This window comes from Choloepus didactylus, chromosome 5 (assembly GCF_015220235.1).
Source record: "Choloepus didactylus isolate mChoDid1 chromosome 5, mChoDid1.pri, whole genome shotgun sequence".
Taxonomy (NCBI): Eukaryota; Metazoa; Chordata; class Mammalia; order Pilosa; family Megalonychidae; genus Choloepus; species Choloepus didactylus.
Window position 1 is genome coordinate 145,893,686 of NC_051311.1, and position 144,179 is coordinate 146,037,864.

General features: G+C 36.5%; 1 protein-coding gene across 4 annotated transcripts; it reads left to right on the forward strand.

Moving 5' to 3' along the window:
* The first annotated feature begins 2,425 nt into the window (after nt 1-2,425).
* On the forward strand, nt 2,426-112,619 carry SEPTIN7 (septin 7). Of its 4 annotated transcripts, none has more exons than XM_037837068.1 (14): nt 2,426-2,647; nt 6,265-6,266; nt 31,612-31,714; nt 55,572-55,678; nt 67,049-67,149; nt 68,026-68,160; nt 80,641-80,758; nt 84,477-84,569; nt 85,661-85,757; nt 86,696-86,747; nt 91,043-91,168; nt 106,373-106,508; nt 110,497-110,636; nt 111,549-112,619. In XM_037837068.1, exons 1-14 carry the CDS (start codon nt 2,587-2,589, stop codon nt 111,586-111,588), a joined length of 1,311 nt encoding a protein of 436 aa, XP_037692996.1. In that variant the 5' UTR covers nt 2,426-2,586; the 3' UTR covers nt 111,589-112,619. The 4 variants fall into 4 exon arrangements, with proteins under 4 accessions (XP_037692996.1, XP_037692995.1, XP_037692998.1 ...); XM_037837067.1 differs by lacking the exon at nt 6,265-6,266 and adding an exon at nt 10,967-10,971; XM_037837070.1 differs by lacking the exon at nt 6,265-6,266 and having other exon boundaries at nt 2,629-2,647.
* The last annotated feature ends 31,560 nt before the right edge of the window (nt 112,620-144,179 follow it).

Here is a 144,179-nt window from a genome sequence, read left to right on the forward strand (position 1 = left end):
CCAAAACATTTCTCTCTCGCTCGTTTGCTCTCTCTCACTCACACATTATGTAGCACTGATTATTGTACTTCCTTATGGAGAAAGTTCCATAGGATATCATCATCTCATTGCGTATAACCCTCCACGTAATTTTCAATGGAAAGTAGTGAAGTTTTTCTCGTGTGGGGTGGAATTTGTGGGAAAACAAGAACAAACCACAGACAAGGAACTTACTAATATTATTTATGTTAAGATTATCCATTTTCAGAGCATAAAATAAGTAGTCACCTCCTTCATATCCATTGAGAGACTCCTCAAAGAAATAAGATATGGGAGGCAAAGATTTTCTTCTTTAGGAACTATCAGATTACATTTAACAATAAAATTTGGGATAATTTGATATTTTTAAATGATCTCTATATATTTAACATTTATTTAGCATTTACTATGCAAAATGGCATACAATATTAGCTCATTATCTCTCACAAAAAACCCATTAGAAAAGAATTATCCCCATTTATCAATTAGAAAACTAGGGCACATATTTTAGCTCATTTAACTCTAATAAAACTCCATTAGATAGGTATTATCCCTATTTACAAATGAGGAAACTGGAGCATGGCTATAAATGGTGGCACTGGGATTTGAACCCAAGCAGTCTTACTCCAGATGGCTCTTTTATTCTCTGCTACACTGTCTTTGGAAAATAGTAATTTAATGGAATTCCCCAAAGTAAAATACTCATGTGAAATTTTAGAAATTTAACACAAGGACCGGTTTAACACAACGACTGGCTAAATTATAACAAATTTTATGGGTAATTCAGTAAAAATGTAGACTTACGAAACAGCAGATATCAAGACACAAAATAAGTTGTTTCCCTAGGCAAAATTTCCATATCTGGAAATATTTCAAGTATAGAAAGTAACTACAATTGAACATCCAAATACTCTTCACATAGCTTTAGCAAATCTTAATGTTTTGCCACATTTTCTGCAGATTACTTTGGTAGGAAAAAAAACTGTTATAGCTACAAATTAACCCTTCCTATTACATTTCCCTCCCTTCCTCTCACGGGGTAATCACTATTCTGAATTTGGTATCTATCATTTCATTATAGTATTATTACACTTTGATCTCTTATTTATCTTGCTTTGAAATTTTATATTGATAGTATGCCATATACACCTCTCTCAAGGTTTTTTTTGGCTCAATATTATGTTAATGAACTCTATACAAATTAATACATGCAGCTTTAGTTCATTAATTTTCACTATATAGTCTTCCATATATGACAATTTGTCCAATAATGTATCAATTCTCCTGTTAGTGGACATTTGGATTGTTTCGCTGTTATACGCACTGCTGTTATGTAATTCTTGTGCACTCTCATGATAATTTTGTTCATATGCATTTATTTTAATAATCACGATACAAAAACATATAATTTCTTAACATGCAGTTTAGCAAAATGATAATACACGTACACAAACCATACAACAAAGAGAACCATCAGTTTCAAAAATGGTACAAAAGACCATGGGTTGTTCCAAGTAAAGCGAGACTACTTTCTCTAGGAAGCCTCTGGGGAAGCCTTCAATGACAGAAAGACAGTCATCGCTATAAAATGAGATTACACAATTTCAGCCCTTAATTTCCTTTAAACGGTTACCCCATACTTTCATGTGTGTCCATTCCATTTCCTCAACTAGAGTGTGAACTCCCGGAGAACCAGGCACCAACAAAGTAAGTCAACACGAGCGCGACCGTGGCGAGTCCGCAGTGGATGCTGCAGCACCCGACCTGTTGACTGTGCCAGGCCACCAAAAAGTGAGAGCGCGAGGGAAGTGGCGGGACAACCAGGGCCTAATTTCGCTTTCCATCCGGAAAGTCAAGGCAGGTGAGAAAACTGGGATATATGGGGGTATAAACACCTGCCTCGAAGAGTTTCTTCACTTTCATTCACAAAGCCTCCAGATCAGAAGCTGGAAGCTGCAGCACGGACACGGCCTGGGCCCTGAGCATTTCCGGGTCTGGCGCTTCCTGCGGCTCCTATTTACTTTACGCCGAAGTTTGACGTGATATTGCGCAGGGCGGCCCTTAACGGTGGCCATCTTTAATTCGGGCAAAACCCCACCCTCGCATCCCACCGACCACTTCCTTTCAGCGTCTCCAGGATTTTCACCAACCAACGTAACGCAGGGAACCTTAGAGGCAGTGTCGAAGAAACACGCAAAGAGGTCCGGCAATCCGTGACCCTCATGGTGCCAAATCCGGCTAATTTAAACATGGCGGTTACACCCGAGCAACAAACTGGCGCCGATACCGATGAAGTCATGCTCGAAATGGAGCGAGGCAGCGAGTCAGGGGAGGGGATGATCTCGCGAGATCGAAGCTAGCCTCCGCTCGGCCCGGAAGCCTAGTCTGAGGAGGCGGGGGACTCAGGAGGGAGCGGGAGGTGGGCGGGAGCCAGTGGAGGAGTCCGCCTGTTCTCGCGTGCGTGAGCGGGTCAGCGACGCCGGGCGGCTACGCCGCGGAATCGGCGTAGGCGGCTTTGGAGAATCGGCGGGCTACGCTGCGCCTGGGCTGGTCTCGGAGGGGGAGGGGATGTCGGTCAGTACGAGATCCGCTCCTGCTGAGGAGAGGAGCGTCAACAGCAGCACCATGGGTGAGTCTCAGCTTTGGGCCACCGTGGCTCGGGGTCGGCGGCTCCGGACGCGGAGCGGCCTCTGCTGCCGTCAGACCGGGCTGGGGGAACGCCCTGAGGCGAGACCGGGGGCGTCGGCGAGGGGAGGTCGGGGAGGGGGCGACAGTGGGCCCCGGGCGCGGCGGCGGCGGGCCCGGGGGGAGGGGAGGCGGCGGCGGTGACAGTTTGAATTGAATGCGAGGAGAGCTGAGGCGGCGGCATTTCCTGTGTCGCGGCGGGCGGGTCCCCGGAGCAGGGAGACTTAAGCCGCGGCCTCCGCGGTCGCGGCCGGGTCAGCCCTAGTCGGGTCGTCTGTGCCCAGTTCTTGCCTCGCTGTTCCCTCCTCGCTTTCCCTCAGCCTCCTCCCGGGCCCGCCGGCTCTGCTTTCTCCCGCTGGCGGCCGCAGCACCCTCTGCGGAGGTCCCCTCGTGGGGAGTGGGCCTGGCGAGGAGGGTGTGGATGTGTGCGCGCTCGGGCCGGCCCCCGGAGGGCGGCGGCGGGGAGGGAGCAAGAAGGATGCACCAGGCGTAGGCTGCGAATGGAGGCGGCGGCGGCTGCAGCGGCGGCTGCAGCAGCTCCAGCGACCGCGTCGCCGTCTCCATTCTCGTGGCATTTCGGAGGCTCGGTCCCGAAGGCCGGTGGATGGCGGGCGAGCCTTGAGTACGGAGGAGTCTGGGTTGGGGTTTGGGCTTAATTCTTAGGGAAAGGGAATGTCTGGGAAGAGCGCCCTCCGGAGGAGGGGAGAGGGTGGGAAGGATCCCTGGAAAAGGGAGGGAGTGGAGATACGGACTGGTGGAGTTTTAAGGAAATTATTTTTTGAAAATATTTCAGTATTTTCAGTTATTCTTTTAAGAAGCCCTTTCATTTCCTTTCCTCCCCCACATATTGGAAAAAGAACAAGGCCATTTCATTCACATTTTCCACTCCTGAGTTCCATTTCATACTGTGTATAATATGAAATGAGCAACTGTGATTTTTCTCACACATTTCCATTTGCTGTTACTTTTTGAGAGTACGGTGTTTCAAATCAGAATTTTATAATATGTAGGGAAAGAATTTGTGACGTCCAGGTGTTGGCTTGGTTACTGTAATTAATTTTGCGAATTTTTTGTTAAACTTTCATTTTTTTGTGTTTTTTTTTTTGACTTTGATGAAATGGATGGAAAAATATCTTCCTGAATGCCCTTGAAAATCTAAATGAACAGATAATGTAAATGAAAAGCATTTCACTTGTTTTATATTTATGTCATGCAAGTGATGAGTACAGTCAGTTTTTTATCCTGAAGTTTACATGCAAGTTGGGGAGGCATCTCTTTTTAGGCAATAAGTATACAGGTATGGGTGGAATTTATGGAATCCTGATAGACTGAAGGATGGTGTTTTAGCATGGTATAAGCAGCTACTAAGCTGGACCCCTTATTCCTCCAAATAAGCGAGGGACGGAGCAAGGCGGGGAGAGCAGGAAACCCTTTCTTTCGCTCCACGCAGCTATTCAGTAAGTGAGGCTAGAGGAAGTAGGGTTGAGTGGAGCTATGAAATAAATATGGAAGCTGCATAGATGGTTTGCATGGTGGCATTGTGTCACTCTGAGACAGCATGAAGTAACCAGGTCCTTTCAATACATTTATTAGAAATCTGTGTTCTTAGGCTTACAGGATCAAAGTGCATAATGGAAAATAAATTCATTTTGTGTTTATGTTAAAGTAGATTTTACTTTATAGAAAGGATATTGTATCTTTCAAATTTAGATTAAGAAATTTTGGTTGCTAGTTTTAGTTTGGGTTTAAGGTATATACCTCACTACATGAAAGGTGGTATTATCAATAGATAGTTTCAAAAGTTGGTTATAAAAGTGGTTGTTTGAATTGCACATTTTCCTATAGAAATTATCTTAAATCCATGCCACAACTTCTGAGCTTGTCTGAGGCAAGAAGTTAGACTGTTAGCAACAAAAATAAAACTGATGGGGAGGGGAGTTAGATCTGTGGTTTTCAAGGTCTTAGTGATGGTGTGTGATCAGATGAGGGGCAGTCAGAATGAGGATAGTGGTAGAGCAAGTTGATTTCAGAATTCTTACAAATTTATGGTTACTACATAAGACTGTATGTTTTAGTTTCTTGTAAAATGAATACCATACAATGATTTAGCTTAACAACAGCAATTTATTGGCTTATGGTTTCAGAGGCAAGAAATCTTGCTTCTTCTTAGGGTCACTATCTTCTCGCTGGCCAGCAATCTTTGGGGTTCCTTGGCTTCTCTGACACACAGCAGTGCATGTGATGGCATCATCTTTCAACTTCTTGCTTTTCCTGTGGCTTCTTTGTCCAGTTTTCTTTACTTATAAGGACTTCAGCCATATTGGATTAAGATCCACCCTCATTCAGTTTGGGCACACCTCAACTAATAACATCTTCAAAGGTCCTGTATACAAATGGGTTTACACCCACAGGACCAGGGATTGGGACCTGAATGTACCTTTGGTGGGGATATGTTTCAATCCCTAACAACCGTATTCTGGGAATGGCCGATGAAGGATTGCTACCTGACTAAACTGCTGCCTGAGAACCATGTTTCACATTTTGAGCTAATAAGCTATCTTCAATTTTTTATTGGAAATTGAAAAATTTCAGCCTTTGCAATTTATGCATTTACTAAGTTTTGAGGCAAACCTAACTTTTTATGTATTTCTTTTTCTGTACTGAGTTTGGCCTGTAAATGACATAAGATTTACTGTACAATGAGAAGTGATGTAGAAAAAGTACATTTTTGAGGAGTGGAATTTTAAGGTAACATGATTGTGGGTTTGACTTGCTAGATGAGAGCATAATGTTAAAGTAGATTGTTGGATCTCAGAGCAGTTTTGCAGACTGCAGTTTGCAACTCATTAGTGGGTCTTGAAATCAGTTTTGTGGATTTCTCACAAATAGCAGTACATTGCACTTAGGTTTTTTTTTTTTTTTTTAAATTTTCACAAGTATTGTATATTCGGTTGTGGTGTAAATTTTACTTTTTGCTAAGGGTCGTGGTCAAAGAAGTTTGAAACACCTGGGGAATGTGCAGATATAGATATGGGGTGTCTAAGGCTTTAAAAGTTAGTGGTAGGGGTTGGAGATCTTGGTGTGAGGAGGAAAAGACCTTTAAGGCTGTTAACTGCATATAGCTTTTCTTTATTTTGGATTATCTGAGGATTCTGCTCCTTGCAACCAGTGTGGTAAAAGAGTTCTGGGGTCTTCCGCTTGAGAGGAGACCATCCCCCAAACCAAGTAAAAACCAAGGTGGGTCCCAGAAAGAGTTGCATTCAGTGACTGCTCTAGGCCTTGAGAAGAAATGCTCTTTTGTTTGTTTTTGTCTTTTGTCTTTTTGCATCATCAGAGATGTATTAAGCTAACTTTATGGCATGGGCCTGAGTGAAGGGGTCAAGGAGGAAGCTTGGCTTGCATTTTGTTTTGAAGGCCTTACATCAGACACACAAAGTCCTTGTGACTAGTACCTGGTACAGCCCAGCTCTTAATGGTAAGACAAATGTATTGTGTAACGGTTTAAAACATGGGTTTTGGTGTCAGACAGGCATGAATTCAAATCCTGACTCCGCTTACTAGCTGTATCAGGATAGGAAAGGGCAGTGCATTTCAAACTGATGAAGGACCTTTTTTTAAAATTTCCCATCCATCGTGCATGGGATAGTATTGTAAAATACAATTAAAAAAAAAAAAAAAAAAAACGACTTGACAGAATGCAAAACTCTGAAAAACACACATGAGCTGAGAGAGCAACTGAGAGTGAATTTTGAAGAGGAGCTGCAGCTAAGAGAGGGCAAAACACCCCAAGAGCAACGTTTTAGAGAAAACCATTTTGAAATGCAGCCCGGGAACGAGCGGACACCAGCCACATGCCTTCCGAGCTAACAGAGGTTTTCCAGATGCCAATGGCCATCCTTCAGTGAAGGTACCTGATGGTTGATGCCTTACCTTGGACATTCTATGGCCTTCAGACTGTAACTTTGCAACCAAATAAACCCCCTTGTAAAAGCCAAAAAAAAAAAAAAAAAAAAAAAATTTCCCATCCATCGTGCATGGGATAGTATTGTAAAATACAATTAAAAAAAAAACAAAAAAAACGACTTGACAGAATGCAAGCATCAATTTTTTTTATTACTAGATCCAATAGACATAAAATTGCTATAAAAATTTCCATTTTTATGCTTTCAGTTTCTATTCTTCTCTGACATAAACAGTTTAGAGACCAGTTCACTGGTCCACACACCACACTTTAACAAACAGTGGGGGTGGCTAAAGATGAAGTCTTGTCTGTCATGCTAAGATTTGTATTTTATTCTTTAGGCCAGCACTCCTCAATCTTTGCCTTCAAAGTACTTATAAAACAGGGGAGAGTTAATAAATACTCCTTGGGGTTGGAGGTATAGCCTGAAGGTGCTCCTGCTTACATATTTTTTTGAAGTTTTTTTTTTTTTTTAATCTTAGGCATTCATGTGATGTTTGCATTTATTCTATATTTGTTTGCTTTATGAAAAACTTTAAGATGATTCTACCTTCTTTCCCACCAATCTGGAAGTAAAAATTGACTCTCTTTAAGGCATAATTTGTTAGTTCTGTTATTTCGTTTATCTCTGCGCCCACAATTGAGTGCTTTTGATAGCTTTATTTGAGAAGAGTGGCTCTAGGTCAGGGTTTCTCAATCTTGCAACTGTTGGCATTTGGGATTTTATAGTTCTTTGTTGTGGGGGGCTGTCCTGTGTGTTTTAGAATGTTCAATATTCCCAGTCTCGGTACCCATTAGATGTCCCCCTCCCCAGATGTGACAATCATAATGGTCTGGCAGACATTGCCAAATGTCCCCTGGCTGACAGAATCACCTCTGTTTGAGAACCAGGGAATTGGTGATAGTCATTGAAGGATTAAAGGAGATGGAGAAAAAGGAAAAAGTCTTCCTTAATCTTCTTAGCCCATGGTTCACTCTCCTGGAACTCTAATACTTTTGGTATTTCCCAAACTTGAGAATTAGAATCACCTGGGTAGCTTTTGTGTGCGTGTGTGCAGATTATCATTAATTCATACATTTTTATAAAACCTGATCAATAATTACTGGACATACAACATTGTTAGGTCTTTATTTTCTAAAGTATAATTGTTGAATGACATGCATCTGGATCAACCAGGGCCTCTTGTTAAAAGTGCAGATTAACTGGTACCCACCACAGACCCATGGATTCTTAATCTCTTGGAGAGGGATCCAGGAGTCTGCATTTCCAAATGCTTCCCAAATTATTGTTGAGTTATTTTATTGAGGTACAGCTTTCATGTAATAAAATGCACAGATTTTAAGCAGTTAGTCTAATGAAGTATGACAAATATGTACCCTCATTAGCTTTTATTCCAGTCAAGATACAGAAAATTTTCATCAACCCAGAAAGTTTCTTGTGCCCCTTTACAGTCAAACCTCACAGCTCCAAGTAACACTGATCTGATTCTAACATTTGTTTTGTTTAACAACTTTATTGAGATACAATTCATATACTATACAGCTAACACATTTAAAGTGTCCTTTTCTGGGTAGCTTTATGAAGTTTAATTCTTCTAACAACTTTTTTAAGTTTTCAAAGTCTTAGTAATTTTTCAGGTCCCAATCCCTGGTTCTGTGGTGTGCGAACCCATTTATTTATAGGACCTTTGAAGATGTTATTAGTTGAGGTGTACCCAAACTGAATGAGGGTAGACCTTAATCCAATATGGCTGAAGTCCTTATAAGTAAAGGAACCTGGACACAGAAGAAGCCACAGGAAAAGCAAGAAGTTGGAAGTCAACAAAACCCAGAAGAGCAAGAAGATGCCATCACATGCACTGCCATGCGATGGAAAAGCCAAGGAACCCCAAAGATTGCTGGCCAGCCAGAAGATAGTGACCCTAAAAGGAAGCAAGTTTTTTTTTGCCTCTGAAACCATAAGCCAGTCGATTCCTGTTGTTAAGCTCTAGTTGTTCTAACAACTATTTTAGGAAAGATTCAAATGCAGAAAACTTTAAAGACTATAGTGGTACTTTTCAAAGAATATAGATTCTGGTAATCTACCTCCAGAGTTTGATAAATAATAGGCCTGGTCTGGGGCTCTGAAAATCTTTGGCTCTGATTGACTATTTTGGGGAAAAATAGAAACCATTTTTTTTCCTCCAGTTTCACTGTTCTTTGTAAATCATATTTGAAATATTTTTGTAGTGATAATTTGAGATTTTTGTCAACTTTGTTCATTGATTTAGCAGATATTTTATGCCAACAAATGTCAGACACTGGGAGACAGTAGTAGTCAAGAAAGCTGTGAGCCATGCTTTTATGGACCTTGCATAGTGTGTGTTTTCATTTCTAAAAGTACTTTTTATTTAGTTTAAGTTTATGTGTTTTTGAATAGCTCATACAATCACTTGTTTTAAAATTCGGAAGATTCAAAAGATATGTAGTGAAATCTTCTTACTACTCAGTCTCCTAGGTCACCCAGTTTCCTTCAACAAGGACAGCTTCTGTTATCAGTTTCTTGTGTATTCTTCCAGAATTGTTTTTTGTGTAAACAAGCAAAAGCACTTATTGCTCCCTATCCCTGCTGCCATGCCCTGTAGCATGGGATACAAATTCTTCCTCACCTTGTTATTTGCCCAAGGTTTGGTTAAGCTTTAGAACTGGGATCTGAATTCAGATCCCATCTTGTTTTTTTCTGACTTAACAGTTTATCTTAGACGTTCCATATCAGTATATAAAGAACATCCTTATTGTATACAGCTGTATAAATTCATTATATGAATAGTCCATGATCTGATTAAACTGTCTCCTGTTAGACATTTATGTCCGTTATTTTGCTATTGTAGACTATGACATAATGAGTAACTTGGAATATTAACCAATTCACATGTTACTATCTCAGTGCTTTTGAACTCTGAAGGAAAGCAGTTATTGTGATAGTATTGCTGTTTAGTTATTACTTGTTTAGGACTTCAACACTCAAGGTCATTCATTTAACAAATATATATTTGTGTGCTGGGCACTAGGAAAACTAGGTTAAATGTTGTGACAGTAGAAATAGAGGGATGGTGATGAAGAGCTTAGGTTCTGGAGTCTGATCTGAATTCAGATTCCAATTCTAAAGCTTAACCGAACCTTGGGGCAAATAACAGAACTTTTATCTTTCTTTCCCTGCAAAATGAGGATCATAAGGTTATTATAGAAGTAAATGAAGTAATTCATGGCAATTGCTTGCTTGATTCCTGATGCATGAGTCCTCAGTTGTTACCTTTAAAACAGGTTTCAGACTATATTGCAACCGACTTACTTTTTGGCTGTCAATGTGAGTTGCTTAAGATCAAGGACTGTGTTATCTTCACTTTTGTAGCCCTGGACCTTGCATGTGATTAGTAAATATTTTGTGGTATAATTAAAGGTATGTAGAGTATACAGTGGGAGCACAGAGCAGGTTATCTTTTCCAAACTGGAGGAGGTAAATCTTCAGAGGTGGGTAGAATTATTAGGCAGAAGAAGCGTAAAGAGATTTATTCCAAGCTGAGATACCATGTTAATGTAAGGTTATGATGAAGTGAAAGACCAGCACACAGACCTTGTGTGCTATGCTGAAGAGTTCTGATTTTTTATCTTACTGTTTCTGAGGAGCTGTTGAAGGATTTCAAAGAGGAGAAGAGTGGTAACCATGAGACTCATACCGATTATTCGAGCAGCACTTGGGAGGGATGGATAGGGTACCAAGGTGGGGCCAGCGAATTGAGGAAGGTTAATGCATGAGTCCTAGGACTGAAAATGAAGGACAGAACTAGGGCATTGGCAAAGGAAACAGTTGTGAGATATTAGGGCAAATATCTACGCTTTCTGGCTTGAGTAAATGGATGAATTTCAAAATGAATTTCTTGAAACAGAAGTTTAAACATGAATTTAAGAGGCCTGGAGAACATACTAAGAATACTAGGAAAGATACTGAGAATGGAAAATAGACAAATTTAAGATTATTGTAAATTTTTATTAATTTGTGCTTTGAAATTTTACGTTTAGCAAGTGAATCTGCCATATTGAACAAAAACTGTAGTTTAATCAGTAAATTTGTTGGTATTGTTTTTTTAAAGACCTGGTATTTGGGGTTTAGTGAGCAGAGTTGAAGGAAATTGGAATGTTTGTTCAGCACCTTCACCTTGTGAAACTTCCATGTCTTTCAGAGTTAGACTGAGGTCACCAATTTCTTAAGTAATACTAAAATATTTACTTATTTAAAATTTCTGTTGGTATATTTCAAAGCAGTAGCTGTTTCAAACTAAGGGTTTTGCTACTGTTCTTAGCACATACGAAATTTTGTGTCTTTATTCAAATTGTCCATTCAAATCATAGAGTTCTTTTTGAGGAAGATTTTGACATACATTGTCAGTTGTAAAGAATACCTTAAATATTTTTGAGTAAGACCATTGTTTGTGTAAGAGGAGGCAAAATCCTCAGAGTAATTTTATCTTAATTCTTTCTGTTTACACTACTGTAAAAAACAAACAAACAAAAAAGATACCACTTCATTTGTTACACTTAACATTCTGGTGATCTGTACAAGGAAAACATATCCAGTAGCTAATATACTTTCAGGCCTCATTATTTTAAACCGTTTTTTAATTAAAAAGAAAACTTTCAATAGATATACGTAGTTCCTTTTATGATTAATTTAAATCAATTGGCCAGAAGTAAAATAAACAAAACATTATACTATTTCAACCACTCCAGGCTAATTTGAGCTCTTTCTGAATCACATGTATTTTTTCTTGGTGGTAGTTAGTAGAATATTAGTGGTTAGTGATTCTTAACCTTGTTCAGGCATTGGAACCACTTGCCACCTTTAACACACATGACATGTGGGCTCTTTAATTCACTGGTTGGGAATAGGGACCCAGAAATTTGATTTTAAATATTCTGGATAATTCTGAAGAAAAGCCAGAGTTGCGAACCTCTAATGTGTGTTATATTTTGTGAGATAATATATGTAAAATGCTTTCTCATCTAATTTTATACCTAATCATTTAATATTTAATATAATTTTTGATGTACTAACCTCTATACAGGTTATTTTAAAATTTGCATATGGCATTCCAATGTTGACAATATAAATTGCCTAGCCATTTTATTACTTAGGGGGCATTTCATAGTTCAAATATTTTAGAATTATAAAGAGAAGAGCATCTTTTAACAATCGCCGTCTCCTTCCCTTAGTTATTTTCCTGGGGTGTTTATTTGTTTTAATTTGCATTTCTTACATTGCTCATGAACTTAATGACTTATTGATAATTACCATCAGGAATATTTGGTTCTGTGCTGTGGCTTGTAATATGGGACTACTGACTAATACAATATGTAGTGTTTTTTTTAACTAAACATAGTTTTTCACATTTTTCTGCTGTCATGGATGTACCTTCCTCCTTTCTTTGAAGTTTATAATTATCTAATTTGCTGTTAAAAGTTGTTGTGGGTTTTTTTGCTCAGGTTTTTATTTCCTATTTTATTTCTTTATTTTGGGTCTGATGTCTGTTAAGCATTGAGCCAGATTTCCATTTCTGTCTGATTCCAAGCTATATGCTATATAATTGGTGTCTTGGATAAAAAGATATTTAAGTAGGAATGCCTCCTGTACCATGGATGTGTAAAATAGTGTTAATGTGCAAATAGAAAAGTACTACCAAGACCAAAATATGTAGGTCATTGCATGATTTACAAACACTGTAAGATGCTCAGAGGGCACGTATGCAAGTCTAGTATTATCCTTGTTGCTGGAAAGGATGAATTGAGTACTTAACACTTTTTTATTTTAAATTTGGAGAAATGACAACTTGGCATGAAAGGATGACATTAGTGATACCAGATAGAACTAAAATCAGTTCTGTTTGGGTTCTGTGTTAGAATGGAAAAGCTGATTTTATACAGAACAATTAGGAGTTACTTTAGGAGAATATTAATTCAGTGGTGAGTCAAAAAAGAGAACTGGAATGACTTAGCTGGCAAGTGGACCACCGAAAATACTTTGTGTTTTGTTTGTAAATGGGTGATTTATTGTTACAAAGATAATTATATAAATGTAACCCCCTTATTTATTTTTTTAAAAATTTCTTTAAGTTTCTTATTTTGAAATAGTTTCAGACTACAGGACAGTTAAGTACAAACCCCATGCAGAGAACTCCAGCATCCACCTATGACACCCCCCATACTCAGATCTACCAATTTTAGTATTTTGCCACATTTACTGTATCATTCTATCCATCTGTCTGTCTTTCTATTATCAGTCTATTTTCAGAACACTTGAGTGTAGGTGGTATATATCATGCTTCTTAAACATTTAATACCACCATGTACGTTTCCCAAAAACAAGGATATTTCCTATGTAACCACCTTGCATGCTGTTATCAAGTTCAAGAAATTTGACATTGATATAAAGCTTACCAGCTATACTCCAGTTTTCTCATATGTCCCAATAATGTCCCTTTGAACCTTCTCCCTTGTTAAATCTCATCCAGGATCATGTATTGCATTTGATTGTCATTGTTCTGTTTAGTTGTTTTCTTTCTCTCCCTCTCCCCCTCTCCCCATCTCCTCTTCTCCTTTTTTCCCTTTCTCCCTTTCAGTTCAATTGTGGAAACATATATTCAACATAAACTTTCTCACCTCAGCCACTCCCAAGCATACCATTCAGTGGGAATAATCATATTTACAGTATTGCTGTTACCCTCATCACCTACCATTACTGAAACTTTTCCATCTCTCCAAACAGAAACCCTACACCCATTAAGCTTTAACTCCCCATCTCCCTTGTCCCCACCCCTGACAATCTGTACTCTACTTTCTGTCTCTCTGAGCTTGTGTATTCTCTGATATTTTCTTTGTAGTTACCATGGGGCTTAAATGTAACATCCTAAATCTATAGTGCTCTTGTTTGCTTTCATAATGAACTTAACTTCAACAGTATACACTATGTTCCTATACCCCTCTATCCCCCCTACGTTATGTAGTTCTTGTCACAGGTTACATTTGTACATTATGAGTCCCAAACCACTGATTTACCATTACATTTTAGGCATTAGCCTTTTAGATCCTGTAGGAAGCAAAACATGGAGTTACAAACAAAAAATACAGCTTCCTCACATACAGAGCACTGCACTGTATGTCTTACCTTCAGCATTCCCTTGCTCCAGGCAGCCATGATTTGACTGCTCTCCCACAGCTTTCTTGGTAGGAGAGCTTTCTGAATCTGCCTTGTACGTGCAGGGCAAGTTCTGGGACAGCGAACTGGTGACATGTATCTAGGTTCAGTCCTTCAGGCTGTCACCAGTCAGATTGTGCCTGTACACATGCCCCCAGTATGTGTAGGAGGATTACTCTGCTCCCTCTCACCAGGACTGGGAACCTATACTGGGAGAACGGGCCGGCTGGAGGTGATGAGGGGTGGAGGAAAGGTCAGCCACACGATCTTACCTCTAAAGCAGGCTTTTTCTGGATTTGGTTCTTGCCCTGTTTCTGTAAGCCTCTAGTTTTCTGGAGCTTTGAAAAAGATGTTTCTGCTAGTTTTTGCTGATTGTTCAAAGCTTCTGTAGGGGTATGGAACCCTGAAGCATCTCATTTTGCCATCTTGATGGGGAGGGGACTTACTATTTTGCTTTATTTAAATTTTGGTGTAATTTTAGATTTGCCAATAAGTTACAGCTCCTATCTTTTTTGAAAATCAAATTTTTGGTCAATAAGGAGGAATGCAGAAATACCACAAGCATTCAGATACAGCATGGTATGGGATAAATTTAATAGTTCTTTGTGAGATTCTTGTATCTGAAACCATTTTTGTAAAGTAATTAACCTGTGGCAGAACTTAAAATATCTTTCCATTATTTATATCATAGGCTCCTAGGGTTCTTGTTAAAAATACTATTTCCTAGGCCCCACCATTAATTCGAGTTCCCTACCTCTAGACTGGGGCATAGGTATCTGTTTTATGAAAGCTTCACAGGTGCTTCTGATTCAGCCAGGTTTGGGAAGCACTTATCTGCAAGGTAAATGGCCAGAGGCTTTAATAATAGCCATCATCTATTGCACAGCTGCTGTAATATCATTTATTGTACTTGGTGTATGGAGAGTGCCAAACCCTTTCATGCAAACCTTACAGTAATCTTATGAAGAAAGATACTATTCCAGTCTAAGGCTAAGGAAGGTTGAGTAATTTATCCACCAGAGCACAACACTAAGTGGCAGCAGATATTAGAATTCAGCTCTTTAGCTGAACATTCTTTCATTAAAAACTTAGGTGCTCATTTAAGGGCATCTTTGATTTTGCCTTTGCCTCTTAGATCAAATTGTGTTAACTTTCCTTGCCTCTGTGCCTTTGCCGTTCTTACTTATATTGAAGTCCTATCCATCCATTAAGGAAGGCCCAGCTCAAAACAATCCATTTAGGCAAACTTTTCCCAACCATCTGAGTTCCTGATGATCCTTTTCTTACTTCAGACTCCTAGAAGACTATTCCTTTAGCAGGTAACAGCATAGGTGTGCTCTTAGTTTTTTATGTGTTATCTTCTGGGCAGACTTTAGAATGTCTTGGTTTTCATTGTTTCAGTTATTCTGTGTTTAATATTACAAGTTTTGTTGGTGGCATAGTATTGATATGGGTGACATGCTTTACTGAATGCTCACTGATCTCTAGCTTCACTATATATAATACTGTCTTGGGTAGAATATTGCTATTGTAATAAAATGTAAGTTTCAAGACCTTGGTTATAGATAAAGCTAAAATTTTAAGTTTTGAAGTATTAAATTGTTTTGATTCCTTTAGTAGCAACAAGGATGGCTTTTCAAGGCTTTGGTTGGTAGAAAAATTTATAAACATACAGGAAAATTTATCATAATTTATTAAGAATTTGAATAGAAGCACAGTTTGGTTTGGTTACACAGCTTTTTAAAAGTACTTTCTTAGGAATCTAATTTCTGTTTCCCTATTTGGTATTGTAATGTAGGGAAGCTGTAGAAAATTTTGAAAGAAGAGGTAACAATTAGTACTTTATTCTATTATCGGTCAAACCTTTTATGAACAATGGAATTTGATATTCTGACAAGAAATAGTTTCAGTGGCTTTAAGAAGCTACTTTGAGAGATATACTACATACCTGAAATAACTTGATGATAATTCTTTGGCAAAATTGTTATGTTGTGTTTAGAATGCCACAGTAAAAGACAGATTGAATGTATAAGTTGAGCGAGCACAGGGTACAGTAGTGGGTATTAAAGTGGAATAAAGTTAATCCTTTAAAAATTTTGAGTGTGTTCTTGATACTTCTTATTCTTCTGACAGTTTCACAAGATCTCAGGATTGGGGATTTATTAAGCCATTTAGTCTAACCATGCAAACAGTGCTCTGATCCCCCCTGCAGCAAGTCTGCCAAGTGGCTGTCTAATCCTTGAGCATATATGGCTATTGAGCACTTGGAATATAGCTAGTCTAAATTGAAATGTAGTATAAGGGTAAAATATACAGGGGGTTTTGAAGACTTAGTATGAAAAAAAATTTAATAATTTTCATATTGATTACATGTTGAAGTGTTTTGGATATATTGGTCTAAATAAAATTATTACAATTGATTTTACCTGTTTCTTTTTTTTTAAATGCAGCCATTAGAAAATTTTAAATTACATATGTGGCTCACATTGAATTTCTAACAGGTATATCTGGTTTAACCCGTGTTGTAAACTCACTGTCTTGTGAGGAAGCACATTTCATCTTTGAATAGTTCCCACTGTTAATTTTTTTCTTTCCTTTTTTGTATTGAGCTGAAGTCTGTCTTGGATGTCTGTATTCAGAGGTTCTCACTTTACCACGTGAGACTAAAAAGGATAAATCTAATCCATCTTTTACAAATAATTATTAATTAATAGTTTGAAGACAATATTTATAACTTCCTGAGTCTTCTGTCATTAACCATCTCCATTTCCTTTAAATGATGTTTATATGGCAGGGGCTTTTACTCTGCTAACCACTGTTGTTACTCCTCTCTGCATCTTCTTCCATTTTGTACTTATCTCTGCTGACATCAGGAACTGCATATCTTGTGATCTTAAAAATACAGACCAGAATAGGTCTTTCGCCTGTTTTGTTCTATATAAGTCTGTAAGTGTGGCCAAAAGTTAGGTTACCTTTTTGGGCAACTTTATGTCCTTATTGACTTAGGGAATATACTTAAATAAAATGTTTAAGCCTTCTTCTCAGGTGCAACTGTTGCTTTCTCCTACTTATTCAATACTTGTTTTGAAATTAGATGAACTTGTTGATTAAATAGGTAAAATGTGTCCCACCTACCCCCTTTGTGATTTTTGCAGTCCCATTTTTTATACTTATGGTCTTAACTGCAACTTTGTCTTTCAAATTCAGTTTAGGGGAAAAGGGACATGATTTGTATCCATATGCATATGTATCCTACATATTTACCTATTAAATTTCATTTGGATTCTGAATGTGCCATATAGAGTATTTGTTGCCTTTCTCAGTTTTTACCATTGCAAGTTTGATAAGGGTACCTTTTATGTCTTCATCAAAGAGTTGATGATGTCATTTGGGCTCAGTTGAGGATGGATCCCTGTGGTGTATAATTCTGTGACATTGATGTACAACTAGTCAGTTATTAACCCAATCTTATTTTGTTAGTATTCCAGCCTGTGTTTCTTTCCTTGTTCATATATACATTGTGATTCAGTTCTTGCCAGAATTATCTCCTATAATTTCTTCCTTGCAATATAATAAACTTGTTGGAAATGGAAAATAAAGAGATCTGACATGACTATAAAAAGTAAATCCATATTGACTGTATTTTCTGTCAATGTGTGTGTTTTGTTTTTTGTTCTGGTGATGGTTTTTTTTTTTTTTTTTTTTTTTTAATGGAAATGCTTCAGGTTTCTTACTGTTAACTTAGAAAATAGAAAACAGAAAACTCAGTTACTGTCAAGCCCAATCAGTCAAATACAACCAGTTTTAACATTTGGGGGGTATTTTCTTTTAGGCTTTTTCAAGTTGCATTGAGGCTGACACATTATTTTACTTGTCTTGGGTAAATGCTTCTACTGAGTCATATGGTATGTGTATGCCAACCTGTTTCCTAAAGTAGTTGTGTACCATTTTACATTCTCACCTATGATATATGAGAACTCCAATTGTTTCACATCCTCATCAACACTTGGAATGCTCACTCTTTTTAATTTAGTCATTCTAGTATATTCATAGATTTATAGATCTCACTGTGATTTTGAATTGCATTTTCCTAATGACTAATTATGTTGAGAACCTTTTCATGTGCTTATTTTCCATCCATATAGCTTCTTTGATGAAAATTTCTGTTGAAATCTTTTGTCCATTTTTAAGTTGGTTTATTATTGAATTGTATGAGTTCTTTATATGTTAGATTTTAGTCCTTTTGCTGGACTTTTTTTTTCTTCCCCCTGGCTTTTATAAAAGGGGGTTTATTTGGTTACACAGTTACAGTCTTAAGGCCATAAAGCATCCAAGGTAGTGCATCAACAATCAGGTACCTTCTCTGGAGGAAGGCCAATGGTGTCTGGAAAACCTCTGTTAGCTGGGGAGGCATGTGGCTGGCATCTGCTCTAGAGTTCTAGTTTCAAAATGGCTTTCTCCCTGGACGTTTCTCTCTAGGCTACAGTTCCTCAAAAATGTCACTCTTAGTTGCTCTTGGGGCATTTTTCCTCTCTTGGCTTCTCCAGAGCAAAAGTCTGCTGTCAACAGGCATCTCCAAATTGTCTATCAGCTGCAGCTACTCTTTCAGCTCCTTTGCATTCTTCAAAGTGTCCCTCTTGGCTGTAGCTCCTCTTCAAAATGTCACTCTCAGCCGCACTGAGCCCTTTGATGCTCATAGTTTATTGTTTGCTTTTACAAATCTTTAATATTTTCTCTGTTTTCTTTGAATCCTGCAGCATGGTTTGCTGACAGAGGAACGTTTTAGTTTTCAGCTTCTAAAATTTTGTTTTTACATACCAGGAGGAACAAATGTTTCCCTGTTGGTGTGTGCCTTTTTGCTATTAAATGGGTAGTCTCAAAAGAGGCTTCTAAAGGTTCATCCTTAAGTTTAGTGACTTTTGAAAAGTATTGCACAAGTATTAAAAACTGCTGAAAAAAATGCAGAGATTTGTTGTAAAGTTCTTGAAGCTTAGTTTCTTTTTAACTTATTTTTAAGGAATTTTAGACTTAGAAGAGTTTCAGAAGTATTAGAGTTCCTTTATACCATTTACCGAACATTCCTTAATGTTTACATCTAATATTATTACCATATATGCCAATTTGAATGTATTATGTCTCCCAAAATGCCATGTTCTTTGATGCAGTCTTGTGTGGGCAGACGTATTAGTGTTGATTAGATTGTAATTCTGTGAGTGTTTCCATGGAGATGCGACCCACCCAACTGTAGGTGATAACTCTGATTGGATAATTTCCATAGAGGTGTGGCCCTGCCCAGTCAGCGTGGGCCTTGATTAGTTTACTAGAGCACTATGTAAGCTCAGACAGAAGGAGCGAGCTTGCTACAGCCAAGAGGGACACTTTGAAGAATGCACAGGAACTGAGAGGAGCTGCAGCTTACAGAGACATTTTGGAGATGGCCTTTCAAAGCAGTCTTTTGCTCCTGAGAAGCTAAGAGAGGACAAATCCCCCAAGAGCAACTGAAGAGTGACATTTTGAAGAGGAGATTCTGCCTAGAGAGGAACGTCCTGGGAGAAATCCATTTTGAAACCAGAACTCTGGAGCAGACACCAGCCACATGCCTTCCCAGCTAATAGAGGTTTTCCGGACACCATTGGCCATCCTCCAGTGAAGGTACCTGATTGTTGATGCATTACCTTGGACACTTCATGGCCTTAAGACTGTAACTGTGTAACCAAATAAACTCCCTTTATAAAAGCCAATCCATTTCTGGTGTTTTGCATCCCAGCAGCATTAGCAAACTGGAAAACGGTAGTACAATTATGAAACCTTGGAGTTAATATTGATACAATACTATTAACTGACCTACAGGCCTTATTTGAATTTCAGCTGGGATCCAATCCAGGCTCTTAACATTGTGTTTAGTTTCATATCTCCTTAATTTTCTCCCATCTGTGATGGTTCCTCAGCTTTTTTTTTTTTTTTCTTCTTTTAGTTTCATATCTCCTTAATTTTCTCCCATCTGTGACGGTTCCTCAGCTTTTTTTTTTTTTTTCTTCTTTTTTTTTTGTCTTTGAAGTCGACACTTTAGAAGAATAGCTAGTTATCTTGCAATCTTGCAGAATGTGCCCAGACTTTGTTTTCAAATGATTAGATTAAGATAATGTGTTTTGGCTAGAATGCCTCAGAAGTGATGTTGTGCCCTTTTCTTTGCATTATTTGAGGAGATACATAATGTCAATATCTGGTTAATTATTGGTGATGTTAACTTTAATCACTTGGTTAAGGTGGTATCCGCTGGATGTCACCATTATGAAATTACTCTTTTCCTTTTTTAATCAGGTAAGTATTGTAATCAATAAGAATCTTGAAGAGATACTTTGCAACAATGCAAAAATCTTTCTTTCCATATCACCCACTAATTTTAGCGTCTGTCAGTGATTCTTGTTTGCAACAGTTTCTCTGCTGTTTACATTTGCCTTAATAGTGATTTTCTGTCATTCCTTCTATATTTTTTAATTGTAATCTTATTCCAATTAAAGAAGAGCTGCCCTTTCTCTCCTGTTTATTCACTTATACTCATTTATTAATATTAGTATAGAACATGAGTATTAATTTTACTATTGTTTTGTGACACAGATTGTCCTGGATTTTATCATTGAGAGCTCTTTCAAGTTGGTTGATCCTTTCAACAGTGCCCTTATTACTTTTTCGAGCACTTCCTTACACTTTGTGTTCTCATCTCGTATTTTTCCTGCCCAAGCTCTGGAATTAAGCCATAGCTCCAAGAAGTTCAGTGTCCTTTTATGTGAAAGCAGTATTTACAAACTTAATATCTGGGCAATAGAAGTGCTTATGGCTGTTGGAATATTTGTATCTACATTTATCTCTGTGTATGTATATGTATATTAAAAACCATGAATTCACGCTGATACAGTGACTTCAGTCCATTTACATAGGAGTCTTTTCTTTTTATTTGTAACTCCTTTCTCCAACAGGGAGAAACCTGACTCTCATTGTCCACAGTATATTTACATATTTGCTCAATTCTAGAATATAGATAAATGTAGTTTCTGAATTGCTTTTATAAACATATTTACTTACTAAGGTAGTGTTTGTGTATAATTCTTTTTGTCTTTAGCCTTATGGTACATAGTACACAAAAATTTTGAATTTTGGTGAAGTCCAATTTATTCTTTTAGTTGCATGTTCTTTTGTTGTCATATTTTTGTACATAATGTGAAGCAGGGGCCCAGCTTCATTCTTTTGCATATGAATATCCAATTGTCCCAGCACCATTTGTTGAAAAGACGTCTTTCCCACTGAGTAGTCTTGGCACCCTTTCGGATGATCAGTTGACCACAAATGTAATCTGGATTCTTAGCTCTGTGCTATTGATCTATATTTCTGTCTTTAAGTCAGTACCATGCTGTCTTGATTACTGTAGTTTTGTAGTACATTTCAAAATCAGAAAATAACTCTTTTCCAAGATAATTTTGGCTATTCAGGGTCCCTGGAATTCCCATAAAATTTACAATATCAGCTTGTCAGTTTCTGTAAAGAAGCTGGCTGATATTTTAATAGGGCTTATGTTGAATCTGAAGATAAGTTTTGGGAGTAATGCTATCTTTATCTTCATGTCCATGAACACTGGATATCTTTTCCATTATTTAGGTCTTTAATTTCTTTCAAGAATGTTTTGTACAGTTCATACATTTTGCACTTCTTTTGTTAAATTTATTCCTAAGTATTTTATTCTTGTTGATGCTTTTGTGAATGGAATTGTTTTCTTAATTTTATTTTTGGATTGTTCATTGCTAGTGTTTAGAAATTTAATTAATTTCTGTACATTGATCTTGTATCCTGCAACCTTACTTAATTTGTTTATTAGTTCTGGTAGATTTTTCGTAGATTCCTTAGGATTTTCTATATGTGAAATCATGATATCTGCAAATAGATAATTTTATTTCTTCCTTTCCAATTTAGATGCCTTTTATTTCTTTATCTTGCCCAGCTGTCCTGCCTAGAACCTCCAAAATAAAATGTTGAGTAGAATTGGCAAGAGTGAATATAGTTAACCTTGTTGCTTTAGGGAAAGCGTTCAATTTTCTACCATTAAGTATGATGGATGTTAGCTGTGGGTTTCCCGTCGATGTCCTTAATGAAGTTGAGGAAGTTCCCTTCTCTTCCTAGTTTATTCAGTGTGTTTGTCATAAAAGGCAGTTGGATTTTGTCAAATGCCTTTTGTGTGTCAATGGAGATGATTTTGTGTTTTTTTTTCCTCCTGTATTCTCTTAGTATGGTATATTACACTGGTTAATTTTCACGTTGAAACAACCTTGACCTGTCTTCAGGTTCGCTGATTCTTTTGCCAGGTCAAATCTGCTGATGAGTCCCACTAGTGAATTTTCAGTTCAGTTGTACTTTTTGCACTCCAGAATTTCCATTTGATTCTTTTTTTATAATTTTTATCTTTTCATTGATACTGTCTGTTCTGGTTTGCTAATGCTGCTGTTAGGCAAAATACCAGAAATGGATTGGCTTTTATAAAGGGGTTTTATTTGGTTACAGATTTAGAATTTTAAGGCCATAAAAGTGTCCAAACTAAGGCATCAACAAGAGGAAATACCTTTACTAAAAACGGTAGGTGGCATTCAGAACACCTCTGTCAGCTGGGAAAACACGTGACTGGCATCTGCTGTTCCTTTGCTCCTGGGTTGTGTTTCAAAATGGTGTTCTCCAAAATGTCTCTAGGTCTCTCTTAGCTTCTCTGTGGCAAACTCTGGCCTTCATCACTTAACTTTGCATCTCCAAACATTCTTCTCTCTGCATCTCCAACCATCTTTAAGTATCAGCAAGCATCTGGGTCTCTCCAAAAGTCTCTTTGCTGCTGTGAGCTCCTTCTGTCTGGGAGCTCTCTTATAGGACTCCAGTGATTTAATTAAGACCCACCCTGAATGGGTGGGACCCAAACCTCCATGGAAATAATTCAATCAGTTGTTCCACCCTAATCAACAGACTAATTAATTTGCCCCCACAAGATTTCATTAAAGAACATGGCTTTTTGGGAGACATAATATATCCAAACCAGCACACTGTCTATCAAGAAGTGTTTGCTTTACATCGTTCTCATATTTGCCTTTGGTTCTTAGACATGGTTTCTTTTAGTTCTTTGAACATATTTAAAATAGCACATTTAAAAGTCTTCACCTAATGTCTGGGCTCTCTTGGGGATAGTTTGATATTGATTGCTTTTCCCTCTATATCAGCCATATGTTCTTGTTTATTGCATATTTTGTTGAAAACTAGACCTTTTAAATAATGTAGCATTTCCGGACATCAGATTATCCCATTACCCCAGGGTTTCTTGTCATTGTTTTGTGTTATAGTTGTTTGTTTGGTTAGTGACTTTTTACAAGTAATCCTCTAAAGAGGTTTGTGTTTCAATTGCTAATGCTGCCGTTTGCAAAACACCAGAGACGGACTGGCTTTTATAAAGGGGGTTTATTTAGTTACAGAGTTACATTTTTAAAGCCATAAAGTGTCTAAGGTAAGGCACTGACAGTAGGGTTCCTTTGTTGAAGGATGGCCAATGGAGTCCAGAAAACCTCTCTTAGCTCTGAAGGCACCTGGCTGGCATCTGCTTGCTCCCAGGTTGCGTTTCAAATGGTGTTCTACAAAATGTCAGCTTTCAACGGCTGTCTTCAAAATGTGTCTTTCAGCTGCAGCTAGAGTCTGGGCCTGTGTGGCTCTTTTTAAAGTACTCCAGTAACCAATCAAGATCCATGCTGAATGGGTGGGGCCACCTCCATGGAAATAATCCAATCAAAGGTGTTACCAACAGTTGGGTGGGTCGCATTTCCATGGAAACAACCTAATCTAAAGGTTCCAACCTAATCAGTGCTAATACATTGTCCCCACAAGATTGCATCAAAGAATATGGCTTTTTCTGGGGGGCATAATATAAACAAACTAGCAGTTTGTATTGTTTGACATGTGTGGCCACTAAAGTCTCTGTTCAGCTACTTAGTGTTCACTTAATGGTTGGACAAAGATTTCCTGAATGCCTGGAACCAATAAGTTTGCCAGTTTTTGCTGAGGACTCTATCTATGTGTGCTGGGGAAAGCCTTCACTGTCTGGGTGCAGAACCTCAAGTTCTGCCAGAGGTGACAGCTTAGGGCCTTTTTAGGTTTTTCTTGTAGCATGTGCACAGTCTTGAGCATGCTCACAACCCTACACATACACTTGGCCTTCTGTTTTCCCAGAAATATTTTTGAGCTTATTAAAACCCCCTATGAACATCTCATTCCTCATCTTTTCCTTTTAAGCTTTTTGGTTAGCCTATTGCTTGCCGAAACTGTTATCTACCACTTGAGGCAGCTGTGATGTCAAACAGTTGCCTCTAATTGTTGTGGTGATTGTTTTAATTGTGATAAAATACATAGAATTAAAAATATATTATTAGTGATATTTAGTACATTCCCAATATTGTGAACATCACCACTATTTAGTTCTGTAATTGTTTATGACACACTCACCTGAGGAAAAGGGTTGTTGCCCTGGGTGAGCATCAGTTCACATGAAATAAGTTTAACTTTGCTAGTATGGTTTTCCAGGGTATCACCAGGCAGGTCATATAATGACAGTTACTTGGGAATGGGGCTTTGAAGGAGCTTCAAGTGTGTTCCAATCCCTCCAGTTGCTGTCAGGCTGCTGGTTTTCAGTGCTGCTGTGGAGCTAGGTGTGGGCATATGGGGAATGCAAAAAAGGCCAATTAAAATGCAACAAAGGTCACTGTTTTTACAGAGATTCCCAGCTGTTCTTGAGTAAGCTCACCACAGATTGCTGCAAGCCTTTTGTTAATTTCTAGAGTTCTGGAAAAGTTGATTTTAAAAATTGGTTTTCTCGATTTTAATGGAGAGAATTTTCTTAGGTCCTTTCTGTGACAGTTTTAATTATAAATCCTTTTTTTTTAATTGCATTTTTATTGAGATATAGTCACATAACATACAGTCGTTCATTGTGTACTATCAGTTGTTCATAGTTGTGCACTGATCACCACAATCTTTGCACACTTTCATTACTCCAAAAAATAAAATAAAAATAAGAATTAAAAAAACATCCAAAACATTCCATTCCCCTCCTCCCACCATTGTTCATTTACTTTTTTTTGACACTCAGTGTTTTTTTTAACCTTATCAAAAAATTAAGTAAAAACAATAAAAATAGCAACATTTCAAACAAAACCAAAACAAAGGAATAAGAAAAAACAACCTAAAATAACTACATTGCTTCCAACATGTTCCTACCCTACCCCAAGAAGATAAACAGACTATAACCCAACAAAGGAATAAGAAAAACAAATAACCTAAAATAACTACATCTCTGTACACTTGTTCCTACCATACCCCCCAGAAATTACAAACCATAGTAGTTCCTGAACATTCCCAGATCATTGTTTACCCTCCATAACTTATCTGTTCTTTTTAGATTATCATTCCCCCTTCATTATTTGCTGTCTATTGCTAGGTCCCCTACATTCTACAATATAAACCATTTATTTTACATTGTTCACAGTGTTCATATTACTAGTAACATACAATATTTCTCTTTTTGTGCCTGGCTTATTTCACTCAGCATTGTCTTCAAGGTTTATCGATGTTGTCATATGTTTGAAGACATCGTTCCTTCTTACTGCCACTTAGTATTGCGTCATGTGTATATACCACATTTTGTTTGTCCACTCTTCTGTTGAAGGACATTTGGGTTGTTTCTATCTCTTGGCAATTGTGAATATTGCTGCTATGAACATTGGTGTGCAGATATCTGTTTGTGTCACTGCTTTCCGATCTTCCGGGTATATACCGAGAAGTGCAATCGCTGGATTGAAGGGCAACTCTATATCTAGTTTTCTAAAGAACTGTCAGACTGTCTTCCAGAGTGGCTGTACCATTATACAGTCCCACCAGCAATGAATAAGAGTTACAATTTCTTCACATCCTCTCCAGCATTTGTAGTTTCCTGTTTGTTTAATGGCAGCCAATCTAATTGGTGTGAGATGATATCTCATTGTGGTCCTAATTTACATCTCCCTAATAGCTAGTGAAGCTGAACATTTTTTCATGTATTTTTTGGCCATTTGGCTCTGAGCTGTTAAATCTGTTAAAAATATATTTAGCAGTTTTCAAAATAAGTTGTTTTATTTCTCTATTGGAAAATTCTTTTGTAGCAAATAATAATATTCAGGCTTTTAAAAATGATAGTACTATTTTAGATACCAAGATTTTGTAACTTTTTTCTTTGAAATAGGAACAAAGAGATCATAAAAAATTCTTAAGGGTTCCAGTAATCTGTCTGTTAGAACAGGTTTCAATAATTATCTGTGGGAACCTATTTGAAGCATTTTACTTTTTGGATATAGTTGGTTTCTAGATATAGGTTAGATACATTCAACAGTGAAGTTTCTGGATACTGTGATTAAGTTGACTTCTCCACAGGCATTGAAACATCAATCAACAGAGCTGTAGTTTGATTTTCTTAAAAATGAATTTGACAAAGTAACTAAAATGGATTTTGTAAATATTACGCTTTTAGATAACATTATTTGATAATCAATTCTTTCTTTATGTTACTGACGTTTGAAATCAAGGAATACCCTGAAGAAGTAGAGTATTTTGGTAGAAGCCTGGGTGAATATGCTTTTATCTATATTCACATGCTTATAAATGTCATACTCATATCTCCTCCATCTATAAATAATGTTTCCTTATCCAGATATCATATTTCACAGATGGTACTGTGCACATCATATTTGTGCAGAAAAAGAATCAGTGGGTGGGTTAATTCATCTGAATTGCAGACTGGTTGATTTTAGAATTTGGGGTAAGGAAATAACCATAGATAAGAAATGTGAAAAGTCTTTATGTTTTAGTCACTGAATGTTATGTTGTTAGTATATTCTCTAAATAGTATTTTGGGGCCAAGTTGCTTCAGATTTGTATTTTTGTATATGCTCAGACACATTTATACATATTCTGGGATAATTCATTTTGTGGCAGTAGCCAACCCAATCTTTTTAACAGACTTTTGTCTTTGGACAAAGTTTCTTCCTCAGAAGAAATTTTCCTCAAAGAGTATTTCAGTCATTCAGCTCTTTTGGGTATTTACTTTTTTGAGTATTAGTATTTTGCTAGAACTATAGAGATCAGTACAACATAGTTCCTTCCCATTGGGAAATCAGTCATATGGGAGAGACTGGAGTATAAACTGATAATTGATGTCATAATAGTTATTTGAAAAGAATTGTTCATTCTCCACCTAATCACCCTTCTTCCTCACTGTTTACTGAGACTGCTCTTGTCGAAGTTACCAGTAATCTTATTTCCAAATTTTGTAGTCACTTCTCTGTTATTTCATTTGACTTCTCAAGTAGCATCCAATACAGTTGAGGGACCACTCCTTCCTTGAGACAGTCCTGGTTTTCTTCCCAACTCCCTGGCTTGTCTGTTTTTTTTCCTCCCTTACTGTCTCTTTCTCTGCCCAATTTCTCAATGTTGGAGTGCTCCAAGGCTTTCTTTGGACCTCCTTCTCTTTATCTACAGTCTTTCCCTGGAAATCCAACCTCTTTCCAATACTGTCTATATGCTTATGATTCCTAAATCTATATATTTTCACCACTAATCAACCCTGGAATTTCTGGACTTGTGTATTTAACTATCTACTAGGCATCTCTTCTTGAATATATACCAGGCACCTAAAATTTAACTTAATTCTGTTTTTGATTTTGGCGATTTGGACCCATACCATTTAATCTTTTCCTCCCCCATCATTCCCTCTTTCTTTAAGAGACAGCACTAGCCATTCAGTTGTTCATGCCAAAAATGTAGGAGTTATCTTGGGTCCGTTTTTCCCTCACCTATCACATTAATATCCTGTCAACCCTGCCTTCAAAACATACGAATCCTTCTCATCGATATTTCACTGCCTCCATACCATCTTAGTTCAAAATACCCTTTCTTTCCTAAACTATTGCAGTAGCCTCCTTAATAGTTTTCTTATTCTCCTTCTTTCTCTTAGCAGTGAGAGCTATCTTTAAAGTGCAAATCAGGTCAGGTCATTTGCCTGTGTAAAACCCTCCAGTGCTTTCCTTCATGCCTAAAATAACATCTAGACTCCTTACTTTGGCTGAGTCCCAGATGATCTGGCCCTTGCCTGCTTCCTTGACCTCATTTCCTACCATTCATCCCCTTGTCCACTACCTTACTTCACTGTAGTTCAAGTTACCTTCTCTTCATTCCTGAAAAGTACCAAATTGATCCCCACTTTAAGGCCCACCCTTTTGCCTGGAATGCATTGTCCCTGTTCTTAATACAATCTTGAAATCCTATTATGTGCCATGAACTTGTACTAGGAGTTAAGGATAAATCAATGAATGGACAGACTCTAAGGTGTTTTCTGTTATACCTTCTATCTGGTGACTTTCTTGAAGAGGCAACTAAAATGTCATTTTCTTTGAAACTTTCAAATCCTCCAGATGACTTGCTCATTTTGATGCCACAATTTATGGAATTCATTTAATCCTTACCTTGATGGAACTTGTAGTTGTAGAGGGGAGTGGAGGGGAAGTGGAGTTTGCAATAAACAAGATGTGTAAAATGTATGTTAGACTGCGATAAGTGCTAAGGAGAAAATACAGCAGGAAAGTGCTAGGCCAAGGGTTGGGGTTGTAATTGTAAATTGGGTGATCACGATAAGCATCTCTGAGAAAGTGACATTTGAACAGTCAGTTCCAGGCCGAGAGAGCAGTTACATGCAGAAATCACATGGTGAAAATATGCCTGGTGTGCTTGAGGAGTCGCTAGGGGACCATTGTGTAGTAGTAGCAATGTGGCTGGAAGAGAAGTGAGCAAGGGCGGGAAAAAGAGGGGTAAGCGATGAGGCCAGAAGTGACAGAGGATCCAGATCTTGCAGGACCTTATAGGCCAGTGGCTCCCAGTGTTAGCAGTACATTAGAATTACCTGAAGAGCTTTCCAAAATACTGATGGGATGGGTTCCAATCCCAAAGAGATTCATTCATTTGGTCTGGGGTACAGGCAGGGCATTAGGATGTTATAAAAGCTTTCCAGGTGATTCTGAGGAGCAGCTAAGATTGAGAACCACTGTAGTCCACTATAAGGATTCTGGCTTTTACTTTTGAGGGCAGTGGGGAGTCACTGGAAGGTTCTGTCATGGGAAAAATAATTTTATAATAAACCGACCAAGTTTTGGTAACAGATGGTGGTGATGGTAGTAAAACATTGTGAATGTAATACCACTGAATTATATATTTGAATGTGGTTAAAAGGGAAAATTTTATGTTGTATATGTGTTACTAGAATAAAAATTAAAAAACAAGCATAGGACTGTGTAATACAGTGAATCCTAATGTGAACTATGGACTATAGTTAAGGGTACAATTACGATATTCTTTCATCAATTTTAACAAAGGTACCATACTAATGCATAGTGTTAACAATAGGGAAGACTGGGGGAGGGGAGCTGCTGACAAATGTTATATGGGAACTCTTTATTTCTGCATGACTTTTCTGTAAACCTACAACTTCTCTAATTTAAAAAAAAACTGGATTTTCATTTATTAAATTCTAATTACTTTAACTGTAAAATTATAGGAATGCCTTAGCTGCCTCAAATTATTTGAAGTAGGTTGTGCTATAACTCAGAGATTCAAGTCAATATAGAATAAAGGCATACACACTTTTCAGTTTGTCCAAGAGTATTTTCTTCTCTATGCTTCATTAGCTGCCTTTGAGTTTTCACAGCACACACCTACCTCATTTTCCATCTGTTACTGCTTACCATCTTTAGCTTCCTTTAGTCTCCTGTCTTCACATGTCTGCTTTTCTTCCAATTCAGAACTTCAGTTTACTTAATAGAACTTGAAATACAGCACTGTACAAAGATTTTAGCTAAAACTTTTGTATTTGTATCATCTTAAATCTAGTGATTAAAAAAGCAGAGTTGTATGAGGTTTACATTTTTTTCTAGTTTGAATTTAGTACTTGGTTCCTGAAACTTGATAATTTTCTACCATTTCCTGGCTCAGGACATAGTACTTGGCTTTTATAAAAAGATGGGAGGTCTTTTATTCTTTATTTTAGCAGAAGAGCTGCTGACAAATGGATTAAAACTCAACTAGCCTTATAGCCCTCGAAAAAGCATTACTTTGACATGTACAGAAAAAATTCTGCCCTTAATTAATTTTTAACTTACCTCTGATTTGTTTTGTTACATGTAAGTAACTTTCATTTTTTCCTCTATCTTTTTCTGTGTTCCAATGGATTTGTGTCTCCTGTTTGGACTTAATGTGTCATGTACAATTCTTGGAATTCATCATTTACTGTTCCTCTGTGGATCTGTTCTGTTGGAATCTGGAACACTGGAATGATGAACTTGTGTTCTTTACAAAGTAGCTGTGAGTATGCTACATAATTTATTCACATATACTTACTGCAGTCTAAGTTAACTTATATTTAATCTACAACTGAATGAAATGTATTTCAAGGAAACTTTACATTTAATACATATTTTTAGCTCTACACATAATAAACTTTCAAATATTTGACTTTAAAATACTATATTCTGATCAGCCTCCTAATTAGTGTATTTTAAATTAACTTTTCAATTTAATTGGTTAACCAACTTAGCTTTTCAACATTTGGGTTAAAAATTAGTTTATACGAATGAAAAAAGAGGTGGTGGATGGAATATTTGGCTATGTATGTGATACTAGTGAGGAATGCAAACTTATATTCTTTGTTAAATACAAATGTATTGGATTAGTGCTTTGATATCCTTAATTTTTTTTTTTAATGAGAAATTAAATGTGGCAAAACTTCAGAGAAATGTGTACTTCTTAGGAATAATTTGCCATTTTATTTTCACTATGAGTAAGACCTACCTCTAAGTAAAATAAACCAGTAAGACTCTACACTAAGATGTTTGAACTATGGACAGTATTTCTCACCAATGGGTAAGTTAAAAATAAGACTTATTTTATAACTGTACCAATGTAGAAATAGGTTTCTTTGAATTACTAATGAAATTAATGTTGAAGTCATCAGAGAATCAGAAACCATACAGAAACTGAAATTTAATTTACTTTAACACCTGAATAAATCTGATTTCCCTGAAGATGAAAGCAGCAGGGTCATCTAAAACATTCAAGTGATACAACTGAACCTACCGTAACAGCTCGGAATATAATATTTGCTGATTGACACTGATTATTAGAGCCTTCAAGAATTTATGAAAGAAGAAGTATCTTTAAATTCAACATTTTGATTTCAAAGGGCCAATAAAAAAGAATCTTAAACTATTTAGGGGATTTGAAATTTTTTCATTAGAAGAGTCCTTTATTGTTGTTTTACTTGGTCAGAATCTTACTGTAAATTAAATCTTTCTGCAAATTAAAATCTTTTCTTTGGGACAGGTTTCTTTAATTTTTATTTCATTCTCTGGGGTGTCTTATAATTAACTATATTATTAATCAATTCATGCTCAGTTCATTTTGTCTGTTTGCTGCAATTAATTAATGCTTTTATAAAACAAACTATAAAAGTTTGATTTGACATGAATAAGTTTGTATAATTTTCTAAAATAGGTTTATGAAGGGATTTTTGAAATGTGTGACAAGAGTATTGTTGATAATACGAATAACTGGCCGATTTTGTTTTTTTTAGCAACAGAAGAACCTTGAAGGCTATGTGGGATTTGCAAATCTCCCAAATCAAGTATACAGAAAATCTGTGAAGAGAGGGTTTGAATTCACACTTATGGTAGTAGGTAAGATATGGTTTCTTATTAAAATTGAATTTGGTTTTAAGTTTTAAACTGTTAATCAACTCTGAATAGGTTTAAGCAAACAGTAGCACAAATAGCTTAGGGATCATGTGTAGTATTTTATGTGAATATATTTTTGAATTTAACATGATGGCACAATTGGTTTTATTTAAAATTTTTTTTTTCTTTTTGCTTCTTTTTAAAGTTGGTGCAAATTTGTAAATTAAGTGAAAGCTGAGAAGTGGTGAGAGAGAAATAGAACACTAGAAAGTATAAAAGGCTCATTTCTTCTGTTCAGTTGGTAAAGGCTGCAACCTAAGGAAATAGCGTCTGGCACTGTATTACTCCAAGATAATTTTGTTCTCTGGCTGATAATACCATAGTAGAGTCATATTATATGAACATTTAATGTAAACATATTCATCTTTGTGATCTGAATTTTAAAATAAGGGAGGGGTTTTAGAGGATCATTATAATGCAACTGATTACCTTAGAAATTCCATTTAATGAGTTTAGGCCCTGGAGTGAATGAAATATGACTCTCCTTGTTCTTTAATTGTCTCATTTTTCTTGTGTGTTTTATTCTACGAATATCTCATGCTGTCTGTAGTCCATTTTAAGAGATTGTCAAGAATTACTTTGACTGTAAATTGGTAACATCATCATTAGATATGAAGGAATACTACATCTTACCTTTACATGTGTAATATTGGTCATCTTATATGACTGTTTAATATTTTCATAATATTCTCATATAGGCTGACTTTAGAACCTAACTTTTGAGTATGGATGCAACTTTTGTATTTCTCCATTATTTGTTTTAAGAAGATGAAAGGCAGGATAATGGATTAACTATTCTTGGTAAAGAAATTGAGTTGATGTTGTATGGATAGTTAAGTAAGGTATTCATACTGCTGGGCCTTTAAGGGTAGTATCCATTATTTTTGCTAATTAAAGTCCAGCTTCTGATATTTTTATTTTGGTGTTGAATTAGGTTGATTGTTTTAGCCATGAAATATCACTTCATTGAAGGGAAGAATATATTCCCTGTTCAATTTGTAGCTGTTTGAAAGTTGCATGTGTTATAATAGTCCACATGGTTAAAACATGGTACAAAGTTCACAGATTTGATATCTGATAGAGTTCATTAACTTGCCTGTATTTTGGTTGAGAAGTATAGTATACCTTGCTTGCAAATCACTGCTTTCAATTAGAGGTGAGCCTAGATAAATACATATGCAAGTGTTGTCAGAAATGAAGAACAATACAAAGTATACCTGCTTTTCTTTCATAGGTTTGTTAACATCATCATTATAAAGAAATACTAAATCTTTATGTATATAATGTTAGTAATTTTCAGTGACTGTGGACAAGCATAATATCCTCTTTTTTTTTTTTTTTTTTTTTTTTTTTTTTAATTTGTAAGAAAACATCCTGGGTCCATTAGAAGAAATAACAATTTTCAAAAAATTTTCTGATATTAGAATTTTAAAGAATAACTATTTGAACATATACTTAGTAGAATAATGTCAAGGGATCAAGGCCAGGTATTTAGATCTCTGTGGCATTTTTCCACTTGAAAAAAAAATTGTCACCTGGTGTTGATTTTTAGCAAAAGGTTATTTGTATCTTATTTATTAGCTTTCCTCATCAGTCTTTTTGTGAAATACAGCTTTTGTTTTTTTCTCTTCGTTGATGTTAAGACCTCAGCTAAGGATAAAGGACAATGAATGTTACTATCCTTAGTCTATTCTTTTCAGTATACCTTGAACATTATTACTTAATTAGCTATCTTTGTATAGGATTGTTGAGTGCAGGGACTAAATCTTTTCATCTACACAGTTGCATTGCCTAACACATAGTGACCTTACTAAGTGTCTAATACATTGGTCTGCTTTTCATACTCTAGGCAGAATCCAACAGCATGTTTGCAAATCATAGGAGGCTAAAGCCAAAGTGCTCATGTGGTTTTCTTTCTCAACCTTTGGTTTAGTTCACTGATCTGTCACTTCCTACATGAATTCTACATTATTACAGTTTTAATTACAATAATTATGTTGTATTATTGGTATAGGAAGATTCTGTTATGATTATGTTAATTTAGGGAGACAGGAAAACAAGTAAAAATAAGTAAAATAATTGCAGATTGGTGTATTTTCTAGGAAAGAAACAAACAAGAGTGCGATCTATTTAGATAGAATCATCAGGGAAAACCTGCCTCTCTGAAGAGGAGACTTTTTCATAACACCCAAAGTACAAGAAAATTAGAAAATAAAGGAAAATATAAAGAAAAAAAACCACTGACAGCAAGAAATAATTGTCACTAATATTTTGCTTTTTTTATCCTCAGTATTTTATGTTGACAGCTGCATAGTATTTCCAGGGTTGGCTGTCTCATATTTTAGCCATTGCTTTATTATTTTTTTTAAATCATTCTTTGATTTTTGGCAATTCCACTTCTTTGGCAAGAAGTGGAATTGCCAAATCATAGGGGAATTTGATATCTAGTTTTCTGAGAAACCACCAAACTGTCTTCCACAGTGGCTGTACCAATCAGTATACATTCCCACCAGCAATGAATAAGAGTTTCTACTTCTCCACGGCAGTTATTGTTTCCTGTTTGTTTAATGGCAGCCATTCTTTTTGGTGTGAGATGGTATTTCATCATGGTTTTGAATTGCATTTCCCTAATAGCTAATGAAGATGAATATTTTTTCATGTGTTTTGTTAGCCGTCTTTGGAAAAATACCTTTTCATTTCTTTCGCCCATTTTATAATTGGGCTGTTTGTACTACTGTTGAGTTGTAGGATTTCTTTATATATTCGGGATATCAGTCTCTTATCAGATATATGGTTTCCAAATATTTTCTCTCATTGAGTTGGCTATCTGTTTGCCTTTCTAACAAAGTTTTTTGAGGCACAGAAACTTTTAATTTTGAGGAGTTCCCATTTATCTATTTTTTCTTTTGTTGCGTGTGCTTTGGGTGTAAAGTCTTAGAAACTACCTCTTGTTACTAGGTCCTGAGGATGTTTCCCTACATTATCTTCTAAGAGTTTTATTGTGCTGTCTCTTGTATTGAGATCTTTGATCCACTTTGAGTTAATTTTTGTACAGGGTGTGAGATAAACATCTTTTTTAGAATCTTTTTAAAAGCAATTTGAGGCATCTTTCCCTTCCAAATAAATTTGATAACTAGCTTTTCCAAGTCTGAAAAGTAGGTTGTTGGAATTTTGATATGAATTGCATTGAATATATAGATGAGTTTGGGTAGAATTGACATCTTACAACATTTAGCCTTCCTATTCATGAACACGGAATATTTTTCTATCTTTTTAGTTCCCCTTCTATTTCTTTTAGTAAGGTTATGTAATTTTCTATGTATAGGTCTTTTACATCCTTGGTTAAGTTTATTCCTTAGGTACTTGATTTTTTTAGTTGCTATTGAGAATGGAATCTTTTTCTTGAGTGTCTCTTCAGTTAGGTCATTTGTAGTGTATAGGAATATTACTGACTTATGTGCATTAATCTTGTATCTTGCTTTTAGATATATGCATTTAGAGCTATAAATTTCCCTCTCAGTGCTGCCTTTGCTGCATCCCACACGTTTTGGTATGTTGTGTTCTTGTTTTTATTTGTCTCAAGATATTTACTTATTTCTCTTGCAATTTCTTCCTTGACCCACTGGTTGTTTAGGAGTGTGTTAGTTGTGAAAGATCTGGTTCTTTCGTGGTTACTGATTTCTAGTTGTATTCCATTATGGTCAGAGAATGTGCTTTGAATAATTTCAGTCTTTTTAAATTTATTGACTTGTTTTGTGCTCTAGCATATCATCCACCCTGGAGAATGTTCCATGGGCACTAGAGAAGAATGTATATCCTGGTTCTTTGGGAAGTAACGATCTATATATGTCTGCTAAGTCTAATTCATTAATCGTATTGTTTAGGTTCTCAATTTCCTTATTGGTCCTTTGTCTAGTTGTTCTGTCTATAGAAGAGAGTGGTGTATTGAAGTCTCCCACTCTTATTGTAGATGTGTCTTTTGCTCCCTTCAGTTGAGCCAATGTTTGTCTCAAGTAATTAGAAACTCTTTGGTTGGGTGCATAAACATTTATAATTGTTATTTCTTGTTGGTGAGTCTTCTGTTCTGTGCCTTTCTCCAGACCTCTCTCTCCTTTTATTTTCCTCAGCTGGTAGAGCTCCCTTTAGTATTTCTTGCTGGGCAGGTCTCTTGTTAACAATTCTCTCAGCATTTGTTTGTCTGTGGAAATTTTAAACTCTCCTTTAATTTTGAAGGAGAGCTTTGCTGGATAAAGAATTCTTGGCTGGCAACTTTTCTGTTTCAGAATCTTAAATATGTCATACCACTGCCTTCTTGCCTCCATGGTGCCTGCTGAGTAGTTAGTCTTATGTTGTTTCCCTTGTATATGGTGAATCACTTCTCTCTTGCTGCTTTCATAACTTTCTCCTTCTCTTTAGCATTTGACAATCTAATTAGTAGGTGTCTCAGAGTAGGTTTATTTGGATTTATTCTATTTGGAGTTTGTTGGGCATCTTTGATTTGTATATTTATGTCGTTTAGAAGGGTTGGGAAATTTTCCCCAACTATGTCTTGAAACACTCTTCCCACCCCTTTGCCCTTCTGTTGTCTTTCTGGGACCCCAATGATTCTTACATTTGTTTGCTTCATTTTGTCCATCATTTCTCAAATCCATTTCAAATTTTTTTATTTTTTTCACAATCTGTTCTTTTGTGCGTTCACATTCGATTGTCCTGTCTTGTTAACCTGTTCTTTCTTCTGCCTTCATATCTGCTGTTTTGTTTCTAATTTGATCTACAGTTTTTCATTTCCATAATATCTACTATTTTTTTATTTACTCTTTCAAATTCTTTTTTTATGCTCTTCTAGGTTCTTCTTGATTTCCTTTATGTCTTTAGCCATCTCGTTAAACATTGTTTTGGAGATTTGTTTGTACTTCTTTAATTGCTTCAAATTTTGTGTCTCCCAGCTTTTTAATTTGTTCATTTCCCATATCTTCTATGTTCTTCAAGTGCTTTGTGATTTTCTGTTGGCTTTGGGGCATTTGCTTTTCTTGATGAGGTTATTTTGGGAAATGCAGGATTATTTGAGCATTTGTATATAATTTGGGAGAGCGACAGCTTGCTGGAGTGCAGTTTCCCTGTCTACCAGCAGATGGCGTTCTCAAGTCAGTCTTCCCAGAACTTCTCCTGTGCACTGGGCAGGGTCCAAACCCAGTGGGGAATCAGTCAGTGCATCGGTTCTTTGTGTGCACTAGGGGCTGCCTGTGCTGGGGGTGCAACGTGGGCCCTGGGCAGTTAAGCAGGGAGTTTGCTGAAGGGCACCCTGCAGATCAAATGTGTCCGGCTCCCTGCCTGCCTTGCGCCCACAAGCCTCTGTGGTGTAGGAGGGGCTCCTGATCATCGGTATGGCGTCCTCTCCCTTCCCTGCCTCTCACTGGTGCACACCCCAGACTTCTGTCGAGGGAGAGCAAATGCTGCCTCCTGGATTCCCTCATGGGTGCTCCCGGCTGGCTGGCTGTGGTGGATCACCTCCCTCGCTAACTGCCAAGGTAGGTGCACTGGAGTGGAGAGCCACTGTTCACTCCTTTGCCTGGCGACTGTCCTGCTGCTGCTGCCTGGGAGGTGGTCCTGGCTAGAACAAACTCACCCTGTCCCTAGAGTCGCTGTCTCTCACTTTTGACCACATCCCCTTCATGTACTGTGAGGGACCCTCTATAGCCGGCCACACCTTTTAAAACTGCAATCCTGGGTGTCCTCTGGCCCCTCTTTAGTTTCTTTCACAGAGGAGAAGCCCATTCCGCCTCACCTACTCAGCCATCTTCCCAGAAGTCTTGCTTTATTATTAGACATTTCACTGATTTGTCATGTTTGACTTATAATGCTACAGTAAAAATTTTCTGCATGGAAATCTTAGTCAACATTTTAATAGTTATGTTTAATGGCTGCATAATCTAATCTGTGGATAGATGTACCATAATTTCTGTAATTTATTTCTACTCTAATATACATTAAGTTTGTTGAAACCATAGCATGGCAATGGAGATCCTTAAACACCACAGGATTTTATGTATGTATGCTGGGAGTCAGAGTGGTATTATTATTACTTACTGGGTTCTAGTCCCTAAATTGGGATTATTGGATCAAAGTGTTTAGATACCTTGGCTTTTGACCCACAACATGATGATAAACTGTGTTTTTAAAAGTTTTTGCTACGTAAGAGTATTCTTTAAGAAAAAAGGAAGATATTTCTTTTTTTTTTTTTTGCCTGAATTTGAAGAGATTTATGGTATATTTGAAGGTGAGACCATTTATTCCATGGATGCTTTAACTGTTTTAGATGCTTGAGGGAAGAATGTAACGGTACATAATTATGAAACAGTATGATATGCTTATAAAACAGTATAACAGACTGGGGTAGTCTTAGATTTTTGACAAGGCAGTCAGTACTTGGATTGACAAATATAAGAAATGTAAATCTTGATAATATCCTGGTTTCATTTAGTAGGTTTTAAAAAAGTAATTCTGCATGATTTTTAATATGTATATGTAAATCCTGGAATTACAACTCTTAATTATTCTTTGCTTCTTTCCCAGTGTGGTCTTTGAGAGTAGACAATTAAAGATATTCTGATGTTGGAAAACATAATCACCTTTCTAACAGATTTTCAGAGACCCAGAAGATAAATTTCATAGTATATAGGTTAAATTAAAGGGAAAGGTAGATTGCTGTTTTTCAGGAATAGAGAAATTGTTCTCTTGATATTGAATATACTTAAGATTCATTGGGTAGATGGACTGAAATAAAAGTGATGAAACATTTGTTGACTTTAATTAACTAGACTTTGGGACTGAAGTGAAGAGGTCACATACTCTATTAATACCAAATTTTAAAAGAACAGAGCACTGAATGGAAAGAAAGGTGCTTGGACTACAAAGACAAAGTAATGTAAGTAGTATATGTCAACCCAAATTCTTTACAGATGGAAATACGATTCTCACCCAGGTGGTTCATTTAGTATGTGGTTTTCCTCTTGGCAAAGAAAGCTGCTATTTCTTGATCCTTAATTGGCAAGTTCTAAGTCTTCCCTATTCTCAGGCATGGAGGTCAAACACTGTTGTAGGTCAAGTGGGTCCATCCCTTTCCTGGATGGCTGTATCACATGTTTCTGAAATAAAGTTTTAAATATAAGTTAGTAATACTACCTCTTCCTTCCTAGCTGTGACTATGGACAGGCCAGCACAAAAGGAGATCAGAACTTCTCCTTTGTACTCTTAGCACATCTGTCTGTCTAGAGGATTTGTAGATTGACTGATTTTTGTGTTATGAACCAGGTTTACTCTGTCCCAACACAGTAAGTTTTCTATTATCACATAATTTGGTACACAACAAATTTTGTTGAGAAGTTAGCTTTATGTTCATATATCATACTTGTTGATATATCATACTTGAACTACAGAACCACAGAATTGTTTTAAAGATTAGAAAGGTATAACCTATCCCCATGAAAGACCTTTGTATTGGTAAAAGTTGCAAACCTTGTTTTTGCATAAACAAAAAGCATATAATTTCTCCATATTTCCCTCTGAGTCCTTTTGATCTATTTTACTATATAAGAGTGAGAATTTAAAGCAGTGACTTAAGCTATTGAAGACCACAAACTAGTTTTTTGTGGGGTAGGACAAGTGGGTAGTGCTGGGTGGGTTCATTGTCTTTCTAAACTTACTGAAGTATAATTGAGATATTTATCATGTATTCATTTTCTGGGAAGTGATTATGTACTTAGATTTTCAAACGAGTTATCTACCTTAAAAATTAGTAAGTGTAATTGGAGGTGTGTGGCATTGACTTACAGTGATTACTCTCCTGAAATAATGTTTTAATTTTAAATTTTGAAACAATTGTAAACAAAAGTTGCAAGTACAGTATACAACATTTTTCCCCAGAAACACTTGCTCCCAAAATACTTCTCTGAGTGTTTCCTTTCCTCAAGGGTATTCTACATAATTGCAATATACCATGAAAAAAGAAAATAACAAATGCATGTGTGTCCACATGCACTTACATTTATATTTATTGCTGTTTCCATATATATTGAAAACACTGAGTTCACATAAATTATCTCCAATTTTAGTCTGTTACCACAGAGACTATTCTAGTTTTCTTCCTTTCCATATTTTCAACTTACTTCTTCTGATGGTGAGAAATCATTATCCTTAATATATACTTATTTAATCAATCCCTCTGTGAATAATAGGCCTTCTGCCACTTCTTCCAGGTTCCTTCCTCCCTATCTCTGATGCAGAGGCCCTTCTCACCTCTCTCATGTTCTGACATTCAGTACCAGGCCACTCTTTTCATGCCTGTGTTCTCCTCATCCTGTTTGGGCTCAGACCCCTCATGCCAGGCCTTCTCCTAGGCTTCCTTCGAAACTTTCCTCATCCTGCAGGCTCTTCCACCCGCGTGGACACTTATTTTTTTCAGTCCTACATATAATAGCTTCTGGATTGACTTTTCAGGAAGAAAAGTGGGAGAAAAGAGCTGAATAATTTTGCAGGGTTTAAAACAAATATTTAACTGTATTCAGTAAATCCTTGGTTCATGAATAGAAGAAATAATTTGACTTTCTGATGCTTAAAAAGGTAGGAGAATTGGTAAAATTGTATTTTTGTGTGCTGCCATAGGAAAAAAATGGCTAACAGAGATCAAAATTCTGGAAAAATTTTAGCTTGAAAATTAAAGATATCTGCTGTATGTATAGTGTTGCAGAGTTGCCATTGGTTACATTTACATGTATTTGATGGACTGAGTTTAGAGAACTTTATGATGGCCCCAAATTTACTAATAGTAGAGAGAAATAGATAAATGTTTAGCATAAAAGAAAGCTTTAGACTTTGGGTTTTCTCTTTTTACACTGCCTAAACTCATAGCTAAGAAGATGATAAATATAAGTTAATTAAGCATGTCATAGAATCAAATAGAAGCATGATTTATAATGTTCATTTTAACTAATGCAAGTTTTTGTGACAGAAGATTGTAAATTGCTGATTGTGTTAATTGTAGAAATAATTACACTATAACATAAAAGATGAGAACTTCATAGCATGCTGGTCCTGATCCAGAGAATAGAATTTAATTGAATGATCAGCTGCCATATACTGATCAGTAGTAATATAGAAATTATGGACCAAGCTGGTGATATAAAAATGGAAATCACCACTTCTGCCCTCAAAGGACATTTCAGGGAAATACACACTACTAATTACAATTTAACTTAATAAATGCTGTAATGGCATACATTTAAGTGGCATATAGACAGAGGAGTTATTCTGACTTAATGAGGATGGCATCTTATTGTCTTGATAGGACAGATTAGAATCCTGAAACCAGGAACTTGCTGTTGTATTTAAATTTGAAATTTGTCGTTTATTTTGGCTGCTTTCTAAAAGAGCTGCTAGTTGTACTTAGGTATTTTTAATGCAATTTTACTGAGATATATTCACACATCATATCATCCATTCAAAGTATACAGTCAGTGGCTCACAGTATCATCACGTAGTTGTGCAGTCATCACCACAGTCAATTTTAGAATGTTTTCATTACGCCAAAAAGAAAAATAAAAAATAAAACCCAAAACATCCCATTTCCGTTATCCCTCACTATTGTTGGTCCCTAGTATTGGTGTGGTACATTTGTTACTACTGATGAAAGAATATACTACTAACTATAGTCCATAGTTTATAATAGGTACATTTTCCCCCCATGTACCACTCTATTGTTAATTCTTTGTAAAAGTGTCGTACATTTGTTCTAGTTCATGAAAGAACTTAATTTTATATTTGTAGTATTAATCACAGACATCATCTACCACAAAGTTGATTGTAATGTATTCCCATGTTTTAACCTCTGTCTTTCCTTCGGTGACATACATGATTTTTTTTTTTTTATTTTTTTTTTATTAAATTCAGTTTTATTGAAATACATTCACACACCATACAATCATCCATGATATACAATCCACTGTCCACAGTATGATAACATAGTTAATGCGTTCATCACCACAATCTATCTCTGAACATTTTCCTTACATCGGAAAGAACCAGAACAAGAATAAAAAATAAAAGTGAAAAAAGAACACCCAAATCATCCCCCCATCCCACCCCATTTGTCCTTTAGTTTTTATCCCCATTCCTCCACTCATCCATACACTAGATAAAGGGGGTGTGATCCACATGATTTTAAACAACCCCTTTCAACCATTTTTACTTACAATTCAGCACTATTACTTATACTCACAATAATGTGCTACTGTCTTCTCTACCCATTTTCAAATGTTTAAGTTCAACCTAGTTAAAAATGCTGTACATATTATGCAGCCACTCCCCATTCTGTAGCCTCATTCTATCTCCTGGTAAGCTATAGTCTAAATTTTTAAGACAATGAATTTATATATTATAATTAGTTCATATTAGTGAAATCGTACAATATTTGTCCTTTTATGTCTGACTTATTTCACTCAGCACAGTGTCCTCATGATTCATCCATATTGTCACATGCTTCAGAACTTCATTCCTTCTTACTACTGAGTAATATTCTGTCACATGTATATACCACATTTTGTTTATCTATTCATCAATTGATGGACACCTGGGTTGTTTCCATCTCTTAGCAATTGTGAATAATGTTGCTGTGAACATCGGTGTGCAAATGTCTGTTCATGTCCCTGTTTTCAGATCTTCTGAGTATATCCCGTGTAGTGGAATTGCCAGGTCGTAAGGCAACTCTAGGTTTAGTTTTCTGAGGACCCACCAAACTGTCTTCCACAGTGGCTATACCATTTTACATTCCCACCAGTAGTGAATAAGTGTTCCTATTTCTCCATATGCTCTCCAACACTTGTAGTTTCCTGTTTGTTTAATATCAGCCATTCTAGCGGGTGTGAGATAATCCCGTTGTTGTTTTGATTTGCATTTCCCTAATAGCCAGTGAAGATGAATGTCTTTTCATGTGCTTTTTGGCCATTTGTACTTCCTCTTTGGAGAAATTCATGTCTTTTGCTCATTTTTAAATTGGGTTGTCTTTTTTACTGTTGAGTTGTAGGATTTCTCTATACTTTCTTCACCTAATATTATGGTAAGCAATTTCCCATGTCAATTTTTTTAAGCTAATTTTCAGTGGCTGAATAATAATATTTTTTATGGATGTATCATAGTATACTTAGCCTATCTTGCATTTTTGGACCTGGAAGTATCCTTCTCCCCATTGCTTTCTTAGAATTAAAAATAGTATTACAATGTTTTACCCTGTGTGCTTGACGCCCAGAAGTAGATGACATGGTGAATAATGTGAATTGAAAATATTTCACCAATTTATACAGTTACTACGTGTTTAACATCCTTGTCAATATTGAGTGAAAATCTTTTTAAAATTCCAAATAAAACAAAATAACATTGCTACTTTGGTACTGAAGAAAAGTTCCACATTTTAATTTATACATGTCTTTGATTATTAATTAGGAATTTTTTTCTAGCTTTTTTATTAAGCCAGTTCACACCACTAACAACAATTGATTTCTTTGTTTTACTCTGACTGTTGTAAATATACATACTCATGTACTTTTTTTAAAAGAAATACTGGTAAGAGAGATTCACACAGTTACCAGTGTGATTCACATATTCCACTGCTGGTCCTTAGGGTATAAATTTTGATATATGAAATTTATAGAATGTAAGCATTTGAAAGAAACCTAGGGTTATCTTGTTCAAACTGTTTATTTAAAGATTACCTACTTGGGCTTTTAAAAGTCACTCCCTAGCACTGCTGTCTAGAATAAGCTCCCTGTTCGAGTATAAATCACCATCTTGCCTCCTCTCTTCTAGCCACTTGATATCCAAGTAAAATCATTTCTTTTGTATGTGCCCATCTCCTTTCCTGATCTCTTCTTTACTTACCCCCTACCCTGCCTATGGCCTTAAGCTGTTGTCTAGCATCATAGAGCCCTTCACTCTGCTATTTCCACAAAACTTTCACTTTCTTTCACTATGATATTCCAAAACTAGCTCTGTTTCCCTACAAATTAAAACTCTCACTTGCTTAGTAAATGGTGGCCATAATTAGGAATTAAAGCAAAAGTCTCATTTTTCCAAAATATGAAAAACTAATAGAATTCACAAGAATCGTTGACTTTTAAGAGGGAATGTTTATTAAATTATCAAGTAGAATTTCATACAATAATTGGGAGACTCCCAGAACTCATAAACAGTATTTGACTGTTGATTTTATTTCTTTTCAGTTTAGCAACAGAACTTACAGAAACTTGATATATAATTTATGAAAGGTTGCCAGATCCTAGCTTATGTCCAGATTACTTCTTATGCAAGAAACTAAAACGCAGAAACAAGCAAAACTTTGCCATTGTTAAGATTTTGCTGTGTAGAGTTTCTAGTCCTTTTTTACTTTCCATATACACATTTTAAAATGCAATGTACAGATAGATTATAATATTTCATTCAATATCATAAACATCTTTCCAGGTTACTGTACTACATATTCTAAGTATGTTGTTTTAAAATAGCTACATAGTATTCTTTGTATGGGTGTCCCATAGTTTATGTAACTAATCCTTTATTGAATGTATAGGTTCTACTGGCTAAAGAATCTTTAAATGTGTCCATGTATTTCTTCTTTAATTCTGCATAAGTGAGATTACAGACACAGTACAGGCTTTGCGCATATAGATATATAAAACTTAATAGTGTAATATCCATCATGGGAAAACTTCCAGATTAACCTAGCCAGGTCTTACTCTAACATTATCTACCTTTTCTTTTCAAAGTACAAAAAAGTGAATTTGAAATGCAGTTATTAGGATATGCATATTTTTTCTCCCATATGGACTGTATGTTTTAAGAAGGAGGGAGTATTTCTTTAAGCATATGTGTATTGAGTGAGATACTTGATAAATACTTACCTCTTAATGAGAAGTTCTATTCCCTGCTACATTTTCTTCCATCTAGGTCTTTTTATATCAGTGATACGTTTTACCAGCGAAATTATGATAATTCATTTTTGGAATAATTAATCATGAAAAAAACTTTCCAAGCAGACAGATTTTTCTGGTACTATGAGGATGAAAAAAAGTGTAGTTATCCATTTAAACTGGGCTATATAAATGGTACTTTTTGAAGGCATAAATATTCCAGTTCTAGCATTTAGCAGAAGCTCAATAAATAATCACAGAATAAATTTATTTGTCTTTGTTTTCTCCCCATTGTAATGACTCCATCAGAGGATAGCTGTTGGGATAGAGAAAGCTACAGGATGTGACGATTGAGATTATTCAGTTTAATGAAACCTTGATGTTCTTTGGCAGGTTTTTTCCCTAAACTGCACCATTGAATCAACTTGATGAATCATTTTAGAAAATGAAAAAGAATACGAAAGATTGGAAAATACAGTGCATTTTACGTAGCAGGAGTTTCATGAAACTTAAATTTAACACACATGGTTATTATAATACTTACATACAGATAAATATATATATATGTGTGTGTATACTGAATTTTGATACAAAATGTGTGGGATTTTGTTGTTTGTTTGTTGATTTTAATGGGAGTGGTATCCGGAGTAAGACCCCTAGAGAATCTCTGAGACTTCATTTAGAAGCTTATATACATGAAGAGCACAGTCCAGGACTGGGAGTTGAACAGTGGTGTTTGGTATTTCATCTGCCATTTAACTAGCTGTGCTCTTGGCACCAGTAAGCTAACTTCTCTTTGGCTTAGTATTCTAATGTTTGAAATAGTTTGATTATGTCTCAAAGACTTATTCCAATTCTGATATTCTAACACTTGACATAATTTAGCAAAATGATATTGAAAATACTACCACCTTACGAATTTGTGTAATGTAATGGGTTTTCCAAGCCACTAATGATAAACTGAGGAGGAATGTCTGTGGTTAAGCATTTATGTGCTATATAAAAATGAAAAAAATCTCAAGGTTTAAGCTGTCTTTGAATTATTTTTCCACTTAAGTAATATAATACTATTATTTACATAGTATTAGCTTATTTGTATCTTTGTTAGTTATAGCTATATATTAAGGTAAAATAATTTACCAAAGAATTGTACAGTATAGAGTAGATTAGCAATTCTCAGAGTATGTGTCATGTATTGGGTGTTAATTGATACTTTAGGGGGTTGGAGGAAATGATCTAGGTGATCTAGGACTGCAAAGCTGAGAAGATGCTGGGCTAAACAAAGATAAGCAAGTATCTTTACTGCAGGACTTCTTGGAGCCTTTATATTATAAATCCTAAAGGGCCTGTGGAAACCTAATTTGAAAGTCCTATTATAAATAATTATTGGTATGACTTTCTAAGAAACTTTATAAACAAATACTTCATGAAGATTTTATTAATATTCCTGAGTGATGATGAAATGTAAATGGGTTTTTCATCCTCAGATATAAGAAGGTTATGGGCTATTTTAATCTGTTTATAATGTTATATGTACATGCATAATATTACAAACTAGTTGGTTACTCATTTTATTTTACAATCTTTGTAAAGTATGTAACACCTTAAATTATAAGTATTAGAATATTTTGTTTTAATAAGGACAGAAAAAAAACTTGTAAATCCAAGAATTTCCCCTTTTATAAAGTCCTGTAAAATAAGGAAATAATGAATTTGTTACAGAATAATAGACAGGACATTTCAAAGCCAAATTAAATGTAAAGTAAACATTAATTTGGATTAATCAACAGATGGTTCACAGTTAAGAATATAAATTGTTACAGTTAGATATTCTGTTTATATTTTCTTAAATAATTTTTTTCTTAAGCTAGGAAGTCTCATTTTGCACTTTGTTGTCCTTGAATGCTTCCTAAAGAATACAGAGGTCAACTTGATTTATGTTGTTTGCATTAATTCTGTATTTAAGTAGATTGATTACAGTTCTCTATTATTTCATATTAACTACACTACTGCTGTCTCTTTGGTAAAGCCAATGATCAAGAATTGGTTTCATTTCTAAGTCACTGTGACAGTGTTAGGACAAGGCTGCTTTATTCAATCTTGTAATTACAAGATACCTGGTAGTTTGGTATGGAAGTAAAAATTATTCTATTAAATGTAAGTAGAAATTAACAATTTAATGCCCAAACTCAGGTAGAGCCTCACTACTTTCAACATTCCTTTTATTTGTATTTTGAAGCCATACCCTTTAATGTCATTATGCTGCCAGTCTTCACCCTTCTACCCTGTTCCCTAGTCTCAAATACTTATTTTTTTCTTGCTGCCGTCTACTTCACCTTTGACTCTTAATCTTAATAGTTGTCCTGGAGTCTTCACACACATCCCATCCCCACCCCCCTACCCAGGAGAAAACATGAATGGTAAGCAAATACCTTTCTTTGCAACTACCCATTATTAATTCATATAGTAATTACTTATCGGTTGTGTCAGAGCATGGTTCTATTAAGATCACTTATTCCTCTCAGTAACCCTCTGATGTAGGGACTACTATTATCTTCATTTTATAGATGGTGACACTGAGCCACAGAACTTGTGATTTGCCATAGAACTTGTGATTTGCCCCTGGTCCCAAAACAAGTTTATCAGTGGCACAGTGATGAGAGATTTCACAGAAATTTTGAGCTCTAGTGGACTGCCGTAAGCTAAGCTATGCCCTACACTTTTCCAGAGTTAAACAGCTATTTTCCTTACAATTAGAGGTATTCTGGAAAAAAAAAGTTTGCAACGACTTGGATTAAGGGTATGTGGTACATCGGGAAGCATAGAGAAGTTTGGAATTCACTTTATTTACACCTTTGGGGTGCTTCTGAGGAAAAAGTTCTGGAGAATAGGAATTTTTCAAACTTCTTCCTTAAAATTTTCCAGATGCTGTATTTTATACTTTGCAACCAAGTAAAAGGACTACTCAGTCATTAAAAAACAGCTTGTATTTTTAGAGATCCCATATCAGTCAGTGTCATACCAGACACAATGATTTGTAGGTTGACTTTGCTTAGAGGAAATAAACTTGATTGTATGAGGCTTACTTGAATGGCATTTTGGTAACTTCTATAATGTGATAATAGAATCACTAAAATAAAACAATAGCCTACTAATATCTCATTTATATGAACTTAAGTTTTGACTAATACTGCTTTAGAAAAAAGTTCACTGAATCAGAATAATATTACTGGAAGAAATGTACATCTATCATTATGTCTTTTCAGAGGTGCTCTCTTTTTCTTTTTACTCTAACTGCTAATGAGATTTGGTGATTTGAATCTGGTATAGAGGTAGGATTCGATGCTGAGGATAGATAAAGAATACTTAATCAGAAGAGATTAAGCTGTTGAACTTGCACTTTTTCTTCTACTTCCTCTAAATTTTTAATTACTTTGGCATTTACTTTTCCCACTTGAAGCACTTCATGCTATTGCAGTAAAAGTTGTGGGCCTGCTCTAATTCTTGACTCAGGGTCAGGAAAAAGAGGCAGGTCAGCTTATTTCTTTGGCCTGCTTAAAGTCTATGTAGTAAAGTGTTGTGTTTAAGCTTTGCCAGCCAGGTTGAGATATAGTTCTGTTATTTGCTAGAGATATGTGTCCTTGACAAGTTACCTGATGTCTCACAACTTTTGCTTACTCATCTATGAAACTGGATAAAGAATCTTTATATAGTTTTGTGATGACTAAAGAATTTGAAAGCATGTAATGCTTAGCTCAGGATCTGTCTTATAGTTCGTGTTGAGTAAAATTGTTAGGTATTACAGTTAACGAAGATGTTGCTAAACTATCCCATGTCAGATATGGTCCAACCTAGTTAACCAGATAAGGAAAGTACTTGGGAATTTGGGGGCAGAGGCATAATCGATAAATGAGAGTGGGTATTTGGAGAGGCAGTAGAACATGAGTCTGGAGTTTGGCTGCCTGGTGCCAGAGACTGGCTGTACCATTTAGTAGCCTGGTAACAGTGGGCAAAGTATTTTACCTCTTTGAGCCCAAGTTTTTGTCTTAAAATGGGAATTATGATAGTGGTATCTCTATCATAGAGTTATAAAGATAATCAATGCTTGTGAAGTACTGGCACACATGAGATCTAAAAGTGTTTTAGCTCTCATTGTCATTGTCATCATCTGTCTCTGAGACTTGTAGTGCTGGGGTATTTGGAGATTGAGAATTTGGAGAATGCCAGTCCCAACCCCTCCAGGGACATGTATGTGTCAGTGTCTGGAGAGGTTTTTGGTTGTCACAACTGGTATGGGAGGGGGTTGCTACTAGCATCTAGGACAGAGATGCAGTCAGCATTCTACAATGTATAGGACAGACCCCCCCCCCCCAAAAAAAAAAAAAAAAAGAAAGAAATAACAAAGAGTTGTCTGGTCCCAAAATGTCAACAGTGCTGTGATTGAGAAACCTTATAAGCCAGCCTTATTGCCAGCACCTGCATTAGTATGGGCCTGATCCTTCCTTTTCATTTACTCTTTACTTTCTTACTGGGGTCAGTACTCATTTTTCCCTAACATTATTTTCATACAGGATCGCAATAATCTTAATCATATTTACAATGTCTGTTCTGAGGCATTGTTCTTCTTGACTTCTTTGTAGTATAACATATCATCAATTCCTTTAGAAGAAACTTTGCCATTAAAAATTATGTAATTCATATTTATTGCAGAAAAACTGATATGTAAAGAGGGAAAATTGAAGTGACCAATAGTCTTCCCACTTAGAAATAACCACAATTAGAAACTTGATATGTTCCCTTTCAGATCCTCTCCCTAAAAAAAGATTATAAAAATGACTACTTTTATTTTTAGAAATTTAAATTCTAAAGACATTTAGTAAAATAGTGAAGTTCCTTTTTCTCCCTTCTTCAGTTTGTCTCCCTTCTCTAGAGATAAGCATTATATATTGGTACAAGTCTTCTGGCATTCTCTCTGTGATTTTATAAACACCAGGCATTCCCATGTAGATTTTATTTTTTATAAAGTATGCTTTATGCTGTAGATGCTGACCTGTGAATATTTTCCCCGTCATGTAATATATTGCACATTTTCATGTCAGTACATAAAGAGCTACCTTATTCTTAGCATTTACATGGTATTCCATAGTATATATTTACCATCATTTATACAGCCTGTTATTGATGGACATGGATGTTCACAGTTACAAACAGTGCTTAGATAATTTCTTATATTTTTATGTACACATGTAAATATTTTTGTAACGTACATTTCTAGAAGTGAAACTGAAGGCTCAAAAGGCATGTACATTTACATTTTGATAGACTGCCAAACTGTTCTTCAGAAAACCTGTGCCAGTTTACGGTTTCACCAAAAGCAATTCTGAAGGTTGATTTATTTTCTTTGGACTTACTCAGTTTGAGCTGAAGCTTAGGGTTTTTTATTTGCTCTGTTTTTCTGTTTTTAATAAAAGCATTTAAGGACAAGTATTTCTCTATCAGTTTATCCCTTAGATTTTCATATGCAGTACTCATTTTCATATTTAGGTAGTCTTGACCTAGGAATTGAAGAGAAATTGTTTTATATCTAAGTGGGCAGATGGATATGAGATTCTTTTGTTGTTAATTTCTTATTTCATTCCATTGTGGTCAGAGAATGTGATCTGTAGATTTCTGTTTTTTTCAGTATTGATTGATTTTCTTTGTAGCCTCATATGATCAGCTTATGTAAATTAGACCATAGGTGTTTTTAAAGTATGTTTACTGTATTTTTGCATATATAGTTGACAAATATTAATTCTTCATAACCCCTCTATTTTTTAACCACTTGATTTATTAGTATCTTAGAGGCAGTCATTCACTATGGATGTTCTGTTAACTTCTCATTGTTTTAGGCTTTTGCTTTATATTTTAAAAATTTTTGTTTTTTAAAATTCCTGCCTCTGTCATATCAAGCCTTTGAAATAAATCAAAGTAAAGTTTGTATAAGAGAGACAAAAGTAATGGATTCTAAAGAAATGGCAAAAACTTAACACCCAATTCCCTCCTTAGATCGATGCATTTGTAATAATATTATGATAGTATGTTATGTGGTGCATTAATATTCATGACAAGCATATCTTCTTATTGTCTTGTTTGTGTTCTGAATTCTCCTTTGTCTTGCTAGAATGTGACCTTGAGGGTTTTTTGTTAGTTTACATTTGCTTGGCTTGCTTGTTGTATCGTTGGGATTAAATTTGACCATAATTATCAGAACCTTAAAACAACAGCGCCTGAACAAGATAGACGTTTATTCTTATTGTTTTAAAATGCAGAGTTGAATAGTCCCAAAGTGATGCCTCTGCTTTTTGAAGTTCTCAGGGTCCTTGTTACCTTTTTGTTGTTACACACAGTCCTAGATGGCTAATTCAGCTCTAGGCATTATGCTTGCATTCCAGCCAGCACGGAGAAGAAAAGAGTAAGGGATCTTCACTAGCTTTAAAGAACATTCCAAGAAATAGCAACATGGCTCAGACTCTGGAGATTTATGTCACTGGGAAACTTTTCTTGAGCCATGAGTCTGTCACCTTGCCTCTCTGAAGTGCTTCTGGGCATATCCCCTATATTATGTTTGAATAAATTGGTAAATATAGGTTACTCCCAAAAGAGTAGTTAGTTCTCTGAGTGTGTGTATGTAGAGAGAGGGATAAAAATATTGTTTTCAAATCTTTGTATCTTGTACAGAGGAACAAATATGTGCACTTGTATGTAAATATATATCTATTTTTTTAATTGATCTATGCCTGTTTTAAGATTCTTACCCATTTTTAAATTGACTTTTAAAACTGATAAGGCCAGGCTAAAGTTTTTTAGTGACTTTTAACTCTTTCCATTCTATATTGGTATAGAACTGTTGGCTTTTAGTTCTGAAAGGGACCTTAAATTCAAAACATCTTAATTCTAATTCATCCTGTTCCTTCCTGTATTTTCCTGTATTCCTAATCTCATTAAATATCACAGAAATAATACTATTTATTGAGTATTTACTATGTACCAGGCATTGTACTGATGTTTCACATGCAGGTTCTAAACATAGCTCTGGGGTTCCCTTTCAGGTCACCAATGAGAGCATCCCCTCCCTCCTTTAAGAGGTAATAGAAAGCCTCAGTATTCCTTTTTCCAGCCATAGGTTCACTCCTCTACTGTCATCTCTATGTTCCCCTTTACGTCCTCATTCCCTACTTAGCCGCCCCACCAACCTTTCCACTATTTCCTCTGAATCTCCCATTCTATGTTCAACACATTCTCTTACGCTGAATTCTCAATTGCTTCTTGGTACATTCCTTCCACTTACTTGCCTGAATGAAACTTGGCCCTTTGAGGACCATTCTTCCTATAGCTTATAACTCTACAAAGGGTCAGCTTTGTTCTCTTATCTTCTGAACCTCAAAGTGGGGAGATGTTCTTCCTTGTTTCTGCTCCAAGTTTTATTAAAATCTCCTTTTCTTTCAGGCACTGCAAATTGGAAAGAAATAGGAATCACTTTTCTCAAGAAAACTTGTTCTAAAAGTAAATTGGCATGTTCTAAACTATTTCTTTGATTTGGCTCATCTAGTTGAAGTTTGAATCTGAGGGAAGAAGTGTTTTGATCTTTGTGTTTCCTTGAGTCTAAGATATGATCTATGAAATATGTAATCAAATTTGATTTGGGGCAGGTAAGAAATAGTACAGCAAATGAACATTTTGACTATAAGAGACAGTTGTTTTGAGAAGTGTTGATGGGGGAAAATACATCTCAGAATTGAGGGAACTGAACAGTTGTTCCTCTAGAATTCTGTTAATGAGAGTTTTACATTGCCCGTAGAGTCAACTTAGAAATAATAAATACAAGCCTCAATGTGGAGATGAGAACTAAAGTAACACTTATTACCTTTCAGCAATGTTGAATTTGATTCTGAAATCATCTTTTCCTTGGCCAAATTATGCTTTATATTTTCTGTAGTGTTAATTTTGATACAGATCACTCAATTAGTGTGCTCATGGTTCACATTGTAAATTAGTCTAGAAGAATATAAAATAGAGAATATATGAAACATGAAATATGAAAATATTACCCTTTAAATTGCAGGCTAGCTACTACTTTCCACACACTCACCAGTTTACTGTAACATTTTTCATCTTCCATAACTATTGATAAAGTTTCTTGAAATAATTTAGTACAGCTTGATTTTTAAATGTATTTACAAATCCCCCCCCACACAGTTCATTGACACCATTTTTAAGTGTACACCTCACAAGTATTAATTGCATTCACAATCTTGTGCTACCATCACCACTATCCATTACCAAGAATTTTTCATGACCCCAAGCAGAAACTATAACCTATTAAGCAGTTATTTCCTATTATTAGTCCCTGATATCCTCTACTCTTCTTTCTCTCTCTATGAATTTTCTAATCCTACATAAGCAAGTAGAATCATACAATATTTATCCTCTTTTGTTTGGCTTATTTCATTCAACATAATGATTTCATGGTTCATTGATGTTGTAGCACATATCAATACTTCATTTTTTGGGAATAACATTCTATTGTAGGTATATACCACATTCTGTTTACCCATTCATCTGTCAGTAGACACCTGTTTGCTCTTGTGAATAATGCTGCTATGAACATCAGCTTGTTTGCAAATATCTGCCAAAGTTTCTTTTTTCAGTTCTTTTTGGTATATACCTAGAAGTGGAATTGCCAGATCAAGTGATAATTCTGTTTAACTTTTTTGAGGACCTGCCAAACTGTTTTCCTCAGCAGCGGCACCATTTTACATTTTCACCAGCAATGCACAAGGGTTCCTATTTCTCCATGTCCTCACCATCCCTTGTTATTTTCCACTTTTTATTCCTTTAAACTTTTTTATTTTGAAATAATTTCAAACTTAGGGGACAGTTGCAAAAATAATACAAAACCCATAGAGAAAACGCCAACATACCCTTACACACACTATCAATTTTAACATTTTGCCACATTAGCCATATTGTTCTATCTATCTGTCTTGCTTTCTTTCTAACTAGTTTTTAAAATAATAGCCATCCTAGTGGGTATTAATGGTATCTCATGGTTTTGATTTGCATATCCCGGATGACTCATGATACTGAGCATCTTTTCTTGTGCTTATTGGCCATTTGTTTATCTTCTTTAAAGAAATGTTACTAGTCCTTTGCCCATTTTTAAATTGAGTTGTCTTTTTGTTGTTGATTTGTAGGACTTATTTATATATTCTGGATGTTAAATCCTTACCAAATCTAAGATTCCCAAATAGCTTCTCCTGAAGGTAGTCTTTTTACTTTCTTGATAATGTTCTTTGATGCACATAAGTTTTTAGTTGTGATCATTTCCAATATATCCATTTTTGTTGTTATTGCTTGTGCTTTTGGTGTCATATCTATGAATTCATTGCCAAATCCAAGGTCATGAAGGTTTTCCCCTATATTTTCTTCCAAGAGTTTTATGGTCTTAGCTCTGAGGTTTAGGTCCTTGATTCATTTTGAGTTAACTTTTGAATAAGAGGTGAGGAAGGGGTCCAAGTTCATTCTTTAGCATGTGGATATCTAGTCCCAGCAAAATTTAAAGAGACTGTTCTTTCCCCACTGAATGGTTTTGGTGCCCTTGTCAAAAATAATTTTGTAAGTACCAAGATTTTTATGTATATGCTTCTAGAAGAAAATATTGTAGATATTTCTGATTACCCCTAAATGCTTGGCTTTTATTCTAATATTTCCTTCTTCATTCGAGAGATAAGAATTAAGAAAGAAGCAGACATGGAGAATCTGTAACTTAATTTCCCATGACTTTTAGAAGTTCTGGAATCTTTACATTTAGAACAAAGTGTCTCATCCCATCAATCAAAGGAGTATACCCAGACCACCTAGAAAAGGATCTCACCTCTTTTGAGAGTTGTTGTAGAAGGAACTCAGCCTAGAGATAGAAATAGGAGTAGGAATGTAAATATTGTAACATTGAGGATTTATGCTAAAGATGCCTATTAAACTAAGTGAATTATCAACAGTAATTAAATACTTTTAACCTGTGCCTAATTGATTGATAATTATAATTTGTAATTTATTTTAACCTTGTATTGTAATGTATACCTTGAAGCTATTCATGTTTTGGTAAAAGTTAACAGTATACTTGGTATGTGTACTAGGCTAGACATGAAGGGTAAAAGAAGAATATGTGATCATAGAAAATGTGCTCAAACTTCCTCCATTCCAACCTGTTACTTCAAACAGTGGCACTATAAAAAGTAACTGCCTAAGTTTTTTCCAATCTGGTTTATGGAGAGGTACCTGTTAAAGTGATTTGCATATGGATAGGTAAATTGGGAAGTATTTTATGTGTTTCCAAGTTTTAGATGAGGAGCACTGTGATTTATTTTTCTTCTTTGTACCACCAGGCTTTCATAGCTGTGTGATGGCTTTCTTTGGTCATTCATTATTGTCTAATTCATTATTGTTTAATAAAGATTTACACTTTTTCTCTGAAGCAGCAATATGTAATCCAGCTAGGATGAATGGCTTTGGTCTCTAGGAATTACTGTTAAAAATGGAGATTATTTTATGAGAGACCTTACTTTTAAAGAACATCAGATGGCAGAATTGTGAAACTGAAAGGAATCCATGGAAACATGATTCTACCCCTCTTATTTGATAGTTATGAAAATGAGGGCAAAGAAGTTATTCTAATAGTGGGTCTTTATTTCCTAACCATGTCCCACCAAGAAGTGCTCATATAAAGCAAGTTCCAGCAGGGTTGAATGTTTATGGTGGGTAAAGTGGCTAGGTTTAACAGATTTTTTTCCTTTTCCTTTTAGGTGAATCTGGATTGGGAAAGTCAACGTTAATCAACTCATTATTTCTCACAGATTTGTATTCTCCAGAGTATCCAGGTCCTTCCCATAGAATAAAAAAGACTGTACAGGTATGTATATTAGTATTGTTAATTGATGATGAAGCTGGAGTAATGTTAACACAGACAAAACACGTGCTGTCACTTTTATTATGCTTATCTAGGTTGCAGATTTGGTTTCATCCTATTTGTAAAGAGGTAAACAGAACTGTTCATAAAATAAAAGCAGACGGTTTTTTAAGGAGAAGTATAGATAATCAGAGAAACATATCCTGATCAGAACCTTCCAAATTTGTCTTCAGGAAACACCTAGAGATAACATTGTGATATTGTAATAATGTCCTTAGAATTATGCTGTCCAGTATGGTAGCCACTAGCCACATATGGCTATTTTTAAGTTTAAATCAATTGAATTAAATGAAGTTAAAAATTCAGTCTTTCAGTTGGCACTACCCTCATTTCAAGTAAACTTCATGAACCAACCTCACCTAGCTTCAAACATTCCTTCTGCAGCTTCCCTACCTCTCTCAGCCTTCATAGAATTGAAGAGAGTTATAGCCTTCCTCTGGATTAGGCAATGTTGTAGCTGGTTTGATCTTCTATCCAGACCACTAAAACTTTCTCTGTATCAGCAATAAGGCATTTTGCTTTCTCATCATTTGTATATCCACTGGAGTAGCACTTTCAATTTCCTTCAAGAACTTTTCCTTTTCATACATAACTTGGCTAATTGTTTGGCACAAGAGGCCTGGCTTTCAGCCTATCTTGGCTTTCAACCTATCTTGGCATTAAGTCACTATACTTAATCATTTCTAGCTTTTGATTTCAAATGAGAAACGTGTGACTCTTCCTTTCACTTGAACACTTAGAGGCCACTGTAGAGTTACTACTTGGCCTAATTTCAGTATTGTTGAGTCTCAGGGAATAGCGAGGCCCAAGGAAGGGGAGAGAGACTGGGAATGGCCAGTTGGTGGGGCAGTCAGAACACACACAATATTGACAATTAAGTTCAGTGTCTTAGGGCATGGTTTGTGGCACCCCCAAACAATTACAGTAACATCAAAGATCAATGATTACAGATCACTACAATAGATTTAATAATATTGAAAAAGTTTGAAATATTGCAAGAATTACCAAAATGTGACCCAGAGACACAAAATGACCACATGCTGTTGGAAAAATGGCACTGATAGAATTGCTCAACACAGGGTTGCCACAGATCTTCAGTGTATAAACAAAAACATGCAATATCTGTGAAGTGCAACAAAATCTGTGACGTACAACAAAACGAGGTATGCCTGTAAGTGTTTTAGAGAATTTTTTAAAATTTAGAAGCTTGGAATATATGAATATTGATTACAATGCACAGATAACGTTATGTAAACTTTACACAGTATGGATGTTCTTGGTGTGTTTCCTTACATATTGTTTAGAATTTTTCTTCTTTTTAAGATTTTAAGTGTCCAAATTACTCATACTCCTCATTTCCTGGTATGCTATCATGAGTTCATGCAAAGGTCCCACCCCCATCTTTATATGACTCCCACATCCCTATTCCCCATACACATCTATAAATATATATTCTTGGGTACATATGAATCTTTGAAATATGTGTACTGCTTTGTCTGTGATTTCAATTATGTACTATTTAGTACTACACAGTTGATCTCTTTTCCTTTCATTTTGCATTTATTCATTTATTATTTATTTGTTCATTTACTGGAGAAGTTTTAGGTTTTGTAGAAAAATCATGCAGAAAATACATAGTTGCCATATACCCCCTTCACATGCACAATTTACCTTATTATTAACACTTTGCATTATTGTGGTGACCTTGTTTGAAGTGATGAAACAATATTACTGTAATTAATTATACCATTGGCCATAGTCCATAGTTTACATTAGGGTTAACTGTTTGTCTTGTACAATGTATGGGATTTTTTTGTTGTTGTTGTTAAATGTTAAATATTCTAGTAACATATATACAACCTAAAGTATCCCCTTTAACCACATTCAAGTATATAATTCAGTGGTGTTAATTATATTCCCAATATTGGGCTACCATCACCACCATTCAGTACCAAAACTTTTCCATCACTCCAACTACAGACTCTGAAACAATTAAGCATTAATTCCTCATTGCTTACCCACACCCCAACCCCTGGTAACCTGTATTCTAGTTACTGACTCTGAATTTTCCTTTTCTGGTTATTTCATATCATTGAGATCTTACAACATATATCTTTTTGTCTCTGGATTATTTTCACTCAGCATGTTGTTTATCCATGTCGTTGCATGTACCAGAATGTCATTCCTTTCTTTGGCTGAATAATATTCCATTGTATGTATGTACCATATTTTGTTTATCCGTTTGCCTGTTGACGGATACTTGGGTTGCTTCTTCCTTTTGGCAACTGTGAATAATGCTGCTATGAACATTGGCATGCAAAAAGCTATATGACTCCCTCCTCTCAGTTCTCTTGGGTATATACCTAGAAGTGCAATTGCCAAGTCATATGCTAATTCTATACTGAACTTTCTGAGAAACTGCCAAACTGTTTTCCATAGCAGCCACACCGTTTTACATTCCACCAACAATGACTGAGTATTCCTATCTTTCTACAGACACTCCAACATATGTTATATTCTGTTTCTTTTTTATAGTAGCCATTCTAGTGGGTAGTTTTGATTCGCATTTCCCTAATGACTAATGCTGACGAGCATTTTTTTTTTCATGTGCTTATGGGCTAATTCTATACTTTCTCTGGAGATATGTCTATTCACATCTTTTGTTGATTTTTAAATTAGTCTTTTTGTTGTTGAGTTTTAGGATTTCTGTATACATTCATATATTTTAGGTATTAAACCCTGATCAGATATGTAGTTTCCAAATACTTTCTCCCAGTCTGTAGGTGTTTTGTTTTGTTTTGTTTGGGGTTTTTTTGTTTTTGTTTTTGTTTTTGGTAGTTTTTCTTTTTACTTTAATGATAAAGTCCTTTGATGCTCAAAAGTTTTTAATTTTGATGAGGTCCCATTTATCTATTTTTTCTTTTGTTGGTTGTGCTTTTGGTATCAAGGCTTAAGAAACTTGTTGCCTAACACAAGGTCCTGAAGATCCTTCCCTATATTTTTCTCACGGAGTTTTACAGTTTGGGTGGTTTTTTTTTTTTTTTTTTTTAATCCATTTTGATTTAATTTTTGTGTTTAGCATGCTATAGGGGTCCACTTTCATTCTTCTACATATGGATATCCAGTCTTCCCAGCACCATTTGTTGAAGATACTATTCTTTCCCTATTGAGTGGACTTGGCACCCTTGTCAAAAATCACTTGGTAATGGATGTGAAGGTTTATTTCTAAACTCTCACATCACTTCCATTGGTCTATGTCTGTCCTTTGCCAGTACCACACCATTTTGATTACTGTAGCTTCGTAGTAAGTACTAAAATTGGGAAACATGAGTCTTCCAATGTCATTGTTCTTTCACAAGATGGTTTTAGCTATTTGAGACCCCTTATTCAGTATAAATTTGGTGGATTGGTGTTCCCATTTCTGCAAGGAAGGCTGTTTAAATTTTGATTAGGATTGCATTGAATCTGTAAATCCCTTTGGGTAGAATTCACACCTTAACAATATTTAATCTTTCAGTTCATTAATATAATTGTCCTTCCATTTGTTGAGGTTTTCTTTGATTTCATGAACAAAATTTTGTAGTTTTTAATGTACAAGTCCTTTACATTGTTGGTTAAGTTTATTCCTAGATATTTGATTCTTTTAGTTGCAGTTTTTAAAACTGATTTTCTCTTCAGCTTGTTCATTACTAGAGTATAGAAACCCTAGTTATTTTTGCCTGTTGATCTTATACCCTGCCACTTTGCTGAACTCATTTTTTAATGCAGTTTAAGATATATTCACATGTCATATAAACCATCCGAAGTATACAATCACTGGCTCACAGTATCATCCCCTAGTTGTGTGTACATCCCCATGATCAATTTTAGAACATTTCCATGACTCCAGAAAAGAAAGAAATAAAAAAGAAACCCCAAATCCTCCCATACCCTTTATCACTCCCTTTTATTGACCCATAGTATTGGTGTGGTACATGTGTTACTGTTGATGAGAGAGTATTAAAATATTACAGTTAACTATAGTCAATAGCTTCCAAAAGGTACACTTTTCCCCATATATCCCTTTATTATTAACTCCTTGTAATAGTGCCATACATTTGCTCTAGTTCATGAGGGAACATTTTTTACATTTGTACAGTTAATCATGGACATTGTCCATCACAAGATTCACTGTTGTACATTCCCATGTTTTAACTTCGAACTTTCCTTCTGGTGACACACATGACTCTAAACTTCCCCTTTCTACCACATTTACACACCATTCAGCACTGTTAATAATTCTCACAATAACGTGCTATCATCACCTCTGTCTACTTCCAGACATTCAAGTTCAACCTAGTTAAACATTCTATACATATTAAACAACCACTCCCCATTTTTTAGCCTCATCCTATATCCTGGTAACTATTATATTTTATGTTTTTTGTCTGTGAGTTTATATATTATGATTAGTTCATTTCAGTGAGATCATACAATATTTGTCCTTTTGTATCTGACTTATTTCACTTAACAGTATGTCCTCAAGGTTCATCTATATTGTTCCATGCTTCAGGACTTCATTCCTCCTTACTGCTGAACTATATTCCATTGTATGTATATACCACATTTTGTTTATCACTTCATCTGTTGATGGACACTTGTGTTGTTTCCATCTTTTGGCAATTATGAATAATGCTGCTGTGAATATTAGTGTGCAAACAGCTGTTCGTGTCCCTGCTCTCAGATCTTCTGGGTATATCCTGAGTAGGGGTATTGCCAGGTCATAAGACAACTCTATACTTAGCTTCCTGAGGAACCACCAAACCGTCCTCCACAGCGGCTGTACCATTTTATATTCCCACAAGCGTGAATAAGTGTTCCTATTTGTCCACATTCTCTCCAACGCTCATAGGCCTCTTATCCTTCCAAATAAAATTAACAATTAGCTTTTCCATTTCTGCAAAGTAGTCTTTTGGAATTTTGACTGGTATTTCATTGAATCTGTAGGTGAATTTGGGTAGAATTGACATCTTAATGACACTTAGTCTTCCACTCCACAGACACAGAATGTCTTTTCATTTATTCAGATCTTTGATCTCTTTTAGCAATGTTTGTAGTTTTCTGGGTACAAGTCCTTTACATCCTTGGCTAAGTTTATTCCTAGATATTTGATTTTTTTAGGTGCTATTGTAAATGGAATGTTCTCTTGATTACCTCCTCAGCTAGCTCATTGCTAGTGTATAAAAACACTTGATTTTTGCAGGTTGATTTTATATCCTGCCACTTTGCTGAACTCATTTATTAGCCTCAAGTAGCTCTGCTATTGGTTTTTCTGGATTTTTGTAAATATAGGATCATGTCATCTGCAAATAGTGACAGTTTTACCTCTTCTTTTCCTTTTTGGATGCCTTTTAATTTTTTCTTGCCTAATTGCTCTGGCTAGAACTTCTAGCACAATATTGAATAGCACATGGTGACAGTGGGCATCATTGTCTTATTCCTGATCTTACAGTCTCTCACCACTGAGTATAATAATGAAGGAGTTTCTTCTGCCATTTTGCTATTTGGTTTTTGTTTGTCATACTTTTTTCATCCCTCAATTCCTCTGTTAATGACTAATTTTATATTTATTTGATTTTTTTGTAGTATACCATTTTGAGTCCCTTCTCATTTCCTTCTATATGAATTTTTCATATAATTCCTTTGTGGTTACCATGGGGCTTAAATTTAACATCCTAAATCTTTGAAGCAATCACATTTGGTTTGATACCATCTTAACTTCAATAGCATACATGAACATTGTTCCTGTACCCTTCCATTCCTCCACCTTTTTGTTCTACTTGTTATAAATTATATCTATATATTTTATGTCTGAAACCATAGATTAGTCATTACTCTCTACACATTTGTATTTTAGAATCTGTACTTAAAAAAAAGTGGAGTTACATAACAAAAAATGCAGTAGTGTAGTATTGGCATTTATAATTACCTTTATATTGACTTTTACTAGAGGTCTTTCTCTATTTTGCCATTGGCCTTTCCTTTCCATCTGAATTACTCTATTATTGCTCATAGGGCAGGCCTAGTGGTGACAAACTCCCTCAGCTTTCAGGTTTTTTTTTTGGGAGGGGGGAGTCTTAATCATTCCCTCATTTTTAAAACATAGTCTTGCCGGATATAAAATTATTTTCTGGCAATTCTTTTCTTTCAACACTTAAAAATATTTTATCCCACTGCCTTCTTGCCTCCATGGTTTCTGATGAAAAATCAACACTTAGCTTACTGGGATAAGCTTGTATATAACTTATTGCTTTTCTTTTGCAGCTTTCAGACTTCTTTCCTTGTCCTTGGCATTGAACAGTTTGACTACTATGTTGCTGGACCTGTTTCTATTCAATTTTATCCTCTTTGGGGTTCACTGGGTTCTGGAATGTGAATATTCGTGTTTTTTATTAAATTTAGGAAGTTTTCTGTCATTATTTCTTTGAATATTCTTTATGTTCCTTTCTTTCTTCTAGAATTCCCATAATGCATATTGGTAAGTATGATGGTGTCCCACAGGTCTCTTAGGCTTTGTCCGCTTTTTAAATTTCTTTTATCTTTCCAGAAGCTTTCTAGCCAAAATCATTTCAGTTGTCTTGGCTTCTAGTCCACTGATTCTTTCTTCTGCAGCTCTAAACTGCTGTTGAAACTCTCTAGAGAATTTAGATAGTGTGCCAGTGAAAATTTTAATTTCGGACAAATCTCTCCTCCTTTATATACTGGAAGCAGTTTGAAGAGCATCTGAACTCTTAATGCCTGCTTACCCTGGAAAGAACATGACATGTTTGGGCAGGGCCCAGGTCATTCACCCTAGTTAGAGAATAAAATGTAATCATCTTTTTACAGTTGGCTGATTCCTCACCAAGCCCAGTAGAGTAGCAATTGATCTGCTGTAGAAAGCTCATAAATTCTCTCAGTGCAGAGGAATAGTCAGCAGTGAATAGTCAGCCCTGATGTATTAGGCCAGTAGAAACATAAAATCCTAAATTTTAAAAGGCATATGTCTATAAATTCCTTGATCCTGAAGGCTTGTGGAAAATTCCCAGCTGTCAAAAAAAAAAAAAAAAAAAAAAAAAAAGCTTCTTCTCTGATATGGCAGAATGGGAAGTAAAATGTAAAGTGATATGGCAGAATGGGAAGTAAAATGTCAAGGTCACGATGTCATTGTCTCCTCTCTTGATATTGTTGATTACAAGAGACTTGTATCTTAAAGGGAAAATACCTCACATTCACAGTCTTGTATACAATATTTTATGTACGGTAACTTTTATTTTATACTTTTGTTGCGTCTGAAAATATAAAAATCATATTTTATATGTCAACAAAAGGTTACCAACTATCCTTTTTGGGTGAAAGACTGCCCTTTATTCTGAGATTAAGTTCATTTGAATTTTCTCTTTACTAAATCCAATTAAGAGAATTCTTTTGTGAAATGATACAGATAGATTTTTTTCCTGTTCTTAGTTCTATGTTGATTCCTTAAATTTTATTTTTGTTGGTCTATGAAATCTTAAACTCTGTAAATCACTATTGTATCTTAAGTGGGTATAGAAGTTTTGGAGGTCAGGAAGGGTGAAAACAATGGATCCTGTCCCTGGAATCACGTGCTTAAAGACTCTTTGAAACACTTCTATAGAGCCCAATTAGGACTCTTGTTAATGTTGGTCCAGTTTTGGTAATTTTTAAAGCACTCATTCACAGAACTGACATTTGAATACTTGTTTTGTATCAAGCTTTGGGATTACAATGATGATGGACACAGTCACAGTTCTCTAGGTTCTTACAGTCAAGTGCTGGATATAGACAAACAATTATGATTTAATGAGAAATATGCTCTTTAAGGTGCTATTGACATCTTGGCAAGATAGATTTTAGTGAAGTGATAGGGATGGGAGGGCAAGACAGCATTGGATTGAGAAATGAGACGGAAATGAGGCAGGGAAGATAAGTGGTGGCTATGAAGAAATGGATATGAGAGGGAATAACTAGAGGTGAGTGTAGGGTCTGAAAAAGTTTTTGGATTTTGTTTCCAAAAGAGATTTGAGGATGTTTATATTTCTGGGGAGTCTGTTCCAAAGAGATGAGAGGTTGAAGATATAAGGGAAATAAACAGTTGTCAGTGAGACTCTATAATGGAAAGTGATCAGATTCCCAGTATGGATTGAGCTACTGGCTTTAGGAAGAAAGAGAATTATTCCAGTGAACAGGTGGAAGGTTCAGTGCTGATTCATACAAATTGGAGATGCTCTCATCTTTGAAGGAGAGGTGAGGTACTCTGCTGAGCATGGTGGCTGAGACAGTAGAATGGAGGGCTTGGGAAGATGACTAAAGGTTTGAAATAGCCATACTGGGAAATGGGAGAGGCATGAGATGAGACTAGGGAGCACATAAAAGGATGAATCAGGCAGCAGGGAAATTCTTGTTGAAGGTCATGATTTTAAAGTGTAGGGATAGAAAGTTGGGGTTAATCCAGAATCGGATCTGAGCTGGAAAGTAAAAGAAATAAAGGGCTTGGGAGAGTTGGGCAAGGTACTTTGAGGTCTTAGTATAAGGGGGCAGAGGATGAGGTTTATTGGTTTAGAGTGGAAATCAGAGTTGGTGTCTTTGGATGAATTTTCTTCTCAATAAACTAGTTCTGGAACTTGATGAGGAGCAAGTAGTCATTAGGCATAACTATCCTGCCATTGGTCATTGCCTCTTTCAGTTTTATGCAGAACATGGCACATTTAAGGTAATGTTTGTCTTTTGAACAATTAAATAGTCAAAATAGATAGTACTTGTGTTTGAGCTAAGCAGATTATATCAGGTTGTTCAAGTCTCTTCCAAGCCTTGATCATAATGCCACCTGCTGAGGACATATAGGTAGGGATGAGCTCTTGGCAGAAAATTTTAATCATTACCTCAAAATTACGTAAAGCTAAGTAACACCAGAAACAGGATCAATTTATATTGAGGTGCCTAAATTTATCTATCTCAGCAAATAACTGTTAAATGTGAGATTAGAAAAGTTTAGTGTATTTAGCAGTCTTCAGGTAATAATCTAATAACAAATGTTGAAGGTTTGTACCTGCCCCCTCACAGACTGAAAAACTGAACAGTATTAGAAAGAGTGCCTTAGATTTCCAGGATCTAGGAAGCCAACACCATGAAATTAATTATACATAAATAATAAAATGAGTTTTAGTGTTATTGTTTTTTTCCTTTTTTGGGGAGAAACAGTTAAAAATGCCATTGATTCATTCCTTCAGATTAAATTTTGCATTTAATCTTAGAGAACACTGAGTGATGCCATAAAATATGCTGATGTGACCTGCCTAAGTAAAGTGCATGGGAAAAATGACCATTTGGAATAGATTTGTTAAGAACAGTTTGAAATTCCTGGACTTGAACCATTTGTTTTCCATGGATCCCATGAGGATACTTGTGAAACCAGATGATAGGATACAGTTGGATCCTATGAATGGCATTAGCTTACAGTTATGTTTTCTGGATTTCTTCCATGTGTTGCTCACTGCTTTCTGTTTGACCATGTATGGATACAGACATTCCACATGCCAAAGAGGAAAAGAAGCTTTATAAATAGTCTTTAAAGGATATAAAATAAGATCTTCATTAACAAGTTAATAACAATTAAGTCATTGAACTGAGGGGTGTTTTTTATTTCAGCAAGGGAATATCTTAAAATTTAAGCTGTTAACGATGTGTGATAAGCATACAGTGTATTACTAAAGGTAGAAATGGCCTTTCTTTTAGTACAAAGGGGGCCAGAAATGGTTTGGAGTAAAATTGGGAGATGAGTCATGTAGATCAGTTATATTTTTATATCAGTTTTTAATATACACTAAAGTCATTTAAAAATTATTAGATAACGGGTATAATTACAGTAGGACTTCATTTTACATGACCAGTATGTTCTCAGACCCTTCCTTTAAGGTGAAAATCACGCATATAAGCAAACCCCATTATTTAACAAGTATTTCTTTTACAACCATACCTATCAAACATGGGTTAAATAAGGCAAATAAACGTTCTAGTAACAAGTAAACAAAATTAATCATAGAAATATTTGTTAAAATTTTAATTCTTTCTTGCATGCACACAAGTGCACCCCAACAGTCTGCCTGCCCCAAGGTTTCTAAGCCCCTCTCCCAGAGGAAAAAAGTTGGCATGGTGTTTATGAGTGGGCAGGTGGTGTTGCCTAGAGACCCTGGCTAGTTCAGTGTTTTGCTTCCTCCATGCTCCCACCCCACCACTGCCACACTCCTTAACCCTATATAGGGCACACATAATAGTAAACCCCATTATTTAATAAGTATTTCTATTATATGAACATACCTATCACACATTTTTTTCAATAGGGCAAATAAACACTCTAGTAACAAGTAAACAAAATCATAGAAATGATTTTTTAAAATTTTAATTCTCTGTTTCTGCCTTTATTTTTTTTTCGATTGCTAATCGCATATACCTGAATTCGTGTGTGTTGAGTTTACGTAAAACTACGTCCTTCTGTACTTTGGATATTTGTGCTTCAGATATGGCTACCACAAATGTGTGACCAGTTTTTATGAAGGAAATGAATTCAAGATATATTGAGAAATTACATTTGACCAAACTGTCCTTTGCCTAGAGGACTTCCAGATAAATAAAATGTGAACTTCTAAGCAAGATAAGTTTTGTGGGGTTTTTTTTTCCCAGTTTTTTCACTGTCTGGACCTTTGCTGATTGCATTGGCCAGAACATGCAAGTATTATGTTTGAGAAGAGAATTGGATATTTGCCATAACATAAACACAAATATAAATAATTACAGCCGGGCTGAGTAATTGGTTTGGACCAAACTAGATGGAGTTAGTCCAGGAAAACATTTACTATAAATGGTAGGTTAGATGTGGTTATCTGATTAATCATGTTTGATCTCTACGAATTACTGAATTAATCAGACACATTGTTTATTTGTATTAGTAGATGTGCATTCAGTTTCTATAAGTATTAGCATCAGAGTTATTACTATTTTATCAGTCCCTGTTTCCTCCCTTATACCAAGATTGAACCATAAATCCAGGATGCATTTGCTAAAAGATTGGTATACTCTTTACATATATGTTTGTTTTTAAAAATTATCCAGAATTTCTGATGCCCAAAATACAATGAAATGTGGTGGTTGGTAGATTTAGTTTGAGAAAAGCTTCCCAATTGGTTTTAATACACATTTGTCTCCCTACTTCTTACCTTTGTTGGAAACCAACAGTGTCATATATGATACTAATGTCTGCACCAATGATTCTTATAGGTGGAACAATCCAAAGTTTTAATCAAAGAAGGTGGTGTTCAGTTGCTGCTCACAATAGTTGATACCCCGGGATTTGGAGATGCAGTGGATAATAGTAATTGGTAAGAAGAAATCTGTCCTCAGTGCTTTCCAGTGCATTTAGTGGGGGAGAGGGAGTGGTTACACTTTTTCTGCTTAACATTATAAAACTTTTCATCCTAGCAAAGGTAACTGAACTTTCAGTGGTATGAATTGGGTTTATGTACCAACTATGCCACATACTAAAAATGTTGCTTAACTTCTTTGAACCCATTTCTTTTCCTATAAATGGAGATATTACCTGTCATTATTTTAAAGACAATCCTAAAAAAACATATAGCTAAGATGTAAGAACTCTCATTATCAGAAATTTTAAACTTTTCATTCTCAACTTAGTCATTTGTGCAAATTATTTTCAGTCATCCTAATTTAAACCTCATTTTTTAGATTTTTAGTTTTCCATAAATCAGTAGTGTAGAAAAACCCCATGAAATTCTAATCAGAAGTAATAAACTTACTATCTTAAAAATATCGCATTTATTTTTCTTTGACTTGCCCTTTTTTTAAGGAAATTTTCTGCTAACTCTTACTTAAAACACCTAATTAAATTTATTGTGAGGTTTTTGAATTGTTTAAAGTAATCTTTTCATTTGAAATGTAAAACTCTTTGGATATAATTTCATATTATACAAAGTATCTTACTAGCATTGAAATACTTAATTCAGATTATGTGCTAATAATAATTGTAGTAGCAGTGTTTTAACTCTTAAGTGATTCTTTTTGTTTTCCACTGGGACAGTTTAGAAATAATGAACCAAGATTGACTATTTCTTCAGTCAGTATGTAGAATAGTTTATTTAAAGATACTTATTACAATTATTGCCCTTTAACAGAGTCATCAGTTGTAAATTCTTATGTTGAAATGGAAACTAATTGTTTTATTTATCTGCATTCTGTAGCTGGCAGCCTGTCATCGACTACATTGATAGTAAATTTGAGGACTACCTAAATGCAGAATCTCGAGTGAACAGACGACAAATGCCTGACAACAGGGTGCAGTGCTGTTTATATTTCATTGCTCCCTCAGGACATGGGTCAGTACCTTGATGCTTCTGATACCTTCTCTTTATTTACTATTAGTCGACATGCATATTTTAGTAATCCTTATCTCTGTGAAGTACATGTATTATATCAAATGTAAAGTCCAAAATCCCATGTAAAAATGACTTGTAAAAAAACTTTTAAACTGCTAGGCAAACAAGCAATGATTTTATTCTCCTAGTTTCTCATGCCTAAGGATTTTACCACCTGCTTCATGGGAAGAACAGTGTTTCCATTATGAGGTTTGAATGTGGCTAGTTGAGCTCTCACCAGATAAGAAGTAGCAACCATAACAATTATCTTACACATATTTTAAGAAAACACCAGAGATGTTATTTGCTCTAAGTCTGATAGAAGAAGGTAAAAAAAAAAGAAAAAAAAAATGGTAAGTACAAATGTTCTCATGTGCTTTTCCTTCCTTTAACTGTTTGACCTCTGCCTCTTCTTAGCTCTCACAGTCACATTGTTACATATCATACAATCAGTACTAATCTACTACTTATAAGTGCTAAGATCTGTTTGTTAGTATAGCCAACCTGTATTCCCTTATTTTGTTTTTTTTGTACTTTCTAGGTCATTTTGATTAGATATATGTCATCATCAGCTGCAGATGTTTCTAATTAATCTTCAGTCTTTTTATTTGGGTAAATGACTCAGCGTAATTCAGCCACCTAATGAATGTACCTCCACCATATCTCTACCAAAAGGAACTGAACTATTAAGTAGCTTCAGAGTAGTAACACTGATTAAATAACATTGTCATCTAAGATTCAAATTATAGTAGTGTAAACCAGTTCCTTTATAAGAATACCTTTCCTATTTTCTTCTTCTCCCTCCATCTTTTCCCAACATAGGCTGGGGCCCATTACCACCTGGCTGAACAGGGAGACTGAATTATATAGTTTACCATTTACCATTTTTGCACTGTTAGTTGAAGTGGTGAAAATGTTTCTTTTATTTCTAATGTTTCTTTAATTTCTACTGTTTCTGATATTCTTCCATAATGTTCGCAGAAGTTCACATATTTAAAACACTAAACTGACCCATTGTACAGGGCTCAAAAAAAAGTAATAAAAACACAACAAAAATTAATTTCCATCATGATAGTGTGAAGAGTTCTGCTGACCAGCTCCCCAGTGTAACTGATGGAAATTATTTTAAAAATAAAACAAAACAACCCTTTGAAGCCCTTGGAAATGGTCTTGAAGGCAAACAGCAAATGAAGCTGCAAATGCCTATATTAAAAAAAGAAGATTTCAAGTTAATAACTTAACCTTCAACCTTAAGACAATGGACAAAGAAGGTTAAACTTACAGTAAGGAGAAGGAAGGAAATAATGATTAGAGCAGAAATTAATGAGAGAAAGAAGAGAAGAACAATAGAGAAAGTCAACAAAACCAAAAGCTGGTTCTTTGAAAAATCAACAAAATTGACAAACCTTTAGCTAGTTTCACGAAGAAACAAGGAAAGAAGACTCAAATTACTAGAATCAGAAATTAAAGCAGGGACATTACAACTGAACTTAAGGGGAAAAAAGGACTTTAAAGGAATACTATGAACGACTGTACATCAACACAAACTTCCAAAACTGGCTTAAGAAGAAACAGACAATCTGAGTGAACCTATAACATGTGAAGAAATTGAATCAGTACTCAAAAAACTCAAGAAAATCAAAGTAGATCAAAAAGAAAAGCCCAGGCCCAGATGGCTTTACCACTTAATTCTACAAAATATTCAAAGAAGAATTAATATCAGTTATTTACAAACAATTCTAAAAAAAAAAAAAACAGAAAAGGAAGGAACACATCCCAACTTATTCTAAGAGATCATATACCACATTTTATTTATCCACTCATCTGTTGAAGGACATTTGGGTTGTTTCCATCTCTTGGCAATTGTGAATAATGCTGCTGTGAACACTGGCATGCAGATATCTGTTCGTGTCACTGCCTTCAGATCTTCTGGGTGTATACCAAGAAGTGCAATTGCTGGATCAAAGGTAACTCTGTATCTGTTTTCTAAGGAACTGCTAGACTGTCTTCCAGAGTGGGTGAACCATTATACAGTCCCACCAACAGTGAATAAGAGTTCCAATTTCTCCACATCCTCTTCAGCATTTGTAGTTTCCTGTTTGTTTAATGGCAGCCATTCTTATTGGTGTGAGATGGTATCTCACTGTGGTCTTAATTTGCATCTCTCTAATAGCTAGTGAAACTGAACATTTTTTCATTTGTTTTTTGGCTATTTGTATTTCCTCTTCAGAGAACTCTCTTCATATCTTTTGCCCGTGTTATAATTGGGCTGTCTGTACTATTGTCATTAAGTTGTAGGACTTCTTTATATATGCAGGATATCAGTCTTTTGTCAGATACATGGTTTCCAAAAATTTTTTCCCCATTAGAGTTGGCTGCCTCTTCATGTTTTTGACAAACTCCTTTGAGGTACAGAAACTTCTAAGTTTGAGGAGTTCCCATTTATCTATTTTTTCCTTTGTTGCTTGTGCTTTGGGTGTAAGGTCTAGGAAGTGAGCTCCTAATACAAGATTTTGAAGCTGTCTCCCTGTATTATCTTCTAGAAGTTTTATGGTACTCTTTTATATTGAGGTCTTTGATCCACTTTGAGTTAATCTTTGTGTAGGGTGTGAGGTAGGGGCCCTGTGTCATTCTTTTGGATATGGATATCCAACTCTCCCAGCCCCATTTGTTGAAAAGACTGTTAGGTCCCAGTTCATTGGCTTTGGGGGCCCTATCAAAGATCAGTTGGCTGTAGATCTGGGGGTCTATCTCCAAATTCTCAATTCGATTCCATTGATCGATATACCTATCTTTGTGCCAGTACCATGCTGTTTTCACTACTGTGGCTTTATAGGAAACTTCATTCAGGGAGTGTAAGTCCTCCCACTTTGTTTTTCTTTTTTAGAGTGTCTTTAGCAATTCGAGGCATCTTCCCTTTCCAAATAAATTTGACAACTAGCTTTTCCAAGTCTGCAAAGTAGTTGTTTCAATTTTGATTGGAATTGCATTGAATTTGTAGATGAGTTTGGGTAGAATTGGCATCTTAATGACATTTAGCCTTCCTATCATGAACATGGAGTATTTTTCCATCTTTTAAGGTCCCTTTCTATTTCTTTTAGTCGAGTTATGTAGTTTTCTTTGTATAGGTCTTTTATATCTTTGGTTAAGTTTATTCCTAGGTACTTGATTTTTTTAGTTGCTATTGAAAATGGTATCTCTTTCTTGTGTCTCTTCACTTCTTTCATTTCTAGCATATAGAAACATTACTGACTTATGTGCATTAATCTTGTATCCTGCTACTTTGTTAAATTTGTTTATTAGCTCCAGTAGCTGTATCATCAATTTCTCAGGGTTTTCCAGATATAAGATCATATCATCTGCAAATAATGACAGTTTTACTTCTTCCTTTCCAATTTGGATGCCTTTTATTTCTTTGTCTTACCAGATTGCCCTGGCTAGCACTTCTAGCACAATGTTGAATAACGGTGGTGACAGTGGGCATCCTTGTCTCATTCCTGATCTTAGAGGGAAGGCTTTCAGTCTCTCACCATTGAGTACTGTGCTGGCTGTGGGTTTTTCATATATGCTCTTTATTATATTGAGGAAGTTTTCTTAAATTCCTACCTTTTAAAGTGTTTTTATCAAAAAGCAATGATGGATTTTGTTGAATGCTTTTTCAGCATCTGTTGAGAAGATCATTTGATTTTTCTCTTTTGATTTGTCAATGTGTTGTATTACATTGATTGATTTTCTTACGTTGAACCATCCTTGCATGCCTGAAACGAACCCCACTTGGTCATGGTGTATGATTTTTTTAATGTGTCTTTGGATTCGATTTGGAAGTATTTTGTTAAGTTCTGCATCTATATTCATTAGGGGGATTGGCCTATAGTTTTCCTTTTTTGTGGCATCTTGGCCTGGTTTTGGTATTAGATTGATGTTAGCTTCATAAAATGTGTTAGGTAGTGTTCCATTTTCTTCAATTTTTTGAAAGAGTTTAAGTAAGATTGGTGTCAGTTCTTTTTGGAAAGTTTGGTAGAATTCCCCTGTGAAGCCATCTGGCCCTGGGGATTTATTTATGAGAAGCTTTTTGATGACTGATTGGACCTCTTTGCTTGTGATTGGTTGGATGAGGTCTTCTGTTTCTTTCTAAGAGGTCAATATTACACTGATACCAAAAGCAGACAAAGTATTCACAAGGAAAAAAAAAATCTACAGACCAGTATTTCTTATGAATATGAACACAATTCCTCAACAAAATACTAAAAAACTGAATTTAGTAACATATAAAAAGAACTGTACAGCATGAGCAACTGAGATTTATCTCAGGGATGCAAGGTTGGTTTAACATATGAAAATCAATTAACATAATACATCATATAAATACAATAAACAACCAAAGACGATCATCACAATGGATGCAGAAAAAGCATCTGATAAAATCCCACATCTTTTGATGATTAAAAACACTGTCAACCAATTAGGAATAGAGGAAACTCCTTCAAACTGATGAACAGTTTAATGGTGGAGGACTGGATGCCTTCCCCCTAAGAGCAGGAACAAATCAAAGAGTTTGCTTTTGCCACCTCTATTCAACATTGTACTGAGTGTTCTAACCAGGGCAGTTAAGTTAGAAAAAGAAATAAAAGGCATCCAGGAGGAGGATATAAGAGAGGAGTGGAAGCCAAGTAGTCCCCCTGGAACAACTAAAAAAAACCAGAAACAACTAGTAAATAAGCCGGAATAACTGCAGGGAGACAAATGTGACCGTCCACTCATCATACACCAACCTGAATTGAAAGGAATGCCCGAGATCACAGGATAAAATCAGTAAGTAAAAACTGGCTCCAGACCTCCGAAAGATGGTGGTTAGGAGAGACAGTGCAAAAAAACACCACCATGAAAAATACTAGATAAAAGCCAGAAAGTCACCCAGAACACCAGTTCCAGCGATGCACCAGCTGGACAAGGTCTGCTAAGTCCACAGGGACCATGCACTTGGTGAAACCGGGAGCCTGCATTCTGAAGTGAGTGAGTAAGCCTGCTGAGTATCCGGGGAAACCACGGGTTGGCGGTTGGAGTTGGACTATTTCTTTTTTAAAAACCCAAAAGCAGCTGCAGATACGGCAGCGAGAACTGCACAGGGAAGTGCAGCAGGAATGGCGTCTCCACAACCTGTGAGTACACCTCAGTATCTGGCGTGGACAATAGCCTTTCCCGCCCCTTCTGCTAATTGTCCCAGAGCGAGGCAGGCAGAGGTTAGCCAAAATGGGGAAAAAAACCCACGCCCCTTATAGCCATCTTCCTGGTGGGTTGGAAACACTCCTGCCCGGCACTGGCGCCACAACCCAGAGCTGCACCAAAAAAACCCAGTGTGACAGGAAGTATTTCCAGCAGTGCGCGCACATGCTACAATATCTGGCATGGACAACAGCATTTCGTGAACCTGCAGCTGACTGTCCCGGAGCTAGGAAGACAGTGCAGTGCGAAATGGAGGAAATTAACACGCCTCATTCAGCCATCCTTTCAGCAGGCTGGGAATGCCCCTACACAGCCCTGCAGCCCAGAACTTCCCTTGAGGGTCAGTGCGCACTTGTAACGTAGCACCACCTTCCCTAGCAGAGGCCCTGGAAGGGCACGGCTTGGAAGAGGGGCCCACTCGGAAATCCCAGGGACCATACGCCAATACCAAGGACTTGTGGGTCAGCAGCAGAGACAAACTGGTGAGACCGAACTGAAGGTTTAGACTCTTGAAACAGCCTTAAATCTCCAGGAACACCTGGGAGGTTTGATTGTTAAAGCCTCCCTCGCTTCTTAACGGCTCAGGCACATACCCCACATTCAGGGGGGAAAGCACCAAGTACACACGCAAAACTGGTGCACTAACTGGACCCGACAAGAATCAGACCCCCACACACCACAAAGACAAAGTAGGGGAGAACCGGCTTGAGGGGAATAGGTGGCTCGCAGATGCCACCTGCTGGTTAGGTAGAGAAAGTGTACACCACCAAGCTGTAGATCTGACAAGTCAGAGAGAAGTCTTTGAATTAGCATACATATCCTAAAAGAACCCTATCAAGTTAAGCAAATGCCAAGATGCCAAAAACAGCAAAATTTTAAAGCATATGAAAAAAACAGACAATATGGATAACCCAAACCCAAACCCCCAAATCAGAAGATCAGGGGAGACCAGTACTTGGAGCAATTAATCAAAGAACTAAAGACAAACAACAAGAGCATGGCACAGGATATAAAGGACATGAAGAAGAGCATGGCACAGGATATAAAAGATATGAAGAAGAGCCTAAAGAGCATAAAGAAGAAATTGCAAGAGTAAATAAAAAAAACAGATGGTCTTATGGAAATAGAAGAAACTGTCGACCAAATTAAAAAGATTCTGGATACTCAGTACAAGACTAGAGGAAGCTGAACAACAAATCAGCAGCCTGGAGTACAACAAAACGGAAAATGAAAGAACGAAAGAAAGAATGGGGAAAAAATTGAAATGGACCTCAGGGATATGATAGATAAAATAAAACATCCAAATATAAGACTCTTTGGTGTACCAGAAGGGGAAGAGAAGGGTAAAGGTCTAGAAAGGGTATTCAAAGAAATTATTGGGGAAAATTTCCCAAACCTTCTACACAACATAAATACACAAAGCATAAATACCCAGCTAACTCCAAATAGTATAAATCCAAATAAACCCACTCCTAGACATATTCTTATCAGACTGTCAAATACTGAAGAGAAGGAGCAAGTTCTGAAAGCAGCAAGACAGAAACAATTCACCACATACAAAGGAAAAAACATAAGACTAAGTAGTGACTACTCTGCAGCCACCAAGGAGGTGAGAAGGCAGTGGCACGACATTTAAAATTCTGAGAGAGAAAAATTGCCAACCAAGAATTCTTTATCCAGCAAAGCTCTCCTTCAAATTTGAGGGAGAGCTTCAACTTTTCACAGATAAACAAATGCTGAGAGATTTTGCTAATAAAAGACCTGTCTTACTTGAGATACTAAAAGGAGCCCTACCGACAGAGAAACAAAGAAAGGAGAGAGAGAGATGGAGAAAGGTTCCGTAATATTAGATGAAGATGCATTTTTTAAGCCATATAGTGACAACTGAATATAAGTTTGGCTTTATTATCATAGTCATCATAAGACACAACCCTTTATTAAATTATTTTTAATTCCATATTTCAGAGAGGAATAAACAGACATTGCAGAATGGTGACATTATGAAGGAGAAAACATACTTGGTATCACATCGTATTCCATGCTACCATTTCTTTCAGTCTATTTCAAATGGATAACTCAGGTTTATGGTACGGCAGTCTTTCTGAAACACTAGAAGTCAAAAGATGAAGATACTTGCCTCACTTTTTGACTTGCTGATTGTAAATGTGGTCATCTCACTTAACTCGTAAGATGACTCTTAGTTTCCTAATTGATAAAACAGGAATTAGACTAAAAATAATTAAAAACTATTAAATCTAAGTCTGAAAATATAGACTTCTTTTGAAAATCCAAAGGAATACTCTTGAACTTTTGAGACCATTGAAAAATGTGTGTTCTCAATTATGTTTTATTGGTTGGTGTCGATTAGATGCCATTGTCTGGAGATAGGCACGGGATATATAGAGCAAAGGCATACAGGGAGCAGTGTTGGTGAAAATGTCTATTTATATATGGAGACTTCTGTTATGGTTAGTCATTGAACCACTAAATTTAAGTGGGAATTATTAACTTCTGTGTCATACACTGAAACAAAAGAACATTAATTGTGGACCCAACATTTGCTGTTTACTGCATAGTTAATGAAAAATACTGAACCATTTTAGCTTCTGAGTTCAGATAGAGGGTTTGGCAAAAAAAAAAAAAAAAAAATCTATTTACTCTCTGATCCCTAAGCTTGTATAGTTTACAGTGAGAATTCCTATAAACAAAACAAAATTATCTCAATGCATTTAGTTCCTTGGTTCAGATAAAAATAATCTGAATAGCAAGGGTTATGTGTAGGCATGTTTGTAAATATACAAAGGAGGAAGAAGGGGAAGTATTGATCTGTATTCAGATTTATTCTGCAACCTATTTATGGTGAGAATAGTGCAACAATATCCTCATCTGTCGAATTTATAACATGGCCTCTATTTTGTGATATGAAGTAAGATGACTAGAAATATCTGAAAATTAAATACTATTCGGAAACTTAAAAAAAATATATAGGGGTATATAGGGAAAATATACTATTGCCAACTAATTACAGTTAGTAGTATTTTACCTTCTTTCATCAACAGTAACAAACGAACTATACCAATACTATGAGTCAACAATGGAGGGGGGGTAGTTAGGGGTATGGGAGGATTTGAGTTTCCTCTTTTTTGTCTGTACTTCTTTTCTGGAGTAATGAAAATGTTCTAAAAATTGAAAAAAAATTTAATTCTGGTGATAGCTGCACAGCTGTATGATGGTATCGGGGGAAATTGATTGATTGTACACTTTGGATCTTTGGATAATTGTATGGTATGTGAACAATCTCAATAAATAAAAAATTTTTAAATTAAAAAAAAAAAAGGCATCCAGAATAGAAAGAAGTAAAACTGTCTCTATTAAAAATGGGCAAAGGATCTAAGTAAACATTTCTCCAAAGAAGATATTGAAATGGCCGATAAGTATATGAAAAGATGCTCAACATTATTAGCCCTCAGGGAAGTGTAAATAAAAGTCACAATGATTTTCTAACCACAAGGATGGCTAGAATTAAAAAGTCAGACAGTTACAAATGTTGACAAGCATGTGGAAAAACTGGAACCATCATACATTACTGATGGGATTGTAAAATGGTTCAGCCACTTTGGAAAACAGTTTGGCATTTCCTCAAAAAATTAAATAGGAATTACTATATGACCTTGAAATTCTCCTATGTATATATCCAAGAGACATGAAAACAAAATCCACACAAAAGCTTGTACACAAATGTTTATAGAAGAATTATTTATAATAGGCAAAAGGTGGAAGCAATCCAAATGTCTATCTTGGATAGACAAAATATTGTATATCCATACAATGGACTGTTATTCAGTCATAAAAAAGAACGAAGTACTGGTATATGCTTCTACATGAATGAACTGAAACATGCTAAGTGAAGGAAACCAGTCACAAAAACCACATACCATATGATTCCACTCATCCGAAATGACCAGAATGGGGAAATCTGTAGAGACAGAAAATACATTAGTGGAGTTGAGGGAGATACTAAAGGGTAGGAGAGTGATAGCCAAAAGGAGATATGTACAGGATTTCTTCTTGAGGTAGTGAAAATGTTCTTTTATTGGTTGTGGTGATGATTGCACATATCTATGAATATACTAAAAGTCACTGAATTGTACATTTTAAGTGGGCCTATTGCATGGTATGTAAATTATATCAATAAAGTTACTAAAGAAATACAACACATTGTATAGCCTTTAATGAATACTCATGGAGCTTCTCCCTGAAAATATATGTTTTTTTATTACTCTAGTTTAACTTGCTGGAGGTTTTTCCTAGAAGACAGCAAAGAATGAAGTCTTTAATCTGCAGTGAATTCAAAATAAATTAGTCAGCTTATAATCAGTTTTGTTATTTTAGATCCTTTGGACTCTCTCCAAGTTATAGTAATTCTCATAAAATTCATTCTTCCCATCTCCTGGAAGGAAAATTGTACAGGAAACAAGTTTGGTTTTTTTTTTTAAGAAAAATTTTCACTGTGATTCAAATGATATCTAGTGGCTTTGGGCCATTTTTTGTTTGTTACAAAAAACAAAACAAAACATTATGTGTAATGATTGATGAAAATAAGCAAACTTTTATATATAAATGGACAGAGGAAAAATTTCATCCAGAATATAATCTACCTGTGAATTAACCATGTTTTCCTGCTGATATTTGTAACCTGAAATTTGTATACTAATTTAAAAAGGCAAAGGGGTTTTATCGGGGTTTTTTAAAGTTTTTACCTTTTTGCCCTAAAGTTTATTTTTTTTACTGACTTAAATGGCCCTGTTATTTTATATTTAAGAAGTTGACTTCCCCAATGTCCTTGTCATAATTATTTTTAAATGATGTTCTCTTTAACAGGATATTATAGTAAATATTCAGCAAGTGAGATTTTTTTTTTGTAAGTGTAAAATCTTGTATTTGGCTTTAATAGTTTGTATTAAATGCTCTTAAGATTTATTGAAATTTTAGATGAACTGGACTCTGCTTTTTCTGTCATTGGTGTAAGCAGGCTTATACTTTTGCATAAGCCTACTATAATAACTTAACAAAGTGTCGGTAATTTCCATTTTAATCATAATTAAGTATAATCTGGAAAAGGAACCATAACAATTTAGAAATCTGAGATTGATGGAATAGTCCATGGTATTTTGAGTTGTATGTAATGAATTGATGAAAAAAGCAAACTTTTATATATAAAACTTGAGTAACTCTAAGAGAACCCCTAGCAAGGACTTTCTTGTCATTTTAAAACATTGGTCAGTAAAATTCATAACAAAATAGAATGCTATTTAGACCTTTATTCTGTTTTTCTCATGGTTTTTTAAAACACAAGAAAAGGATGCCACTTTAGAATGGTATTCCTATGCAAAATATTTCTTTTGTCTTCATTTATTCTGGTTGGAACGTAAGTTTTTAATCCACAGTATATTCCAGATGTGAGGAATTTCTTTGGTTTTATTTAGAGTTGCTAAAGAATATAAGGAAAAACACTGCAGCTTACTCTCTTTATCAACAAATATTTGGGCACCTTCTGAAGTGTTAGACACTGCTGGATGTTGGGGATACAGATGAATGAGGAAAAGCTCTTACACTAGAGGATCTTCCTATAAAATGAGGAAAGTAAATACATAGGTAGGCAGTTACTATAAGCCCATTATGTGCTCTGAACACCTTGAAAGATGCCTGATCTTAGAGAAGGATTTCCAGAGGAGATGGGGATTGTAAGCAAGGTTCTAAGGATGAATAGGCGGGCCAAGTAGGAAGGGAATGGTAATGGAGGTTATACTAGGCAGAAGCAGTAGCTTGTGGGCAGAGGTCGAAGTATGGGTGCTTTCAGGGAATTGTGAGACGTTCATAAAGGCTGGAACACTGCAAGTACGAAGTGGCAAAAGATAAGTAAAGAATGATAGAGATGAGGCCAGCTGGAGGCCAGATTTTGACAGCCTTTTAGGCTGCACTAGCTAAGGAATTTGGCCTTCAGTGAGGTTTTCAGTCAGGGAATGACTCAATCAGATTTGGATTTTAAAAAGACCGCTTTGGCTGCAGTGTGGATAGTTTGGAGGGAATCCAGATAGACTTGTGTTGTTTTCTTTTAAAAAGGTCTTGGTGACCTGTATGAAGGTGATAGTAATGGGGATAAATACATAATGTATTTGTTTGTCCAGCAAGTCTTGGTGAATCTTTGGAAGTGAAAATTAGAGGAAGAGGAATCCCATGTTTCAGGCCAGAGTAATTGTGTAGACTGCAGTGCCGTTCCCTAAGCATAGGAGGGAAGGGGAAATTTGGGTGTGTTCAGAAGAGTTTTTGGTCAAAAGATTTTGAAGTGTCCTTGGGAATATCCCAGTAACATATCCACTGGGTAGTCTGACTCAAGAGCCAAACTCTACCGAATCTGAAACTCAAGAGCAAAATCTGGGTGGGTATGAAGATTTGGGAGTCATTGGCTCTCAGTGGATAAATGAAGTCTTGATATAGAGGATGATGTCATACAAAAAAATGTAAGAGAAGAGGGCCCAGTAGAGAATTCTGAGGAATACACCACTTACTGGGCTGGCATACAAAGAGGATTCTGAAAAGTACCCTAAAAGGAAACAGCTTGTGAAAGAGTAAAGTCAGATGCTTCATAATGGGCAAACTAGAAAGTAAATGGTAAGCACCATGGTATTTTTTAGTTAGCTGCTGTTAATATATTAGCAGCAAGAAGATATTTGGTGACTCGTTTGAAAGTATAGTGGTAAAGTAGAGGCAGCAGCCAGATTTTATCGGGTAAAAGGGATGATGAAGATTCTCTTTTGGTCATCTTCTCTGAGAATGATAGCTGACAGAAAGAAGAACTAAAGGGGAGGTTGAAAGAGAGCTACCATTTCTTCATTTAAAAACAAAATATTCATAAAATTTGATTAATAAATATATAGGCTGTTCTAGGAAATTCTATTAGGAGCCTTTCTGGTTTTTCCATTTCCTCTGTAGGACCAAAACTAATGGTCCAGGATGTTCAAGAGCAGGAGTCAAAGCCTTTTAGCCACTCCAATGCTTCTTGAAGTCCTGTTCTACCTAACTGTTGTTCACCTAATAACATCTTCAGAGAGAGTGTTTCAGCTAAGTAAGTAAAGTAGTTTCATTGTATTTAATTTAGTACTAAGCATATTCCCCCAAATTGATCAATTCAGTCATATTAAATATTATGTATTTCAGACTTAAACCATTGGATATTGAGTTTATGAAGCGCTTACATGAAAAAGTGAATATCATCCCACTTATTGCCAAAGCAGACACACTCACACCAGAGGAGTGCCAACAGTTTAAAAAACAGGTGAGCATAAATATCTGAAACTATTAAACTCCAACCCAGTAGTCTAGACTCCTGTAGACAACTGTATAACAATGTAGATTACAAGGGGTGACAGTGTGATTGTGAAAACCTTGTGGATCACACTCCCTTTATCTAGTGTATGGATGGATGAGTAGAAAAATGGGGACAAAAACTAAATGAAAAATACGGTGGGATGAGGGGGGTGATTTGGGTGTTCTTTTTTACTTTTATTTTTTATTCTTATTCTTATTCTTTCTGATGTAAGGAAAATGTTCAGAAATAGATTGTGGTAATGAATGCATAACTATATGATGGTACTGTGAACAGTTGATTGTACACCATGGATGACTGTATGGTATGTGAATATATTTCAGTAAAACTGAATTTAATTAAAACAAAACAAAAAACAGGTGAGCATAATGAGTTTTAACTCTTGGGGTTCCTTGTACCATTCACATAATTTGCATTTTAAAAATATTTTCAGTTTAATGTATTGTAATCCATTTTTCTTGCTGCTTTACTATTTTATTGTTTATGCTTTGCTGTATTAAAAAAACTTTTAAAAATAATCTTCTGCCTTAGTTTTCTCCTCAAAGCTCTCATCCACTAGCATAGAACCTTTAACCTTTGGCAGTTTTTTAAAAATACAATATAAATAAGGCTACTTTAGATGTTTCTGTATAGCCCCCTCTACTCCTTTAGAATAATTTTCTTAGAATGAATTCCTAGAAAGAGGGTTATTCTTTCAAAGTGTTTAGTTATTTTTATGGATTTTTTTTTTTTTTTTTTTTTTTTCATTTTGCCATGGTGCTTTCCCACTACAGCAGTTCAGTTCCTTTCATCTGTTCCACTATAGCCTTGCCAGCATTGTCATTTTTATTTTTACAACTTTTTTGGAAGAAAGCGGAACCTAATAGTTTCTTTAACTTTCTTTTTTTTGTTGTTTTGTTTTTGGGTTTGTTTTTTTAACCTTTTTTTTTTAATGGATTTGTTTTTAATGCAATTTTATTAAGATATATTTACACATCATACAACCCATCCGAAGTATACAATCACTGGCTCACAGAATCATCATTTATCTTTCATTTTTATTTTCAAGAAAAGTTGAACACTTTTAAAAGCAGGGTCATTTTTTGAACATCCTGTTCAAGTGATTTGTCTTTTTGAACAGTAGTATCTTCTGTGATACAGAAGTATTGCCTTCGTGTGTTTCTGTTCCTTTTATTTTGGGTATTCAGTTCTCTTTCATTTTCACAAGTTTGTTTTTTTTTTTCTCTATCCTAATTTTGTTTTCATTGTATAAAAGTCATAATATGAACAAAAATGAATTTACTCATCTTATAATTTATTTCCTCTATTTCCTTACCAGTTATAGTACTGTATTTCCATAATAGGAGTTTACTTCCTTGTTAATGTACTGGGATTTTAAGCATTTAATCCATTTAGTAGTTATTTGCAATGTACAAGATATACATAACTTAAGCTTTTTTCCTAAACTAATAACCAGTTATTGCAATAGAACTGATTTAAATAATGACTTCATTTTGCTCATTTTGTTGCATTTGCTTTATTATGTATTACATTTTATGAAATGAAGGGTCAATTTCTGAAACCTCTCTCTTGTTTCAATAGTCTGTTTTCTATTTTAGGCCAGAGTTATGACTTTTAAACCACAGCTACTTTATACAGTACTTAAAAACAGATCTTAGAATTATTTCTTACTGTCTCTTTAGTCTCTTTTAGTAACAAAATACTTTGATTTTTAGGCTTTTTCAATACGAATTTTAAAATGCCTGTTATACAAAACCTGTTACAAAAACAAAAGTCAGTTGAAAACTGTTTTGCAGTTGTTAAACCTGTATAAATTTTTTGAATGTTGTGGTACAACATTTTTACTGTGTTTCTACTAGGTGTACATGTTTCTCCATTTATTTTCCATTTGTTCATTCCCATTTTTATTTTGTAGTGTGCTGTTTGTAAGTTTCAAATTCTGATCATCACAATACATTTGTCCCCTTCTATCTTGATTTATTCTAAAAAATACGTATTAAAATTATTTTTCTTATTTACATGATAGAATAGCTAACATTTATTGAGCATTTACTGTGCCAAGCACTTTTATATGTCCTAACTTATTTAAGCCAAACAATGACCTACAAGGTAGATTATTATCCCTATTCTACAGATGAGGAAACTCAGGCACAAGGAGTTTAAGTACCTTGTCTGGGATCACATGGTTAGTGATTGGCAGAACCAAGGTTTGAACCATAGGCAGTATAGAACCAAAGCCCACTCACTCTCTTATCTACTTTATTTCCTCTGTATTAACATAAACCAAATTGTTTTGAATAATAACTTTTCCTTTCATCAAGTATTTACTCAGTTGCTCCTGTGTACCTGAAATTGTATGAGGATTTAGAGAGAAAAAAGATGAATAAGCAGTGATCACTACTTTTCAAATTGCTCATATTCTAGTGTCTGTACAATTTTCTATTAACTATGCTTATAATAATGGTTCCTAACCAGAGGCACCTATCAGAATCAGCTAGAAAGCTTTTCAGAATGAGTTACTGAACCCTATCCCTCCCAATTGTTTGGGTAGATTAAGATGGGCTTTGTTATTTGTTATTTTGAACATGCTCACTCAGGTCATTTTTTATACAACTTCTGACTAAGAACCACTGCTCTTAGAGCTAACTGCTGTTTTTCTCCTTTATTCATGTATTTGACTCATCATCATTTGTTCTCATGTTTTTCCTGTGTAGATCGTATATTCAACATACTTTAATTGCAAAAGATCTGTGGCCCCATTTTTCCCAGTAGTAACCTTTATTTATTTATTTATTTATTTATTTATTTATTTATTTAATTTATTTATAAACCATAGAGTAGCACAATAATCATGTAACACATTTTGTTTGGGAATCTTTTAGTGCTGGGGACCTCTGCTATGAGAGCCAAAATACCAGCACAGACCGGGACCTAGTTCTTTATTAGCCATTACTTTTTTGTGAGGTCGAATAGGATAGGTAGTTAAATTTATCTCAATGTCTGTATTCTGTTTAGAATTTGGAATGATTTGGGATGAAATCATTTAATATGAACTAGATTATCTCTGATGTTAACAAATTATCTTTCTTTGGTTTTCTGAATTCTCCTTATTAATGTTTAGCTTCTTAATTTCCAGGGCATGTTTTCTCCAGAACTTTTGCCCAGTCTTACAGTTGTTGGCTCCTTGATTTGTGCATATACACATGTATATACAAGATTACTGCGTGCAAGTTTTTCTCCTGGAGCCAGTGCTTTAGTCTTACTTAATGCTTGTCAAATTCTGTTAAAATTTGTAGGTGAGTTTAAACTGTTGATTCAGCTGAATAAGAAAGAATCTGTCATTCTAAATAAATGACCTAAAGTCATTATAGTAGAAATCAACTAGAGAAATCCTTTCCTGTAATCTTAACGTCATTTTTAGAACTCTTTTGGTATTGTAACCATATGACTTCAACACTTCCAAAATAATTGGATTTTGGTAATGGTATTTTGGTTTAAAACAACAACAACATAGGAATTTGATTTTAGATTACAGCTTTGCATTGCTGAAATACATTAAGGGACCAGTAGCTGAGGACTCATAGTAGGAGTTCAAGAAGAATATAATAAAAATAAGGCTAATACACTAATTATGTATGATATTCTTTTGCTTTCTTTTCCATTTTAGATAATGAAAGAAATCCAAGAACATAAAATTAAAATATATGAATTTCCTGAAACAGATGATGAAGAAGAAAATAAGCTTGTTAAAAAGATAAAGGTAAATTTATTCCCATATGTATACTAAAATATTGGAGGCCTTAAGATGTACTCTAATATTCATATGCATAGGAAAAAAACAAAAATATCAGTGTTTTAAGTAGGTGGCTTACAAAATTAATTTGAGATTATTTAGTGTTCAATTTAACTTTGTCAGATTAACTTTGTGACTAATTATTATATGTAATAAGGCATTGTACGGAATAGAGAGATGAACACAATTCCTGCCTCCAGATGGTTTTCAATTAACTGATTTCTTACTATGTTTTCACCCATGAAAAAATAGGAGATTAGAGTTGAGGGGAGTCCTTAAGCACTTGTTAGTTTTAAATCTTTGTTTTAGGAGCCAGACAAAACTTACTTTATCTTGTCCTTCTTAAAAAATCAACCAAAAATCTATTCCAACATAATTTTATATTATAATCTATAGTGATTTCCTAAATACCCTAGGTCCAAAAATGTATCAATAATGATGTTATATAGGAAATAATCAATAATTATCTTGAAGTAATGGAATACTTATTCCTGACTAATGAAGACTTTCTGAGGTTTTATAAAATAGCTACAACTTATGTATTTCTGGGAACCACAAGAATTTCAGAAGGCCATGCTTGAGGTTAGTATGGATGAATATGAACACAGTCCCCTATATCGGAAGTTCCAGTGTTAGAGCTTGGCAAATATAATATTCCCTGCTCCAAGTACTGTGAGGGCTGGTTCACAAACCACCTGGCAGACTAGTCACAAGCTTAATTTTTTCCTTCTGAATGCTAATATATTTTTTTACCCTTTTTATTTTTCCTATGTGGGACAGCTTCCTTTTGAAGTGACTTTTTTTTCAAACAATTTGATCAGCATGTGCCTTAGTCGTCTTAAATTTTCAGGGAAAATATAATTTGGTTTATTGTTCACCTTGGTGGTAATATGGTGTAATGGCAATTTACAAATAGTGTCTGATTTCCTGTATAAAATCAGGTGCAAAAACTGTCAAGGTAAATTTGTTTTCTAATCTGCTAAGTAATGTAACTTCATTATTCTTGAATTTGTGAGGACTTTACAGATATATTTGAATAAGAATTCTTTGTTTTACAGGACCGTTTACCTCTTGCTGTGGTGGGTAGTAATACTATCATTGAAGTTAATGGCAAAAGGGTCAGAGGAAGGCAGTATCCTTGGGGTGTTGCTGAAGGTAAGGTTTTCTTCAGTAAGTGATTTTCTGTAAGTTCTCACAAATGTGGTCAAAAATTTGTATTTATATTAAGTAGTACAAGTGTACTGCATTGATATTATCTAAAGTTTCAAGGATGGTTCTGATTTCATTTCCATTTAGTTTCCTTTTCTTCATAAGTACACTCCTGTTTTTCAGGAGTTAAATCCTAGTAGGTCTATTTTAAAAGTCAGTTGTTATCATCGCTTTCCTGCCCAATCATCAAGTATATTCCTGTTTTCTTGCCAGAGCAAATACTAATAATGCAGGGGTTCTTTACCTGGGGCCCAAAGATTGTTTCCAGGAGATCCAATGAACCTTCTAAATCTGAAAATAATTTTGGAGAGAAGGCTTATCACTTCTTTCCAATTCTTAGATGGGTCTGGGACTCTCAACAATGAAAAGAACTTTTAAAAGTTCACATCTTTGGAGTAAAATCATTTCATTATTAACAGATCCCCTTTACTAGTTTTGTAAGGAGTTTTAAACACTAATTAAATAGTTTATCTTAGTTACAACATGAAACCTCAAAAAGTCCTCTTGGCAATAGGCTTGTTTCCCTAAAGTTGTGTTTATTATGTTGGTTTAAACTAACGTTTAATCTTCTGTATTATATTATTTAGAACTAAGATTGACTCATGATTGTTTACCTATTTGTTAGTCTTTTAATAATATCGCATTGTTTAGGATATTGTTCAAGTTACTGAGGACTATGCTACAATTTAGTAATGTTGTAGTACACTTGTCTGTCATGCTCTTAAACATGAGTATTGTTACAGTATTAAACCTTAATGAAAAATCAAGACTTTTTGTATATTCTCTCATTGTTACCTTTGATTTCCTGTGAAATTTCTTTTGCAAAGTCTTGGTTTAGTGGATATAATGTGTTTGGTCTTTTTTTTTTTTTTTTTTTTTTACAGTTGAAAATGGTGAACATTGTGATTTTACAATTCTGAGAAATATGTTGATAAGGTAAGTGTGAGCAATAATGAAAATAGCATTTTTTTTTTCTTTAAAGTTAGACTGGGACAGATTTACTTTTTTCCTTCTATAAATTTAGCTAATTTAAGTTGGTATCTTCATTCTAGCACTGGAGTAAGCACTACATGGAGACAACTTGTATTCTTTCTCCAGGGTTTTAAAGAGTCAGCAAAAATACAAAATAAGCTGTATGGCTAAGGGTACATAGGGAAATTAGTCTCTTTATTTTATCATTATACTTGGTGTTGAGGTTGAATACTGAAATGGGTATGGAAAGTGGGAAAGAAAAGGCTGTTGCTCATGCTTAATCTAAACAGTCTGGAAACTCTGTAGAAGGGAAGGCTAATTTTTGAGCCCAAAGCTAGACTTTGAATGTTAGAAGGTATACAGCATTCTGTGGGGCATTTTCACCTATAGGATCACAGCACACAAAACCAGTCTTTCTCCTAGGCAAGAAAACAGTTATTCCTACACTATACACATCTTATGAAAGAGAAGAAAAGCTTAAAAGAGCAAGACATTGGGGCCATCCTGATTAGAGAACCAGGACTTGAATTAGAAAAGCACGAGTTGGGAGGAGAGCATGAAGAAAAAGTAAAAAAGAACTAGAGACATTAGTAAGAAACAGAAAGGAGACCAGAACAAACTGCAGTTTTTTCATATTGAGAAACATTCCTTCTCTTCCCACCTGATGTCTTCCCCCACCTTCTCCCCTCTCTCATCTTGCTTCTTTAGGCTCTCACCACATATACTCCCTTCAAACTTCCACTTTTGGATGGGCATCTTAGGTTGAGGGCAATTTATTTTTATACTACTACTTATTTTCCCAATACACTGAAATCTCTTCAGCTATTTAGAGGTAGTAACACACATATGAATGATGATTACAAATCATGGAAAACCAGGAAAGTCGTTCTCACAAATGAGGGGGATAGTTAGTGAGTCAAACTGCTACCTCAAGAAACACACTAAAGACGAGAGTGATTTTTGAAATCAGAGAGATTGCCATAGTTGTTTTTTTTGTTTTTTTTTTTCCCCCAAAGCAGCTCATGACTTGAGTGTTTTGGGTAAGGAAGTAGAAAGTAGGGTTGATTCAGCAGTTGGGGTTGCCAGATTCACACAGCAAGAGAAGAGCAAAAGGATGGTCATAAGGTTTTTGAGAAACAACACTTCAGGTTCTATTATAAACTGTTCCCTTTCTCTACCATTCTTAAAGGTGTGACTTTAAGAGGACTAATAATGCCATCTCTTATGACAGGATATACTTAGGGAATGTTTAATAAATATTAAACAATTACCAGTGCCTTCCCTCTGATTTTATTCTTTTCCTCAATTTTAAAGCTCCTATGGTATTTTTCCAGTACTTGACACAATGGTATTCTAAAACTATATCTTGTGTATTTTTAAAATATATAGTCAATAATTGCATACATACAACACTATAGGAGGGAAGGCTAGTTACCGAGCCAGAAACTAGGAATGTGTGAAGGTGTATAGCCTGGCAGATGCTAAGTGGAACTCACTAGTATAAAAGCATTACAGAGCAAACTGGCCATGCTTACAGAGAATTTAGTACAGCAAAACATCAGACAGTCAGGCACGTTTGAAAATAATAAAAAATTCTAAAGGCTTGTAAGATATAAACAGATAGGGTAATGTGATACAGGTACTTAAACATGATAAAGGAATTCATAGTTTGGGGATGTTATATAGGTCAGATAGGAAAGGATTCATGGAAATAGATGTCTTAACTTGGATTAGGATGAATGCAGTCATTGAATGATGTTTACTTGTGAGATTGGGATTGGTCCTATTTAACATTTTTAACAGTGACTAGGGTAAGAGTATTGGCTTCAGCTGTTTGAGGTACAAGGCTGGTTGGGTGACTTGACTTAATGAAAAAATTCAATTATTTGTTAAATTTGCTATAGCACATTTGCTTCTCTGTTTTTCTTTCCTAACATATAAATGTTCACTTTATGCTAGGTGGTTTTGCATCTTCATTAATCTTTAATGAAGATTAAATTATAATTTAATTTATTATAGATTAAATTATAATTTATCATAAATTATAAAAATTTAATTTATAATTTTTACATGTAGAGTTTTAAAAACATCTTCAAAAAAAGTATTATACTTTCAAGATGAAAAGCTTAGAGACATTTTAATTTCTTGTTTTTCCTTTTAAATATTTGAGTAGAGATGAAAAAGATGTATATTTAATGTAGCTCATGTCTTTAAGAGAATAGCATAGAGTGGATATTTGATAGATACTTAAAGGAAGGAAATATCAATACCAAGATGCCAGATATCTATAAATCCCAAGTAAAAAATGGAAATACTTTTGCTAAGTGAAAGTTAGGAATAGTGGTTGCTTCCAAGGAAGAGCCAAATTCATAGAAGTATCATTTTGCTAATCAGGAGAAATGGCTGCTGCAGGCAAAACAAGGAAGACAATGGAGAAAAGGAGGAAAACTTGATACAGATATTTTCTAGGATGTGGGCCTAAGAGGTGCAGAAATTAAACAGAGAAGGAACGCAAAACCAGAGAAGAGAGCTATGAAATCAGCAAAGGGAAATGGAAAGAAGTATAAATTCTGAAGCTGTAGGGAAAACTGTACTATTAATTATCAATTTCTTTTAAGACTGGAGGAGGTATGGGTTGAATATTAAAAGGATAAAATAAGGTGTGGTTAGTTAAATGGAAATTGAGACTTTTCTTTCCTAAAAAAATCAGAACTAGGTAATTATAAAGATTATTTTAGTGAAAGGAAAAACTTTCATTATCAAACAAGTTAATGTTAAAAAATAACTTATTACTTAATTAGTACATTTGCTTTATTTTTTTGTATTTCCACTCCGTAAGTACTCTTCTCCAGGTCCTTGGATGGTTTTTCATTGATGCAGTGGTGGTAGATGATATAATAATAACAATTACAAAAAAGACTTTTATTTTGGCATAGGTAATTGTTTTTAATATTCTCTCCTTAGAGAAACTGGTAACAGAAATTTATTCCAAAAAAATCAATAGTGTTTACCATACTTCAACCTTTAGTTATCAATTTTTTAAAGACCTATTATTTGTTCTCTGTAGTGAGAGTACTAAAAGTAAATGACATGTTCCCTGTAACAGGGAGCTTACAATAGAGTTGAAGAGGTAATATGTGTCACCTATAACATATTCTGGTGCCAAAAAAAGAGTGACTGCCAAGGAGAAAATTGTCATGGGTTTCACTGACTTGGCTTCAAGGTGGTGGGGCTGTTAAATAGGGAAAGACAGTGACAAATTAGCATAAATTATTCAATCTCAACCATAGGGTATACTAGGAGTAGGGAGCTGCCTCATATGACTGAAGCAAAAAGTAGAGCTTTAGAAGTAACTATTTGGTACTCAGAAGTCTGTTGTTGCCCTAAGAGAGTCAGTTCCTCTCAGAGAACTGCAAGGAAATGCTGGGAGAGGACTTTAAGAGGCCAGATTGTAAAGTAACAGTAAACATTTTATGGAGATCAGGAAAGACAGAAACAGAGTAAGCCTTTATGTTTGATTCCTAGGATGGAGTTTTGGTAAAGTGATAGAGCAGAGGTGAAAGATGCAACATAGCATATGCAGGAAGTTCCCAAGATGGAATATATGATGAGAAAGGGAGAATTGCATAATACAGACTACCACACCATGTCTATCCAAGAACACTGTGTTAGTAAATAATATTCACAGGACAGCTCAGGGTGTCCTTAGCATCTTGAATCATTAAGGAATGATGGAATCATGTTTTTGATAGTTTATCTCATGTATGTATTGATTTTATATATTATGTAAAAGCTATCATCAAAAAATACACTTTCCTAAAATTTACATTTGCTAGACAGTCTGAATAAACAAAAGTTTACTCTAAATTAATATTCCCCAATTTGAATCCAACTGACCTGTGATCTGAAGTGTCCTGAATAAAAACTTAGATACTAGTAATATTGGAAAAAGAAAGACTGTTTCTTTTAGGTTTTATGAGCTTCAATAGAAGTTAATCTACTTTCCCTTCTCTAGTAAAATTAAATATATACTGTTAAAAATACTTTTCTGTATCCTTCAGTAATCCCTTTGTGTGCTTCATGGCTCTTAAAATCTCATTTGGAACCTCATGCCTTGAATGTGGAAATGAAGACAAATGCCATCCTCCTTAAGAATACTCTTGCTCATTTTAAGTCTGAAAGATTTGTTTTGGTATGTTTTGAATTTACATCAAAACTTTTTTAATAGAAGAGAACTATTGGTATGTTATTTATAACAGAACGCACATGCAAGACTTGAAAGATGTCACTAATAATGTACACTATGAGAACTACAGAAGCAGAAAACTGGCAGCTGTGACTTACAACGGAGTTGATAACAACAAGAATAAAGGACAACTTACTAAGTAAGTATGTATTTTTTACCCTGCAGAAAAGTGCTATTTATGTAGTATATAATTAAGTTCCATTTTTATCAAATTTCTCCTAGTTATTCAATAAAAATTTGGATAATGTCTGTGACAATAGCAGAAATTTGTATTGTTAAACTCTCTTTTGGCAGTTTTGTATTCTACTGTTTAATTGTTAGAGGAAGTGTTGTTTAATTTTCTTCTTCCTTAAGTGAAAGAGCCATGCATTCTTTTCTGGTCATTTGCCATCATCTTTATAACCATGTACCACACACTTAATAGATCCCCAATTAGAAATCAAACAGCTCCTTACGTATCACAACTCTGAGCACATAAGCTTTTTTAAAGGAAGAAAACAAAGTTACTACCAAGATCTCTTAGCCCATTTTACCTTTTAAGATCAACACCCCTTAAGAATAATCAGAGCTATGCCTTTTACTAGCTTTTTTTTTTTTATTTTATTTTGAAATAAATTCAAAGTTATAGGAACAGTTGCAAAAACAGTACAAACCCCATACACAGAACTTCAGCATTCCCTGACCCCTCTCCCTATACCCCGATCCACTAACTTTAACATATTGTCACACCGCTATTTCTTTCCCTCCCTCCCTCTCTTCCTATCTATCATCCATCATCTATTGCTCTGTCTTCTGAACATATGAGAGGTAGCTGCACACATCCTTGAACAAACACTATAATTCACATATACAATTCCCATGAACAAGAACATTCTTTTATGCAATCCCATGAAGCGCAGCTAAGAAGTATAAGATATTCAACAATGATACAAAGCTTACATTCTATATTTCCTTTTCCTTACGTCTCAACTGTGTCCCTTTGAGCCTCCTGTCCTCCATCCTCAGATCCCATTCAGGGTCATCCTTGGCATTCAATTGTCGTCTATTTGGACTTTTTTTTTTTCCCCCTCAATTGTGGAAACATATATACAGCCTAAATCTTCCCATTCCACCCCCTCCTAGCCTTCCATTAGTGGGATTAATCACATTTAGAATGTTGCAATGCTATCACCTTCCCACCATCTATTACTAGAAATTGCCCTTCACCTCAGACAGCAACCCTATACTCATTTCTTAACTCCCTATTGCCCCTTCCCCCACTTCTCTTAACCTATACTCTACTTTTCATCTCTATGGTCATATTCTCTGATAATTTCTTAGTGTTTACTGTGGGTCTTAAAATTAAACTTTTAAATCCATAACAATCTTGTTTTTCTTTGATACCAACTTAATTTCAATAGGACACATAAACTATGTACCTAAACTCCATTACCCCACCTTTATATAGTTCTTGTCAAAAATTACATATTTTACACTGAGTTCAAAGCCACTGATTTGTCATTAGAGTTTGTGTATTTTATATCATGCAGGAAGTAAATAGTGGAGTTAAAATTCAAAAATTATTGACTTCTATTTGTATTCCATTGTGGTCAGAGATTGTGCTTTGAATATGTTCAATTGGGTTTTTTTTGTTTGTTTGTTTTTTAATTTATTGAGGCTTGTTTTATGTCCCAGCATGTGGTCCATTCTGGAGAAAGATCCGTGATCATTAGAGAAAAATGAGTGTCCTGGTGATTTGGGATGTAAGGTTCTATATATGTCTGTTAAAGTTCTCTGTATCTTTCTCCTTTCTTTGTTTTTCTGTCGGTAGGGTTCCCTTTAGTATCTGAAGTAGGGCAGGTCTTTTATTGGCAAACTTTCTCAGCATTTGTTTGTGAAAAATTTCAGCGCTCCCTCAAATTTGAAGGAGAGTTTTGCTGGATAAAGTATTCTTGGTTGGAAATTTTTCTCTCATAGTTTTAAATATGTCATGCCACTGCCTCCTTGCCTCCATGGCGGCCTCTGAGTAGTCACAATTTAGTCTTATGTTGTTTCCTTTGTATGTGGTGAATTGCTTTGCTCTTGCTGCTTTCAGAACTTGCTCCTTCCCTTCAGTATTTGAGAGTCTGATCAGAATATGTCTTGGAGTGGGTTTATTTGGATTTATTCTATTTGGAGTTTGCTGGGCATTTATGCTTTGTGTATTTATATGGTGTACAAGGTTTGGGAAATTTTCCCCAACAATTTCTTAGAATACGCTTTCTAGACCTTTACCCTTCTCTTCCCCTTCTGGGACACCAATGAGTCTTACATTTGGATGTTTTATTTTATCTATCATATCCCTGAGATCCTTTTCGATTTTTTTTATTTTTTTCTCCATTCTTTCGTTCTTTGATTTTCTGTTCTGTGGACCTCTAGGACACTAAATCGTTGTTCACCTTCCTCTAATCTTGTATTATGAGTATCCAGAGTCTTTTTAATTTGGCCAAGAATTTCTTTTATTTTCATAAGATTTTCTATTTTTTAATTTAATCTTGCAATTTCTTCTTTATGCTCTTCTAGGGTCTTCTTTATGTCCCTTTTATCATATTCCATGTTCTTCTTCATGTCTTTTATATCCTGTGCCATGTTTTCGTTCCTCGATTGTAATTGTTTGATTAATTGTGCCAAGTACTGTGTCTCTTCTGATATTTTGATTTGGGTGTTTGGGATCGGGTTCTCCATATCGTCTGGTTTTATCATATGCATTAAGATTTTCTGTTGTTTTTGGCCTCTTGGCATTTGCTTTGCTTGATAGGGTTCTTTCAAGTTGTAAAAAAAAAAAATACTAATTTTTCAGAAATACAAGTTGGTGGCGTACACTTTCTCCAACTAACCAGCAGAAGGCGTCTGCGAGCCACCTATACCCCTCAAGTCAGTTCTTCCCAACTCTGTCTCTGTGGTGTATGGGGAAATGATTTTTGTGGGATTCAGTTGGTGAACTCAGTTTGGGTTTGTTGTTGGAGCTGTCCGCCATGAACATGGTGCATGTGTCTGGGTGGTCAGGGAAGCAGGGCAGCTTTAATATTCAAACCTCCCAGGTGTTCCTGGAGATTCAAGGCTGTTGCAAGAGTCTAAGCCTTCATTTCAGTTTTGCCCCAGCTTTTCTCTGTCGCTGACCCACAAACCACCGACACTGACGTATCGTCCCTGGGTTTTCCGAACGGGCCCCCCTTCTCAGCTGTTATCTTCCAAGACCTCTGCTAAGGGAAGGCTGTGCTACGTCACTAGTGCACATTGTCCCTCAAGGGAAGCCCTGGGCCTTGCAGGGGTGCTCTCTGCCTGATGCAGAGATTAGCCTATAATTCTTGACTGGTGTAAATTCTGATGAAAGGCAGGTAGCAGAGCTGGGCCCCACCCCTTTCCTCTCAGAGAAGATAGACCCCCCAGGGGGAGGTCATTAGCATTTCTGTGGTCTCTCTCTGCCTGTGCTATACCCTTGTCTGGATCACAGAACTGGGAACCGAAAATGGCTGAGGCTTTCTCCACTGAGTCGAAAAAGGAACAGAGCTAGTCTGAGGCGACCCTCCGGCTCTCCAACGTCAGCTGCCACCCAAAGCCTCCGCCTACCTGCTGGGGACTCGCACCTCTCGTAGTGAGCAGTTCACACTCGCTAATTAACACCCCAGTTGGAGCTCAGCTGAGCCACATTCACCTGCTGGGAGAAAGCTGTTCTCTGGCACCACGAGGCTTTGTAGCTCAGGCTGTGGGGGAGGGGTCTCCCGATTTGGATCCGCAGGTTTTTACTTACAGATCTTATGCTGTGATCTCGGGCATTCCTCCCAATTCACATTAGTGTATGATGAGTGGACAGTCACGTTTGTCCCCCTGCAGTTATTCCGGATTATTTACTAGTTGTTTCTGGTTTTTTTCATTTGTTCCCGGGGGACTACTTAGCTTCCACTCCTCTTCTATGCCACCATCTTAGATCCTCCTAGCTTTTTTAAATAAATATTTTTGATAGCAGAGTGTTCTCTAACATTATATGTAAACAAGGAACCAGGACCCCCCCCCCAAAAAAAAAGGAATATTTAGGTGAGTGTAGTCCTGGTTACCTTCTCTGCTTCTTTTGTATATTTCCAGGTTGAAAATTAGCTGGAGTTTGGCTTTCTGTAGGTTGTTAGAGCTCGGAATAAGGGATTACCGAGTGTAGCTCTGCTCTTCTGACCTAGGGTCTCAAGCTGTTGTGGCTTCATGATGAGTCAGGGAAAACAGACATGCAAGGAAGCTGGTAAAATAGCTGGTAACTGTATCTTCTTGGTAACAATATCTGTGCCCTATTTTTCCTTTATTTGGGACTGTTGAAGTTCATAAGTATTATGAAAACCATTTTTCAGTGCATATTTGTAGCTAGGTGTTATCTATTATTAGAGGGATAACCCTGAAGGATCATCTATATAAATAATGAGAAACAGAAGTTCTCAAAATAGCAATACTGTGTTTTATAGGTTTTTAAAATACTGGGCAACATTCTTTATAATGGAATAGGAAAACTGTCGTCCCTTTTTTCTCTTTTAGTTATGTCTCCCTAATGGCCCTAAATTCCAGAAGAAAGCACACAAAGCATTATCATTCACTGGCAAAGTTTTAAGCAGTTCTCTTTTAAAGCTGATTTTAAATTTAGCTCTGTATTTATTTTCTTCCATATTTCCTATTGATGTCTGGACCATAGCTCCTAACCTCCTTCTAAACTTTGAAATGTCTTCTTATCCCATTAGCATGCTTGTTTGAAAAACTTTATTGATGAATTCCTAGATTTTCTGTGTTTTCAAGGATCTCCTTGAAGTGCTTGTTAAAAAGGTAGATTTCTAGGCTCCCTGGTAAGAGATTCTGATTCAGAAGATCTGGGATGGGCCTGGGAGGTATATTTTTAATAAGCATCTTATTAGAATGTTAACCTGTGGTTCTCATACAGGTGATCAGTGGTGCATACTTTGCAAAACACTATACTTTGCAAAACACTGACTTCTAGCAATTTACTGCAGCAGTTTTTAAAAGCGATATGGTTAATATTGCAACAATTTTTTTAAATATTTAGAACAGGTTTCTATTTTAGATAAGTTTTAGTGCATGAGAAAAACGCAAGACTTTTTATCTATTTTTAGCAAAATCTGTATTAAACAACAATTTGTATTGCACAAAAATTTAAGGAACCATCTAGTGAAAAGGTGTTTTCATTAGGTTATGATCTTTTTAACTGTTTAAACATACAAATGAAGCCACTGATAAAGCCACTGATAATTTTATAATATAAGGCAAATGTATGAACTGCATATTTTTCATTAAATGTATACACTTAGTGTCTTATATTTTATAAAACATTCATGTCCTAGATATAACGGTCAAATATAAGGCATTTAAAGTAGTGTGATTAGGTTATTTCCTGCTGTTGGATGCAGGTATAGTAATTCAGAGAAAAGCAGTAAACCTCACAGTATAGTTAAAAAATTGCCTGCATAATAAGAATGCTACTGTGTGAGTTACTTGAGCTAAAACTGTAACAGGTTTAAAAAAAAAAAGAATTGAGTAAGAGAGAAGAGTAGATATTTCTATTGTAAAGTGAGAAAAGGGCTGTTTGTAACTTGGACGTTTTCAGGTAGATCAGTTAGGCAAGAGTTCTAGGGAAACTGAGGATCTGGAAATTGATTCTCTTAAATTTGCCCATGCTCAGGTAACCCTTAGAAGTCTTTGTATAAATATAGACCGCAGTTCCAAGACCACTGAACTAGACAATCTCTTTGGCCCTTTGTGGTGGTTTTATTACTTTCTTTTTTACTTCTTAGAGTCTTCAAATAGGCCATGTGCAGTCATAAGTTGGCCTCAAAAATTAATTAAAATTTATTCACTTGTGTCCTTTATTCAAAAGTCTTTTCATGAAAAGCTAGAGTTTTATGTTTGGTTTAAATGTTCTCACTTGGCAAAATAAAATGTTCACAGCTCTGTTGTTTCCCAGACTTTCTGGAAATTTTTACTGTTCTATCAAATCCATTTAAATGAAATTACTTTGGAAAATTTGGTATAAAAATTGCTATATGTCTGTATTAACACAGTGGCCTACGAAATGTTGGAGCAAAGTTATGTAAATGTTCTTGCTTAGTTTTATTCTTCAGGAAAGACCACACATAATTTAAACGAAATATTATTATCTTTCATTACATTCAAATGTGGGTCCTGTTAACACAACCACAGTACACCTTACTAGGTCAACCTTGTATGGTCCTTTATTCTGTTATTTGGTCATGGCAAATAGTGAATCCTCCTGTGGCTTTACAGAAACTGTTAACCACTAGAAGAATCCAAGTTATATCTTTGGATATTCAGGTTATTTATAGATTTTTCTTTCTTTCTGTTTACCATGCTTTTTAAATTCTTTGACTGGACTGCTTTCATTTCTCCAAACTGTTTAGGTTTATAAGTTTTTAGCATATCTAAACATATATGGAAGAGTTTCCCCATTAAAAAGAAGGCAAATGATGTAAATTAAGAAGAAGTCAAAGATGATCATTTTTCCTGTATTTTCTACATTACATGCACAATTTTGCATTATAATTTTCTAACTTACCCTTTAATAAAGATGACTAGAACTGTGGTGCTAATTAAAATTTAAGACATTTGCAAAATCATTTTGACTGGTGAAAGGATTCAAAAAATCAATTTCAGATATGTGTGAACTTTTTTTTTTTTAATAAGAAATATCAGTTTATTGTTTTTTTGGTCAAGAATCAAGTATTTTTTTAAGGTCAATAAATCTAATGTATCTCAAATGTGAAATATTCCAAACTCCTCCCATTTTTTTTTTTTTCTTTTTAGAGAAGTTGTAAGTTTTCCCAAAAACATGAAGAAAATACAGAGTTGTCATATACCACCCTCACACAGTTTTCCCTATTATTAATACTCTGCATTAGTGGTACCCTTGTTACAGTGGATGAAAGAACATAATTATAATATTAACTCGAGTCCCCGGTTTATATTAGGGTTCACTGTGTTGTACAGTCCTCTTGATTTCTGAGTTTTTATTATTCTAGTAACATATATTCACCCTAAAATTTCCCTTTAGCCACATTAAAATATATAATTCAATGGTATTAATTACATTCACAATATTGTGCTACCAGTACCAAATCTTTTCCATCACACCAAACAGAAATTAACCATTAAGCATTACTTCTGCATGAACTACCCCTGACAAGGCCCCTGGTATGGCTGTATTAGTTTCTGACTCCATGAATTTTCTTAGTCAGATTATTTCATATCAGTGAGATCATTCATTGGTTCTTTTGTGTCTGCCTTACTTCACTTAACATGTCTTCAAGGTCCATCCATGTTATCACATTATTAGAACTTCATTCCTTTTCACAGCTACATAATACTCCATTGTGTGTGTGTACCAAAATTTTGTTCTGTGGCACACTGTTTGGTCTAGTTCACGTATCATATTGCTCAAGTTCTCTGCTTCTTAATTGATCTTGTCTAGATGTTCTATCCATGGATGAAAATGCTGTATCGAAGTTTCCTAGTTTTATTGTAGAGGTGTCTGTTTTTCCCTTCAGTTTTGTCAGTGTTTGCCTCGTGTATTTTGAGGTACTGTGGTTGAGTACTTAAATCGTTGTGATTGTTAGTTCTCATTGGTGGATCAACCTATTTATTAAGGTATAGTATCTTTCTTGTCTCTTCTAACAGCTGTTTGATGGAAGTCGATTTTGTCTGTTATTAGTATAGCTTCTCCAGCTCTCTTTTGGTTAGTGTTTATCTTTTTCCATCCTTTCACTTTCAACCTAGTTGTGTCTTTGAGTCTTAAGTGAGTTTCTTGTAAACACCATATATTTGGATTGTGCTTTTTTTATCCATTCTACTAATCTGTCTTTTGTTGGAGGTGTTTAATCCATTAATGTTCATTGTTATTACTGAAAAGACAGGACTCTTTTCAGCCATTTTATCCTTTGTTTTTTATATATCTTATACTTTGCTTGTTTCTTCCTTTATTGCAGCCACCTATTGCGTATGTTTATCTTTTGTGATGTAATTGATCCCTTTCTCCTTTCCATTTCTGTATATTTTTAAAATACTTTGTGTTTACCTAAGTCTAACTTACTAGTTTGAAAAGATACCAACTTAACTTCAATGGTATGCATGTGTCTCTTCCCATATCCCTCCATTTTCCCCTCTTTATGTTATGAGTCTGTTATCAGGAAATAAGATTTCAGTTTCAGTTGATTAAGATTTCTTAATCAATTGTATTCTCTTATAGGAATTAATGAGTAGAGTTACAGAGACTCTGCTACAACTGTGATACTCGGGTTATTTATAGTTTTTTTTTTTTTTTCTATTTATCATGCTTTTTAAATGTTTTGACTGGATTGCTTTTCATTTTGCAGTTACAGATTTAGTTACCTTTACTGAATGAAGATCTTCATTTCTTCATACTGCTCCAGGCCACTCTCTCCTGTCTTTTCCTTTCAACCTGAATAACTCCCTTTAGCAATTCTTACAGGACAGGTCTCTTGGTGACAAACTCTCCCAGTTTTTGTTTATCTGTGGATGTTTTAAGCTCTCCCTCATTTTTTTTTCTCCCCACAACTTTAGCTATTTCCATTATCATAAAATATAACATGCACATAGAAAGGTGATAGCATTCAATGTACAGCTCAACAAGCAGTTACATAGGTAATTTCAAAAATTGTTATGGGTTGCAGTTCCACAGTTTCAGTTCCTTCCTTATTATGCAATATAGGGGATATATAGAAAAGTGAAGATTTTCAAAGCACAATTCAACAAATAGCTATAAGAGCAAATTTCAAAAGATGTTATAGATTACATTTCCACCATGTCATTTACCTCCTTCCAGCTATTCCAACACCCCAGCATCTAAAAGTCTCTATATATTTATATAAAGATTCACTATTCATAGACCTTTGTTAAATCTTAGCTTGCTTGTTGCTACCCCTTCCTCTCAATCTCTTTCTCCATCTCCAGGGATGTCTAGGCAGTGAGCACCCTAACTTGTTCATATTGAAAGGGGGTGTCAACAGTATGGGGAAGGGGGCTGCATCTGATTATTCTTAAAGAGGCTGTTGCCTCTGGGTTTTAGGACTTGTCTGGCATAGGAACACTCTGGTGGATTTAAGTTTCTGAGAAATAAAACTTAGTGAATGAATCTTTTCTAGAGTCTCAGGTAGGGACCTAGGTATTTGGGAACTGCTTTTGTTGAGGGCATGGCATATTGTGGCAATTTGGGATGTCTAGCTGGAACCTGCGTAAGAGAAACCTCCAGGATAGCCTTTTGATTCTGAGATCTCTCAGCCACTATGACCTCAGCTTGTTACCATTCTTTTTCCCCCTTTTGGTCAAGTAGGCATGTTCAATCCCTTGCTGCCAGGGCCAGGCTCACTCCTGGGAATCATATCCCATGTTGCCAGGGAGATTTATTCCCCTGGGAGTCATGTCCCTCCTGGGGGGGGAAGGTTAATGAATTTATTTGCCAAGTTGGGCTTAGAGCGAGAAAGGCTACATCCGAGCACCAAAAGAGATTCCCTGGAGGTGCTTCTCAGGCATAATTATAGGAGGGCTCAGCCACCCATTAACAGCCCTAAATTTCACAAGAGCAAGTGGGTTCCTAATTTCACTTAATATGTATTGTATCCCAAGGTAAATGGTCAGTTTTTTACATTATCTTCACTTAGTTGTACCATCATCATCACTTCCACTTTAAACAGTTACCATAACATAATACATCCCAGAGCGCTTATCGGTATTATTGTAGTGTTGGTAAGATATTCCTATTAAAATATACTCTTTAATATGTAATGGGTAGTTTTTCCATATACCACACTGTTGTTAACCCTCTGCACCAGTGTCATACTTTGTAAGTATATCATGCTAACACTTATTTAGGTTTGTGGTGCTACTCTGTGGGTTACATGCCTTTAAACAACCATTTACAAACATGTTTGCTTTCAGTGCTTACTGATAACTTATAATCCCATTAATGAACTATAGTCACACCTGACCATTCTCATACCTTTAAGGTCACCCATACATATTAAATTATCATTCCCCCTTCACTAGCTTCTGTCTATCTATAGACATTTCTCTAGAAAAGTCTTTTCATATTTTTTGCCCATTTTGTAATGGGGCTGTTTGTACTATTTTTGTTAAGTTGTAAGATTTCTTTATATATGTGAAATATCAGTCTCTTATAAGATGCATGGTTTCCAAATATTTTCTCCCACTGCATTGGCTACCCCTTTACCTTTGCGACAAATTCCTTAGAGGTACAGAAGCTTTTGATTTTGAGTTCCCATTTATCTGTTTTTTTCTTTCATTGTTTGTGCTTTGGGTGTAAGGTCTAAGAAGCAACCTCCTAATACTAGGTCTTGAAGATGTTTCCCTACATTATCTTTTAGGAGTTGTATGGTACTGTCTCGTATATTGAGGTCTTTGATCTACTTTGAGTTAATTTTTGTGTAAGATGTGAGGTAGGGTCCTCTTCCATTCTTTTGGATGTGGGGATATCCAGTTCTTCCAGCCCCATTTGTTAAAGATACTCTTCTTTCCCAGTTCAGTGGATTTGGGGGCTTTATCAAAAATCAGTCAACTGCAGATCTGGGGGTCTATTTCTGAATTCTCAGTTCGATTCCATTGATCAATATGTCCATCTTTGTGCTAGTAGCATGCTATTTTGACTACAGTGGCTTTATAGTAGGCTTCAAAGCCAGGAAGTGTAAGTCCTCACACTTTTTGTTTTTTTTTTAGCAAGTTTTTATAATTTGAGGTCCCTTTCCCTTCCAAATAAATTTGATAACTAGTTTTTCCAAGTAGTTTTGTTGGAAATTTGATTGGAATTGCAATGAATCTGTAGATCAGTTTGGGTAGGATTGATATCTTAATGATGTTTAGCCTTCCTATCCATGAACATGGAATATCTTTCCATCTCTTTAGGTTCTCTTTTATTTCTTTTAGTAATGTTATGTAATTTTCTATGTAAAGCTCTTTTACATCCTTGGATAAGTTTATTCCTAGGTACTTGGTTTTTTTAGTTGCTATTGTGAATGGAATCTTTTTCTTGAGTGTCTCTTCACTTAGGTAATTTGTAGTTTCTAGGATCATTACTGACTTATGTGGCTTAATCTTGTATCCCGCCACTTCGCTGAATTTGTTTATTAGCTCAAGTAACTGTATCGTTGATTTCTCAGGGTTTTCCAAATATCATATCATCTGCAAATAATGACAGTTTTACTTCTTTCTTTCCAATCTGGATGCCTTTGCTGGATTGCTCTGATTAGAACTTCTAGCATAATGTTGAATAACAGTGGTGACAGCAGGCATGCTTGTCTCGTTCCTGATCTTAGAGGGAAGGTTTTCAGCCTTTCACCATTGAGTACTATATTGCTGGCGGTGGGTTTCTTCATATATGCCTTTTATCATATTGAGGAAGTTTCCTTCAGTTCCTGCCTTTTGAAATGTTTTTATCAAAAAAGGATGCTGAATTTTGTCAGATGCTTTTTCAGCATCTATTGAGACGATCATTTGATTTTTCCCTTTTGATTCTGACTGTATGATTTTGATTGTCCTGTCTTCTGGTTTGCTGATTCTTTCTTCTGCCCGTTCTAATCTGCTGTTGTATTCCTCTAGTGTACTTTTTGTTTTTCATCCCCATAACTTTTTTCCATTTTTTATGACTTTTTTATTGATATATTCACATACCATACAGTCATCCAAAGTGTACAATCAGTTGTTCACAGTACCATCATATAGTTGTGCATTCATCACCCCAATCTATTTTTTGAACATTTTCCTTGTACCAGAAAAAGTGAAAAAAATAAAGTGTAAAAAAAAGAACACCCAAGTCATCTCCCCCACCCCTAACCTGTTTTTCATTTAGTTTTTTGTCCCCATTTTTCTACTCATCCATCCATACACTGGATAAAATGCGGTCCACAAGGCTTTCGCAATCATGCTGTCACCCCTTGTAAGCTGTATTGCTATACAATCATCTTCAAGAATCAAGGCTACTGGGTTATAGTTTGATAGTTTCAAGTATTTATTTTGAGCTATTTCACTGCACTAAAACCTTAAAGGGGTTATCTGTATAGTGCATAATAGTGCCCACCAGAGTGACCTCTCAATTCCATTTGGAATCTCTCAGCCATGGAAACTTTTTTTCATTTCATTTTGCATCCCCCTTTTGGTCAAGAAGATGTTCTCAATCCCATGATGCAGGGTCCAGATTTATCCCCGGGAGTTGTATCCCACATTGTCATGGAGATTCTCACCCCTGGGATTCAGATCCCACATAGAGAGGGAGGGCAGTGAGTTCACCCGCCGAGGTGGCTTAGCTAGAGAGAGAGGGCCACATCTGAGCAACAAAGAGGTACTCAGGGGGAGACTCTTAGACACAATTATAAGGCAGGTTTAGCCTCTTCTTTGCAGTAACGAGCATCATAAGGGCAAGTCCTGTGATAGAGGGCTCAGCACATCAAACCATCAGTTGTCAATGTTTGTGAGAACATCAGCAACAATCCAGTTGAGGAAGCCCAGCACCTCTGCATTTTACCCCGGCTCCTGGGGGGGGGGGTGCCTGCATATATATTTTTATTCTCTACCCAAATTACTTTGCATTCCCATAACTTTTTGTTTCTTGCAAAACTTCCTAATTCTTTTTACTCACATTGTCTTCTTAATCTTTTAGCTTTATATTCATATTTAGTTTATTTCTAACTATGTCCTTCCCCTCCTTAAATTGATGTAGGATATTTGTTTGAACTTTATTTGTTCCAAAGTCTGTGTCTCCTCTGAAGTTTTAGTTTGCTCCCTTGATTGAGCCATATATTCCTCTATATTAGTATAACTTGTGGTTCTTTGCTGATGTCTGGGCATCTGGTTATTTTGATGTGCTAACTCTGAAAGTCAGTTTCTCCCTCTTGCCTAGGGTTTTATTGTAGATTGGCGATGCATAAAGGCTCTTCAATGCTTAGCTCAGCTTGTACTGTACCTTTAGAACAGCCTGGGTTCAACTAAGATTTTCTCAGATCTTCTGCACCTGTTTTCTTGCCCTGGACACAGGCGATTTTAAGATTGCCCTTTTGTGTGCAGTTGTTTCACCCCTAGGAAAAGATTTCCTTTCCTCTGTTCTTTCTCTGGGAATCCTGGCTGTCCTGTTTTTGTGCAGATTTTCCTCCCAGAGGCTGAGATTTGCCCAACTTGCCCTCACCTGCTCAGTGCCTCCTTTTTCATTTTAGTTTTCAGTCCTGGGGCCCACCCTTCCTTATAGCAGTTCAGCTTTCTAGGAAGTTTTTTCAGGGATGTTTTTCTGTTCTTTCCTGGTAACTTCCACTAAAGGGTGTTCTGCCCCAAGGAGCAAGATGGGACCAAAAGTTTAAAATGCTCATTTTTTTAACTATTTTGATGCTTCCACAGTTAAGAGTTGGTCAGGTACATGCACTGCTTTGCTTACAGTTCCACCCTGGGTCTCTTTTGTTTCCTGGTGGCTCCTTTGTATGCATGTGCTTACCAGCTGCTTGGGGTCCACAAAGGTCAAGACCTGTTTTGGGGCAGCAAAATAAACATGTTCTATCAAAAATGTCAGAGAAGGCCTTGCCTCTTTTAAATTGTCCTTTCTTACTGAATAGTTTTTAAAACCCTGAAAGTCACAGAGTGGCTTTATTTTCCACTCTTGGGCTGTAGTGGAAAGACCTGATATTCTGGCACTTTTTCATGTCCACAAGTGTGCTAGCCTTTATATAGTGCTGAACAGGAAATATTTCTCAACATGAACATTTTGAATTAAACTGTGCTAAAACTCTAGCCCTTTAATGTCAGCAGAGTGAGCTACATTTTATTTATACTTGTGTCCTTTTTCTTATATTTCAAAATGAATAATTACCAAAGTATTTTTTGCTTCTGATTAGTTTGTACGTGTGTTATTTTTTTTCATCACTGAACATCTTTAAAACTTAAGACAATGAAATATTTTATTTAAGTGGAATGAATTTTCAAGATAATTGAAGTTATCGGAAGGGGCCTAGAAATATTCTGCATACCAAAATAAAGAGTTATTCTAGGTATTGACTGGTAGTTGTTTCAGCATATTATTAATTCAGTTACTAAAATAAGTTTATTGTGAAGAGAACAATTATAGTGTCAGTAGTTTTCTTAGAAGAGATTATTACAATCTTAGAATTTTGGAAGAACGTCACATATTATATATATGTTAACTTAATGAATTAAATTTTTGCCCTTGTAATTAAAATTTTGAGGAAAGTAGAAAATAAAGTAATGCTCTTCTAGTTTTCCATTCTGTAAGTGTATTTTGGGAATGTTTCCATTTTCCTGAAATTACCAGTTTCTTTTTTGTGTCACTTTAATTTTGAGATAAAAGTATACTGGGTCTAGAGAAACATCCCACTAAAATCAGTCTTTGTTCTTTAGATCTTTGCTTAATAAATATTCCCTAGAGATCCAAGTTCAGATATGAGACCTCCTGGAAGTTCTAGATTATAAGTATATTCAATTGTTTAAGTCTCTAAAGAATCAATTATCCCATTGTACATAAATATAAAATCTGTCATTTAATATGGTGTCAAAACTGGGATTATTTTGGCATATAGCATCTCATTCTTTTAAAATTCAGTTTTATTGAGATATATTCACATACCATACAATCATCCACAGTGTTAAATCAATTGTTCACAGTACCGTCACATCGCATATGAATGTGCATTTATCACCACAATCAGTTTTTGAACATTTTCGTTACTCAAAAAAAATAAGAATAAAAATAAAAGTAAAAAAGAACACCTAAAACATCCCACTACCACCACCCCATCCCACCCTATTTGTCATTTAATTTTTGTCCCCATTTTTCTACTCATCTGTTCATACACTGGATAGAGGGAGTGTGAGCCACAAAGTTTTTACAATCACACAGTCACACCATGTAAGCTACATAGTTATATAATCGTATTCAAGAGTCAAGGCTAGTGGGTTGCAGTTCAACAGTTTCAGGTATTTCCTTCTAGCTATTCCAATACACTAAAATCTAAAAAAGGATCTTTACATAACACTTTAGAATACCCTCCAGAATGATCTCTCGACTCCATATGAAATCTCTCAGGCACTGAAACTTTATTTTGTTTCATTTCATTTCCCTCTTTTGCTCAAAACGACTTTCAGACTCCTATGATGTTGGGTCCAGGCTCATCCCAAGGATTCATTTCTGCATTGCCAGGGAGATTTACACTCATTTGTTTTTATTAGCTATTTCAGATTTCTTTATTTCAGTTTTTATTTTTAGACATTTAATGTTTGTCCTTAATGTTCATGACAGGAGCCCTCTGGCACAGATGGAGGAAGAAAGAAGGGAGCATGTAGCCAAGATGAAGAAGATGGAGATGGAGATGGAGCAGGTGTTTGAGATGAAGGTCAAAGAAAAAGTTCAGAAACTGAAGGATTCTGAAGCTGAGGTAATCTGTCTAATACCATCTCTGAATTTTCAACCTAGTAGACACAGTGTTCCTTTTTATGTAATATTTTCTTGAATAAAATTCATAGATAACATAACCTTTCTATACATATTTTTAAAAATTAATATAGTATTCAAATGTATAAAAACAAATAACAGCAAGCATGTTTATAATAAAATAATATATGCTCATTATGACAGTATACTAGGTAGGAAGACAATGAAGTAGTCAGAATACTAATAATAAATTAGAATTATAATGAGAGAGTTTGTTATAAGAAGTAAAATTATAAGCCATTCTATATAAAAGGTATTAAGAAAACTAGAGAGCTGAGTTTGAAGTAGATAATAAGAATAGAAACTGCTGTTAGAGAATAACTAATAATAGGCCAGACTTATTTGTATATGAACAAGAAAGGGCAATAATCGTAACTGAACTAAAGACATGCCTGGATAAGTTATAGCCAATCAAAGGGGAGAAAATGAGGGAATGTGATATTCCTGTAAACAGGTTGGGCCTTATTTACAAATACAGTGTCAAAATAATTCCCAATGTGATTAACATTTGGCCAGGATAGTGACAGACATCCAAGCAAACAAGTCTTCCATCTTGAAATCCTTCTAGATGTTGAGGCATAAATTTAGACTAGTAATCAGAAAGACCTTGGAGACATTTCTTTCAAGAGATAACAAGAAATAAAAGATGGAGAAAAAGATAATACCACAAGAATCCATTGAGTAACTGGTTTGATATCTGAGAAAAATAGAAGAAGAAAACTATAGGCAAACCCAGAATAAATAAATGATATCAGTATGGTGTTTTCGCAATATAGATTTGTTATCATTGTGCTAAAAATTATTTTTAAATATATGATATGAGAAGAATATGAAATACAACCTTTAGCGATATAATTCAGTGAAATCCCTGTGTTTTGTGTGGCTCCACTAATAATCTTCGAATCTAAATATGTGAAAAGGAGATTCAGATCTATTCTGTTACATCCTTAGAGTTGGTCTTTGCCTTTGTAATTACTGCATTATACACTGAAACTCTTAGACCAAATATGTAACTGTAAGTACTCTAATCCATTGAGGTCACAAATGCATGTAGTGAGTTAAGTATTCAGTAATTTTGAGGAAATGTTTATTCCATATCAAATTTCTCTTTAATTGCTAGGCTTTTCATTCAGTTTCTTATAAACTTTTTCACTGCTGGTATCTTTGTGATAGGTTTAATCCAGCATTGCCAGACTAGTGTCCCTAGCACTTGTCACTAAATGTCAGTAACAGTGCCCTCCTGATTATTGAGATAACCAAAAATGCACACACATGGGCACACATATCCTCAATCCAGAATCTTTGTCCTAGGTATTGTTACTGTAATACAAATAATTAAAAGATGGCATTTTAGACATTGTTTAGTTTTTATCAGCCTTTTATTAAATCTATATTTGAGTCTCAACCCCCTTACTAATAAATAAACTAAAAAATCCATTTCAGAAGGGAGGAGGATAAAACCAGGGGTCTTGAAGAGTTGATTGCATTACTTCCACAATTAGATTCCACTGAAAATCTTAAAAAGTTTAATTTACATTTAATATAGATATTTTAGGACCAGTGTGTAGAAATAAATATCATACACAAGTATTGTGAAACTGTTGCCAAAGAAACCTTCAGAATTTCATGATTACTGTGAGTGGTAAAAACATGAGTTTTGAGAAACTATCATTGATGATTAGATTGTTAGCACTGAAAGGATCTCTGAAGTGATCTGGGCCAAATTCCTCCTAATACCCTAAGCCATATCTTATTAAACTGGCCCGTTCCAGTTTCCTCTTGATTTATGGAACTCTGCCCCAGGTTATGGTTACCAATATCCTTAATAAGTTTGAAAAGCATCACAATATATAGAAGGATGTAAATAGCTAGTTTAAGAAGCCTATTTAACCTTAATACTGATTTTTCCTGAAATTCATTTGTGCTAGAAATATTTGTTTGGGGCACAGCTGCTAATACCCAGCAGCACAAAGTTCCATGGTATACCAGCTTGGAAAATGCTTTAATAGTAACAGTGGCACCAATAACATAACTAATAAATGTTGTTAGTGTTTACTATGGGTCAGGCAGCATCTTCCATGTATCGTCATTTAATTCACACATCCCTACAAGGTAGATATTATTGCCCATCTCCCCTTTATAGATGAGAAGAATGATAAAATAACCATCAGTGCTGAATAGCTGTTAAGTGGTAGAGCAGGCCTTTGAGCCCAGTTAGTCTGCTCTCTGAAATTTGGAACCAGCCAGGTCTATAATCATGTATCTACAATTTTAAAACCCATAAAAAGTTTTGAAAATTGCAAAACCTGGCAAGCACTAATAGTCTTTATCACACTTAATGTGAATATTTATATATTTTACTGCAAAATAGTAATGAGTTTGATTACAGGTGCTGCCTAGACAAGTCTGAGAGGTATTCTGTATTGTATATATACCTTTCTCAACAGTTTCGCTTTTATAAAATCTGAAAAATTCTGAACTCCAAAACACATCTGATCCCAAGAGTTTCTTGAAAGTGAGGGATTGTGACCTGTACTTTTATTTACATGTAACTAACACAAAAGATAAATATGTATATGTAGCATGAATTATAAGTAAACCTAAAGAATGACAACCACCCAGCATAAAAAATAGATCATCAGTTCCTTTGGAATTGCTGTATGCTTCTCTCTTATTGTATTCCTCTTTCCCCTTTACAGAGAGGTAACTACTATTCTGAATTATGTATAATTCCCTTGCATTTTTCAAATTTTTTTTATGTTCCCTCTTTCTGATATTTTCTTAGTAAATGGGTTTGTGATCATCAGGAAGATCTTACCTAAAATTTGACTCATTTTAAATTAAATGTATCTTAGGTTGTCTTGATTTGTTGGAGTCGCATGAAGACATTTGCAGTGGGGAAAAATATGAAGTCAGCTCTTCGTGGATTTACAAAATAATTTTAAAATTTTGTATGCAGGATTATATCATAATCCAAATTCAGTTGACTCACTGATGTAACAGAATCTTAATGGACTATAATTTGTGGACAACTGAAGAATTTGAATAGTCTTCTGCTATTTGATGTAGTGAGATTTAATCTGATTTTTTATTTGTATAGGTTTTTCTACAAAAAGATTGACTAGTGTCTCCATGGAATTAGTTGCATAGTAAACCACTAGACTTAAACTCAGTTTCTGCAGTTACTTTGCCTGAGTGTTTCCCACCTGTCAGCCAGCATATTTTACAACATTGTTTCTCACTGTAGGAAGAATTGCTGCATTAGAATCACTGGCACTTGTTGAAATTGCATATTTCTAGATTTAAAAGCCAGAGATTCTAATTGAGTATGTATTGAGTGAGATCCAGAATTCTGTATTGTTAACCGGCACCCCTGGTGATATGTTTGAAGACAAACATTTGAGAACCACTGCTTTATAAGAATCAGTGGACCTTAAAGTGATCTCAGAGCTCTTATTTCCTTAATACCTGCTTTTTCCCCCACCTGATCTCAGCTTTTTAAACTTGGAATTAGGAGACTTAGGTTTCTAAGTCCTGGTTCTTGCCACTTTCTGGCTAGTGATCTTGGGCAAGTCACTTAAACTCTGCAACTGTTTTCCTCATTTGTAGAGCGGGAGCAAAGATGTCCTCCTTGCCCAGCCTCCAACATGCTTGCAAGTAAAGTAAAATAGTAAGATGATATATGTTCATTATAAAGTGCCACACAACTGTAAATTTCCCAAGATTATTCTCTTGAGTCACTGGCCTTTTGGGTGGCAGATCCTGCAGAAAGAATCCTAGACTGCTTTCCAGGTAGTATTCTTACTTGCAGGAGGACTCAAAGTTTACACTTGTAACATTAGGAGCCTGTCCTGCCTGGATAAAACAAACTTCTGGTTCTGATTTCTTAAACGGTTTTATTTTATGTCATGCTGTTCCCCTTTGCAATTTAGCTTCAACGGCGCCATGAGCAAATGAAAAAGAATTTGGAAGCACAGCACAAAGAACTAGAGGAAAAACGTCGTCAGTTTGAAGATGAGAAAGCAAACTGGGAAGCTCAACAACGTATATTAGAACAACAGAACTCTTCGAGGTAACTAATATTGCTAAAAAATTTGTGAATTAATTTTTTAGAGAATTGTTTTCCTTATTGTAAAAACATGAAAATAACATTTTTTTTTAGAACATTACCCATTATCATACATCCCATGCACAATTATTTTCATGCATGATTTTACCATAATTGATTCGTTTATGTCCCCAGTTGTTGGACATAATGGGTGTTCTCAGTTTGTGGCAAGCAAACAGAACACTATGACAAAGTCTTTTATACATTTAGGGGGATTTTAAATGTGTTGGATTATTTCCTGATGATAAAATCTTTAAAATAAAATTTGGGATATCAAATTTCTAATACAAGCTAATCAGTTACTCCTTAATTTATACAAAACTCTATAACATTCGTATACCTTGGTTTTCTTCTTTACCTCATTAGTCTCATTTAAAACTGAAAAGTTACTTCTTCCTGAGGATTCTACACGTTATTGTCACTGCTAAATACTTTTAAGACTAGACATTTGTTCAATACTGTTACCCTTTATTAACTTTTCCCCAAGGAAGAGGAAAATACATCTGTTGAAACAAATGCTTTTCAGAATGCAAGTGGCAGTAGGAAAAAAGGGTATCCCTATTTGATGTCAGTTGATCTTTTTCAGTTTGTACTGTTGTTTTATTTGAGAAGAACTGTCTTACTATATTTAAAATGGGTTTTCTGCCATACTTTTTCTGCTTATCCTGGAATTTTGTCAAATATTGCTTGTCTAAGGAAATCCTCCTGTAGACTAGCATTGCCCTTGTTCACTTCAAAATCTTACAATTTTTAAAATGAAAAATGGTGCTTGAAAACCTAACACAGTTGTAGTTGGCTTAGCCATTGCTACCATATGTTGACTGTAATGTTTATAACATGATCACTCATCTTGATTATTTTCCCTTAATCATTTAGAACCTTGGAAAAGAACAAGAAGAAAGGGAAGATCTTTTAAACCCTCTGTTGACCACCAGTTACGTATCAGTTGCCAATATGCCAGCTTGGACATCAGTGTTTGTTGGATCCGTTTGACCAATTTGCACCAGTTTTATCCATAATGATGGATTTAACAGCATGACAAACTTATTATTTTGTTGTTGTTGTTCTTGATGGAGATTAAGATGCCTTGAATTGTCTAGGGTTGTTGTGTACTTAGAAAGTAACAGCTCTAAGTACCTTTCCTATGTTTTTCCCTTTTTTTTTTTTGAAAAAAAAAAACATGTCTTCAATTTAATGCAAGAGAACATTTTACTGTTGTACAATCATGTTCTGGTGGTTTGATTGTTTACAGGATATTCTGAAATAAAAGGACTCTGGAAGGTTTTCATTGAGGATCAATTGCCATAATATGATGCAAACTATGCTTCTCTGTGATAATTATAATACAGAAGTTCCATTCAATGCAGCCTATACAATAATGTAATTTAGTCTAACACAGTTGACCCTATTTTTTGACACTTCCATTGTTTAAAAATACACATGGAAAAAAACCTATATGCTTACACTGCACCTAGAGCTTTTTTATAACAACCTTTTTGTTTGTTTGTTTGTTTGTTTTGGATTCTTTTAAATATATACTATTCTCATTTAGTGCCCTCTTTAGCCAGAATCTCATTACTGCTTCATTTTTGTAATAACATTTAATTTAGATATTTTCCATATATTGGCCTTGCTAAAATAGAGTATAGCATCTTTCATATGGTAGGAACCAACAAGGAAACTTTCCCTTAACTCCCTTTTTACACTTTATGGTAAGTAGCAGGGGGAAAATGCATTTATAGATCATTTCTAGGCAAAATTGTGAAGCTAACGACCAACCTGTTTCTACCTATGTGCAGTCTCTTTATTTTACTAGAAATGGGAATCATGGCCTCTTGAAAAGAAAAAAAGTCACCATCTGCTTTTAGCTGTATTCATATATTGCATTTCTGTATTTTTTTTGTTTGTATTGTAAAAATTCACATAATAAACAAAAGTTGTGATGTATGAAGAGTGTGGTGTCTTGAATATATTACATTTGATGTAGATATACAAGTCGTGTAATGTTTGGGAGGAAACTTCAACTTGAATTTGCCTCTCCCCACCCCCACCCATCACTTCTATCTTTTCTCATAGCAGAGAATGAGTATGTGCTAATTTTATAATTTAAAAGAGATACTATCGCTCTGCCCATTAATGTTCTCTTATTAATAAATTATTCCCCAACACATTCAGATCTGATATACTTTCAGGTCCCTGGAAATGGAATTTTTTTAACTGGAAAGAGGGTACTGATATTTTTTTCAAGCTAGATTCAGCTGATGCACATTTAAGCATAATGCTTTATGGTATTTTAAGTATAATTAATGCAACTCAGTTTTGTCACCTTAAAAAATTTCAGTGTCTGTTTCATTTTTTAAATTAATGAATCAAGCAGAGGGAAGTGAGTGGTATTTCTTATTAACAATTATTTTTGTTTACTTCAGAGTTTTAGGATTTATATAGGACATTTACATAAATTGGTGTGCTTGAAAAATGCTTACTGTTTTTCAGAGAATTTAAATCTAAAATGGTAAAACATTAGGAAGATTATTCACATTACAGAACATTGACTTTACATAGGAATTCACCACAAGAGTACTATTTTTAAAGTAGATCTCATGGGGAATTAAAATCATGATTTACGAATACTGCATTAAACAATTATCCTTATTTGAAGGCCATTGTTAATTAAAATTTATCTTGGAAAAGTTTTGTTTGTTAGCCCTAAATTGCCTTCTGCTTTGGGGGAATATACATACCATGGTCTAGAGTTTTTGTTTTTAAATAAATTGCAGTTGGATTATATATTTACTAAGGTAGAGCTCTACTTTCCATAAGTGACCCATGCAAGGTAGAACTGTAAGTCTGTTCCCCTGCATCCACCCAGAAATATGGCTGTTCTTCCAAACCAAAATCAGATGCTCAGGAATAACTAAGTAAATACACAGTATTTTGGTTCTTGTATTAAGAGATTGGGTTAAGACCCTAGCTAAAAGGTCTGGTTCCAGGGAATTGAGAAATTAGAGAATGCAAAGTGAAAAAGTTTACAGATTGCCTAAACTGGTGAAGTATTTACTTAAAATAACTGCCTCTGGAAATAGGCTCTCATACTTACCTTTTAAAAATTCTGTACACTGTGATCTGTTTTAAGTCAGCTTTTTTCTACTACACTAATGAAAACTATTTCAAGTCTTTATCCATGACATGGCCAAGTTTGTTATATGAATCTGATAATAGGACCTATAAAATTTAACTAGGTCTTTTGATTTTTTACTTTTTTCTGTAAAAAAAAAAATCCATGGCCTGTGGATTTCTGAGAACTGCTGCATGATAATTCATAATATGTGCAACATTCAATAAGGAAGTAAAATGGGTATCGATGCCCAATCTCCACTGTCAGGCATTACATAATTGAAGTCACTCAACCACCATATGCCAATTAGGAGAGTTGGCCACATAAGTATCAATCCCAGTGATCCTCTTGGGCACCACATGGTAGAACATGGTATTTAATTTCTTCCTTATCAGGTTCACAAGTAGCTGAGGAAGTTGATAATGTAGAATTAGACATGCAGCTTATTTCTGTGCAACTCAGGAACTAGTTGTAACTTTGAAAGTGAGGTGATACAGACTCAATGCCTACCCTAAGTCTTTAGTTGGTGTCATCCCACCATCCCTGCATTCTGACCCACTGCACTGTTCATGCCTTTGATCCTCTTGGAGAAACTCTAGCTTAGGGTTGTAGATGTCAGTTTACAATAAGTGAGAAAAAAGAAAAGAAAGCACTTAGGTGGCATGATAGCCAAGAATGCAGCAAGAGCAAAATGTTGACTTAGAAAAATCATCTAGATTACTGTCTCCAAACCTGATCCTGTTCCCTATTAAAATATTTTTGATCCTCTGTCCCTAATTATGTGTAGTAATAAGTTGTAAACATGTATTTCTATGCTACGTTATGAAACAAAATCTTAAGGAGCAAGATAAAACATTTAACACTCTTCCCAAGCCGTAATGAATTATCTAGCACACCCCACTGTGAGGACCACTGATCTAGGTAACACGTGGATAGTTAATATTCAGTTATTGTCCAAGCTCCAAGTAAGATCCCAGTAAAGACCAGTGTGTTTGGTGCTTGATTTGAAAGGAAAAATTTTCTGCCACTCCAGTAAATTGAAATCCTTTCTAGTAAAATGTTTGCAAGTCCCTATACTTCATCCAGGGTTTTTTTTTCCCTTGCTCTTTTTGTAATAATGATAGGTATCCATTTACTGAGCACTTGCTATGGTCCAGACAGTATGGAATAGTTTATGTGCATTATGTTCATTTAATCCTTAATAACTACCAGGTCACCATTTTACAGATATGGAAACTGAGGTTTGTAGATATTTGGTAACCTGTCCAATATGCTGATGGTAACTGGCAGAGCTGGAATTTGAATCCAGGTCTTCATGACACCACAGCCTGTGGGTTTAAATCTTCTAGTAGCACCTGCTCTACTTCTGAAGTGTGATGCTCTGTAGAGTTGTTAGCACAGAACAGACGCTAGCTGATTAGAGGGGCCAGCTGATCACCACCAGGCAGTCTGAAGCAGGAGAAAACATGACCTGAAGTCAGATTGTCTAGGTTCAAATCCTATCTCTATATGAATTGGGCATGTTTCCTTTCTGAATGTTTGTTTATTTAGCTATAAAATAGGGCCAGTATCTCCTTTGCTAGTTTGGGATGAGGATTACATTTTGACTGCATATATGAAGTGTCCAGTCCTTGATTATTTTTGAATGTGAATGGAAGTGATGATCTCCAGGAGCTAAGCACAGACCAGAAAGTATTGGCTTTTCCCCAGTTTTCAGTGATGACTCGTTTTCAGATGCATGCATGGTGCATAAGATTCTAGAATGCTTCTTTTGTTCACAGATAGCCTTTTGGAGCTACTAAATAAATTACCTTTCAGCAATCAGGGAAAAAAGGTAATGTTTGCCAAGAATTAGTTTTTTTTTTTAATAGGAGTTCTCAAATAGATATAATTCTTTGCAAATAATAGTCTGTCAGAGTATCTCATCTCTGATAAAAACACTGCTGCTTTTGAAGCAAACTTGGTTCCCATGATTTGGGATTAATCCATAGAATGCTCAGAGTTCACTGTCAGCCGTTTTTGGCAGAAAATAGGAGCTGGCAATTTCCTGTTTTCTTTAGAAGCCTTTCAAAGCTTTGCAGGAAGAATGAAGACTATTCTTGGCCTGAACATTTGCTCCATGGGGTACTGGGCTCAGCCAAACAGCCTTGTATTAGCAAAGGAGGGTCAAGTGAAAGGACCTTGTGCCAGGTTCTCCAAGGGTAGCCTAGAGCCCCACTGGTCACAAAAAATGACTGTTTTAGATGAAGTATTTGTGGACTCACTGAAATCTAATGCCACTCAGGCTCTCTGAACTCCGTTGGGGTAGGCAGAGGGAAGTAGTTGACACCTCTGAGACCAAAGGTTTGTGAAAACTTGGCAAGAGATGGAGGGGAGGGTAGAAAAGGGAGGATATTCTAACACTGTCAACAAACTTATTTTCTTGTTCTCCCCTTCTGGGTGGGCCCCTCTTAGCTCTCTGACTTTCAGGTGTGTTGCGAGAAGCAGCACTTCACCCTGGATGTTTTAAAGGAAGCATGGCAGACTACAGAATCCCCATGGGAGAGGAGCTGGCTCTCACCCAAGAAGGGTACTGACATAATAACCTGGTCTGCCAAGGGCGTACACTGTCTTCTCTGAATTTCACAGTTCTCTTTCAAATTTAAACATATGCCCCTCTCCACTAAAGGCACAGAAAATTCTGTGTCTTGGAAAAGCCAGTAATTTAAGCAACCTGGCAAATGATAAGTGAAGTGATTGGTGCTCTGGCAAGGACTCCAGTGTTAATAAGAGTCTTTCCCCTGCTTTTCAGAAGTCAGGGGATATATTTTGTCTGGGTGGGAGTTGGGGGAGCTGTCAACTTTTTTCCTAGAGAGAAATCTCATTTATGCAAAATCTGTGGCTTAGTATGGTATATTATTTTAAAAATTAATGTAATCAACATATCAAGAACACAGCTTTTCTCAGACACTAAAAGGAAATCCTCTGGGACCTCTGGGTTGCTGGGCAGAGGCACCAGAAATGCAAATTGACATTCTCTCTCCTGAGCCTCCTTAGACCTCATACATAGGTGCTTAGAAGATGGAGCTGGGGCCACTGATGTAACCTCCCTGTTTCAACTTTCTCTCCAACTTGTACCGTGAGGTCTGACAAACATCCAACCAAATATGGACATTTTAGACAGTATTCATACTGGGAAGAATACCTGATTATAAAGGAAGAGAGAACTCACTCACTTGGAAGTGGGGGAAGGGAACAAAATCAGAGAAAGGTGCAGAAACAAGCATTTGTTGAGTACTTGCTGTGTGCCAAGTGCATAGATTTCACATAGATTCTCAAAAGTCATGAGTATTCAATGCCAGTATTTGAATTATAAATTATATAAAATTTCAGTAAACTAAAATTCTATAACATTTGTGTTAATCATTGCTGCATAACAAATGCTCCCTAAACGTTTCTGTAGGTCAGGAGATCAAGAGCAGCTTAGTTGGGTGATTCTAGCTGGAGATTGTGGTAAAGATACTGGTGGAGATGGTAGTCCTCTGACGGCTTGAATGGGGCTGGAGGATCCACTTCCAAGATGGCTCATTAATATCACTTACAAGATGAAGTCAGGAGGCCTCAGTCCCTTGACACATGAAAGTCTCCATAGGGCTACTTGTTTTGGTTTGCTAAAGCTTCTGGAATGCAATATACCATAAATGGATTGGCTTTTACAATGGGGATTTACTAACGTAGAATTCACAGTTCTTAGACCATGAAAATGTCTAACTCAAGGCATCAACAGGACAGTATCTGGACTCTGAAGACAGGCTGCTGACATATGGGCACCTCTGTCGCATGGGAAGGCACATGGCTGGCGTCTTCTGGTCCTTCTCTCCAGTTTCGTTGTTTTCGGCTTCTGGCTTCAGTGGCCTCCTGTCTGTCTTCTGTGGGTCCTCTCTTATGTTCTCCAGGGCTTTTCTCTGAACTTCCCTGGGGGCCTTTTTCTGTGAGGCACTCTTAATTTCATCTCTTAGCTTATGTATGTTTTTTACCCTCAGGAATAAAGGACTCCAGTAAGAGGATTAAAACCTACCTTGAATGAGGTGGGTCACATCTCAATTGAAATAACCTAGTCAAAGGGTTCTACCCACAATAAGTCTATTACCAAAGGAATGGATTAAAAGAACAAGACCTTTTCTGGGGTACATAAAACTTCCAACTACCAAACTACTTGAGTGTCCTTATCAAATGGTGGCTGACTTACTCCCCAGAGCTGGTGATCCAAGAGTGACCTACTCTCAAAAGTCACACAATGTCAACTCTGCAATATGCTCTTGCTTGGGTAGCTCAGCCCTGTTTAGTGTGGGAGGGAGGTAGCTGTACAAGAGTGGGAATACCAGAAGCTGGCTACCACATTTTATCCATTTTCTATTCAATAGACCATTCCCATTTTTACAAATAAAGTTAGTGTGAACATTCTGTACAAATCTTGCCCAAATATGCAAGAACTTCTACAGGCTCAGAAATCAACATGAATAAATCAGTAGAGTGTTACTTGAAGGAAAACCAAATTGGTAACATCGGATGCCGGAAGATAGGGGAGCAAGTTAGAAGACCTATTTTACTGTTTCTTTTCTCCGTTGTACCTTTTGAATTTTCAACTCTTGTGAATTATCTATTCAAAAATTAAATTTAAAATTACAAGGAATTAAAGAAGTTTTGACCCAGCGCAGCGCCCAAGTGGTCAAAAACACATTGCATACAAAAGGGCCCCCAGGAAACAAAAAAATCTGCAGCGAAATTGTTGGCATTATTTACACTCAACATAGTATCTAATTGTTGGAGTGCCTAAATGAAAAAACAGGTATTTTTGAACACTGACCCCTTCTAACTTCCCAGGACAGACACCCTAACTTGGAAGTTACTGGAAGCAGAAAAGTCTCATGGAAAAAAACGGAAAACTGAACTGATGTAAGACAGGTTGGGCCTGAAAACTGTAAAGAAAAGAAGGCACTGAGTTGGGGAGGGCAGTTGTGCAAATCTTAGCATCTGAGAGGAAAATGTGCACAAAAACAGGACAGCCAGGATTCCCAGAGAAAGAACAGAGGAAAGGAAATCTTTTCCTAGGGGTGAAACAATTGCACAAAGGGCAATTTAAAATCGCCTGTGTCCAGGGCAAGAAACAGGTGCAGAAGACCTGAGAAAATGTGAGTTGAACCCAGGCTGTTTTAAATGTACAGTACAAGCTGAGCTAAGCACTGAAGAAGAGCCTTTACGCATAGCCAATCTACAATAAAACCCTAGGCAAGAGAGAAAAACTGACTTTCAGAGTTAGCGTATCAAAATAACCAGATGCCCAGACATCAGCAAAAAGTCACAAGTCATACTAAGAAAAAGGAAGATATGGCTCAGTCAAGGGAGCAAACTGAAACTTCAGAGAAGACACAGACCTCTCTCACAAAAACTGACAGAATTTGTCACCAAAAGAGGTACCCTACAAGAATTGCTAAAGGGAGTTATTCAGGTTGAAAGGAGAAGACAGGAGAGAGTGGCTTGCAGCAGTATGAAGAAGTGAAGATCTTCAGTAAAGGTAACTAAATGTGTAACTGCAAAATGAAAAGCAATCCAGTCCAAGCATTTAAAAAGCATGGTAAACAGAAAAAAAAATCTATAAATATAACAGTTAGGGCAGAGTCTCTATAACTCTACTCTTTAATTCCTATAAGAGAATACAACTGATTAAGAAATCTTAATCAACTGAAATTGAAATCTTATCTCCTGATAACATAAAGAGGGGAAACGGAGGAATATGGGAGGGAGACAACATGCCACTACTACTGAAGTTAAGGTGGTGTCTCTTCAAACTAATATTACAGACTTAGGTAACCACAAAGAAAGTATTTTTTAAAAATATACAGAAATGGAAAGGAGAACGGGATCAATCAATTACATCACAAAAGATCAAATATACGCAATAGGTGGCTGCAATAAAGGAAGAGACAGGAAAGGTATAAGACATATAAAAAGCAAAGGATAAAATGGCTGAAAAGAGTCCTGCCTTTTTCAGTAACAACAATGAACGTTAATGGATTTAACACTGCCGATCAAAAGACACAGATTAGCAGAATGGATAAAAAAGCACAATCCAAACATATGGTGTTTACAAGAGACTCACTTTAGACTCAAAGACACAACTAGGTTGAAAGTGAAAGGATGGAAAAAGATAAACAGTAACCAAAAGAGAGCTGGAGAAGCTATACTAATAACAGACAAAAGAGACTTCAGTCAAAAAGCTGTTACAAAAGACTAAGAAAGATACTATATATTAATAAAAGAGTCAATCCACCAATGAGAACTAACATAACGATTTATGTACTTAACCACAGTGCCTCAAAATACATGAGGCAAACACTGACAAAACTGAAGGGAGAAACAGACAACTCTATGATAAGAGTAGACTTCAATACAGCACTTCCATCAATAGATAGAACATCTACACAGAAGATCAATGAAGAAGCAGAGAACTTGAGCAATATGATATATGAACTAGACCTAACAGACATAAAGAGAATACTACGCCCCAAAATAGCAGGATATACATTCTTCTCAAGTGCTCATGGATCATTCTGCATGAGAGACCACATGAAGGACACAAAACAACTCTCAATAAATTAAAAAAGACTGAAATTACACAAAGCATCTTCTCTGACCACAACAGAAGGAAGCTGGTTACCAATAACTGGCATAGAACTGGAAAATCCACAAATGTACGGAGGTTAAATAACACACTGTTTAATAACCAATGGGTCAAAAAGAAATCACAAAGGGAATCAGGAAATATCTTTATATGGACAAAAATGAAAACAACTTGTAAAAATTTATGGTTCACAGAGAAGGCAGAGCTCACAGGGAAATTTATATCCCTGAATGCTAACATTAAATCACCAAATACATATGAAGCGTAAGGGGCCCCAAATACATATGGAGGATAAGGGGCCCCAAATAGCCAAAACCACCTTTAAAAAAAGAACAAAGTTAGAGGACTCACACTCCCAATTTAAAAATTATTACAAAGCTATAGTGATAAAAAAAAAAACATGGTGCTAGGCACAAGAACAGATATATAAACCAAAGGAAATTGAACTGAAAGTTCAGAAAGACATCTACGGCCAATTGATTTTTGACAAGGCTGCCAAGTCCATGCAATGGGGAAAGAATAGTGTCTTCAACAAATGGTGCTGGGATAATTTGATATTCATATGCAAAAGAATGAAGATGAACCTTAACCTCACACTATATTCAACAATTCAAAATGAAACAAACACTTAAATATAAGAGCCAGATATAAAACTCCTTGAAGAAAACAGGGAAGCAATCTTCAGTACCTGTGTTAGACAGTGGTTTTTTAGACCTTACACCAAAAGCATGAGCAACGAAAGAAAAAAACAGATAAATGGGACCTCATCAAAATTATAAGATTTTCTGCATCAAAGGACTTCATCATTAAAGTAAAAGGACATTCTATAGAAGGGGAAAAATATTTGGAAACTACATACCCAATAAGGGTTTAATATGAAGAAATTATTAAAAAATCCTACAACTCAACAACAAAAAGACAATCAAACAAATCAAGAAATGGGCAAATGACTTGAATAGACTTTTCTCCGAAGACATACAAATGGCAAAAAAAGCACATAAAAAGATGCTCAGCATCATTAGCCCTTAGGGAAATGCAAATCAAAACCACAAGATATCCCTTCACACTCACTAGAATGGCTACCATTAAATAATGAAAATAACAAGTGTTGGAGAAGATGTTTAGAAACTGGAACACTCATTCATTGTTGGTGGGGTCACATGGTGCAGGGACTTGACATATAATTGCCTCACTGATGTTCAGAGAGGCATATTCACAATTGCCAAAAAATGAAGCACCCAAGTGTTCATCAGCAGATAAACTGATAAGGAAAATGTGGTATATAAAAACAATGGGATAAAATACAGTCATGAAAAGGAACAGAGTTTTAGTATATGCAATCACATGGATGAATCTTGAAGACATCATGCTGAGTAAACTAAGCCAGACAGCGAAGGACATACATGATCGTACTGATATGAAATAGCTACAATAAGCAAATTCATAGAGTCTGAAACTAGAACAAAGCTTACCAGGGGCTGTGGAGAGGTTAGGAATGGGGAGTTAAAACTTAATTAGAACAGAATTTCTGTTGGAGGTAATGAGACGTTTTGGTAATGGAGAATGGTGATGGTAGCACAACACTGTAAATGTAATTAAAACCACTGAATTATATATTTGAATGTGTATAAAAGGGGAAATGTTAGGTTCTATATATGTTACCAAAATAAAAACTATAAAAAAAAAAACAAAACAGGCCTGTACAATACAGTCTATGAACTCTAATGTAAACCACAGAGTACAATTATAAAAAGTTTCTTTTATCAATTGTAACAAGTGTACTGCACACTAATGTAATGTGCAAGTAATAGAGAGGTATATGGGAACGCTGTATTTTCTCCATGATATTCTATAAATCTGTAACTTCTCTACTAAAAAATTATATAAACTATTTTTAAATAAAGACGTTTTGAAAAGTTAAGCAAAACGCAAACTTCAGAGGATACATACAGCATGATTTATCTAAAATTTAAATCCCTGCAAGATCATGTTAGTAATATTTATGGACAAACGCATGTGTAATGTAATCTGTACACAGGAATATGAACATCAAACTCAGGACAGTAGTGGGAGAAGAGCGGTAAAAGGTGCTTCATTTATATCTATATTGTTTTTTTTTTTCTTAAGTGTAATAGTAGGTTCCTAGGTGTAGTGGTTTAGAACTGTATGTGCCCCAGAAAATCATGTTCTTAAAGCTAATCCAGATGGGATCCAAGATGGCAGATTAAGAGAGACAGAACAAAATTCTCCTTCATGAAAAACACTAGATAAAAGACAGAAAGTGCTCCAGAATAGTGGTTCCAGGGTCCATCAGCTAGGCAAGGACTTCTACATCCACAGTGACTGCGCACTTGGAGAAACCAAGAGACTGCATTTGGAATTGTGTGAGTGTTTGATCCGGAGGCCGCTGGGGAAATGGCAGCCAGAGTTGCACTGTGGTGGGGAGAAACCAAGATACAATGTTTGGAGGCAGGTTAGTGTAAAACCCAGAAAGCAGATAAGGAGCCAGTAGCGGGAGCCACATTCGAGCGCAGTGGGGAGTGCCTTCCATGCCCCGGGCACATGCCTCAGTATCTGGCGTGGGTGATAGTCCTTCACACACCCACAGGTTTAAGAGTCCCAAGCCAGGGACAAGCTGCTGCAGCTGACAGGGGATCACAGAAGTGCGTAGTTGCCATGCCCTATATAGCCAATTTTGCAACAGGCTGGGAGACACCCTTTAGCAGTGCTGCAGCCGAAAGCTTCCTTAGGAAATTCAGGATTCCATTGGCCTGTGAAGGCACATCCTCCTCCTCCGTAGAAGGCTGTGGAGTGCACAACCTAGAGACAGGGGTGCCACACAGAAATGCTAGGAGCCCTACACCAATCCCAGGGACTTATGGGTCCACAGCAGAGAGGGACTGTAGGGAATCTGAGCTAAAGGGTTAGACATGTGCTGGCAGTCCCCACTGCACACAGAAAATTGGTGCACTCATTAGACCTCCACATGGATTGCACCCCACTCACTGCACTGACGAAGTTGTGGAGAACAGGCTTGAGAATAAGAGGTGGCTCAGGAGTGCCATCTGCTGGTAGGTCAGGGAAACTGCACTCCACCAAGCCGTAGCTCTGTCAAATTACAGATAATTGTTTAAATAAGCCTGTATATCCTAAAAGAACCCTATCAAGATAAGCAAATGCCAAGAGGCCAAAAACAACAGAAAATTTTAAACATATGAAGAAACCAGAAGATATGGATAACCCAAATGCCCAAATTAAAAAACAAGAGGAGAAACAGAACTTGGAGGAATTAATCAAAAAAGTAATCACAAACACAAATATCATGTCTCAGGATATAAAGGAATCGAGAACATTCTAGAAGAGCATAAAGAAGAATTTGCAAGAGTAAATAAAAAAACACAGGATCTTATGGAAATAAAAGGATCTTTGATCAAATTAAAATAATTCTGGAAACACATAGCACAAGATTAGAAGGAGAGGAATAAATAAGCAAACTCAAAAAAAGCAGGTTGGAAAGTGAAAGCACAGAAGAACAAATAGTGAAAAAAATAAAAAAAAATTGAAATGGATCTCAGGGATACGATGGACAACATGAAGCACACAAATATAAGAGTCATTGGTGTTCCAGAAGGGGAAGAAAAGGGTAAAGGACTAGGAAGAATATTCAAAGACATTGTTGGGGAAAACTTCCCAACCCTTCTAAACAACATAATATGCAAATAATAGACACCCAATGAGCTCTAAACAGAATAAATCCAAATAAATCCACTCTGAGACGTATTCCGATCAAATACTAAAAAGAAGGAGCAAGTTCTGAAAGTAGCAAGAGAGAAACAATTCATACAAGGGAAAAAACATAAGACTAAGTACTGACTACTGAGCAGCCACCATGGAGGCGAGAAGACAGTGGTATGACATATTTAAAATTCTGAAAGAGAAAAATTGCCAACCAAGAATTCTTTATCCAGCAAACCTTGCCTTCAAATTTGAGGGAGAGCTTAAAATCTTCAGAGACAAACAAATGCTGAGAGAATTTGCTAACAAGAGATATGCCCTATAAGGAATGCTAAAGAAGACCCTACCAACTGAGAAAAAAAGAAAGGAGAGTGAGGTCTGGAGAAGGATACAGAACTGAAGAGTTTTAGTAGGGGTATGTTAAAGGAAATAAACAGAGAGAGGGGAAAAAAATACATCTGACAAATAAAAACCAAAGGATATGACGGCTGATTCAAGAACTGCCTTCAAGTAATAACACTGAATGTGAATGAGTTAAACTCCCCAATTAAGAGATATAGATTGGCAGAATGGATTAAAAAACATGACCCATCAATATATTGCTTACAAGAGACTCATCTTAGACCCAGAGACACAAAGAAATTGAAAGTGGAAGGATGGAAAAAAGTATTCCCTGTAAGCTACAGCAAAAAAAAAGCAAGGGAAACAATATTAACCACAGATAAAATAGACTTTAAATGCAATGACGTCACAAGAGACAAAGAAGGGCACTATATACTAATAAAAGAGACAATTCAACAAGAAGAAATAACAATCATAAATCTCTATGCACCCAATCAAGGTGCTCCAAAGTACATGAGATAAACATTGGCAAAACTGAAGGAAGCAATAGACGTTTCCACAATAATTGTCAGAGACTTCAATACATCACTCTCTCCTATAGATAGATCAACCAGACAGAGGACCAATAAGGAAATTGAAAAACTAAACAATGTGATAAACGAATTTGACTTAACAGACATATATAGAGCATTACATCCCAAATCACAAGGCTATACATTCTTCTTCTAGTGCCCAATGAACTTTCTCCAGAATAGATAGTATGCTGAGCCACAAAACAAGCTTCAGTAAATTTAAAAAGATTGAAATTATTCACAGCACATTATCTGACCACAATGGAATACGACTAGAAATCAATAACCATCAAAGATTTAGAACATTCACAAATATCTGGAGGTTAAACAACACACTGATAAACAATCAGTAGGTTAAAGAAGAAATAGCAAGAGAAATTCCTAAATATATAGGGATGAATGAAAACGAGAGCACAACACATCAAAACTTAAGGGATGCAGCAAAGGTGGTACTCGGGGGAAATTTATAGCTCTAAATGCACACATTAAAAAGGAAGAAAGAGCTAAAACCAAAAAACTAATGGGAACAACTGAAGAAGCTAGAAATGAACAGCAAACTAATCCTAAACCAAACAGAAGATAAGAAATAACAAGAATTAAAGCAGAAATAAATGACATAGAGAACAAAAAAAAAAAAACAAAGAGAATAAATAAAACCAAAAGTTGGTTCTTTGAGAAGATCAACAAGATTGACAAGCCCTTAGCTAGACTGACAAAATCAAGAAGAGAGAAGACCCAAATAAAAAAATAAATGAGAGAGGGGACATTACTGCAGATCCCAAAGAAATTTAAAAAATCATGAGGATACTATGAACAACTGTATGGCAACAAACTGGATAATGTAGAGAAAATGGACAATTTCCTGGAAACATATGAACAACTGAGACTGACCAGAGAAGAAACAGAAGATCTCAACCAACCAATCACAAGCAAAGAGATCCAATCAGTCATCAAAAAGTTTCCCACAAATAAAAGCTCAGGGCAAGATGGCTTCACAGGGGAATTCAACCAAACTTTCAAAAAAGAACTGACACCAATCTTACTTAAACTCTTTCAAAACATTGAAGAAAATGGAACACTAATTCATTTTATGAAGCTAACATCACTCTAATACCAAAACCAGATAAAGATGCTACAAGAAAGGAAAACTACAGGCCAATCTCCCTCATGAATATCGACATAAAAATTCTCAACAAAATACTTACAGATCGAATCCGAAGACAGATTAAAAAGTAATACACCATGACCAAGTGGGGTTCATTCCAGGCATGCAAGGTTCTACATAAGAAAAGCAATCAATGTAATACAACACATTAACAAATCAAAAGGTAAAAATCAAATGATGATCTCAATAGGTACTGAAAAAGCATTTGACAAAATCCAGCATCCTTTTTTGATAAAAACACTTCAAAAGGTAAGAATTGAAGGGAACTTCCTAAATATGACAAAGGGCATATATGAAAAACCCACATCCAGCTTAGTATTCAATGGCGAGAGACTGAAAGCCTTCCCTCTAAGATCAGGAATGAGACAAGGATGCCCACTGTCACCACTGTTATTCAACATTGTGCTACAAGTGCTAGCCAGAGCAATCTGGCAAGACAAAGAAATAAAAGGCATCCAAATTGGAAAAGAAGAAGTAAAACTGTCATCATTTGCAGATGATATGAGCTAATATTTGGAAAAAATTGAGAAATCAATGACACAGCTACTTGAGCTAATAAACAAATTTAGCAAAGCAGCAGTACACAAGATTAATGCACACACGTCAGTAATGTTCCTATACACCAGAAATGTCCTAACTGAAGAGACACTCAAGAAAATGATTCCATTCTCAATAGCAACTAAAAAAATCAAGTAGCTAGGAATAAACTTAACCAATGATGTAAAAGACCTATACATAGAAAATTACATAACTTTACTAAAAGAAATAGAAGGGGACCTAAAAAGATGGAAAAAAATATTCCATGTTCATGGATAGGAAGGCTAAATGTCGTTAAGATGTCAATTCTACCCAAACTCATCTACAGATTCAATGCAATTCCAATTAAAATTCCAACAACCTACTTTGCAGACTTGGGAAAGCCAGTTATCAAATTTATTTGGAAGGGAAAGATGCCTCAAGTTGCTAAAGGCATTCTAAAAAAGAAAAACAAAGTGGGAAGACTTACATTTCCTGACTTTGAAGCTTACTATAAACCCACAGTAGTCAAACAGCATGGTATTGACACAAAGATAAACATATTAATCAATGGAACTGAGAATTCAGAAATAGACCCCCAGATCTACAGTCGACTGATCTTTGATAAGGCCCCCAAACCCACTTGTGATGGTTAGGTTCATGTGTCAACTTGGCCGGGTGACCCAGCTGTCTGGTCAAGCAGACACTGGCCTAACGATTGTTGCAAGGATGTTTGTGGCTGGTTAATAAACCAACAGGCTGGTTTATTAAATCATCAGTCAATTGACTGCAGCTGTGATTGATGACTCACCAAAGGGTGTGCCTTCCACAATGAGAGAATGCAATTGGTTGGAAGACTTATAAGCAAGACAGTTAGAGGACCTTCACTTCTTCTTCGGCTGCCCAGTGAAGCATTTCCTGAGGAGTTCGTCGAAGTTGCCAGTTCGTTTCCTGAGGAGTTCATCGAACACGTTCGTCGAAGATCCCAGTTCATTTCCTGAGGAGTTTGTCGAAGTTGCCGGTTTGTTTCCTGAGGAGATCATCGGACATCTTCCTTGGAGTTGACAGTTTGTTGACAGCTCTACAGAATTTGGACTCATGCATACCCACAGTTGTGTGAGTCACTTTTACAATTTGATAATCAGAGACACCTCTCGTTGATTCCGTTTCCCTAGAGAACCCTAACTAATACACCCACTGAACTGGGAGGTAACAGTCTCTTCAACATATGGGGCTGGGAAAACTGGATAGCCATAACCAAAGAATGAAAGAGGACCACTGCCTCACATCCTATACAAAAGTTAACTCAAAGTGGATCAAAGACCTCAATATAAGAGACAGTACCATAAAACTCCTAGAAAATAATGTAGGGAAACATCTTCAAGACATTGTATTAGGAGGTCCCTTCTTAGACCTTACACCTAAAGCACAAGCAATGAAAGAAAAAATAGATAAATGGAACTCCTCAAAATTAAAAGTTTCTGTACCTCAAAGGAATTCATCAAAAAAAAAGAGGCAGCTAACTCAATGGGAAAAAATATGTCGAAACCAAGTTATCTGATAAAAGACTGATATCTTGCATATATAAAGAAATCCTACAACTCAACACCAATAGTACAAACAACCCAATTATAAAATGGGCGAATGATATGAAAAGACATTTTTCTGAAGAGGAAATATAAATGGCTAAAAACCCCATGAAAAAATGTTCATCTTCACTAGCTATTAGGGAGACACAAATTAAGACCACAATGAGATACCATCTCACACCAATTAGAAAGGCTGCCATTAAACAACAGGAAACTACAAACGCTAGAGAGGATGTGGAGAAATTGGAACTCTTATTCATTGTTGGTGGGACTTTATAATGGTACAGCCACTCTGGAAGATAGTCTGGCAGTTCCTTAGAAAATCAGATATCGAGTTACCTTTCAATCTAGCAATTTCACTTCTCGGTATACAGCTGGAAGATCTGAAAGCAGTGACATGAAGAGATATTTGCACATTGATGTTCACAGTGGCATTATTCACAATTGCCAAGAGATGGAAACAATCCAAATGTCCATCAAAAGATGAGTGGATAACAAAATGGAATACTACGTGGCAGTGAGAAGGAACGAGGTCATGAAACATATGACAACATGGATGAACCTTGAAGACATAATGCAGAGTGAAATAAGCCAGGCACAAAAAGAGAGATATTGTATGTTACCACTAATGTGAACTTTGTGACAAATGTAAAATAAATATTTTATACTGCATAATGCAGCGCCTTAGCAATGGACAGCCAACTAGTAAAGGGGGTATGAGACTCTACTAAGAACAGATAAGGTATGGAGGGTAATCTTAAAGTTATGGAATGCTCAGGATTTACTATGGTTTGTTAATTTTGGGGAGGTATGGTAGGAACATGTTGGAAGCAATGTAGTTATTTTAGGTTATTTGTTTTTCTTATTCTGTTGTTTGGTATTGTTTGAAATTTTTTTTGTTTTTAATTTTTTTATAAATAAAGTAAAAAAATAAAACAAAGGGGAAAAAAAGACGACGGGTGCAAAGGTCATGGCGTGGAGATAGCGTCACACTTTTAGAATAGTTTATTAAGCTTGTAAACCATCCCTTCTGGAATCCTAGGATGGGCTATTGCAGGTATTTTGAGTAGAAATTATGATTTCTTGTAACAATTGCTGGATTAAGATTTGACCCTTAGACAATAACCTTCCTGGAGTCTAAACAGGGCTTTAGGTCCAATCCGCCTTTGCCAGGCGCACAATGACTTGGTGACCATGATTTCATTCAACAAATTTAAGTTTTGTCAACAGACAGCAGGGACAGTTCTAACATGGAACCAATGGTTCCTTAGTGATCTCTGGTAGGATTTCAAATGAAAATGCTGAAGTCTTCAGGTAAAACTTGAGAAATGATGAGATCTCCATAAAGTTTACTTGAAACTAGGCTCTCTCTTTCATTTGGTGGAGGCTGAGAGACTATGCAAACCTACCCTAAGACCAGGCAAGACTGCTGAGAAGTGACATCTTTAAGAAACATAAGTGTGGAGTGGGAAGGTGATTCAGGTTTTGATAACATTAGATTGATGGGATCATTATGAATGCTGCTCATTAAATTGACATAAATTTCCAAATCATACTAAATATAGCTTTAAGAAGTCCCATAAATCTGATGAAATGGGCTTAATGCTACTACTACTAATAAAAAACCATGATTAATACTTAGTATATGTCAGGCAGTGAGTTAGGAACCTACAAGAGTAACATTCAACCTTCACAACATCCCAATTACAGTGGGTTTATTATCAGCAATTTAGAGATGAGAACACAGAAGTTCCTTGAGTTGCCTTAATTCATACTGAATGACATAGTTAAAAACACTAGAACTAAAATTTTGACTGTAGGCAGCTCAGCAACCATGAAAGTGTACAAGTGAGAGCTACTGGTAGGGGCGCATAATTGACTGAAAGCCCCAAATGCTTCTCTCTGGATGTACCACGGCTTTTGTCTGAAACCACACTTCTGGCTGGTTGGTATTAGCTGGTAACAGAGCTTGGCAAAGGCACTCAAGCATGGCAATTCTGATGAGACTCAAAATGCTTCTAATAGACTACTGGCTCAAAGACTCCTCTTCAGCCTGGCCAATATTTCCTTAAAATTGTGCTGTAGTCTGAGACTCTTTCTATCCCACCCTCCTTATTTCCCCTGCATATTTGTGCTTCACTGGTGTCTACCCAATAAACCTCTTGCACATCTAAAAAAAAAAAGCTAATCCAGTCCTGTGGGTGTGTACAGGATATTTTGCTGCTGTTGCTGGCAACATTTTTTTTCTTAAAGCATTTTTATTGAGATCAATTCATATACAATACAATCCATCTAAAGTGTATGTTTTCTAGTATAGTCACAGAGTTGTACATTCATCACCACAATCAATTCTAGAATATTTTCACCTTCAAGAGGGTTCACTATTGCTATATAGTCCCATGTTTCCATCCCTCTAGCTTTCCTTCTAGTGACATACACGACCCTAAACTTTCCCTTTCAACCACAATGGCACCCACATTTCATATCTATTAATTACACTCACTATAATGTGCTAACATCACTTCTATCCATTTCCAAACATTTAAAATCAACCTTATTACATATTCTGCACAAACTAAGCATAGCTACCCACATTTTGCTTATCCATTCATCAGTTGATTGACACTTGGGTTGTTTCCATCTTTTGGCAATTGTGAATAATGCTGCTATGAAGATTGGTGTGCAAACACCTGTTCACATCCCTGCTTTCATTTAAAATTCTTCTTTATGCTCAAGCAATGTATTTAAATATAAATATCCTTTATCTCTTTTGCCATCTCCTTCAATTGGTTTAGATTAGTTTGAACATCTTTGATTAGTTATTCCAGATTCTGTATGTCCTCCAGCCATTTGACTTGCTCTTTTGACTGAGCCATAAATTCCCTGTTTCTTGGTATGGCTTGTTATTTTTTTGCTGATGTCCGGGCATCAGATTATCATGATTGGGTTTCTATGTTCTTCTTTGATAACCGGTTTGTCAGTATTACCCAACCAGGGCTGGGCCAGGATCCTCCAAAGGGGGCATACCCAGTTCCACAGGGCCTTGGGGAGAGGGTCAGGTAGAGATGCCAAAAGCCTTTAATTCCGCTCCCCAAGGGTGCGCTTTCCTGGCCTGCCCAGCATATGGCCCTCTTCATTCAAAAGCCATTTGAATGTCTTCCCAGAGGTGCACTTTCCTCAACTGCCAGCAGGTGGTGCTCTGAGGAAAACGTATTCCCTTCAGCCCTGAGAAGCAGGACACTTTTAGCTGCCAGCTAGAGACAATGGCTTAGCTGCAGCGTTGGACGGGTTGAAACTGGCGGGTCCCAGTGGTCCAAATTCACCAGCCAAAAGCTGGAACAGTGCTATAGCATGTCCCACCCAGTTCTTGGGAGAGTGTACCTCTCTGGCCCTCTCAGTCTGCAGATGCCCACCCCGCCAGGGACCAGAGACCCGGAAGCTTTCTGCCTCGAGAGGTGGGGGATAGATGCCAAGAGCCAGCACTGAGGGAGGTTACTCGTGATCTCTCACCACAGCTTCTCCAACTCTTTGTCCTGCACTTTCATGGATGATGTACAGCACTCCCCCCAAATCTCCAGAGCTCCAGAACCATTGCTCCAGACAGTTTCTTCTGCCTGTCCCCTAGTTGTCCCCTAGCTGGGAGAGAAGTGAGCCCAGCTTCTCCCTAATCAGTCATTGTGGATCCTGTCTGCTGCAATGGTTTTTATACAATTAAAACACTAAAAATTTTTTATTGTCATTACTCATTTTGGTTCCTTAAGTTTACTTCCACAATCACCTTCTGAGGCCTGTTCTGCCAGGCCCCAGCTGTCCTGGGTGTGGGGTTTTTCTTTTTAGAGAAATGAAAATGTTCTCAAATTGACTGTGGTGATGAAGGCACCCACTCTGTGATTATACTGAGAGCCACTGAACTGCACACTTTGGATGGACTGTATGGTGTGTGAATAAAACTGTTTTTTGTGTGTGTGTTTTTTTTTTTGTTTTTTTTTTTTAAAAACTCTAATCACATTTAAGCTTCATTACCTCACTCTTTGGACTACCTTTTCTCTCCCAGGGAAGAACTCCAGTGGAAAACCTGATCCCCTCTAGGGATCCCCAGAGCCTAAGGGGGCTCTCGCACTCCCTCCCCCTTCGTAGGAACCAGGTACAGGGGCCCTTACCACACCCACCACCTCCCAACCCCCTAAATCTTACCTGGTTTGAGTGGGAGAAGGAGCAGAACATAAAATATTCTGCATGATGCATCCCAGAATTCTTCACAAATTTTCTGTTTTTTGGTTTCTCCCCAACAAGCATTCCTGTCCTGAAGCCAAAATACTGAAGTTAATGTAAATGGGGTTAATGTAAATGTGCAGGGTTACTAGGGCTTTGTCAGAGGGTTCTAGAAGGCATTGAAGACTTCTTTAGAAGTGACAGGAGGTGTATTTTTCATGTTCTCAAGATCCACACCTTAGAGGCTTTCTCTCCGTTTATAAGCACATCTTATTCCTTTGTTCCAAGAAGGTTAGGTGGCGAACGTGGTCTTCATGGAGTTGAAAGTTGAGAAAGCGAGTGGACTACCTTTAGGGGAGGCGGCCAGAGGTATACGGTGATGGTCAGGTTCACGTGTCAAATTGGCCAGATGATGGTGCCCAGGTGTCTGGTCAAGCAAGCTCTAGCCTAACCATTATTGCAAGGACATTTTTGGCTAGTTTATTAAATCAGTCAATTAATTGCATCTGTGGCTGATTACAGCAACAAAAGGAATGTCTTCCACAATGAGAGAATTCAATCAGCTGAAGGCTTTAAGGGAGAAGAGAGGAGAACTTGCACTTCTGCAGCCAGCCAGCCTCTCCTGGGGAGTTTCATCAAAGACCTTTCATCAGAGTTGCCAGTTTGCTGCTACAACTACAGAATTTGGACTCGTGCTGCCCTACAGAATTTGGACTACTGCATCCCCACAGTCGTATGAGATACTTTATAAAATCTCATATTTACAGACATCTCCTATTGATGTCTGTTTCCCTAGAGAACCCTGACTAATACATAAACTGTATTGTCTTTAAGGTATTTTGAGAGATCCTCCCACTATCACATAGCCTGTTCCCTCCCTGGCTAAGGCCCTGGCTAAGGCCCTCAATGCCTGAGGATAACAATTCAACTCTGGCAAGGCAGAGCTCCTGAACATACCCCCCCTCCACAGCGCCCCCACTCCAACCAGGGGAGCCATTTAAAATTCATCTGTGCAGTAATTTGGGCAGAGAAGAAAAATGTATTTGCAAAGCCCCCTTAGGGACTGGGGGGAAAATGATGGAAAAAATTAAACTTCCCCACCTGGGGAATTCCTAATAATCTCACAAGCATCAGGGACTAACGAATTTAGTAGGCCAAGCCCGTGATCTTGGGACCTGCCCTTATGAAACTTATTCTGCAAAGGAGAAGCTAAGATTACTTACAACTATGCCTAAAGGTCACCCCTAGAGAATTTCTTTTGTGGCTCAGATGTGACCTCTCTCTCTAAGCCGACTCTGCAGGTAAACTCACTGCCCTCCCCACTACGTGGGACATGACTCCCAAGGATGAACCTGGCCCTGGCATCATGGGATTGAGAATGCCATCTTGACCAAAAGTGGGAAAAGAAATGAAACAAAATAGAGTTTCAGTGGCTGAGAGATTTCAAATAGAGTTGAGAGGTCATTCTGGAGGTTATTCTTACACATTATACTGATAACCCTTTTTAGTTTTTAGTATATTAGAATAGCTAGAAGGAACTACCTGAAACTGTTGAACCATAATCCAGTAGCATTGACTTTTTTAAATTCAGTTTTATTGAGATATATTCACACACCATACAATCATCCACAGTGTACAATCAATTGTTCACGTACCATCATATAGTTGTGCATTCATCACCAAAATTTATGAACATTTTAATTAATAAGAATAAAAATTAAAAGTAAAAAAGAACATCTAAAACATCCCAGCCCTCTCCCCCGTATTTTTCATTTAATTTTTATCCCCGTTTTTCCGGATAAACGGAGTGTGAGCCACAAGGTTTTCAAAATCATACAGTCACACTGTGTAAGAGTAGCTTTGCTTCTTGAAGACGATTGTGTAACTATAGAGCTTTTATGGTGTGACTGCATAATTGTGAAGACCTTGTGACTGACACTTCCTTTATCCAGTATATGGACAGATGATTAAGAAAATAAAGACAAAAAAATAAATAATAGAGGGTGCGGGGATAAGGGATCTGGGATGTTTTGGGTATTCTTTCTTATTTTTATTCTTTTTTTTTTCTGGAGTAATGAAAAGTTCAAAAATTGATTGGTGATGAATGCACAACTATATGATGATACTATGAACCACTGATTGTACACTTTGGATGATTATCTGGTTTGTGAACATATCTCAATAAAATTGCGTTTAAAAATTTCATCTGCTGCATTGGTGCCCTGTGCCTTGGCTCCTAACATTTGCTGTGCATGGAATGCCCTCCCACTCTCCACTCCCATATTCTGTTTGCTTCATAAGCCCTCACTGTGTTGGAAATTTAGGTGCCTGCCCTGCCCATTGCCACTGCTGGTCAACCAGAGCCCACACCAGCTCTGCTGACTGAAGCACAGCCCTAGCAGCAGCCCCTGGCTGCAGTCTGCCAGGAAACTGTCCTGTGACCAGGTACAAAAAGATCCTCTGTGAAAGATCCTTAAGAAGTCACTGGAAAAATGACTTTGGTCCTGCCCAAAGGAGTGGCTGCCCTCTTGAAAGAACTTGCAGTTCTCCTTTAAAGGAAGCTGAACCCCTGTTGTGGCGTTATGGGTCAGCCAGTGTTTAGAGTCAAGACTCTTAGAGAGACCTTGAACTTTTTCAAATCTACAGACCCTCTCTTCTTGCCATTACTTATATTACCTGTAACAGGCCCAGTCACCTGTGAGTCTCTCACCCCTCCCCAGGACAGACACCCAACTTGAACTTATTTAAGCCAGAAACAAACAAACAAAAAAATGTGGAGTGGATTTAATTGGCTCTCATAACCAAAAGCAGAGGCAAGCTTCCCTGCCTCTCTGCCTCTCTCAGTATTTGTACTCTCTTCCCTCAGACCAGATGTCCCCAGAGGCCAGACCCATGGCCTCAGCCGACTCTAGGTTCATATCCTATAGATGCTGGACCAGAGAAGAAAGCAAGATTCTCCCCTGGCTTAGAGTTTGAAAAGTCAAAGGGAACAGATGCCACAGGCCCAGTATAGTGGGTGACACAGAGGGGTGTCACTGAAGGAACCTCTGTGAGCCAGACAACACCCTCCCCCAAACTTGATCCCACCTAGGGATTGTGGGTAAATGAGGTGCCTGTTCTGTGGCCAGACTGGGCTTTGGAAGCAGCTCTGCTCACTCTCATGCTGTACTTTAGCTCCAGGCATCACAAGGGGGCCAGCCTGGGGCTTTGCAGGTGTTGGTTGTGTGGGAGCTGGGCCTCTAACCCCACCCAGGCAAGCCTTCCACCCTTGGCCTAAAAAAGACTCCACCTCCCTCCCTCCTTGTTGGCTGCCCAGGGATGTAGGTTTACACTGGCCCTTACCCACATGGGTATGTTCAAAGACCTCATCTCAGGACCACCACCCCCATCCCCCACCCCTTGCCTCCCTCCAGAGCTGGCTTCCTGCTGGTGCCCCCAACAGGTTGTCAAATGCCCCCTACCACTTTATCTATGCATTTTTTATGAATTTTTTTTCTTCTTTTAACTTTCAATTTTGGCAAAATTTTCAGGCTTATAGAAAAATTGCAAAGAAAAGTACTTTTATTCCTCAGCCATTTGCAAGTCATTGTTGCCATGATGACCCCTTATACTGAATATTTAAATGTGTATTTCCTAGAAACAGAAATTCTCTTATATAATGACAGTACAAGAATCAAAATTTGATAAACTTAATGAGGTTTTAATAAAACTCAGTTAACAAAAACATTTTACAGACTGTCTTTTCTACCTTACCTTTAAATATATATTTATTTATTAATATTTATATGCATTTCATTCGGCATATGACTATCAAAAGTGCTTGCATTTCTCTCACATAAAATTTAAAGGGGACTTTGGCATCCCCTCTGGTGACAACAAATCCTGTGGATTGACCTGGATGGAATCAGTGACATAATTGGCACCAGAGTCCAGTGTGTAGGCACCCATTTCACTTATCTCTGAGGCTGCCTCGTTCATCCATTTGTTCATTCATTCAAATCATTCCATCACTTTCTCTGACACGGGGTCCCTTGCACAGGGTCACCCAAGCACATGAATATACATGCCCACCCTTCCCGGGATACCTGGGCATCTCATGCTCCTGACCTCCAGGAGCCCTCAGGCCCTGAATAAAACAGGCCAAGCACCCGAGATGGACGCCCTTAATGCAGGGCCACAGCCTGCAGCTGTTTTAGGTGCGGACCCCATTTGTTACTGTGGGGGAACCCGCGCTGCTGGGTAACTAGACGCCTCCCGCCAGCGCAGACTTCTGCTTGCCCCTTGCAGAAACGCGAATCCCACGGCCACTTCCTGGGGCGGTGCCGAGGTTTACATAAGGTGTAAGGGTCAGGCTCTGTCCTGGCGGTCGCAGGTGCAGGGGGTCGCTGGCGCCTCGTGCAACCCTGCTAGCCGGGACAGGCCTGTCCGGCCGCGCGTCCCGGGCCCGGCTTCCCCCGATCTGCAGCCTGCGCGCCGTGTGAACACCCGCCCTGCGGCCCTTTGATTTCTGGCTTCGGTCTCTTCGTGTAAAAAGCTCGGGTGGGATCGTCCCGGTGGGGCGGCCCTTGCCTTTCTGTCCTCGGGTCGGTCATTGAGCATCAGCTGGCGGGCGGACGGGGGAACAGAAGAGGGCAGAGCCCCTCGCTGACCGGCGGCCAGCACGGGGGACCCCGACCCCCGCGCTCTTCCCAAGGCAGGGACAAGCCTACTTTGGCACTGAAATTTCGACGTCATTCAACCCTCAAATTTTATCTTCTTTCGAAAATACTTCAGGATCCTCTATTGTTTTTATTTTATTTGGGGGGAGAGTTTTTAAGAATATTACAGAAGTAGCAGACTCATTTCAAACAAAACATTACAAACAAGCATAAGGAGCTTATTTTACACTCTCCACCATTCTAAGCTCCCTAGAAGCAACTCCCGTTAAGAGCATGGTGGCTATACTTCCTTAGAGAAGGATTTTCTTTTTTAATTTGTAACCCTTCAGAAGAGATAAATGCCTGAGTGACTATATGCTAGGCGTGTGTTAAGATCATTAACACACATCTTAATTTTCACAACAATCTGTAACGAAGGTACTGTTCACATCCTCTTTTTACAAAGGAGGAACTGAGGCCAAGAGTAGCTGAATAACTTACCTGGAGTCATATATATGGAAAAGGTAGGATTGAATTTGACTGCAAACAATCGTGGGCAGCCTCCTTCTAGGCAACCAGCAGACCACCCGGCACCTGGAGGAGGCTCCACAGATAAGAGGCCTCACACACCCAGGATCTCTGGGAGGCTGGTGGTGAGTGCCATTGCTTAGTCATCAACTTCTAAATTCTTTCCCACCTTGGCTTTCCTGGGGCATCTGACCTTGGCCTGGGCCTGATAAGGGTCTAAGTATCAGGCCTCGAGCTGCTTCAAGACAGTGACATGATTGTTCTAGAATCCAGTTCAGCTGGTTCCCAACCCAGGTCAGTACAACTGGAGGGAGGCTCTGGTGATTTCCCCAAGGAACCCTCCCCCCACCCCAGGCCTATCGCAGGCCAACATGGTGGCTCCAGAGACCTTCCCCCAACCCCACATCCTGCCCCTTTGAAAGCTCAAGCTCCGTCTTCTCTCTCCCCTCCTGCCACTGTCTACATCTATTCCTGTTCTTAACTCAGAGGTGCCAGGCCCTCAGGGCCCACACTCTGCCTCACCACCTTCCCTTCCCAATCCTGTGTTGCACTGTCCAACAGGCATATCAAACTTCTGCTTACAACTCCAAAAATTTGGAGGGGAAAACTTTGAAGTTTGGTATATATGCATTTTAAAGACATCAAATCACCTTCAGTGTTTACATCTTAGTCTCTATAGATCTTGACCTAGCTCTGCCCAGCCTACACTGAGGTGGGTCTTCTCTCTGCAGCTTCTTACGTACTCTTATGGGGGCCTGAATGTCACAGGGAGGTTGGGGCCTGGGGAGAGCCAGGGACAGACGGAGGTGGAAGGGAACTTCTCCCCACACCAGGGGAATTTGCTTTCTGTGGATTAGGGAGTAGGGCAGCCAGCGTGCCCAGTGGAAACGCTTAGGAGAGACAGGATGAGTCAGAGAGAAGCTGAGGCTTGGGTAGGCATACAGGGGAGGACACAGCACCATTGGGACACTGTGCAAAGACAACAGGCAGGGGCATCCGCCAGCTGCCTAGTCTCAGACCCACCAGCTCTGAGAGTTCCCTGGTGGCTGGGAGGGGAGACACCAATCTCTTCACAGTGCCTGGCCAGGTAGAATTGGGGCACTAGGATTAAGAATTCCAGAAACCTCACCATGAATGATGGATACGGGGAACCTTGTGGAATAAAGCAGCCTTGGCTTGGGTTTGACAGACACTAATGTGTATCTCCTGCAGTAGTGACTGCACACAGAGGTCCCTTACTGGGGATATTTTGGCCACTTTAAAAGCCTGAGGGCACTGTCTGGTAGGTGGTTCTGGATATTTAACGGGAGGTGTGGGTAGAAAGGCCTTCTGCCCCTGACCCCTGAGCCCTGTACTGCTCATTTCTCCCCAGTTAGAGGGAGTGTGTGTGCCTGAAGAAGGTGATGGGAGAAGGGTATACAAGTGTAGGTCTGTACTTCCTCCCCAGCACTTGGAAGAGCTGGGAACACAACTTCCAGTGGGCTCTGAGGGCAACACTTGCCCAGGGTCAGGCCCTTTCCACAGAGTAACCCCTCCTGGCTGCAACAGCTGCAGAGGCAGTAAATTCCCAGTGCTATATTAATGTCTATAGATTTTAAGAAGTAGGTTTTGAAGTCCTTAAATGTGGTGCAGGTCCTTGCTGCAGCAGCATTTGAAGAAACCTGGTCTGGGGAAAAACTCATGAGATGAAGTTCTGCTTCCCAGAATTCTAAAGAGAAACAAGCAAGTCCTTATTCTCTCTTTGCCTCAGCTTCTCTGTCAGGATGGAACAGTCTCTACCTACTGCTCAAGGTTCTCTTGTGCTAAAAGTGGCAACTGATGTGAAATGATTTCCCCATATTCAAAGGGATTAGCCCACGGTCATGGGACTCCCTACGGGGAAGAAATGTTCCAATTTTGCATCATTACAAATGGATTAATAAAATCTGGGGTTTGGAGTTATGCTCCGTAATAGAAACATGGGACAGATGAGTGACGGTTCCTGCATCTACATGTAAATGCAGTCAAGAGGCAATGGATGGGTCAGCAGAACAAACTAGATTGACCTCAAAAGAAGAGAGAACCCACAGAGTAAAAAATCCAACCTGCTGGCCAGTGAGAGCCCTCAGACGCATCTAGGGGTCTCTTTTGGGATTGGGGAGGTGGGGAGTAAGGGGTGGAGGTGGACAATATGTGGCTACCAACTATCTAGATGTCCGATTCCAGGATTCCCCTTACTAGTAGTTTCTATGGCTAAAAAGGAACAATTCAACTCCTAGTCGACCAAGATGGTAGCATAAGAAGCTCTGAGGTTCTGTTCCCCCAGAGAATCTTTGAACAACTAACAAAAACTAGCAGAGCCATCATTCTCAGAGCTCCGAAAATAGTTAAAGGGTTGTAGTAATTAGGTGAGGGGCAAATAAAGAAAGTGCAACTTAAAAATGGTAGGTGAAGCTTGAGATGCTCCTGCTGGCTCCTCCCCCATGCCTCCCTGATGCAGAGTGGAGTCAACCTGTGCTCTCATTGTGGATCCCAGACCCCATTCCAGAAGGGAAAGAGTAATCCCTCTGCACCTACTGGGGTCTCTACATGCCAGTGCCAATCAGGTGACAGCCTAAAAGACTCAGCCAGGACAATTGTCCCTGGCTCACCACCCTAGTATTTGCCCTGCAGGCAGAAGCAACTTGCAGACAGCTAAAACAGTGTAAGAAACAATCAAATTGAAGCAGCCTGGGGTAAAGAATTACCAGTTTCAAGACATACAATAGAGCATCTGGCGATCGGGGTGGAGGATTCTATTTCATAGAGAGTAGAAGGGACATTTGGATTCCTGTAATGGAGGGATTCCTAAGGACACAAGCACATGCTCAGGACAAGATGAATGCTCAGAAAACACAGAGAGGATCCCATCCTTTTACCTCAGTTCATCTTATTGGTAGGAGGGCTAAATTCTGAAGAACAACAGCCAAAACAGCCAATTTGCAAAGACTGTGAAAGCAGTTTTTGCATTGTTTTTGTTGTTGTTGTTGTTGTTGTTTTGTTAGCTCCTGGAACTCAAGGAAATCTCTGTTATATCACTAGTTGGATACAAACTTAAGGAACAGGCAGCTCAGGGACTAAATTCCAGAATTAACATATTAAAATATTAAAATGACAGTGAGCAAGAAAAGAGTACAAGACAAAGAAATAGAAAATGCTCCTTTCAAAGGGGCAAGAGAAAAATCCAGAAAACATCAACGAAAAAGACCAAACTTTGGACAAACACTTTTAAAAAATGATGTTCAATATGCTCAAAGAGCTAAAGGAGAGTAAGGAGAAAGAATTAAAGGATATCAGGAAAACAATGAATGAACAAAATGAGAATCTTGATAAAGAAACAGAGATGATGAAAAGGAACTAAACAAAAATACTGGAGTTGAGGGCCACAATTAACTGAAATAAAAATTACCTAGAGGGTTTCAACAGCAGAATGGAGATGGCAGAAGAAAGACTCAATGAACTCGAAAATAAAACAATTGAAATAATACAGGCTGGGAAGCAGAGAGAAAAAAAATGAAAAAAACTGAACAGCACCTGTAAGACCTGTGGGACACTATCAAGCATGCCAACATATGCATTATGGAAATCCTAGAGGAGAAGGAAGAGAGAAAGGGGTAGAAGAAATATTCAAAGATATAATAGCAGAAAACTTTCCAAATTTAATGAAAGACACAAATATACACAATCAAGAAGCCCAAAAACCCCAAGCAGAATGAAATCAAACAGAACCATGCCCAGACACATTATAATCATACCACTGAATATCAAAGACAAAGAGATAATTTTGAAAGCTGCAAGAGAAAAGCAACATGTCATTTACAAGGAAGCCTCAATAAGATTAAGTGCTGTTTCTCATCAGAAACCATGGAAGCAATAAAGTAGTGGGATGAAATACTTAAAGTGCAGAAAGAAACAATTACAAAACTGTGCTGGTTGTATATATTATTCCCCCAGAAAAAAGTCATATTCTTTAATGCATTCTTGTGGGGGCAGATGTATTAGTCTATATTGGGTTGGAACCTATTGGTTCAGTGTCCATGGAGATGTGACCCACCCAACTGCAGGTGATAACTCTGACTGGATAATTTCCATGGAGGTGTGGCCCCGCCCATTAAATGTGGACCTTGTTTAGTTTACTGGAACACTATATAAGCTCAGAGAGAAGGAGCTCATAGCTAGCTGTAGCTGAGACAGACATTTGAAGACGGCCGTTGGAAGCTGATGCAGACATTTTGGAGAACGCCATTTTGGAATGCAATCTGGGAGCAAGCAGACGCCAGCCACGTGCCTTCCTAGCTAACAGAGATTTTCCGGATGCCAATGGCCTTTCTTCAGTGATGGTACCGTTTGTTGATGGACACTTTATGGCCTTAAAACTGTAACTGTGTAACCGAATAAACCCACTTTTATAAAAGCCAGTCCATCTCTGGTATTTTGCATTCCAGCAGCATTAGCAAACTAGAACACCAACCAAGAATACGGCATCTGGCAAAACAGTCTTTCAAAACTGAGGGCAAGATTAAGAGCTTCCCATATAAATAAAAACTGAAGTAGTTCGTCATCAACATGCCTACCCTATAAACAATGCTAAAAGGAGTTCATCAGATTGAAAGGAAAGGACAACAAACTGTAGATCAAAGCAGCATAAACAAATAAAGATCTCCAGTAAAGGCATCTGGGTAATTACAACACCAATACTATCGTGTTGTACTTTGGGGATGTAACTCCACTTTTTAACTTCTTACAGGTTCTAAAATGCAAATCCATAAAAATTAATGATAAATCTATGGTTCTGGACACACAATGTATAATGATATTTCTGTAACAAGTATAACAAAAAGGTAGGGGATGGAGGGATACAAGACATAGTTTGAGTGTGCTATTGAGGTTAAAGTGGTATCATCTCAAACAAGATTGCTATAGATTTAGGATATTAAATTCAAGCAAAGAAAATATCTGAAGGATACACACAGAAGAAAATGAGAAAGGACTGAAAATGGTTCACTACAAAAAAATGAAATAAATATGAAAGTATGGAGTAATAGAAGAATTGAAGGACAAAAGAAAAGGTATAAAACTTAAAAAAAAACAAAAACCAATAACAAAATGGTAGAAGAAAGTCCTGAATTATCACTAGTGACTTTAAATGTAAATGGATTAAGCTCTTCAGTCAAAAGGCAGAATGGATAAAAAAGCATGATCCAAGTATATGCTGTCTGCAAGAGACTCACCTTAAATTCAAAGACACAAGTAGGATGAAAGTGAAAGGATGGAAAAAATATATCATGTAAATAGTAACCAAAAGAGAACTGGGGGAGCTATACTAATATCAGATAAAAAGAGACTTTACTTCAAAAACTGTACAAGAGAATTAGAAGGTCACTATATAATGATAAAGGGATCAATTCAACAAAGAAGATAAAACAATTATAAACATGTATGCATCTAACAGCAGAACACCAAAATCTATGAAGCAAACATTAACAGACTTGAAGGGAGAAATAGATAGTTCTATGTTAATGGTAAGAGACTTCAATACACTACTTTCAATAATGGATAGAACATCTATACAGAAGATTAATAAGGAAACAGGAAATCTGAACAATACTATAAAACAACTAGACCTAACAGATATATATAGAACACTTCACCCAACAACAGAATACACATTCTTCTCTAGTGCACATGGGTCATTCTTCAGGAGAGACCATATGTTCAGTCACAAAACAAGCCTCAATAAATATAAAAGAATTGAAATCAATGGGTCTTCTCCAACCACAATAGAAAGAAGCTAGAAATCAGCAAGAGGGAAAACTGGAAAACTCACAATTATATGAAATTAAACAACACAATATTAAACAACCAATAGGTCAAAGAAGAAATCACAAGGGCAACTAGGAAATATCTTGAGGTCAATGTAATGAAAACACAATATACCAAAACTTATGGAATGCCAGTAAAGGTAGTGTTGAGAGGAAATGTTGACATTCAAAAAGGAGAAAAATTTCAAATCAGAGACTTAACCTCACCCTGGAGGAACTAGGAAAAGAAGAGCAAACTAAACCCAAAGCAGAAAGAATGAAATAACAAAGATTAGAATGGAGCTAAATGAAACAGAGAACAAAACAAAACATATTAACAAAATAAAATAAACAAAAACAATAGAATCAGAGAAACCAGAAGTTGGTTCTTTGAAAAGATCAATAAAATGGACAAACTTTCCACCAGTCTGACAAAGAAAAAAAGAGAGGACACAGCTAAAGAAAATCATAAATGAAAGGGGGCACTTTCCTACCAACCCCACAGAAATAAAAGGTTCATAAGAGGATACTCTTAACAACTGTATGCGAACAAATCAGATAACCTAGATGAAATGACAAATTCCCAGAAACACAGAAAGTACCTACATGACTCAAG

Excerpts from the sequence above, each read along its gene's own strand:
- SEPTIN7 (XM_037837067.1), top strand. The coding sequence starts at position 2,587 with ATGTCGGTCAGTACGAGATCCGCTCCTGCTGAGGAGAGGAGCGTCAAC. Across the intron at positions 85,758-86,695 it reads TCCTTGGGGTGTTGCTGAAG|TTGAAAATGGTGAACATTGT; the intron begins GTAAGGTTTTCT and ends TTTTTTTTACAG. Across the intron at positions 91,169-106,372 it reads AATAAAGGACAACTTACTAA|GAGCCCTCTGGCACAGATGG; the intron begins GTAAGTATGTAT and ends TGTTCATGACAG.